At 33.1% G+C, this 101,271-nt stretch overlaps 5 protein-coding genes across 12 annotated transcripts; 2 read left to right on the top strand and 3 right to left on the bottom strand.

Annotated features, from left to right (window-relative positions):
* Window positions 1-11,874: 11,874 nt before the first annotated feature.
* LOC127811635 (protein NLP9) lies at window positions 11,875-20,302 on the top strand. Of its 4 annotated transcripts, none has more exons than XM_052351662.1 (7): window positions 11,875-12,038; window positions 12,702-12,756; window positions 12,896-14,126; window positions 14,797-14,841; window positions 14,973-15,725; window positions 17,773-17,893; window positions 18,616-20,302. In XM_052351662.1, the coding sequence occupies exons 3-7, from the start codon at window positions 13,176-13,178 to the stop codon at window positions 19,749-19,751; spliced, it is 3,006 nt and encodes a 1,001-aa protein (XP_052207622.1). In that variant the 5' UTR covers window positions 11,875-12,038; window positions 12,702-12,756; window positions 12,896-13,175; the 3' UTR covers window positions 19,752-20,302. The 4 variants fall into 4 exon arrangements, with proteins under 4 accessions (XP_052207622.1, XP_052207623.1, XP_052207621.1 ...); XM_052351663.1 differs by having other exon boundaries at window positions 11,881-12,240; XM_052351661.1 differs by having other exon boundaries at window positions 11,881-12,488.
* A 1,612-nt stretch (window positions 20,303-21,914) lies between these two features.
* LOC127811537 (uncharacterized GPI-anchored protein At1g61900) lies at window positions 21,915-29,405 on the bottom strand. 4 transcript variants are annotated; one of them, XM_052351491.1, is made up of 8 exons: window positions 29,103-29,405; window positions 27,517-27,645; window positions 26,213-27,067; window positions 24,738-24,983; window positions 24,572-24,604; window positions 23,166-23,309; window positions 22,972-23,019; window positions 21,915-22,236 (listed from the first exon to the last, which is right to left on the bottom strand). In XM_052351491.1, the coding sequence occupies exons 2-8, from the start codon at window positions 27,548-27,550 to the stop codon at window positions 22,163-22,165; spliced, it is 1,434 nt and encodes a 477-aa protein (XP_052207451.1). In that variant the 5' UTR covers window positions 27,551-27,645; window positions 29,103-29,405; the 3' UTR covers window positions 21,915-22,162. The 4 variants fall into 4 exon arrangements, with proteins under 4 accessions (XP_052207451.1, XP_052207452.1, XP_052207453.1 ...); XM_052351492.1 differs by having other exon boundaries at window positions 23,166-23,306; XM_052351493.1 differs by having other exon boundaries at window positions 24,590-24,604.
* Window positions 29,406-33,173: 3,768 nt separating this feature from the next.
* On the bottom strand, window positions 33,174-83,206 carry LOC127811538 (pentatricopeptide repeat-containing protein At1g62350-like). 2 transcript variants are annotated; one of them, XR_008025709.1, is made up of 6 exons: window positions 83,038-83,206; window positions 82,369-82,429; window positions 39,354-39,741; window positions 38,238-38,423; window positions 38,037-38,145; window positions 33,419-33,457 (listed from the first exon to the last, which is right to left on the bottom strand). XR_008025709.1 is itself a non-coding variant. In XM_052351495.1 (3 exons), exons 1-3 carry the CDS (start codon window positions 39,690-39,692, stop codon window positions 33,431-33,433), a joined length of 753 nt encoding a protein of 250 aa, XP_052207455.1. In that variant the 5' UTR covers window positions 39,693-39,741; the 3' UTR covers window positions 33,174-33,430. The 2 variants fall into 2 exon arrangements, 1 of the variants encoding a protein (XP_052207455.1); XM_052351495.1 differs by lacking the exons at window positions 82,369-82,429; window positions 83,038-83,206 and having other exon boundaries at window positions 33,174-33,457; window positions 38,037-38,423.
* Window positions 44,059-49,898, top strand: LOC127811539 (DNA-directed RNA polymerases II and V subunit 8A-like). The gene is made up of 4 exons (XM_052351496.1): window positions 44,059-44,224; window positions 47,350-47,507; window positions 49,072-49,148; window positions 49,551-49,898. The coding sequence occupies exons 1-4, from the start codon at window positions 44,152-44,154 to the stop codon at window positions 49,660-49,662; spliced, it is 420 nt and encodes a 139-aa protein (XP_052207456.1). The 5' UTR covers window positions 44,059-44,151; the 3' UTR covers window positions 49,663-49,898.
* A 1,322-nt stretch (window positions 83,207-84,528) lies between the features above and the next one.
* On the bottom strand, window positions 84,529-91,149 carry LOC127812333 (DNA-directed RNA polymerase II subunit 4). Its single transcript, XM_052352760.1, has 7 exons — window positions 91,096-91,149; window positions 90,203-90,273; window positions 88,120-88,228; window positions 86,427-86,504; window positions 86,052-86,085; window positions 85,863-85,931; window positions 84,529-84,811 (listed from the first exon to the last, which is right to left on the bottom strand). Exons 2-7 carry the CDS (start codon window positions 90,249-90,251, stop codon window positions 84,734-84,736), a joined length of 417 nt encoding a protein of 138 aa, XP_052208720.1. The 5' UTR covers window positions 90,252-90,273; window positions 91,096-91,149; the 3' UTR covers window positions 84,529-84,733.
* Window positions 91,150-101,271: the final 10,122 nt, after the last annotated feature.

The raw sequence follows: 101,271 nt of genomic DNA, 5'->3' as shown, positions 1-101,271 counted from the left end.
TTTTTTTTTAAACTCTTACTATTTTCTTTTTCTTTTTTTTTTCCTTTTTTTCCCACAACTCCAAGACTTTTCCAGCTCAACCGATGATAAACTCAACCCAGCTTTGCTTACCACTTGCATGGGATATGATTAGAAGGAAATAGAAGTTTGATTTACTAGAATTAATTAAATTGAACTGATCGGAGTTGTCTGTTTAGTTTGATTCGATTAATTTTTCTTATAAATTTAATTTTTGATTATTTATTTATTTTTTTATTAAAATAATAACATTAACCGAACGCACTAAACTTTAAAATGATATTACTTTTATATTTATAAAACGTAGTATTTTTTTATTTTGTGTGTTTTTGATCAATTATTTTGATTTTGATTTTTTTGTATTTTTTGTATTTATACAATTTGAATTCAATTTTTTCAGTAATCGAATCGACCATTTGCACACCTCTAGGTATGATTAAGTTCAACGTTTCTATGCATCTGTACTTCAATATGTTAAAAAAAAATTAAAATAAAATAAGTCAATTTAATTTTTTTTACATGTCAAAATATATAAATTAAATTAATTTAAAAAAATAAATATATAAGTGTAATTTAAATAATGAAAAGTTTAAATTGATACATGAAAAAAATGAAAATACATTGATTAAATTAAATCACAAATACAAGTACAACGATTTAATTAAAATAACAAAAAAATTTAAATAATCAGATAAAAAAATATATATCCGTACAAATTCAAACGTACTTGGTGAACTTCCCCAGCATCCTCAATTTGTCTATTATTCATTCATAGTTTTGCGGGTGGTGGTTGATTACGTATCCATCCATTTTGAGTTGCAAAGTGGTCAACAATGGTGTCCATTCAACTACATGATGATGGAAACAGCCCAAGAATTAAGCTGATAATTATATCATCTTCAACCCTGTAATTAGCCTCTAACTCTGTCATCTTCTTCGATCATCCTTAACGACTTTAACTTGGCCCGAAAGTGACCGTCTAGCTGGGTTTAATTAGTGATGCAATTATGCACCAACAGCACGCTTTCAAGACTAATTCAAACGTTTGAAATAACCTTTTTTTCGACATCGACTTTTTTTTTAGGTTTCGTGAGTACCGAAGTAAACCTCGAGAACCAATTCGTGATCGTTCATTTTATGGTTTTTAGTATTTTGCCAACACTAGGAAATTTTCGTATTTTTGTAGTTAAAAGATGAAAAAGCGATAGTCTTTGAGAGTGACTTAAGGGGTGATCAAACGGCTCAATCTTTTTCGAATCACACATGAGATAGTTGTCTATCATACGGCTCACCAATGGAACTTGTCTTTATGGGGGCTCACTTCGGACAGGTTTGGATCACAATTTTTTTTTCTTTCATTTTCTTCTATTTAGGTAGCATATGTTAAAATGAGCAAAATAAGATTGAAAAGTATTTTAAGATTTTTATCAAATTATTTATTAAATTTTAAAATACACTAGAAGACACAAACATAATTTTTCTTATCTATAAGGATCAAGATATGTTTATTTTGAGAGAAGAAGAAGATAAGCGTATTTAGAAAAATTTAAATAAGAAGTCATGCAACTCCTTTTCTAATAAATTTATTTTCAAAAATAAAACTTTTTCCATCAGGTCAAACCATCTAATTGTCTAGTGCACACCAACAAATATCAAGAAAATGCAATCTTTCGCATTTTAACTCGAAATCACGGTTGCATTTCTTTTATTTTTAGGCAAGAATTACGTTTTTTCGCCCTAAAATGTTAAGAGGTAGAAACTATATTTGTGATTTATTCAGTTAGATTTTATTTTATAATTTATTTTGTAAATATGCTTAAATTAAAAAAAGAAAAGAAAAGAAACAAACCTAGATGACCATAAAATCAATTCAAACAAGTGGTAGCTATAAAATGTTAAATTTAGTTGTCTTAGTCACTTATCAAATTGGACAAAACCCATTTGGATTGTGGAATAATTTAGGGCAGAAGAGATGAAATTAATAAGGACCCACCACCTAATAAGATAATATCTTTGAAAGATATTTGATTCAAAAGAAAGAATCAAAGAATCTCAAAGGCTAAGAATCAAATCAAAGATTCCAATGGATGAATCCCTTGGTGGGCATGCACACACAAAGCAAGATTGGGGTGTTTAATTGCTCGCCTTCGTTACATAATCAATTAAGAATGTGATTGTGACATTAGTTAATTAATTAAGTATTTAATTATAGTGATCCTATGAATATGATCATCTTCTTGTTAGTATATAGCCATGTGGTTGAGGATATTTTTAGAATTCTGACGAAGATTTGACATCATGCTTAAGGGAGAATAAGTCATTGTGCATTATAAGTTTTATCAACCATGTTATGTCACTTATTTTGTTTGTCAAAATATGGAACGTGACCTACCTATTTTTTTGTTACTTTGAGAAGCGATTCATATATCAAATATTATGTTTCAAAGTTTGAAAATATCTTAAAGGTGATCTCATCGGGAATCTTGGTCAACTATTAAGACTTTGACTTATAAAATGGGTAAGGGCTCAACAAAAAAAATAAATTGGACATCTACCCTAGGAACTCACTAATATTCACTTTAATTAATTTTCAAAGTATAAATTTGATTGTTAGAGATTGTGCTGGGGGACAAAAACTCTGCCTTCTTGGGATATGTCATAGTTTAAAGGTGTAGACTTTTTTTTTATTGTTTTTAAATTTTAATACAATTCTTATTTACAGAAAAATAACATGTGGTGATCCTTCTAGCATCATCAAATTTCCAAGCGATTTAAGGAAATCTCAAAACATTTTGCTTCGAGTAATTTGGGTTAATTAAGGAGGATATGTATGACAAATTACGCTTAGTTAAAAGGATAATAATTTTTAATTTTATTTCATTGTCTGAATACGTAAAGTATCTATTTTAAAAAAAATATTTATTTTACCTATACTCAAATGATGAGTTGCACGAAATATCACAATTATAATTAAAAAAAAATTGTGCACTTGTAACTAAAAAATATAATAAAATGACATAAAAGGAAAGTACCAACCTCTTACCTAAAAATTTAAAGTTGATTAATATGGTTAACTTGTTGGCCTAACCTAATTAATCAACTTCCTTAATTGGTCAACGAAGCTATTGCTAGCATAGGCAACCCCATGTAACATATTATTAAGAAATATTGGGCTTGCTTCTCCAAATTAATCTTTGTACTTTGAATATATAATTAGCATGCATACATGATATATATATATATGTTGGCTAAATATATATTTTAGTTCCTATACTTGTTTATTTTTTATTTAAATATTTAATTTTTTATTATTTCAATTATACCGATGAACTATATAATTTTCAATCAATTACACTTTTAAACTTTTTATTATTTCAATTAGGAGTGTATAAACGATCGGTTCGATTACCGAATTGACTGAAATCTACTGACTACTTAAATCGAACAGATGAGCAAAATTGAACCAAACTAACTGATTAAACTAAAAAAATGTAAAAAAAAAAATTTTTTTGAAGAAAACTAAAGTAACCAATATAAAATACACAAAATTGGAAAAAAAATGATGTCGTTTTACAAAACATCAAAATAATATCATTTTAAAGTTTGATAAGTTCGGTTAGTTCAATTCTTTTAACCAAAAAAACGAATCAAAACTAAATTTTTGAGAAAAATTAATCAAATCGAACTGAACCGACAAATTCGGTCAATTTAGTTTGGTTAGTTAGGGTAAACTAAACTTTTGTTCTCTTTAGTTTCAATTACATCCCCGAACAATATAATTTTGAGTCAATTCCAAACATTGGCAAATTTATCGAAAACAATGAAGTCAGGGATGTAATTGAAATTGAGTTTATAATATCCGAACTAAGTTCGCATCCAAGTGATTTATGATATTTAAACCCAAGTCTAAAATTGAGTTTAAAACCAAATTTAATTAAATAGATCTAACACATGCATCTTGAGGAATATTTTGACACATAATTATTATATAGTTGTGAAGATGAAACTTAATATGAGAAGTGTTTTGGGTTCCCTAGCTTAGAGTCAAGACACTTGAGAGGCATCTTTTGACACTTACAATGCTGTCATTGTTATGCTTTTAAGGATAGGCAAATTTCAAAACGCAAACTCTTTTGTCTACACAAATTAATGAAGAAAATGATGGCTAGCTAACCAATGTGCCAATGGGCCACAAGTTGGTGATGGTAGCATGCCCAACTTGATTAAATGGAATGGCTCCTAGTAAAATCATATTTTCTACTAATATGATTTTTTGGTGTATATTAAGTAAATTTATTAATTATTTATAATAATTAATCAATATTATGACTTATTATGATGTACGGAAACATCTCAGAGCGCTGTTTTGATATTTCCGAAACGTTTATGTTTTTGAAATGTTAAGAAATACAAAAAAATATTTTTGAAGCGTTTTTATAATTTTATAAACATTTTATAGTTATTTTATGATATTAAAAAAATATTATAAACGCGTTTCCATTCATAAAGAGATTAAAGACGGAAACAATTCCATCCCTAACTCAAAATTTTTAGTTTTTTACTGAATTTTTTTAAATGCGTTGTGGAATTTATGTTTATTTTTTAAATTAAATAATTATTTTTTATAATTTTTTATATTCAAAATTATAGTTACAAAAGGGTCCTTATTTTTTTAATTTACACGTTTTCCTGCATTTTCCTTTACGACTTTTTTGAAAATGTAATTTTTATATTTCTATTTTGTATCATATTCGTTTTTCATTTATGTTTTCGTGCAACTTAGGTGACTTATGTATGTGTAAATAAAAAAAATATTTTAAATAAAGATTTATTAGGTAACAATTAGTAGTTGTCGAGTAGTTTTTATATTTTTGTAAGATAAATTTTATATGAAGATTAAAGTTAGCAAAATGGTAATATTAAACAAATAACATAAAGGGTATTTTGCTTATATAATAATATAGATCAATTAAACTTATTAAATAAGTATTAGTGTTTTGAGAATCAGACCAAATTAACCGATTGAACCAATTGAACTGAAAACTGGCTAGAAAACCAATCTTGTTCATGACCAAAAAAAAAAATGACCAATTTTATACAAGAACCATGGTTGGATTGGTGAACGGAATGAATCAAGTTGGCTAAGTTAGTCTAGATTTTTTATTTTATTTTTAAATATTATCAAATAAAATAATAATTTAAGATATTTTAAATGAGTTGTGTCTACTATTTGAATACCCACTATTATTTTGTTAATATGTGAATAACTTTTTGTCTATTATTTGAATATCGTCTATTATTTTGTTAATATATGAATAAATTTTTGTTTAATTTATAATTTGTAATTTAAATATTTGATCACGAGTTTTATTTTACTTTCATTGTACATTTGTATTAATATTATTGTATAATTTTTTCTACTAATACGATAGTTAGTGTTTGTTAATACACTTTTAAATCTATTAAATCTCGTACAATAAATTTTACTTTATAAAAATACATCCCAATTGACCCGACTACTAAATCATAAACCTCTCCACTCTTGGATTCAATACAGTCCAAAAAAAAAAAAAAACTATATTCTAAAGGTGATAATGGAAAAGAATCTTTCTTACACCCTTAAACAAGGGCCTCTCAAATGGTTGAAAAGTGCTTTAAAAAGCAACCCTTATGGTTAAAACATCTATTTTCAATTAATTAATTAACAAATTCTTTGTGTTGTCAAGCAACACAATTATGATCATGAATCCTACTGCCTAACATTTGAAGTTTTTTTAACCAAGTTGTCATGAAGTTGATTGAAAACGACATAAAAAGGGGGAAATTTTAAACATATTTAATTCTTTTTTAATGGCATTCTATGTATTTTAAAATTAATTCTTAAAGTTTACATGATTTCAATTCTTTGCAAACATATCCCTTTCCTCAATTTTAATGTTAACGTCATATGCTTTATGTTGAAAAAAAGATGAAGATAAAGCCCAGATGGGTTTAAAGCGTTTCATTGATTAAACTTATCTTGAAATAATTGTGAGATAACAAAATCGTCTTCAAAGTAAGGTAGATTTTATAATTCTCTTTTCATCTTCTACCATCACTCTCTCTTTCTCAATTCATTCCAAATTGTTCGAATATCAAATCTATAAACCCACTGAAAGAAAAAAAAAAAGAAAAGAAAAAAAGAAGGCATTTCCGTCTAGCGAATATCTTCCTTCTTCTTTTAATTTTAATATTTTTGATTAACTTTAATTTTATATAATTTAATTAAAAGTATTAAAATCAAAATGTAGGCTAATTTCTTAACAAAGAATAAAAGAAATAAATAAAAGTCATATATATTTTTATATATTTTTTAACCTAAAATATAGCAATACTTTTTGGTCTAAAATGGCCAAATAATGTCACAAATTCAAATATTTATCAATTAAAAATATTTTTATGTATTATTCCAATTTAATATTTTCCTTTCTTCTACTTAATATTTTTGATAATTAAATTGAATCTTACTTTTTCTTTTACTAGATTGGCATCTTACTTTGTATATGCATAGAAATGCATCATTTTTTCAATTAAATAAGTATATTGATTAGATTTGAAGGATCGATCATCATTCAATTCATAATTTTGCTCGTACATGCTTTTCAAATACGAGACTATCCTAGTAATTTTTGAGCTCGAGTATGTCTCCAGTACTCATACGAAAAAAAAAGTAAAGTAAAGGAAAGCAAGGTTTTGTTCCTCAATAAATTTTTTGATACTCAACTAAGTTACTATACACATAAATAACGCAATAGTAATGTAATAGAATCATAGTAAATACTGTACGCACCTCAGTTAGTTTGATATATTTAGATATTATGTCTTTATATAGATGATTTGTGCTAAAAAGATAGTCTAAATAGAATTACTTGGTCAATTGAGATAAAATCTATTAGATAAATCTAAAAAGCCAATTATCAGACTTGCTTGGACCTTGGATCTGCGAGTCAGAGGCCCATAACTTGGATATTCACAAACATGTATAATTTTATGACTTTTTTTAGATTATATGAAAATTTACTTTTTTTTTTAAGTTAAAAAGGTAATAACTAACTGTTTCAATAATTTTAAGTAAAAATTTTAAAATAAAATATATTAAAAAAACACTTTTTATTAAATTTTATGATATCAAAATATGATTTTTATTTAGACAAATAGTAAAAAAAAAATCAAACATTTTCGTGAATTTGTAAAATTTAAATGTTTTAATTTTGATAATTGTATCTTAATTAAATCTAATTTTATCCAACACTTAAAATTAACTTTGGAGGTGTGTGTTATTTCTAATACAACTCACCTATCATTAAAAAATATATGATAGTGAGATCTACATGTATAATTTTATTTTTTATTTTTTTATACATATACATGTGGACCTCATTTATATATTTTTTTATAACAAGTGATATGTTACATTAGCAAGTGAGATATAATTACTAAAATTAAAACTTTTGAATAATTTTATAAAAAAATGATTTTTTTTACTATTTGTCTTTTTTATTTATGTGAAAGTGTAGATAATAGATTTATTAATAAAATAAGAAAAGTAAAATAGAATCAATGATACATACATATATATATATATTATAATGAGAGAGAGACAGAGGAATCTAATGCTTGGTTTGAGATTCTAAATGATGCATTCATCACTTTCACAGTACTCGGTCAATAACATTGACACATCACCACCCACTCATTTCCACCTGTTCCTGCTCTTGTTCTAAATTACCATTTTATCCTCAATTAGCCCTTTCTTTTTTACATATACAATAATTTTTTTTTTTTTACGCACTATCACACATGTCCCTGCTATCTAGTCCACGATATTAGTAGGAGAGGTAAATCAGGAACCCAACAGCTAATTTTTGATCTCAGGCACACCCACTAACGTGAGAACGAAAAATTCATTTTTGAATCGTCCCTTAACTGTTGAGTTATGCCCTGGATAAATACTGTGGAAGTGTCAACTTGTTAGTCTTATCTTTCTCATTTTTTTTTATAAATTACCTTTCTTTTTACATTTGTATAAGTAAAAATTGTTGTTTATTTTATTTATATATATATTTTTTAAAAAACTAGTTGTGAATGCACCTCATTTTCACACCTCACTTTCCCACGCCTAAATTGTACGAAATCGAAAATAAAAAATGAATATGATATAAAATAAAAATAGAGAAATAATTTTCTTTAAAAAATAAAAAATAAAAATGTGGGTAAAATATCTAAATAAAAAAATATAGAGATATTTTTGTTAAATCATGCTAGATGTACATCATTTTTGTATATTTTGAGCTACACAAAGGGGTATTATGACTAAAATATCTCTCGTTTCCATGCGCTTCACGCGCCTTTATGTATCTCATGAAAGACATTTTTGTCATTGGTATACCTTTATGTAGCCCAAGGTGTACACAAAAGTGTACCAATAGCATTATTCATTTTTGTTACTCTTAATAAGTGTTTGAGATAATTTTTAGTTTTTTATTTTCTTGTATTTATTTTGTGTTTAAATAAAAAAATTAATATGTTCTTTGATAGTTTTATTAGTATTATATTATGCTTTTACCTCTAGTTTCCACGACCTATTTTTAATAAAACTCCTCAAATCGGTTATGACTCGTTGTTAAATAGAGGGTGAGCATTTGGTCAGTTCAGTTATCAAATTAATCGATTTGTTCTAATCAAATAAAATGATTGCGTAAAAAAATCGAATCAAACCGATTGAATAGATTCTCAAATTGAACAAATAAAAAAAATCAAATTGACCAAAAAAATCTAAGGGCCTGTTCTCTTTCCCGTTTTCGGGCCGTTTTCTATTTTCAGTTTTTGAAAACATTGAAAATGCGTTCTCTTTATCATTTTTCAAAACGCGTTTTTAAAAACAATTAAAAATTTTGTTAAGGAAACTCAAAACAACAAAATGTTGTTTTGGGCGTTTTCAGTGAAAATACACTGAAAACACAAAACATTTTGAAAACGCGGAAAACAGCCCCCAACCCCCCCCGGCGGGCACACGCAGACCCACTTCCCCCCCTCTCTCTCTCTCTCCTTCTCCCCCCATCTTCTCTCTGTTCTCGCTCTCCTCTTCTGGCCATCGACAGCCATAGCCACCGCTGCCGCCGACCTTCAACTCCACCGCCACCACAACCAGCGCCCCTCAACGCCACTGCGACCAGTACCGCAACCACCATCATCGACCTTCAACCCCATAGCCGCCACCGCGACCAGCACCCCCCTCCGCCACCTTCAACCCCACAGCCAACGCCATCGCGACCAGCCCCCCCACCGCCATCGCGACCAGCCCCCCATCGCCACTGCGACAGTATCGCGACCAGCGCCCCTCACTGCCATAGCCACCCGCCCCCCCCCCCCCCCCCCAGAAAACCCTAGAACGAAGAAGATGAGATGAGTTGCGGCTGATTTGATTTTTTGTTTTGTTATTTAATTTTTTTACTTTATTTATTTATTAAACTGAATATGTGATATATTTTATTTGTATTAATTTTTTTAAATGATATTTATAAGGTTGTTGATTTATTTTATTTTATTTAAATTTTATTTTATAGTTTAAAATTTTGAATCAAATTTATAATTTATTAAATAAAATATCATAATAACAAAAAAAAAATCGTTTTTAAAATTTCAAAGTAAACGCGTTTTCTAGTTTTCTGTTTTGAGAAATAATTTTTCAGAATGACAAAAAGAATGCATTTTTAAAAATTTCAAAACAGACACTCAAAACACAAAACTCAAAATGAATTCAAAACTCAAAACACAAAACTCAAACACAAAGAGAACACCACCTAAACAACCTAAAAGCCAAAATAACAGTGTAAAATAATGTCATTTTTTACATTTGAGTTGATTTGGTTATTTTGATTTTTTTGTTTAAATATTAAAAAATACTATTAAATGTAAGAATTTACTAAAAAATTTAAAAATCTTGAAAAATATTTGTACCTTTTTTTACTTTTTTTCAAAAAAAAAATCAAGATTTTTTGAAAACAAAAACAACGAACTAAAATCATTTTTTTTTTCAAAACAATTAAAAAGAAACTGACATCAGATAAATTATATTTAGACCCTTTGTGATTTAAGTCATTTGTAATAAAATTTTTTTTGTGGTTTAAAAATATCTTTATAGTCCCTTAGAGCTTACATGTTTTGCCTCAACATCTCATCCTGAGATATTTTTAAATTCTTATTATTTAAAAATATTTTTAAATGTGCTTGTGCATTAATTTTCTTGCTCGAACATCTCATTAAAATACATTTTCAAATAAATAGATAGGATGACTAAGCAAAAAGACTAAATCGTAAGAACTTCTACAGACATTCCAGATTTGATCGATGAGTTAATCATTTGATTATATGAGAGGCATTTACTCTCTTGTAATTGTCAAATCAAAATAGAAACTTTTATCGACATCCCTAGTAATCAAAAAAGTAATTGGGTCTCCTCTCCAATAGATATACCCAAAAAATAAAAAAAATGAGACCCATCTTTTTTGGACCACTTGAAAACCCCAACAATGATGGCCGTCTTTTCTTTCACAACAATGGTCTTAGATTTCTTTATCGCTCTTATTCTTTTAACCAACAAGTTTTATGATTGTAATACTCATTTTATTTAATGGTTACATCAGTTATAGAGGTGGAAAACATCTCTCTCTCAATTTGAGTGGTCTCATTCATGGTGATCACAATATGTTTTTCTTTTTTATTTTTTATAGCCAGGCTTTAGTGCATTTTATTCAATTATTAGGCATCATCTCCAAGATTGTTAGGTTCCAACAATGGTCGAAAACCTAGTTAGAGCCTTTCCCATTATTAGACCTCATCTTATGTTCTGACTATCACTGGAAGTAGTGAATCCTTGAAACTCATTTTTTTTTTAATTTTTAAAATAAAATAAAAATAAAAATAATTTAATCTAATCCTAATTAATACCATTTATAATAAAAAGAATACCTTAACAATAGTAAGAAAGTACAAAAATCTCCTTAACAAAAAATAAAAGGCTAAATACATATTTTTACCTTTATAGTTTTATATTTTTTTTGTGTGATTATTCAAAATTTTTATTATTTTAATTATACCATTTGATTATATATTTTCTAATCAATTATACACCTCAGTTAAAAAGTACAACATATGCATTAAAATGTCTAAATTACCTCTTATACAAGTGTAAACGACTACCATTTTTATCATAGTTTTTTTTCTTTAGTGGCCAACAATAAGGCATGTGAAGGTGGTGAAAGATGTAGAGATAATTGTCAGTGGTGGTGAAAGGCGAAGAGGTGAAAGTTGACGTCTTCTGCCACCATCAATGCGTTCGCTTACTCGCCTTTTGCCATAATTAATGATGTCCTCTGCACTTTACACTACCATCAATAACTCATTTTCTTCGCCTTTCGCCATTGTTGATGTTCTTATTTCTTTGTCTTATGTTTTTCTTGACTGACAATGACCTTTCACTTTTTGTTATAGCTGTTAACCTACATTTGTCTTATCGTCGGCCACTGAATAAAAAAATTGTGATAAGAAATAGTGGTTGCGTCTTGCGTGAGGGGTAATTTTAATATTTTAGTATGCATGTGTTTCATACTCTAATTAAAGTGTGTAATTGACTTAAAAATATATAATTTAGAAGTATAATTAAAAAAACAAAAAAATTTAAATATATATTGGTGCAAAATTATGTATTTTGGCAAAAAATAAAACACAGAAGAAGAATGTGGAATAAGAGGATCAGACCAGGGACGGGGGAGAAGGGAACCAGGGTATCATGGTAATTTCACAGGTTTGGTAACGACACCTTGCCTGGTTAATCTCCAGTTTGTACAGCGCCATCTCTCTCTCTCCCCCTCTGTAGATGATGAAGAAATCCTCTTCGTCTTTGCATATTGGATGGATGGTTAGGTTATTGATTTCTAAACAGCTTTCCATATTCAGCAAGTATAAGCCTCGCCTGATATGTAATAATCCTTTCTCAATTGTCTATTTTTAGCATCTTTCTCCTTCTCCCTCTCCCTCTCTCTCTCTCTCTCTCTCTCTCTCTGTCTAAACCACCGATTTTTGGATCTCCAAGCTCATCATCAAGTTTACATCTCTCTCTCTGCGTGTCTCTTTATCTATCTATCTATCTGGGCAATTAATAGTAATCAGAATTCAGCTTGGGTAAGCAAACCCTGTGTAGCAGAGTTTCTATATTTAGCAGCCAAAGGCCCCCCAATTCTGAGCCGTTACGCGACCATTTCCCCGCTGTACCTTCTATTCATAGTAAATTTCCCTCGTTCCACTCTCTGTCTGAAGTGACTGCGTGCGTTTCTCTGTCCTCAAATTTTGGACTTTTACGTCAGAGATCTCAGAGTTCCGAGGGCTCTGTCTTGTGTGGGAGTTCGCCGACTTTTCTGAAGATTTTTTAGGTCGGTTTCGGGAACTCATCGGATAAGGCCGGGGCTAGGGTTTTCGGATTCTTGATTCTCTCTTTATGTGTGGTCGCTCATCTGAATTTGGCTCCCTTCAAGTTTGGGGTGTTCCTCAATAGAATTTTTGTGATTTGGCCATTTTCTGGGCGTTTTCTTGGAAAGTTCGATGCGGGTCTTGTTTTAATCAAATGCTGTGCCTTTTTGTTGCAGTGACTCTCGGGTTGCTTTGGAGACATCAAAGTTCGTTGTTCTTATCACTTTCAAGGTCAGTGTAAAAGTCCTTTTTGTTCTTTGTGGAGAATACTTGTAGATTATTTGGTTCTTGCTGTGGGCTTTTGGGCTATGTGTAGTTATGTGGCTACATATCTTCTTCATGAAGTTTGATTTTCTTGTGGTTGGTACAGGATTTGTTCTGTCAGTTGAGGAAGACTGGAGTTAGTTGCCAGATTCGCTATCTATTTAATTGGTCAGACGAATCAGGACTTCCTTTTGTTGATAATTAGAACAGGGTGAGTTTTTTTTAGCATAACAGAGTAAATTAGAAGAGTTTGATGGTCAGATATTGGGTTCTTGGTGTGCAAATGGAGGATTTTAGGGACATAGGAATTGTGGTGAGCGGGGCTCTATGATGAAACTCTAGCGTTCATTGTTTCAGTTGGTTGAGATTTTACTTTGGTCCTGAAAATGGCATATCCCTTTTCACCTAAAGAAAAGGTTTCTGATTATTGGGCTCCTCCAAAAGCTCAGACAGAAGTTTTACCATCTGATGGTAGTGTAAGGCATTCAATTCCCGATGACCCTTTTAATAATGTGGCTGAGCTCATGAATGTTGATGCATATGCTGGATGGTGCACCAGCCCCTCAATGACAGACCAGATGCTTGCCTCTTTTGCATTGTCACCCCTTCAGTCATTGCCCTCAAGTTATGCGCCCTTTGATGCATTGAACTTTGCTGAACAAAATACTGCTTGCTTCCCTGTGCTTGATGGTGATGTTGCGTGGAATTCTGATGGCATTGGAGACAAAATGATGTTTCAGCAGATGAATAACCAAGGTGGTTGTCTAATGGATTCTTCTGGTGAGGAAGACTATGGTGCTAAAAAAGGTAATGGTTCTTTTCAGCAAAACATGTCAGATATGGCCAATTATGCCATACCTAGGCCAATGGCACAAACCCTTGCTGAGAAGATGCTCAGGGCATTATCCTGTTTTAGAGAGTCATCTGGGGGGGGCATTTTGGCACAAGTATGGGTTCCAATTAGGCATGGCAATCAGTATATCTTAAGCACTTGTGAGCAACCCTACTTGCTTGACAATATGCTGGCAGGTTATCGTGAAGTGTCAAGGGAATTTAGCTTCTCCGCAGAAGTAAAACCAGGATCTTTTCAGGGACTTCCTGGCCGTGTATTTGTCTCAAAAACTCCAGAATGGACCTCGAATGTGGCTTACTACAAGAAGGATGAGTACTTGCGGGTTGAGCATGCTGCAGAGCATAGAGTATGTGGATCCATTGCTTTACCTGTTTTAGAGGGTGACCCAACTGAAACACTGTGCTCTGCCGTGCTGGAACTTGTAACTACTAAAGAGAAACCCAATTTTGATTCAGAGATGGAGAAAGTATCTCGCGCACTCCAGGTTAGTCTTTATTGTCTATATAGTGGTAATGTTTCTGGTGCACTGCAGATTAGTCTTCATTGTCTATATGGCAATAATATTCCCTCTTGCTTACACTGTCCCCTTTTCCTCAATTATGTGTTCAAAGTGTTTGATCCTGCCAATGCTCGGAACCTGCTTTATTGATGGACATATTGCTTCTATCTATTATTGTAGAAAGACCAGATTAGGATAAAGAAAAAAATTCTTGTGATATGAATGCTCATGAAAAAGTCACCCTGACTTGCTGAGGTGGTTTTCATTTTACTTTTACATATATGAAGTGAAATGGGTCAGTAGGTGTCATTTTTTTCTGACTTATGATCACTGTTATCCTTCTTACATTTGCCTGAGATATGCCCATTCAGATTGTGAGATTGTTTTCTGGCATCTTTAAATTAGGATACTCTTGTTTTCAGGGGACAAAATGTTGCCATTTTTCATTGGCAGTTTGTTTCTTGTGCCTAATTGGCTGAAGGATGGATGTAGTGTTTCCGCATGGTTTTGGCATTTACATTCAGCTTCATTTCCTCTTTTTTCTTTTCCGCATTTGTTGTGCCTGCTATCAAAATTAAAGGATAAAAATTGGCATCTATACAAACTTTCATTTTCTATGTGCCCAGCATATGAATCTTTTAAATGCCGTTTACAGGCTGTGAATCTACGGAGCAGTCTACCTCCGAGGCTCTATTCCCAGGTAATAACAAAACATATGAATTTGATTTCCAATTTTCCATTGCAAGTTTTATATTCTCAGAGACCTTTAGGAGCTTTCAACATTAATTAGGATGTGCAGCTTCACTACTAAGCATATTTGCTATTGTGCAGTGCTTGTCGAAGAATCAAAGGGCTGCTTTAGCTGAGATAACTGATGTTCTACGAGCTGTTTGCCATGCACACAGGTTGCCTCTTGCTCTAACATGGATTCGTTGTAGTTATGATGAGGGAGTTGATGATGAAATTGTAAGAGTACGTGTTAGAGGCTGTAATGCAAACTCAAATGAAAAATATATATTATGCATTGAGGATACAGCTTGCTATGTGAATTGTAAAGAGATGCAAGGGTTTGTGCATGCATGTGCTGAACATTGTCTTGAGGAAAGGCAAGGAATAGCTGGAAAAGCTCTACAATCAAATCAGCCCTTCTTCTCCCCTGACGTAAAGATGTATAGTATCAGTGATTATCCACTTGTCCATCATGCTCGCAAGTTTGGCCTGAATGCTGCTGTTGCAATCAAGTTAAGGAGCACCTATACTGGGGATGATGACTATGTACTGGAGTTCTTTCTCCCTGTAAATATAAAAGGGAGCACAGAACAGCAACTCTTGTTGGACAACCTATCATGTACCATGCAAAGGATCTGTAAGAGTTTGAGGACAGTTTCTGATGCAGAATTAGTTGCAGAGGGTTCTAAAGTTGGATTTCAGAAGGGATCTGTTTCCAACTTCCTGCCTATTGCTTTTTTAAGAAGCACCTCTCAACAGGGAGCAGGTAGTGATTTAAATTCTGCTTACCAGATGGCACTGGATGTGTCTGACACAAGAGCTGCTGCATCAGAATCAGTTGGTCCTTGTGAGCAGGTACTCACCCTATCCATGATATCCTGACGTTATGGGAAAATATTTTCTTTCTATAATTAATACATATGTGATTTTGGTATCTAAAACTCATGCAAGAGTTATCGGCATTATTTTCTTTGGGAACCCCTGTTATCCAAGTCTCATATGCTGCCATGATAGCATGACATCATTGTATCTGTTGAGTCAAATCTTTTTGGCTTTTAATTGAAGCCATCCTTGCCAAATATACAGCAACTTGTCCATTCAGGCAACATTTTTTTGGAAAGTTTTATGTGCTTTGTTTTAGTTGGATATCTTTACTTGTAGATATTTTTCTCCACCATTCTTTACTCTTAATATGATACATCTTTTGAAATTAGTAGATGCCTCTCCATCTTTGATTTTACCTGCTTATGCATCAGCTTGGGCCTAAAAATCATGGAAGCAGAAATAGGACAAAAATAGCGCTTGACAAGGATAGTTGCTTAGCAAGTTGTGAACTACTAAGATACGAAATAAATATTGTGTGGTAACAATAAATCTAAATAAATATTGTGTGGTAACAATAAATCTATATGCATGTGAATGATAGTAGTTTCATCATTTTTTGTGTTAAATGCATTTTTGTTTTATCATACAATATATTGGCAAATCATTCTCCCTATTTGATGTATTACAAAAAAAATATCAAATTTAGGAAGTTGGAGATTTTAGGTTTTAGGATTCCTAAATTGAATAATCTAGTGAAGAAAAATGAATAAACATAAATCCACATTATTCTGATTTCAATTGCTAGCTCCAAGTTCTATTTTGTTTGAACTTGTGATATTTGTGCATTTATGGATTTGTATCTCATAATGTCTAAATTGTGCGTGTTCAAGAAGGATTAAAACAGTAAGCCTTAATGTGTTAAAGATGGACAAGGCAGCTTATTAGAATTTTCTATCCTTTTTAGTTGATGCTAGTGTTGAGTCAATGGTACTATAGACTGACTGAAATACACGCCTATACTGACTGAAGTATGCCTAAAATCTGCCTCTCTGTTATGCAAGAATCAGTTCAGTAGTTGCTTCATGGTAACTATAAAACCTACTAGTAAATTAAAAAAAAAAAAAAATTCCCTGTCCCTTTGGTACTTGTTAGAATTGTGTTTAATGAGTAAGCTGCAAACATGTAAAATTTGCAGTTCATAGTTGCTATCCAAATGGATAATGGAAATACAATGTAAACAGTCCAAAATAGGCAGCCATATGAAACCACTGAGTTATTCCATGTCATTTCCCCAAGTTCCATTAAGATAGGCAAGACTTCTATCAAACAGAAATCAACAATGAGCAAATCATTGCACTGATAGTATAGACTTCTCAATTTTGTTTATGTGCCTAGGAGAATTTGGACATTTATAATGAACTTATGTTACCTACTTGATCTTGTTTGTTGCTTGATGAGAAATTCTAGCGCGCAAAGACTGCTAGATGTCATTCAGGAACATCAGTATTATGTGCTTTGTCATTTGATTAGAACATGAAATCAGGACCGGCTCAAGGGGTTAGGGGGCCCTAAGCCATCAATAATTTAGGGGCCCCCAACCCCTTAATAAAAAATTAAAAATTTATTAATTTTATTTTAATAGTAAAATTAAAATAATTATTTATTAAGCTCAAGGGTTTGGGGCCCTAGGCAATTGCCTTACCAGCCTACCCCTTGAGCCGGCCCTGCATGAAATCTTCATTAACCTGTTCATGTATGGAAATTGTGGATGAGACAGTTTTTGACCATTGGAAAAAGAAATTTACGAAGGTATTTACAGTAATTGTTGGAAACTTAAGTTTATGTATGAAAAGATGTCTATTGTGCTTTCACGAATTCTGTAGTTAGTATTTGTTAAGCTTATATAGTTGTCACCCAAGTTATATAAACTTAACCATATATTCTTTACGAATAAAGCTAGACTTCCAAGCTTGGGCTTCAATCATAAAAGGAAATTGAATAGTAGGAGGGGGGGGGGGGGGGATAACATAATTCTGATTTGCAAATTAATTTCTCAAAATTTCTTGATTTCATGTAGATGAACGGATCAAGGAAAGTGACTGAGAAAAAGCGGAGTTCAGCAGAGAAGAATGTGAGCTTAAGTGTTCTTCAGCAATACTTTTCAGGGAGTCTTAAGGATGCTGCCAAAAGTATTGGTGGTAAGCCTACGTGCTAAGTAATCCCGATTTCTCCAACAATTTGACATGATGAGTAGCTACCATGAGAATATGCTAGTGCCTACCCTTGTGCTCAAATGGCAAATTCTTGCGTTTCATGAGGTCTTCCAATATAGAATAGCACATGATATAGCTCAATGCTTCCTGTTCCAGATTATTATTAATTGATATATCCAACATTTACTGAGGTTTGTTCAAGAATTATTTGCACAACCAACACTGGCGCGTCCACTTATCCATGAACTTCTATTAATCCTCCTTGTGTGTATATTGTATTTGCTATATTTTTCCTTCTTATTTCTCTTTTATGGTAAGAGTTGTGGAAGTGCCAGATTCACTTCCTGTGGTTGCAAAATGTATTTTATTGGTTGATAAGGACTTGTTAAATGTGTTATTTTTTACTGCTTAAAAGGAAACATGAAAGGAAGAAGAAAGTGGAAAAACAAACTGGGAAGTCTTACTGAGGGAAAGCCATGATTTCATTGTTGAACCCCAGCCATGAGTAGCATGTTGAAACATCAGGAAAAAGCTTAGAATGCTTTTGGAACTTTTTTTTGGGACACTTCTAAATCCTTTTTCTGAGGGCTCTGAAAATGTTAAAGACTTTCGAATTCCTTATACCAAGGAATCTGTACGAACTTATTTTGAAGGGTGGCCTATAATTTTAGTTTCTTGTGTTTTCTCTTTCTTTCTTCTCTTTGTAGTATGCCCTACCACACTCAAGAGGATATGCAGACAACATGGGATCTCAAGATGGCCATCCCGCAAAATCAACAAGGTGAACCGTTCTCTTAAAAAAATACAGACTGTCCTCGACTCTGTTCAGGGAGTTGAAGGTGGGCTGAAGTTTGACCCTGCAACTGGGGGTCTGGTAGCTGCAGGCTCCAGAATCCAAGATTTTGATGCTGGAAGAAGCATTCTATTTTCCAGGGAAAATATTTCTGCTAAAAGTCCTGAATCAACCACCCAAGATATATTGTCTGCCCGTCCAAACTCTTATTTTGACGTTGGGAATTCAGTAGTGAAATTGGAAAAGGAGTATTACACGGATGGGAACCAAGTAGGACTACCAGGGAGCCTGTTAACACCAAATAAGGGAGAAAATAGTTCTGACATTCTGTCAAGTGACTGTTGTGATGACTCCAAATCACCAACATTAGATGCTAGACCATTGCAGTCAGCAAGTCTGGAGACTCCAGCCTGGACCTCTTCTGAGAATGCCAGCTTGGGTTCTTTCTTTGTAAAAGGAGGAAACAGAAACTGGGGTTTAACCAAGAGTGTATTGAAACCAGAGAATTCAGATTCCCACGTTGTTTATCGCAGCTCGAGCTCCATAGCTGTCACTGACGAGATGAACCATGGTACTGGAATTGAAACTGAGAATGGGAATCTTGACCATAACCAAGCCACTTCCTCAGGCATGACAGATTCATCAAACGGGTCTGGCTCAATGATGCATGAAAGCTCATCAAGCTCTCCCAGGTTTGGTGGAGGGAAACATACTAAAATAACAAGTTCTGGAGACAGTGGGTCAATAATCACCGCAAAAGCTACTTATAAAGAAGATATGATCAGGTTCAAATTTGATCCTTCTGCAGGGTGTAGCAGTCTATATGAAGAGATTGCAAAGAGGTTCAAATTGCAAACAGGGGCATTCCAGCTCAAGTACCTGGATGATGAAGACGAGTGGGTGATGTTGGTAAGTGACTCCGATTTGCAGGAGTGCCTTGAGATATTGGATATTGTTGGCTCTCGGAGTGTGAAGTTCTTTGTCCGCGATGTTCCTTTTGCCATTGGCAGTTCTGGCAGCAGCAGTTGCTTATTGGCAAGAGGTTCTTAGGATCATAGATACCAAAATTCTCAACTTCTGGTATATCTCTCCTTCTTAGCAAGTTACCATGGCAGGCAATTACCACCATTTCCATTTCCTGCAGTTCTTGCTGTTACCACTCATTGCATGGGGCATCCATCCCCCCTTCTTTCTGCTTAATCACCCATCAACTGATTACAGCTTCAGTTTGCGACGATGCTTTATGCAGTGATTGGTTCATACAAATATACTGAAATGGTAGGGTTGGAAGAGAATTTATCAGAACAGAGCTTCAGATAAAAAATGGTGTATTTATGCCTCTGTTGGTCCTTGCAAGGATGGAAAATGGAACCAAAGCAGTTGTGCCAAATGTATAGGTCTGTAAATGCTAGAAGCAGCTATGAAAGTTGTGATAGTTCAATGCCTCCTATATATGGTTGCTCTTTCTGTAGCTTGTATAATATCTTAGTTAAACTAATATATTATATTTGGAAAGCAGGATGCTTTTGAATTTTACAATGAGTTACATGTAGTAGTATGCTGATTTAAATGAAATTTCTACAGGAGTATGTCCCTTGCAATCTGTGTCTCAAATATTTACATGTCCTTCTAACATCATTATTGGACAAAATACATATTTTAACTCTTGTGCTTTCACATTTTATTTATTTAGACATTTAAATTTTGTGTTATTTCAAATGCATATCTAAACTTACAATTTAAATTAATTATACCTCTAAATTTTTTATTGTTTCAATTACATCTTTGAATTTATTGTCCTTAATAAATTTATCGAAATGTGTAATTAATTTAAAATTTGTATATTTTAAGGATGTAATTAAAATAATAAAAAATTTATAAATATAATTAATTTAAAATTATATAATTCATAAGTGTAATTAAAATAATAAAAATTTAAGTATCTAAATAAAAAAAAACTTGCATTTGACCGGCTCCCAACTGTTCTTTCATTCATCACTGCCATGTAGTCTTTGTTTTGGATAAAAGCTCAATTTTGATCATTAATCCATTTGCAATTTGTTTGTGATGTAAGTTAGTCTTAGGGTCAAACTGAATTAATTTATCAAATATAAGGGTTGTATTATGAATTCATACTCAACTCAATTATAAATGTGGGCTCAATTTCTATTTTCAATAAAGAAAACCTAAATGTCATTTAATTTTGAAAATTAAAAACAGTATCAATTGATAAATCAATATTTATCCATTTCTTTTCTATAATTTTGTTTGTAACATAATTTTATTTCACATATATATTATTTTCCTTAGTATTTACAATTATTGATAAATATATATTCTCCAAGAAATTAAAGAAAAATCAGAGGATGCGAAGTGAATTGGACACTATGAACACCATTTTTCTAAAAAATAAACACAATTCAACTTTTTAAACTCTAATATGATCAAATTTACATTTTTATTGAACTTAATTTTTAAATTAATTTAATTCCTATACTTTAATTTTTTTTCATATAATATTCAAAACTTTTTGTTATTTCATTCATCATTAAACCTATAATTTTAAATTAATTTAATACTTATATTTTTATGTATAAAAAAGTAAAATAACAAAATAGATATTGTTCATGTTAAAATATAAAAATTAAATTAATTTAATAATATAAATTCATAAATATAATTAAAATAAAAAAAATTAAATTATCATATAAAAAAATATCTAAATACAAAAATTAAATTAACTCAATAATATAAGTTTAAATATATAATCAAAACAATACCAAATTTAAAATTTAAGAGGAAAAAAATAAATTTGACCCTCTAAACTTATGTCCCAAACAATATTTTTTATTTTTTCAAAATTTCAAAATAAACACAACACACAAAAAACTAGAAACAGGGAGGCCCTTAAAATTCAAAACGGCAATGCAAACCTCCGGGGAGGGGGGGTTTCCATTTGCAAAGCTTGTTAAAAGGACCAGTACTTGTTTATAAGGATGCAAAAGAGTCCCGGATGAGCCTCACCTAACCCTATTTAAGGTTAAAACAAATATAAAAATAAAAATACAAGTATACTTAGATATGTGGTTTAAGGGCAATTTACATCCCTGCTCATCATACATAAGCAAGAACATAGCATGTCTGGCAAAAGCCAACTGCTGCAGCTACATCTAGACTTCCTATAAGCCAATAAAACAGGTGAGAGTCCAAAACAAAGAAAAAGATGCCATCCACAAGGGTAAGGGGAGGCCTCTCTAGTTAGAAACATCAAGCCACCTTCATAATAGGTTCAGAACTACATGAATCAAGAATGGATAATCAAAAAGAAAAGAAAAGAAACAGGAGAGAAACAACTATACAAGAGAGAGAAGCTCAAAATATACATCAACATCAGGGCACAAGAAAGTCCCTTCCCCAAAGCATCTCATTCGGCCCAGATCAGCCCTTGACTACCTCCATTTTCAGTATAACAATGTACTGAAAACAAAAAATGAAAGAATGGGTACAAGGAATTCGGTTCCTCCACTTCGATAGCCTGCATTAGAGTAAATGGTGTGGTCACTAGCAGAAAACTACATGGGAACATGAAAAAACCAAGCCATGGCAGCTAGAAAACACGTCAGGAATTTCCCATTTTTCTTTCCCCCCGTCATTTTGAACTGTTAAAATCTTAACATGTTACAGCAGTACTACAGGAGATACAGGCACATGACAATGACTAACAAACTAGAACTCGTGTAGTCGACCTCGCATGGTAGGGTAAAGTTTGATATATTGTTGCAGTAAAAGAAGTTGTTTTCCATTAGCCAATCTCATTTTCTCAACCAGATCATACAAAATATCCTATGGACATGGAATTATTCCTCAATCACGTGGAAATTTAAGGGACAATTTGAATGCATGATGAACTAACATCTTTTAACAGGACCTAAATACTGTCATTAGCAAGAAAAAGAGGCCAATTTGAAATTCAAGAAAGAAGTAAGAGTCTAATGAAATTGGGACTTGAATTGACTGGTATTATTTCCATGGGAAGTACCGGAAGCCACCACTAAAGAAAGACATTAAGCTGCTTTGGAGACTGCTTCAGCAGATTGAAAAATACCAGCCGTTTGCAAAATAGAATGTGCATTCATTGCAGTACTTTTAACAAAGCACCTTTATACATTTAATGCATGCTTCTTGTGTTAGTTAATGTTTATTGGCATTGCTTAATGAATTAATCCTTAATTGACAGATATAAGCAATGAAAGTAGTCAATGCTAGATACCAGGACTTCCTAGAGTCTCGGATGTTGGCAGTGCAGGCAATGACATCTCTGCAAAATTAGAAGTACCAATTAGAACAAGGATGATAAGGAAGAACAAAAACAAAAACACAGGCAATTTACCAGTCAAAGATGATTACTAATTATTCTAATTATTTCAGTTCAGCTGAAGTCTATGGAGTAGGTACACAACTTACCAGGAGCACAAAGTGACAAGGATGTAATAGAAGATGAGGACGGCCATGGAGCTGCAATATTGTCACTCAAGTCACATGTGAAACTGAAGCCTGTAGTATTGTCATACACCATATCTGCAGGCCAGCTTCTTAGCAAACAACCTGCTATTATATGCAAATGAAAAATAGCAGTAATTATATTGTAAATTTTCTTAAAAATGACGAACAGGTAGCAATTTCATGATCCCATGAGGACTAAAAATGTCATTTCTAGGTATGAAGAGTCTTTAATATGAAAAATAAAATAGTCGCATATTTCTCATACAAACTGTTGTGATAGCAGTATGCAACCATGGTGCAATTATTAAGAATATAAGATCTCTAGAAAATGAGGCCACTTCTGACATTTTTTATATCTAGATGGGTAGTCATGGTCCATCAATGGCAATATAAGTATTACATCTAGTTTAGGACAACTCTAAATAATATTACTAGTGTATCTAAAGCTCCTGGTCCTGAAATAACAGGAGTCATATTATGTCAGAGATAATGCCACCAAACAAGAGTTGTTAGAAAATAGGATCATTTTTGAACAGGAGGATTGAAGCCCATCAAGAGGAAGACTCTCTCTTGTCTGCTTCTTTAGTGAGGCACTTCCAGACCATGGGAGAATTAAGATTTTCCTTGGCAGGCATTTTGGATATTAAGGTTATCCCCACCCACACCCCCTTCCCCCCTCCCTGCCCCACCTAGAGCACCCTTCTTCATTTGGATGGCCTTGCTAGGCACTACTCTTACTGTCATTGTTTTAAAGGAGTGCAAGCATATTATGGTGGATTGGTGCTCCACGTCCAAGTATAAATGTGAACTGGTGGAACCCCTCCTTCTTCTGGCTCTGTGGCCAATGAAGCGTAGTTCTGGGTACAATGGGATTCTTGCTGGTTTCTATTTTAAATCTGATTATATCTTCTCCTCCCTTCTGAACCCAAAACCTTTGACATTTCCAAAATATTTCCATATTACAAATAGAGTCGTGTGGATAATAGAGCTAAATTTTCTAGAAATTATTAAACGTGTCCTAGAACGCACCAAGAACTCACCTTAATTTGTCACAACAAAATTCAAAAATCTATCCTAGCATTCTCCCAGTTGATATTTTAAAAGGAATTTCACCAAATCATCCACACAGAACCATGATGCTTGCAAACCCAGGAACTTCTAGCACGCGCACACCCCCGCCCCCAGGAAAAAAATATTCCCAATATATAACTTAAAGACTGAGTGCCTTAAGTGTAAAACATCTCATAAGCACAAAAGATAGTATACTAAAATGTTAGAAGTGCAATTATTTACATTAGAATACAGCCTCAAACATAAAAAATCTAAAAACTAGATCATAAAAAGGAAAAGGAGATAAAGTGAAGCACCAGCAGATGATACAAAACCTTGCTGTCCATATGCTGCTCCAGCACCAAAAGAACATATCCACAAAGCAAGAAGAAAAAAAAAACAAAAAAGAAACACCATGTAAGATAAATTGAAAAAACAAGCAACCAGACAAGATGAATATCTATACACATACAAGGAAATTACCTTGAAGACTAAAATCCTTCAAGTCAACATCGCAAAGCTCATAAACATTTGTCATGACCCCACCTTTTTGGAGCATGGAGCCAAACACAGTTGCACATATTATGGCTTGTTTGTTTGTAATCAACATTTCCTTCTGTATGCCCGCAATGTAAGTATTTAATGAGCTACAACACGAAGGACTTGGAGCAGCTGCACTATGGCATGCTTCAATTACTTCTGTTGGCTGCCTGAAATTCAATGGACAAACTGCAAAACCAACATTTCACCACTGATTAGGAATCTCCAATGAACCATAAGGTGTGCAAAAAATTAAAATAGAAAAGAGAGGTGCAAAGCATATATCATATGCCAATATACCACCCTCATCTCTGCAAGTATTCACCCAATCACATAATTCACTAAGGCGGCCCATTTTCATAAAGTCCACTGATTGGAAGATGGAAGACAGAATCTTACTAAATCCTTCTTTAATAATACTATGCAAGCACCTGACCTAATATGCTCACTAAAGCGACCTAACAGGCAGCCAACAGAAGAAATTTTGCATGGATTTGTATTGTCAATGTGATTTTTAGAAGTCAATTGACATTATGAATGCTGTGCTACTGAACCTACCTTGGAATTTATAACATAAATTGTTTGTTGATCAAATGAAGTCATTATTATTGTTATGATATATAGTATGTTATTTAGGATTATTAATACTTATTAAATGTCTATCATGCACATACAATTTCAATTTTAAGTCATACAGGTATTCTTGGACTTTTCAAGTATTTTCTCAGGGAAGTGCCTAAAATATCAAACACAACAATGTTACTTTCTTATGATTTTAATTCATATCATCCCATGCATACCAAAATTGCAATCTTTTTTTTTTCTGTAAGTACCAAACATAGCAATCTTATCTTCCCAATAATAAGATTCCAATCAATGACATTCCCAGCAACATCACTGACTCACTACGAGGAAAGTATAAAGGAGGGAACGCAACAAACTCAACCTTAAAGTGTCCAAGTGTCTAGTGCTAGAAAGTTAAAACCAATAGAACATGTACAAATGAGTATACAAGACATTTTTAAGTGTTAACATCCAACACGGTGCCTAATTGTATTACATAGTCGCATGGGAAAGAACAATGAAAGTGGGGTTCCATTTACATTGAATCAAGTAATCAACCTTACTGTTAAACCAAAGCTCATTGAAAAGCGACTTTCAATACCACATTTCCTTATATTTCCATAATTTACCATTACAAAGCAATACACATTATGCAGCATGGATTAGTGGAAGACAGTGCACACAATTAGAAGCAAGCTAAGTTCAAGCCATCATGAAATTGAATACTACCTAACTTGTAAGAGAATTGGTAATGGCAATTTCAAATTATTTATTTATTTATTCAAAAAAGACCATATATGGGAATTGGATACCAGTAACAAGTGCTAAGAAGCATAAATATTTGAGTTTTATACCTTTGTTGACTTTACAGGAAGATAATATTCGAAATGCACTATTGGCAGCATCTAGAGAGAGTTTCCGGGCAAGCCACGAATAGACCACCTCTTTGCAATCATTAAGAGCATCCACATGATTAGGTCCTCCAATTATATTTTTATTACCACCCACCAGTGCTTGTCTAGCTGAAAGCTGAAGTGCAGACTCCATAATTGCAGGCTGGCAAATTGGTCTGCAGCACTCTTTAAGAGGATCAACACTGCTGCAAGACTCCAATAATTTGCTTGTATTAACTGTCTTCTCAAATGTGCTAACATCACGTACAGGACAAGACCCACCAGTAAGATTTGATGGCTTCACAGAGCAGATGGTAGGTATTGAACTGTTTGCCATTCTGCTTTCTAGTATACTAATGATATCTGAAAAACAATCATTAGCAGTTGTATTTTGTAAAACTAATTTATCAGAAATGGTGCTATAATGTCCCTTGAATATGCGGAGAAGACTACTGAACTGAGGGCAGCATATAACATTTCCTACGAAAGAAGCCAAAGGTTGACAGCAATCAGATGAAGTTTTGTCCATGATACTAGAAAGAGCAGAGAAATTTACAGGACATTTTCCAGTCAATACTGGATCAAATGTAGGTGGAAAGGTTGGGTACATGGGAGGCAGAGGTCCCATAGGAAAAGGATGATGTGGAAAAACAGCAGGTGATATTTCTATTGGTTGAAAGAGTTCGCTATTAGGTGGGCTGGCAAGCTCACGCGAGAAAGAAACGTGATTTGAATCAGGTTTAATTTCCAGTGCCACTACATCTTGAAAACTCGATAACCAGATCGTAAACAATAGAAAATGATGGCAAAGAGAACCTGCAATCAGGTAAGAGTAGCCTTTAGCATTCATACTAATTTGATATGAACATTAAAAGAGTGTAAAAAGAAAAACAAAAGAAAGAAAGACTGTAATCAAGAGAGGGTGACTGGCTGGGGCATTATTTTTCTCTTCTGAAAGGGGCCTCAATAATGTTGACTAGCAAATCTAAGCATAAAACTTGATAAGTTAGCAGTAGTCCTTAAATAGTAAAGAATTGCAGGAAGTAGTTTAGAAATGAATCAACCAATCACAACAGTAGTGCTCTGATGATCCAAAATCTGTGAGTACAATTATATGGTTTACAACTGTTAAATGAAAAGGGCAAGGAGTAAAATGGCTGCCATATAATTAATATCTCAGGCCAACCTTTTTTTTGTTAAGTTGTAATATGACCACACACAAAAGAAAAGCTCAGGTGACGAATTACAGAAGTTCTATTGCATACCTTTAAGACGAGTAACAGTCTTTATATAATCCATAACTTCCCTAACCCTCTGGCAACATAGAGATTAACAAAAGCAACCTGTGAGGTAGTTGATGGGCCCAAAAAGAGTTTAATGCAACACACAAGCACCTGCAACAAGTTTTACATAAGGACTAAACTCAAAAATGGAAAAAGAGTGCCATAGAAAAAGAAATGAATAACAAGCGAAACAACAAACTGAACACAAAAAGTGCAGACTGCTTTAGACTGGTTGTAGTCTATTGAGAGTAAAATAATAGTATAAAAGATAAAGTTAACTCTATATCTAACAGCTTCAACTTTTAGATCGATGGTTAACAATTCAATATGTTATTGGAACAAGCAAAGGTCCTAAATTCAAACCTCACCACCAATCACATATTTAAATTGTTGCATGTGGTTGGACCAGTTATTAGTGAAGCCTGGCCACATGAAGGAGTTTGTTAAGAGTAAAATAATAGGTTAATCCTCTATTCAACAGCTTAAGATTTTAGATCACATAGTGGTTAACAATTCAACATAGTCCAAAGACTGAAGCAGCAGAAGCAACTCACCATATTTGTATCAAAATAAAGTCACACTAGATCTAAAGTTTATGTCTTCATGCTTAACTCATTTTTAAGAAAACTTGATAGAAGTTTCAACCACTTAGCATGATAAGGGAGCTTCCACATGAGAGCAGAGATATTTCCTACTCTTCATCAATTTGATCACTCAAACAAGTAAAGCCAACAAGAATGCAAGTGAAGATCCATACTTCCAGTTGTGAGCTTGAAACATTACATCAATCCCTACCAAAATCTATGCACCCGAACATATTGTTTTCAACACCTCCCTTGTTCTGTAAATAGCATGCCCCTTCTAATAAGCTTCATTATCTAGTGTTCATCTTACAATTACGTCTTCACTGACTCTGCAGGCTTTGCAAACTCCGGCATAATGCCTTTGCAGATTTTCAAATTTCAATCATATTACATATTGTGTTTGCTACAAGTTAAACTTTAAAGATCTTACAACCAACCTTGGAATTAAGCAGCATAAAATCAGCTCATATATAAACCTATTAAATCACTGATATTTCCTCAAAAACACAGGCAAATAAGGGAAAAGAATATAACTTTACTGATCTGTTTTTACTATATAGAGGAAAAAACCCAAATGAATTTCGTATGGATCTTTTTCTTTCTTGCCCAATGGAAAAAAAAATGTATAACTTCCAAATTATGACACACTTTTCCATCCACTACTAAATCTTTTCATAAAAACGTATGATCAGTTCCGTGCTTTACCTAAAATTCAGCAGAAAACAAGACACGACAAAACAAATAGCAACAAACATCCAAAGATCTCGTAACCAAAATACAACCGTAGCACAACACAGATAGTAACTGAAACCGAATATTCTTAAAGCACTGTTAACTAAAAAAAGTAGCAGGATATTAACACAAAACACAGTCCCAAAAAGCCAATAACTTCAGGGATCAACCCGTTTGCAGGTGTCGTATAAAACGAAGAATTCGCTCAAACGCATGAGAAGAAGCTAGTGCGTGTAAGAACCAAAATTGTACCGACAGCTGGGAGATACGGGAGTCGCCGATTCTGAAGGTGCGGAAAAGCCCAGCTGGGAGCAAACTTTTCTCAGATCATCTGGCATTTACCGATTTCGAGGGCTCGAAATCAGAATCTTCCAAGATCACGCTGCGGTTGTGAGCCGATTCATGCTACTACTGAACTGATACATGTAGAGAAACCCTAGAATGAGCGAGCTGAGTAGAAAGAAGAGGACTTTGTCTGTGAGACAGTGAAAGAGTGAAACGATGGATAAAGTGAAGAGAGAGAGAGAGAGAGAGAGAGAGAGAGAGAGAGGGAGAGGGCACTCACTTTCCCCTTTGGCGGTGGCTTTTGTTCCGCTGCGCTCCAGTTTCTGGTGAGTGGGGCCCACCACACCACCTGATTCCACCACGTCATCGTAATGAGGACCGTCAGATCCTGGGATGGGGCATGCCCGAACCCGAATATATATATGGCTTGCGCCTCGTTCCGATTCTCATTTCCATATTCCACTCTCATGTAGTTGACTTTCTTTTTATGATTGTTTTACAGTTTTCAAAACGTTTTTATTTTTAAAAGATTAAAAAAAAGTCAAAAAAAACTTTTAACCTGTTTTTTATAATTTTAAAAACATTTCAAAATAATTTTATAATATTAAAAAAATATAATAAACGTATTTTTACCCAAAAAAATTAGAGACATAATTGAAAATAAGCTTTCGTCAAATAAATTAGAGAAGAAATTTTAAAGACATAATTTTTATTCTCTAATTCAAAATTTTTAATTTTTTAAAAAAATTATTTAAAGATATTATAAAATTTATATTTATTTTTAAATTAAATAACTATTTGCTAATTTTTTATATTAAAAATTATATTTATAAAAAATCTCAATATTTTTTATATTTATGCATTTTCTCACATTTCTATTTCTTATTTTTTTTTAAAATTAAATTTTTATTTTTATTTTGTATTATATCTGTTTATTATTTTCATATAACTTAATTACAAAATTTTTAATTTGAAATTCATAAAAAAAATTACTTTCAATTTGGTGCTTTTATTTATAATTATCATATGGGTTGGGCCAAAATGGCCCAGGCCCAATATCGAGTTCATAAAATTAGACAAATAACACAACGTAATTTATTAATTTAAGTTAAATAATTATTTATTAAATAGGTCAAGCTTGTTCAAATCATTTAATTTTTTTTATTTCAATTTTTTTAACACATTAAATATATTCAATTATAATTAATTTTTCATATAATGAGAAATTGTGAGTTTAAAATTACATTGGCATTCATATTCCAAAGCTATTATATTTAACTTTCAAAAATGTTAATTGAAAAGTTCTTAAGAGTCAGACAGATTAACAGATAGACTTATAGAATAAGAACTAAAAGATTAAAATATTTTTGTCTATATTATATTGTATTTTTTTCAATACAATGTGGGTGATGACATTTTAATCTTTTAGTTTCCATTCTGTAAATTTATCTGTTAATATGTCTGACCTTATAAAAGAACTCATGTTAATTTGATACTCAATTGTAATATTTTTTATGATATTCATGCATTAATATGTTATTACAAAACCAACCATCACTTTACGGATCTTTACCAAAATAGTGTGAACCAAAACTTTGAAACAAGCCACATTGCCAAGTTCATTGTGAATAATAGGTTAAAAGTATATTTATGTCTATAAATTTTTCTTTTTTGTAAAATACTAAATTTTTTATAATTTCAAATATATCCTTGAACATAAATTAAAAATATATTCACACTCCTAAATTTTTCGTGATTCCAAATATGTCTATAAATTATGCAAAATTACTTATTTAAATACATGACTAGAAAATAATACGTACACACACTGACATAATAGTTTTTCAACGTTTCCTCAACTTCCTCTCTTTCTTAGCTACGTCTCATTCAGTTGTGTTATTTCTCTTCGACATCTCATTTAGTTGGGCTACATAAGCCGATTAAGTTAAATGAGTCACTGATGTGCCCCGATCAATGATCACCTTGCCGTTTGAGCAATTGAAGATGGGTCATTCTAGGGGTAGCATTTCTACACAATCAGAGGAGACGCAAGAGGCACAAAAAAGAAAAGAGATGCATTTGGAGAGAGAAAATGAGTTGTGGTGATAGAAAGAGAGAAAAAGAGAACTAAGGAAATGTCGTCGGAGAGAAAGAATGAGCTAAAGAGACACTAAAGAAATAGGAAATGCGAGAGAGAGAGCGCACTGAAGAAATATTAGAAAACTGTCACGTCAACATATGTACGTATCATTTATTGGTCAGATGTTTAAGTGAGTGATTTTACACAATTCAGATATACATTTAGAACTATGAAAAATTTAAAATTTCACAAAATAAAATAAAAAATAAAAATTCATGAGCATAAATATGTTTTTAACTCAAGTTTAAGAACACATTTGAAATCACGAAAAGTTTAAAGTTTTATAAAAAAAAAAAATACAAACATTTAAAGACATAAATATACTTTTCACCTTGAATAATACAAGGCATCTATCCTTCCTCGTTCACATTATAGTTGATATAGTTGATAGGGCTTTAAAACGAAAACAAATATATGTTGGGAGTGATAAATTGATAATGGCTTTGTTTCTATAATTTAACTTAAAGGTCAATTTCACCATCTTTGAGGTTTGGTTAAAAGGCATCTGCCACTTTTATATTTTTAAAAATAAAAAATTCTTGAAAGTCAGAAGGAGTTACTGAAAGGCTTATCGAATGAGATCGAAAAGACTCAAATGCTCTCGCCCAGCCTTTGCCTTTCTCCTCTTTCTCTTTTCATGTCAGTGATGCGACTGCCGACCGCTGCTGCCTTTGCCTCGCCTTGTCGCCGACCACTGCTGCTGTCACCTCGCCTCGTCATCGATCGCTGCTGCCGTCGTCTCGCCTCGTCGACTGTCAGAGAATGCAACGACGGTCGACGAGACAATGACAACAGTAGTCGGCGATCGCGACCATGAGAAGGAAGAGAGGAGAAGGCAGTGGCATCCCCTACAAATTTGTATTGTGAGCAAGGACAATTTGGTCTTTTTGACCCCATTCGATAAGCCCCTCTGTCAACTTGTTTGACCCTATACTAACCATGCAAATTGACCACTTTGCCCCTTTGCAAAAGACTACCCCCAATAACCATGCAAATTGACCACTTTACCCCTTTTTAAAAGACTACCCCCAATAACCATCTTTTTATATTCCGACTAGCCATCTTTTCTGTTTTCAACGATGAAAAACGGGAAGTATTAGAGGCTTTCTCTTTCTATATATAAAGAAGCCCTTTATGGGTTTTGACTAGTGAATTCTTCAAAACCCACAATGGGTTTCAAACTTTTAGCGAACAAGGATAATCTTTTTATTTTTTTCATAATTTTAGAAGAGAAAGGAAATAAGGGAAAGACACCTTGGAAATTTCACAAAATTAACGATCGTTAGTTAAAAATATTAGGGTATGCGTTGCATTGGAGTCGACCTCAAGGGAATTCAGTGACATTTTTGAAAACACAAGCATGGTCAATGCCTTTTAACCAAATTTTAAAAGTGATGCGTGAAATATACCTTTTAAGTTAACAATTAACTAAATAACTTCTAATGAGGCTAAACCACCCGGGCTATCAGATAGTTGTTCCTGAGTCCTAAGAAGAAGAAGAAGAAGAACCACCAATGTAATCAAACCAAAATAACACAAGTAAATCTATACAATCAAGTTGAGGTTGAATAAGTTTCTTCTTTCAACCCTAAGCCTAACCACCATTAATTGGCTCAACAATTTCTCAAACCAAGAGCACACCTAAATGGCCTGATAAGCAAACAAGCCTAGGAGCTCCGGGAATAGACCAAGTTCCAAGTTGCAGCAAATCTTCATCTTTATGTAGGTATTTATCTATTTATTTGCCATGATGTTACAAACTTAAACCGAATTAGGGCAGATTATGCGTGTGCATATAACTAAAGCAAGACTAATTTGATACAAGTGAAAAAATTAGCTCACCAATAGCATCTGTAAGAACTTAAATGCTACTTAGGTTATGATAAGATCAAATAATCTAGCCAAAAAATCAGTTATCAGATCACCAATATCATATTCAACAAGAACAGATGCATGAAACTTCTAGCAATTATTTGCTTTCAATACGAGTACCGTCGAACAAACTGGATAGGACCGGTGCAGAATCACACATGTATATCCGAAATATGGCCAAATATAAAGTCTTACCTTCCTCTACTCTGAGAAAACTCAAGCAGTTTCCTTTCCTGTTTCCAGAGCTCTGCACCTTGCAGCTGAAGAGAAACCACCGACTTTTCTAAACAAGGTTGAGGCTCTGCTTTGTCTGGGAACCAAAAAAAAAAGAGAGAGGTAAAAAAGAATGCCATAATAAACAGAACAGAATGCTAAGAAGGAATGTCTAAATGGATGAATACCATCTGGAGTCGTTTGTCGCAATCATTACTAAACGAGGCCAAAACACATACATTTTAAATGTTCCCTTTTAATTTGTTAAAACAAGGGTATTTTTGTATGATGATGTTAAATTCATACAACCAATACAGCTTTAAGTTTTGCAAACAAAGGTTTTATTGCATGATGTAAATTGAAGATCACATTTTCCAGATTATACCATCAACCTGTCCAAAGAAATATACAAGCAATTCACTTATGGTGACAGTTTCAATTGTCCTTCAAAAATGACAACTTAACTGTCCCACAAAAAATGAGGATACTTCAAAAGTTTCACAAGAATAAGGTTCAACATAGAATCTGAAAGTTATGTCTTCGGCAAATCTGTGTTGCATAAATTTGTTTGAGATTTAGGAAGATAAACAAATTACTTACCTGTGCTGAAACTACACAAACTAACTCTGCCCATTGTTTGAGCAAGTCTCAAAGGTATTATTCCTTATAACAGTGGTCACAAGCCTGATTAAAAGAAGAGGGTTGCATTAAATAGCTGACGACTAATTTAAAAACCATTGGAGGTAGTTTTTCTTTTTCCACCTGTATGCATATGCTAACCTCTGGAAGAAGCTTAACAAGCCATTTTGATTGTCCAAGATAAGCACCTCCAAAGAGTGAGTGTCCAGTTTATAAACTTGCCATTCAATTCATTGTTAATTGCTAAGTTAAGCAAGTTGTATGGAAATAAAACACTGGTACAAAGCAAGCAGATTAATCTGAAGTCCATGCTTTACTGCATCTTTTCCTTTTCTTTCTGGTGCTTTATAGCATCTTTTCAGTCCTTTCATTTATGCAACAATTACCACTCATTGTGTCAATTTATGATACCAAACTCAACAATAAAACAACACACAAGCAGTAATCCCACTAGGTGGGTCTCTAACATCAATCCTACTTGGGCAACGGTTAGAGGAGAGTCTCCAATGAATTTAGCTATAAAACAGCCATTTTTAGGTGAAGATTTATAAGAGAAAACAAGAGAATTCAAGCCAAAGCTCAAGAAAGAATTTTGAACATTCAAGTTCTTTAGTTTTACTCTATTATTCATATTTTTGGGCTTTTCTAGGACATAGAATTTTGAACATTCAGGTTATTCACTTTTACTCTATTATTCATATTTTTGGGCTTTTCTAGGACATCCATATACTGAGTGAGCTTCATTGCTTTCAACAGATCTTTTGAGAGAGAATTTCATTTGTATCCTTTACTCCTAGTGTGTGTGAGAGTTCCTTGGGATGAATTCTTGCACGTGAGCTAGCACTATATCAACTAGCACAAATTTTTTAGAGTTCTTGGAATAAAAACTTGAGTTTGTTTTTGGAGAGTTTTTGGGATGCAAAAACTCTTGCAAGTGAGCTAACACCAATCAACTATTGATTATATCTTGTGGTTTCAATATAGTAGATTGAAATCTCCAGTTGGAGCTAGAGGATCTGACATATGCTGGGGATAAACTGAACTACTATAAATAGCGATGCTTGCTCTCTCAATCCCTACACACATCTATTTTATGTTTTTCATGTTCATTTATATTTTTTTGTTAAATCTTCACAGACCCAATTCACTCCACCTCTTATGTTAAACTCCATTAATTGTGCTAACATATTGCTTAAAAGTTGTAAACACTTATTGTTTTTTAGAGAGTAAGTGGTCACTTGCCCATAGTGGTGTGGCTACGTAGAGCCTAAACAAAGCGAGGAGATATTTGTACAACTTGTTGAGATGAGTTTGAGATAAAACCTCAGCCTGATTTCTAGCAGAACATAAGGTAGCTTTGCCTTAGAGAACTAGACGTGGGTGCTAGAGGCACTGAACCACTATAAAATTGTATTGCCTACTATGTGTATACTTTATTTGTCTTTTATGTATTTCTACACAACCTTTAAGCATTAAAAACCATCAACTTGTAAAAAGTAATCCCCTCTTGAGTCAACACCACAAACAAAGGGACCAACAATATTATCTTGTTTCTTATTTTGCTTTTTCTTATACATGCTCTTAAAAATCTAACACAACTTTGTTTCTTTCATTTCTTTCCATATCTCCCATCAAGGAAATAAAAAAGGAAAAGTAATGAGGCCACTTGTTTGCAAGTGAAAAATAAGTTGTTCGGTAGTTTATGCTGCTATCATAATCAGTCAATGACCTTCCTTAACATTGATATTGATTACAGAGAGAAGCTGAAAATTATGTTGATGAAAACAGAGAAAATGCTAAAGAGAACGAAAATTCAGGAGAAGGTTTCATCTATTAAACATTCCCAGCAAGAAGCTTATTTTTAAGGCCAGTAGGAATGTTCTTATGTAAAAAAAACAGAAAGGAATGTTCTTATGTACATGTAATGTAAAAATACATATATAAAGTTATGTATCCTTGTTCCAACATAGCCTAACTGAATGTTCCAGGGAGGGATTCTAAAGGTTATTCCTAGGACTGAAATTCATTGATATAAGTATGGGAACAGGCTTAGACTAGTTAATTGCAGAAGCCAACAAAATGTTCCATGAGCAGGTAAAATAATTATTGTTCCATCAGACATATATAGAAAAATCAGGAAAATTTCACTCTACCAATATAGTATTGTAATGATGGGAGGATAACAATCAAGGTTGTTAAAATCGAAATTTTAAGTGGGATTGTAAGGGGGTTCATAAAATCGAATCGTAAAATCATAAGATTTTACGAAAAATTAAAAAAACCCTTTAATTTATGTAAATATATGTTTATAATAACATATTTCTTATTATAAATAAAATAGATGCACTTATTTCAAAATTACTTCATCTATTAATTTCAAAAATACTGAATAATATGAAATTTTTAAATATTAAATTCATCATTCATTCATCCATAATCAAAATTTCAAACAACAAACATTACCATCATCATCAACAAATATTGTTAAAAATAAATAAAAATACTAAGTCATAAAAACAACAAATATTGTTAAACTTCTACATTATGTCATTACACTAATTAAGTTATCAATACCAAAGAGGTATATTTGTTTCTTGCTAATCATCAATCTTAATATAAAATTAGACCCACCCATGATCTAATTGTGACATATTTAAGATTAATTCTTTGAATCTGCACTTACTTGTACGTATAGATAACAACATCACAAATGAGAATGTACACACACAAGCACAACTGCACAGCACACTCACTCAGCACATCAATTGGACGCAACACAGAGCTCAGCACAGCGCACACACGACATTTGATTATCGGACTTAGCAAAACATAGTCACTATCACTCACAACTCACTCACATACTTGAGTTGGGTTTGATTCTTCGAACTTTCAAGGTGAACGAAAGAAGAAGAAAGGCCAAAACAAGATCGACAAGGATTAGGATTTGCAGAAGGACACAACAAGCAAATGCAGCAAGCACATAGACACAATGTCGTTTAGGGTTTGTAAAAGAACCAAAATAGGATGTTGACATTGTGGGTTTGTAAAAGAACCAAAATAGGATATTGACAACGATTGTATATTATATATATATGTTGGTTAGGAACTAAAATATTTTTGTTTCTAACCTCAAAATTGTGGGCAAAACTAAACTTGGCAAACTCGTAAAATCGTAAACTTGAACCCAGTAAACTCGTAAACTTGGATCGATAAACTCGTAGACTCGGGTCCGATTCCATAAAACTTGATCCTACAAGCGAGTTGACTCGTTTTATGTCTCATGACTCGTAAACTCGTAAAATCGTACGAGTTGACTCGCGATTTTAACAACAATTAACAATAATAAAATACTAAGATGGGACAAACAACCTAAAAAAGATCTAAAAGAGGAAACCTTATGCACATGGCTCTCACATTGTGGGATCTGAAGTTCCTGTGTAGTATTGTGGGTATTAAAAGCTGTTTCCATGATTTGAACCACTTGATCTTCTAAACTGTTTCCATGGAAGAAACAAGTCTTACTATGCCAATGCCACCCTTTTAGAAACATGTATTACAATAAAATATATTGTGAGGCAAAATTGAATGAGATAGAATGACCTATCTACAGAAGAGGATCAGTGCACAACTACACCCTAAATTGCTAGTTGAACTGGAAATTACCAGTGGTATTTGCCAAAATAGCATCCACGTTATTTGGGACAAAACCTAGGAAAGTGCTCAATAGATTTGACAAATCACTAAAAGCAGGTTGATATATTAAATATTTAGAACCACTAAGAGAGTTAAAGACTTCATTCCCATTTTGTACCTTGATAACAACATACACACGGGAAAGGAACATTTCTTTCACTGTCTCATCTTTCTACAAGTACACATCCCAATAGAAACTTTATGGTCAGAGCACACATTAGATTCAATCATACACTAAGATGGGATGGATAGGATATTTCTAGGAGCACATTTAGGAGACAGAGACATTAAATCACATAGAATTTAGAGATTGAACTTTTATGCAAGAGACGTGGGTTCCTTACATATTTTCTTTCAACTTCTTTGAGGAACCTTTCAGGGGAATCCATATAGTCAGCACATTCTTTCTTTACACTTGCTGCAAGCTCTTCTTCTCCAGATTTTTCAAGATTCCTGATGAGAATTGTCAACGTTAGCTTATCTGGTGCACATCCTGATATCTTCATCAATTCATACATCTCTATTGCCTTCTGTATCATATCCACCTTGAAGTATGCTCCAATCATCTCAGCAAAAGCCCTAGTATTAGGTTCTAATCCTTCTTTTTTTAATTCGGAGAAAAATTCTTCAGCCTCTTCAATCTGTTTGTTCTTTCCCAACATCAAAATCACGTCACAGAATAGAGATAAATCTGGTTGGTACCACACTTCCTTCCTCACAAATTCAAACACCTGAACCCTGATGTCCATTTCAGATAAAATGCTCACTTGAAGTGAAATCAATTAAATAAGTGAACAGTGCATATCACCGTAGAATGAAGAAAACAAAAAATTGTAGATGAATGCGAGAGGTAAGGTTGATAATTAAATTACACAGCAACTGAAATATTTTAAAAGTAAAAAGTAAGGGAATTTCCAACCTGCGTACTTTAATTGAAATGTTTCAAACAACTCTTTGCCCAGATTTAGACCATGAACAACTGCCAAGGCTTGAACACCTTATTTGTTGAACTCGCTATTTGAAATAGTAATACAAAAATAAACAAAATACAATGAAGATGAAGTCATAAATACCACAAGTTTTAGCCATTGAGGTCACAAGTTCTAGCCATTGAGGTCACAAGTTCTAATCTCACTTCATTATCCCAATTTGGTCTTAATCATTTTCTGAAAAGTCACTCCAATCCTCCTCTTTTAGCCACACGTATGGCATGCATGCCATATCGCATTTGCTATCTATAACAGTGGGTGGAAAAAATCCAATTTTCAGTTGCAAAGGGAAGAGGAAGAGGAATAGGAAAGTCTTAAGGAAAACCATCCTTGTGCTTTTCCATCCACTTTAGAAAAATTAACTAAAAACAAATGACATTTAGAACTAAAATATTTCTCCCGTTGCTTCATCATATTTTCTTTTCCTTGTTTTCAAGGCAACCAAACAAGGAATGCTTACATTATGTGCATTTCCCCCCATTTCTTCCTAAACCCATGAACCAACAATGGCTAGCGTACAACCCTCATGAGATATCAAAACAAAACCAGAACAAATAATAAAGGAGAAAAAACTTAAGGGTTAACTTTTGATAAACTAAGATTATTACCCCGTCAATTATCAAAGTTGAACTCAAATAACTATCACTTAGTAGTGGAATCCAAAACAAATACCTTGAGAGCCAAGTCCACTTCGTTCTGCCTCTGCAACTCGGCCAACGCGTCCAGCAAGTCGGCCTTCAAGAGCCTGCTAAGCCTGTTCCTGAAAACCTCATCCAACTTACCCGAGGGCTTGGCCTTGGCTAGCTTGAGCGACTGAACTGCTTGTATTGCTTCCGTCGACAGTACCCTCTTCTTCCACATGGGTTTTCTCGGCGCGTTCCTCAGCCCGCACCTGACCCTCGGCACGGCCACCGCCGGCGGACGCGCCGGAGAGCTTCCAATTTCGGGCTTTCCCCGGATACCCAATCGAAAAGTATGGAAATTGAGCGAGCCCATGATGCCCGAACGCATCGAAGAGATCGAATTCCAGATCGCTCTGGGCGCGTATCGACCGTGCTATCTTGATAAACCAAAGCAGACGAGTAAAACGTTAAATTACAGAGGTTCTGAATTATTATTAAGATTTAATTTAAAATAAATGCATAAACAATGTTTAAAATTATATATATTTTTATTATTCATTATTTATTTTAAATTTGATTTCAATAAGTATTACCGCTCGATTCAAGTATCAAGTCATTTCTATTATGTTTTTTCACCAAATGATATATACTGCCATATATATTATACGAATATAACAACTATGATTTCCTTTCAATTTTTTCACTTCTATATGTTTTTTATGAATAATAATGTCGTATAACCTTATCGTCCCATTATAAATAAGGGTTCGACAAAAATAAAATAAAAAACAACGCTACTTTTAGAGTGACAATGCTTCTCTTCGGATAAGTCTATCTCTGTTACTTTTTTTCCCCTTGATTGATTTTGTCATGGCATCGCAAAGGAGTTAATAAAATCAATATAAGTTTTTGTCATTTATATGTATTTGTTATAAAGTATCCTCTAAAGAGTTCTCCCAAAAACAGTTATCTCGGAGAAACACCTCAACCATCGTAATCTACTTAGTCGAGCTATCATCTTGGGACAAAATAAGGGATAACCTTATTCCAAACAACTTTACTTCACATTGTTTTGCACAACGTGGCTTGCCTAAAACAAACACTTATTATTCTTGGGGACCATTTATCCAGGTGAATTTTTTACGAATGTTTTATTCTGAGTTAATTCTGAAACAATACTGTGTGCGATGAGAATAACACTGCATCTTGCGATCAAATGAGTACCGTGTCTCTTTTGCATGTGTGTCACATGTCCCAGTCATGACCAAAAATTATAAATACCCCTTGACCTTTCATATTTAGGGGGATATTTTTCAACCAGTCCAACTTTTTTACGTTATGTATACTTTCATAGCTTTAGTTTTCTCAAATAAACCCTTTTCTCCCGGACCACACATGCATTCAACATCATACTTTTACATATGTTTTTTCCTACATTCAAACTCCACTATGTCATCTTTTGACTTAAACATTTGAGGGTCTACATGGAAAAAATTCTTGCAACTTCTATCTTGCAATCTATATTTTTTTGGACAATTAGTTTATTCTAGACAAGTCTTTTAAACAGATGATCGAGTCTCTCCTAGCACTATCCCAAACAACCTTGTTTTTCGCGAGGTCTTGCTAATCTTTTGCTGAGTTTTTTTAAAAATATAAATTTTAATTATTATATTATAACAACAACAATATTTTTTTAATCAAACTTTAAAAGTGTCATGTGTAATTTATCCAAAATTTAAAAACAATAATTCTATACCAATTAAAATATATTTATGGAAGAGAAAGTTATTTAACAATTCATACATTCACGTAATGCTTCTTAGGTCAATTGTCTAAGATTGAAAATCGATTATAATTAATATAATATTATTATTATTTATAATAATAAATATGCATATAATATATGTATATATGTTTTAAAATTTTATATTTAAAAATAAAAAATATAAATTAAACATGACGAAATAGTCAAGTCCCGATTGAATCGATTCGATCTTCAATCCAAAAATTTTAGAAACCTCAACCCCAATGCAATCTATATCTATATATATATTATAACAAAACAACCGTCAATTTTTTTCCCGCCCATTTTCAGTTACTATTTTGATATTTTATTATATATTTTTAATTTTTTTTACTTACCTGAAATGAAATTTTTATAGGTCATTAATTAAGTCTACATTTGTGAAAAACGTGTAGTTCTTAGAACATGTAAATGGTTTTTTTCATGGTTAATAGTGTTTTGGAAAATGTGTAAGCATACTAGTATATGAAGAGCTTAGATAAATATTATTAATTTATCCATATTATTAATTTTTAAATATTAACATAAAATTTTAATTGAAATAAATTAAAAAAAATGAGACTTTTTTAAATCGGGAGAAATCTTGATATATTAGGTAATACCGTCGAATACCGACTACCAAGTAATTTTTTTTATTTATATATAGTTTAATTAATTTAAATTTATTTTTTTATAATTTTAAATGTTATAATTTTATATATAACTTAAATGTTATAATTTTATTTTTTAACTTTATTTTTTTTGTTGTTTTTTTAAAAATGTGACCCGTCTTAAATGTGATAATTGATTGCTAGGAGGAATATGTAAAGACATGTATGGATAATCAATTTTAAAATTTTGATTATTATTATTTATATAATTAATTAATTATTTAAATTATCTTTATTTTATATATAGTTTAATTATTTTAAATTTATTTTTTATAATTTTAAATGTTATAATTTTATATATAACTTAAATGTTATAATTTTATTTTTTAACTTTATTTTTGTTTGTTATTTTTCTTAAAATGTGACATGTCTTAAATGTGGTAATTGATTGTCAAGAGAAATATGTAAAGTAATGTATGTATAATTAATTTTGAAAATTTGATTATTATAATTTATATAATTAATTAATTATTTAAATTATCTTTCTTTTATATAGTTTAATTAATTTAGATTTATTTTATTATAATTTTAAATGTTATAATTGTATATATAACTTAAATGTTATAATTTTATTTTTTAACTTTATTTTTTTGGGTACTTTCTTAAAAATTTGATCTGTCTTAAATATGATAATTGATTGTCAGGAGAAATATGTAAAGTCATGTATGAATAATTAATTTTGAAAATTTAATTATTATAATTTATATAATTAATTAATTATTTAAATTATTCTTATTTTATATATAGTTTAATTAATTTAAATTTATTTTTTATATTTTTAAATGTTATATATAATTTAAATATTATATATTTTTTTAATTTTTTTTGGTTACTTTCTTAAAAATTTGACCTACCTTAAATGTGGTAATTGATTGTGAGGAGAAATATGTAAAGTTATGGATAATTAATTTTGAAAATTTGATTATTATCATTTATATAATTAATTAATTATTTAAATTATCTCTATTTTATATATAGTTTAATTAATTTAAATTATTTTTTTTATAATTTTAAATATTATAATTTTATATATAACTTAAATGTTATAATTTTATTTTTTAACTTTTTTTTTTTTTTGCTTCCTTAAAAATTTGACCAGTCTTAAATGTGGTAATTAATTGTTAGGAGAAATATGTAAAGTTATGTATATATAATCAATTTTGAAAATTTGATTATTATTATTTATATAATTAATTGATTATTTAAATTATCTTTATTTTACATACAATTTAATTAATTTAAATTTATTTTTTTATAATTTTAAATGTCATAATTTTATTTTTCAACTTAATTGATTATTGTCATTTATTTAATTCTCCTTTTTCCCCTTAGTCTAGAAGATGTACTATATGTTGAACTTGGAGAAATTAAATGCAAATTAAATTTATGTTTTGAAAATTATATTAAATGAGTAAGATTCGAATTGTGTTGCAAAACGTGGGAAAAAAAAGAAACTTAATGGTGGTATGTAATTTGATAAATTAAGAGAAATATGAGAATTTGAAGAAAAATAAATTAATAAAAAAAAGCAAATATCTCTCTCTTCTTCATTTCCATTCCCGTTCAACCCTTCCATTTTCTTTATTCTCTTTTCTCGATTATTCTTCTCAAATTTTCTCTTCTTCTTTACTTTTATTTAGTAAAATTTAACCGTATTTTTTTACCCAGTTTGGTCTTCTGGTGTAACATAGCACTACTATTTTATCAAGTGAGTGATGTGAATGCAACTAAGAAAAATTACGTTTTGAGGGTTTGTGTGATAAGCACATATGAGACAAATACACGTGAAAAAAAAAAAATCTACCATTAAATGCATATTTCAAAATAAAGAGATTGATTATCGTTTATTTTTTTTTCTTGTTATTGTGTAATTTTTTTATTTTTTACGCATTGTTTATTGTATTACATGTTAATTTAAGTTTATTTTTTTACATAGTTTCGGAATAGAGTTATGTGTTTTTAATTATTCATCTATCCTTGAATGCATATAAAGAAATCTTTCAAAATATGTAATCATTTTATTGTATTTTCATGATTGTAACACGATTATTTTATTTATTTTTTACTTCTTTATTGTGATTTTTATTTATTGTAACTACTAAATTATATAATTTTCACTTTAATAATAATTTTTGTTTCAACGATGCATCGAATGGGTGATCCACTAGTTTGAATTAAGCCAATCCAATTTGCCATGAACGGAATAACGGTCTTAGACTTAGTCATCCACAGTGATTCGGGCAAACAAAATGGCCCGACCCGAACCGTGACCGTAACAAGCACCTGGGCTATTCAAGTTGGTCGCAGCAGAGGTAAAGAAGTTCCATAATCACCTCAGTTTCTGCTCTGAGAGAGAGAGAGAGAGAGAGAGAGAGAGAACCTTCGTTTGAAGGATGGTGGAGACACTTTTGGAGGATATATTTCGAGTGGAGCGTTTGGACCCAGATGGTAAAAAGTTCGATAAAGGTATTTTTCCTTAATTCACAAGTGATTGTTAGGATCGGCTTGTTTTTACAGTTACTCGTTGTTTCTTTTGCATATTAGATGTGGGAAATCTGGTTCTAAAGTGTTTCTTGCGCCTAATCAAGCTACTGGAAGCTAATAACCCTTTTGTTGATTTTGGTGAAATATTAGTTATGTGTGCTTCCATGGCATTTTTCTCCCATTTACTACGGTTTTCTTGTACAAACAATTTTAAGTAATCCCTCTCATTACTTCATTGGGAACCGTCTTATATGTTGAAATGATCATGCATTTAACAAAATGGACCCTTGTAGACAGAATACTAATTGGAACCTCTAAAATTTTTATACATCTTTCTGGGTTTTTTAGTATTATGATGGAATGGTTGTGAAGTATAAAATATGGTGTGATGTTCATGGGAACTAAATTATAGGGGGGGTGCCCCCAATGGACGAGGCTCCCCAGTTTGCAAGGGCTGGGAGAGGGTCATTTTTAGCCTTACATTTACTTTAAAAAGGGTTTTTTTGTGCAATTTGATCCTGTGACTATCCAGTCATAGAGGAGTAATACTACTGTTGCTACAAAGTCTCACCCTCATGAGATCTAAATTTGATGCAAAGTAAATGAATGGGGATACTAATTCATATGATGTACATTCAGTCAAGAAATTTGGTTAATCAAATTGTTAGAATTGACAGGAATGATATAAGAATTTCTGTCAATAGGCTTGGATATAAACTTTAAGACATTTTAAAGAGAATCTATAATGAAATAATTGAAAGAATGTGTGTGATAATGTGTATGATGATATAAATGTGACTGGGCAATATCAGGGAGAGTTAACGCATGATGAGTGACATAGATTCACGTCTAATGTCATGAGTTTGACTGATCCCCATCCTTTACCTAGGATTTTACTCCTCCTATATACCAAAAGGCTAGTCCTAGTGCACAAGGCTCCCTGTTTTATGAGGGTTGGGGAGGGTTGTTTTTGTATGCAGCTTTATCTTTGCGAATAAGCTATTTTTGAACCTTATAGTCACAAAGGGGACAACCATATTCTTGCCATCAAGACTTGCCCTCACTCCTCCAATACACCAAATAGACATGTTGGGAACTAAAACAAGTGCCTTAGGATTTTCCGATGCTTTTCAATCACAGACTCTTGATGAACAAAAACTGGAAGCAAAATAAACATACACACAAAACAGAAACGAAAACGAAAAGAGGCAAGGGATTTACCGTGGTTCACCTCAAAATGAGGGTACGTCCATGTTGAGCTCGAGAGAGAAGAGCTCATTGTACTATGAGATGAATCCGAGATTATACCCACATAAAACCCTCCCAAACCCTCTTTACAAACAATGGTTCGAGAATACAAAAATGCCCAATAATCACTCAATACAGATTAAAAGGCAGAACCCTATCGAACCATATAAATTAAGCAAAGCTATACAACATTTACAGAGAACGGAAAAACAGAGAAGCAAACCCTAGCCCCGAAGACGAAGGCTCTCGCCTCTACTGAATCTTTTCTTTCTCCTTTGCTTTTGTCACTTTCGTCTCAATCGATTTTCGTCTGATGGTTCACATCCCGAGGGCGAGATTAAAAGCGATGATGAATGGCTGGGATCGAGACTCATAAAGCACAGATGGATGGCTGGGATCAAATCGTGCAAGCACGATTGATTATTCCAACAGAAATGGCAGGCGAGCAGGGAATAAGATCGGGCAAGAGAGGGCAATCGGGCCCCAACTGAAGGCAGCTGATGGTTGCCACGTGCTGCCATCCAGCAGCTGCCAAATGGCAGCATGCGGTTGCTGCACATGGCCATCCAATTAGCTTAAAAGCAACAACGCCGTTTGGAGCTTCAAAACCAACAAGACATAAATTAACAGAGCTTCAAAACCAACAAGACATAAATTTCTTTTGGTTCTAGTGGATAAAGATACCTTTTCCCCATCCTGCAGCTGACATGCCATTGGGATATTTGTCGAGCATTATGTAATTGGGAGCTTGTGAAGATTTAAGGCTGTTACTGGACTTGTTGCATTAACATTTTCAGCGTGCCTCCAGAAGCAGACTGGAAAATAGCTGACCTAACCCTCCCTCCCACGCCCCAAAAAAAGAAAAAAAAAAAAAGAAAAGAAAAGAAAAGAAAGAAAGGAATGTCAGACTGTGAAAAATGGCAGAATTGAGGTAAGTTATATTGGAAGTCTGGAGTAGGGGATCTAAGGGTTACTGTGGGTTTTAGTTGGAGTATTTCGCGTGTGAAGGTGGTTGGCAGTCTGTCTTTGCTGACTGTGTGGATTTCTGGAAGGGTATTACTAATTGGTTTTGGAACTTTGCAGTGAGACTAAATTGGTGCTGTGAATGCAGGGCACGATTACGGTTGTTGGTGCATTATTATTTAGTGGCTTCAGATCAATGGTCTATTATGCTCTCTCTAATTAGGATTCAGGGGATATGCTGAGGTTAGAAATTGGAGTTTTAGTTCAGGCATGAAGTTTTACAAAAGGACTATTTCATTTTGTGTTTACCCTGGTTTATGGTGCACAGTGCAGCATAAATGAAAAGGCTTTTTTTTTTTTTTTTTTGAGGGGAGCCCTGCGTGGGCAGGGGGAGGGGAATGGCAGAGGGGAGGAGCTTCTCTCAAACTCTTTATATTAGTGGCTTTTATGGAAACATTTATTTTCTACCAGTTTCATTCTTTTCTTTTTTTCTTTTTTTGGGTCAAGTATCTACCTATTTTTATTCATTTTCCAACTGATATCTGCTCTAGGTAAGTTTCTGACATCTTATTCAAGAAAGGGAGAGAAAATAAACTTCCTAACTAACATTTTGGTGGTCTGTTTTATGTGATCTATCTATTTGTTCTGCATATTTGGCACTCCTTGATGATACTTCATTATTTTCCACAAGAACTTACCTTGGAAGAAATGTCTTTTGTAATGCAAGATTATGTGAAATATTTTTTGAGGAGAAAAAGATCATAACTAAACTCCCATTTTAGTTGACAGCTGAATGCTTTTGATGTGAAGAAAGAATCTTCTTGCCTTCTCTGAAATATGAAGCAGTATGTCTGTTACTGTTTGAAGCTAACAGTTCCATAATGTGTTTCATATAGTTTCTCGCATTGAAGCAATCAGCGAGCAGCTTGAAATGTACATGCAGCTAGATGTGAACATAGACATATATCCTCTTCATGTTGGGGAGAAATTCTTGATGGTATTAGCATCTACTCTGAATTTGGATGGAACACCTGATAGTGGTTATTTTACTCAGGTAAGCTTAATACAATATATCTTGCTACTTCACATATTTGTCTAGTTCATGGGTTGCTTCTGAAGCTTGACCTAAAGCCGTTAAAGCTTAGTTCCCGTGTGTGGTTTTATAATCATATTGTTGATTAAACTATAAACAACATAATACCACAATCTGTTTACTCAATCCCCAATGGTTTTTATGTCTTCCTCTTTTCTTTCTTGGGTTTTCTTCCCCACTTTTCATGAGAGTGCACAGTGGTTTCCATCAAGGTGGAATTTAAATATTAAGCTTCTAGCAGGTGATTACTTTTGGAGCTTCTCCAACTTCTTTGAACTCTATAATAGTGACAAATAGCAAAAAATGCAGAGGGTGTTCTTGATTCGAGCAACTGTACCACCCTTACACAAATATTGATATTGCTACCTGGCAAATCTTTTATGTAATTCTTTCATAACATTGTTCCACACTTTGCCTTTGATTTTTCTATTTGAACTTCTCTCCTGTTATGTAGAACGTGAATTATTTTCATTATATATGAAAATATACATTATTTTTCCGCCTCAAGGCACTCAACATGTCTCTGTTGTATTGTATCAGTGTTGTACATATGCCATCTGATTCATTGTCTCCATTTTTCCCTGAAGCCCGTCTTCTCCGTGACATAGATGAGAGGATTCAATTCATCTGATTGCAAGATTTGTTTTATGAAGCTTTGCCATCATGCCTGGAACTTGAGTTTGGTAGACTCTATCTCTAATTTTATTAGTGGAATTTCATAGAGAGACAAGAATCTCCTTGCTTTTGATTCTAGAATCAAACATCTCATTGTTAACCAGAATCATCTAAGATTCATCTACTCTGAATGCCCCCCCATACTCTTGACACTGCTTGAGACAATGTTGTTTCCATGCACCTTTTTACCCCCTTTTGACATTTCCTAATGAAGAACTACTGTGAATGTGTGTCAAGCTGTAGTCTTATTACCGCTTTGAAAAATTGAAACATGAATGGATTCCTTAAATCGATTTGGGATAAAGAGAAACTTAAGATAACTCTAGATCTTGAACTGAGCTGAAGTGTTCATAATATGGTTAACTTTTCCAAATTGTTGTATGATGCATAAGAAGTACTTCCAGATTAATGGTTTGCAGCTCAGGTATGAAGCAGAATAGTGTGTGATGGAAGCAGACAATGTGATCGGTAATAGATGTAATGGAAGGATAAGGAATCCAAATTATTCACAAGAAGATGCCAGAGGGATGCTGTACAAGGATGGTATTGGAAAATGGATTTTCCCTACCAAACATGGCGGTAAACACATAATGCATGAGTAAACATGCATTTAGTCAAACTTATTGGAAACCAACTTGGAGAAAACATAAAATAAGATTCACAAGTTCTCGTTTTCAGAGTGCCATAACCTGACAAGTAGAAACTATGACTGGGCCTTGGATGTCTCTTTTAATGCATTTGTAGGATGCCATCCTAATCGTTGTCAGTTGAGATGTGAACTTTTCTAGATGTTTCCAGATATTATTTCGGGTAAAAGGTTCTCTTATGTACTCTATTTTATCAATTTCAGGGCGGAAGGAAATCGCTTGCAGACAAGTTTGAATATGTCATGCATGGGAAGTCATATAGGATCTCAGATAATAAAGTGTATGCATGCCTTACCTTGTAGATATACCTCTGCTGTTTCCAAAGACCCCATGTATGCTTGCTATCAGACTTTGCATTAAGAAGCGAAAAGTTTAAGTAGCTTAAATGTTCAGAGATCTAAACTACCCTGACCGTGAAGTTGCAGTATGTGTCCTGCTTATGTTTTTGCCTGGTTTCGATTATCATTTGGGGGTGCATGGGTGGGCAATCCACGTCTTAGTCCTGTGCCACCAGTTGTTGCTCACTTGAGACAAAATTATATGAACAAATTCTCTTCCCTTCTTCTCAGTTTGTTTCTTCTTCTGGGCTTCTCTTTTGCCTGGGGCAAGATTGCCATGGAAAGGCTCTACTTATTGGAAATTTGACGGTTTTGTGTTTTTTCTTTTTCGATTTTTGTTCCAGGGAGATTTGCGCTTCATTCGGAGGGCTTCTGATGCTGCTGAAAGCAGATCCGAGCGATGCACAGAAGCTGGAGCTTGACCAGAGGTTGTTTATCCTCATCAGGAAGGTCTAAAACTCGGCCATGAATCATGAAATTCAGCTTCCCCTTAGTTTGGTCTCAATGAACATGGATTTTTAGATGCCTCTGGAGTTTCTCAAGATTGGCTATTACTGTTAAGACCTGTAGCTTAACATCTCCAGATCCTTTGTCTTGGTTGTTCTTGAACATATCATGATTTTATAGACGTGGTTCATGTTTGTGTCTACGCTCTTTCTGCATGTTCTATAAGAACATTTGGTCTTTGTTTTTGTTGTGGGCTTTGTCTTTGTTCAGTGATTAGTAAAAAGAATATGATCTTATATCAGAGATTTCAAATAGTACCTCATTGAATATATTATGAAAAAATAAAATCTAACAAAACAACCTATAATTATAAAAATAATATTATACATCTTTTACTTGAAACTCGTAAATTGCATGATTAATAACTATTCAAATAATTAAATTATACACAATCACAAATTGAAACTTAAATTTGGAGATATGAGCTAACTCTCAACTAAGTGATATTATCAAATTTTATACATAAATTATTTAATCCAAAATTCCAAAAACAACTATTTTGGTTAAGAAAATTCCATTTCCATTCACCTCTATTCTCCACAATCATCTTTTACAATTATATAATTATTTTTCAAAAATATTCTTGTACACAATCATTTTACTTGCATCACCGGCCATCATCGTACATGACCATTATTGCCGGCGGTCGCGAGGAACGTGGCCACCCATCATCGCATTCGCATTTCTCGTGACCACCCATCATTGCAAAGCTCCCACCAGAGGCCGCATTACCCATCATCGATGGCAAGAGAGAGAGAGAGAAAAAAGTGGGTGTGATGATCATTAGGAGATGGGTGCTGATGGCGGCCGCGCGGTGGGAGCTTTGCAATATAGTGCTCAAGGCAGGATCCTCTATCTCATATCTATTTGTTTCATACACACAGCGACACACACAAGTATTCTGCAATTTATATTGAACTGCAACCTTATTGCCTTTAATCCGCCAGTCCAGCAGTCGTTACCCATTTCAGAATTCATCTATCGGTGTGTTTGCGATACACTTATGTCTCGTTCTATGTTGCTCTCTAGCTGCTCGATAAATTGTCCCTGTGAGATACGGTCCCATGGTGGTGGGTATGCCTCTGATGTTGCTGTTGCTGCTATTATAATTTATAGTTTTATTTGGGTTGTTTAGATAAAAGAAACACGATCCATTCGCAATGTTGCGGAGGATGGTCTTTTCACTTGTTAGATTTGGGAAGCTTGGTGCATTCTTCAATGCTTCCGGCACCAGCCATTGCTGCTTTAGAAATGTGTATTATTTTGCAAGTATTGCAGTGCCTATTATTTACATACCGGTTAAGTGCTTTGGAAATTGCTAAATAATCATTTTTCCCTCAAAATTTACATATAAATTTCATATCATTCCTCAACTATTATTTTTTATTTTTAAGTATTTTCAAAGTCACGTTACACAAAATCCTCAAAATATTTCTCCTATAGCTTTAACTTCTTAAAATAAGACAATGTGTACCAACACTCAAAAAGAGGTGAAAAAACCAATATATGTTTATGGGTGAGGTAATAATCGAGGTATTTATCCTTGATTGATCAAGTAGAGTTGGCTACACAGTTCTAGACAGCCAATGATCTTTATTACGATAAGTCCATTATAACACATATGAATTGTTGTTTTTCTTGGTTTTCCTCCACCTCTTCTGTTAAAAACTTCTTACTTTCCACATTGTAATTGTTACAATCCTTGTGCTGTAATTGGGACAAACTTGACATTGAAATGATCAAAATAAACAACTGGAAATTCAACTGTTTCAAGAACTTGTAACATTTGTCCGGAATTACTTGAGAATTGATTGACTTGGATACATGGCAGTGTTACAAACTTGTAGCATAAGGGAAATTTTGCAAAGTGCAAGGTGAGAATTACTAGAGTTTGATAATGAGCAAAGAGTGAGATATGCAATCTGAGCTAAGCGGTGCCTTCCTTGAACTTCTTATCCAATTGGTGGAAAACTTCAGGTGATCATATCTTGAAGATAAGAGTAGAGTTGGAAAATGGGCGGGTCGGGCGTGTTGGCTCCCCTCCCGCTTGGCCCGCGAGGGAGGTGAGCCGGGTCAAACAATAGAAAATGGGGGCTCGACACGACCCTATGGCCCTTTATAAACGGGCTAAGGCGGGCTAGAGCAGGCCGGAACGGGCCATGGGCTTGCAAGCAGGGCCATGCCATCTTCGCGGGCCAAATCTCCTCTTTTGATTTTTCCTTTGATTTGATGCAACCATTCCTTCTTCCTGTTCAAATCTCCTCTTTATTTTTCTTGCTCCGATTTCTTGCTCAAATTTTTCAATAATTGCGAGGCGTATTCCCTTTAGGAGAAAATATCACTATGTTGTGGATGATCCTGCACTGTCATTATACTCTGATTCGCTAGATTCATTGTACAAATCTATCAATTGTTTGTCAAATTCAGCATCCAACTAATCCTTAAAGCATATACACATTTCTAGTGTCGTTTATTGCAACCTTGATCTTTTTAGGTTGAGCACTCTATTTCTTGTAGAAAAAGCTAATTTCGATGGCACTATGGACACCAGGAGGGGGGGTTAGTAGATCTCGGGCCATGGTGGCTAACACCGGATACATGTGTTGATTTTGACGTCACCATAACAAAATATCAAATGTATTAATGTGTTCATCAGAAAATGAAGATCTCTTATTTAAATAGATTTCAAGTTCGTTAAACCCAATAGATGTTTGTGGACTGCCATTTGGTTTTCTCGATTTGAGGTATGTGGACCACCCCCATTTTAAGAATATTTTAGACTTCTCTTGTGAAGAAGAATTTTCACTACTTGATTTATTACCAAAATAAGACTCATATAAATTATATATTTCAAAAATTAAATTTTGAACTTTTGTTTTTATTTCTTGTGTGTTAACCCCCATAATCGCTTCGTAAAACTCTAAAAAATATTCAACACATTTCCACTTTTGTGTGGGATCTAATATAGCTGCTATAAAATATAATAGTGGTATATTAGTCCAATAATTTTTTTATTCATTGAGGCTATAAATTGTCCATATATATTTGAATCCCTATGTTTTGCAAAACAACTAATAATAGGAAATGTTTCACGAATAAAAATATGTGTGGTAGGATATTTACAACCATAAAATATTTTTGTTGCACTATAAAATGTTTTTAATATATAGATAATAACATTTTGTTGTTCCCAAGCACTATCCCTTAGTTGTTATACTTCTACTATTTCTCTATTTAAAAATAATTCAAGTTTTGTATATATGGTTTAGTTTTTCGTAACAATAACTAAGTTGAATTTCACATAGTTTGAATATCTGCTGGAAATCTTCTATATGGTAAGTCAAATCCATTAATAAGTTGTTTCCACTCTCGGGGAACAGAATTCATTACTTCGAATTAAAGCCAAAACACCCATTATTTTAGCTAATGTCTTATTATATACTTGTAGACTATCCTGTATACATAACTTTAAAATATGGCATGCACATCTATTGTGAAACAGTTGCCCATCTAAAATTAATGGAAGTTCACATTTGAGTCGTTCAATGGCAGAGCCATTGTTACTCGCATTATCAAATGAGATTGCCATTATTTTATCACTAATATTGTAATTATAACAGGTCTCTCAAATTTTACTTATAATTAAATTACCCTTATGTTGTTTTACTAATTCTATGAATCCAATTATTCTTTTTTGAATTTTTCATTCTTCATCAATTCAATATATGGTGACACACATATAGTGGTTATTTGTCATAACATTATACCAAATATCCGACGTTAATGACACAATTCCATTAAATGCATTAAATGTATTTTTCAATTGTTCTAAATATTCTAGATATAACCTCATTGCCTCATTTGTTAGTCTTTTGTGAAAAACCCCTAGTTGCAGGTTGTAATGTATTTTTACAATATCATTTAAATATTGTATTCTCCCCAAACAAAAAAGAAGATTCAATTTTAATTATTAGTTTTGCTAAACTAGATTTATCAAGTTCGCTATTATATCGAAAAATCAAACCCTTATCTTGTTGCAATTGTGTCTGCGTTGCGTCCAAACCGCCATCATGTTTCAAGGCATGTCTTATCAAGTGTCTAGTCCTACCCCCTGGTTAGCATGAGTAGTATTTTTTACAAAATTTACATGGAGCTCTTTAACCTTTCCCGACTATATAAATGATCTCGAATACCTGCCATATATTACTAGTTCTTTGTTGCTTGGAGTTACATTGTGAGCTGGACAGCTCCTCATTTGGTTGTTTTGAGGAGGTCTAACCCTTGTTTGGTGAGGGTTTCTCAGTTGGTAGAGGTGGGGGGTTAACAAACATTTGCATATCAGGATCTTGTGATTTGGGAGGTTGTGTTTCTGATTCAGTAAATGATGGGTGCGACCATGCCCATTGACTGCCACTCTAATCGTTAAAAAAATCATGGGGGAGTGGTCCCATTGGGGATGGAATAGAAGGCCATTGAGGGTTTTCAGAAAATGTAATGGCTTAAGGGGGCTCCATAAAAGAAGCACTGTGAGGATCATTTCTATGAGTAGCGAGGGAGCGACGAAAGGAAAACATGGTTCTAAATGTAGAGTAATGAAAACAATAAAAAATATCGAGACACTAGAAAATATAGTAATTAACAAGATAGTAATAGAGCATGACAACTTATAAAATAGTGTATCGGCAAGAGAGTAAGATAGTGAACGCAATTTTTGTGATTGAATAACTTCAACAATCGCTTATAATAGTGAAACAATTTGAATTTGAAATTTCAATTTGATTTGATTGCTTCCCTGCAATGATTCTTTGTAATAGTGAAAGCACTTTGAAATTTAATTTGGTCTGATAACTTCCCTGCCATGAGTGAAAGTAATTTGAAATTCAATTTGGTTTAATAATCAAACCAAATTGCCATGATTCCCTGCAATTTGCCATTATTCCATGCAATTTGCCATGATTCTCTGCCATGATTCCTACAATTTGAAATTTATTTTGGTCAGATAATCAGACCAAATTGCCATGATTCCCTACAATTTGAAATTTAATTTGATAAGATAATTAGACAAAATTGGCATGATTCCATACAATTTGCCATGATTCCCTGGGTCGTGCCATTTTGGTGGGTCATGCTGGGCCACGGGCCACAAAGCACTAGCTTGGCACGACTTATATTCTTGGGACCGGACCAAGCTGGCCTATTTGCTACAGTACCAAATCGGGGTGGGTAGGGCTGGGAGGCTGGCCAGCTAGCCAGGCCCATAGGCCACCTGGCCCATTTTCCAACTCTAGATAAGGGTGGTGCTAATTGTCAAAGAAGCCCTCTGATGATGTTGGCCATTGCAGAAGAACTGATGATTCCTTTAATCCTAGTAATAACTCTCTTTGTAAGGAGCTTGGTTTTGCAGATTCAGTTTTGTGGATAGAGAATTGGACTGTTATCAAGCAGACTCCTTTCTTCATTATTGTCTTCTGATCATTTAGGCGAATCCTTTGGGGCAATATACATTATGGGTAGGGATCTTGATTGTTGTAAAGCATCATTGTCTCTAAACTCTGATCCTTATCATTTTCTGGTGAGTTTTTTTAGGCATTGATTGTCCTTTTGGCGAATTTTTTGTTGGTTTTATTGTTTCTGTAGAGATATGGACTATCCTCAAAGCAAATTCCCTTCTTCATTAATGTCCTTCTGATGAATCTTTTGGGCTGAGCAATGCATGCTTCCAAGACCCATTGTTGAATTGCTTGTTTGTTGATATGGTCCAGCTTCAGTCTACACCATCTAATTTTAATTTGCCTTCCAAATTTGTTAAAATATCTGAAAAGTTTGTTAATCTGATTTCCATATCACCTGTTTCTGTAATTCAAACATTGCATTCTTGTGATGTAGTAGATATTATAAATTGGGTCAAATCTTCGAAGGTATACTTATTGTAATCTATTCTTCGATTCGAGCTTTCAAGACTGATTCTTTCTCGTACTTTGTCTACAAATAAACGTGGTAATCCCCATATATATTTTTATTTCCAGTAAGGAGCACTGTTGTTGTCTTTTTGGTACAATAACCTTAGGAACTCATCCTTGTACCGTTTAAAATCATGTAATTTTTTACATCTAAGGTTGTGTAGAGATCCCAATTCGTTATTAGTACTGGGTGGTTGTGGGAAACCTCTTTGATTACAACTGAAAATAAAGCCTGGTTCTTTGAATATGGGGGTCCTTTGCTACTCCTTTCCCTTTCTTTGATTCTTAGCTTGGAGTGGAATTGTAATCGCGTTATTCGTAGAACTCAATTTTATCATATATGAGTTTGTAATTGATGCATAGTTGTCATTTCTTCATGGCATTTTTAATACAAATAAAAAGTAAATCAAGGGAAATACATCTGATTGACTGTACTTTCATCATTATATGATATCGAATACGCATGGCCATAACCTACTTTGGGAGATCTCTGCAAAAGCCACCAGACATCTAGGTCATCAAGGGTAAAATCCTAAGCTGGACTTTGAGTGCCTTGCGGAGGTTGTAGTTGAATTTGATCACAGTTTTGTATTGGTTCCTAGTGATGCATTTCATTGTCTTGAAGTATAAGGGGTTCTAGAAGGTGTTGGAGTAAACCCCTGATTGCATAGTTTTTGGAATAACGTGTGGTCATATGTAACCATTGGCGTGATATACGATGTACCCGCACTCGAGCTTGAATTTCTTATGCCTCTTAGACGTCTTGGCTATGGCGTGTTGGATTTTCACGCTCTGGGGCCGTCACCCTCTGAGTACAGTTGGCCGGAGATGAAGATGAACTTTGCATTTGCAAGTGTCCACCGTTTTAGTATGGCATTCTCGTCTTTGTCTAGGTACTCTTTATAACTATTCCTGGGCCCCTCGTTGCATAAAATAATGCATTGGATATCGCCATTGATTTGTTTGGGCTTGGTGTATTTGCAATTTGATTGTCAATTTTTTTGTGCCCCAATAAATTCCCTCAAGTGTTTTAGGTAGTGGGGGTCCACATTATCAATGATGTTGTACCATGCCTCGTCATTATGTCTGCCCATGTCAAGGTGACCCATGTAATAATTGTGGGGCCTAAGACTCCTTACCCAACAAGTTTTCCTTTTCCAGGTTTGGCCTTTTAATGCCAGGATTTTGGGCCTACTGGGCCTGATATCATCTGCAGTCCATTCTAATATATCAACAGGAATATTTGTAAAAATCAGAAATTCGAACTAGATTTTGTTGCCTGGATATTTGGGTGTAAGATGTTTAAGAAATCAGAGGAATTATTTCAGCTTGCGGGAAGTCAACGGAATGCTGAGGAGGTTTCGTTTTTTCATAATGATCAACCCTGGGGTGGTTTCGGGACGAAACAAAGGTCATGTGAAGGCGCAAAGATGAAATCGTCCTTATCAAGTAAGCTTGAAGTATTAATTTTACATTTTCAGTATCGCAATACAAATTTATTGGAATAATAGAGAGAGTATTTGCAATTAAAGAAGTTTCCAAATGAAATAAGGATGAAATATGGGGGTTAAATGTATAATTTCTCATAATTATATTAGTGTAATATATAAATATAAGCATGCGTGATGGCAAAGAATGATAGACAGTGGGTGATGGATATACACATGTGATGAGGGCAAATTTTATACCATTTTAGGGCATTGGGATGAGAGAATTGACAGAACGATTTGAGGCTAAAAATCTAGAGAGTTAATACTATATAATATATATAAGAAATGAAGAAGAAATGGGAAGAAGTAGAGAGAGCTTAGCCGAGATAATCAGAGGGTTGAGAGAATGAGAGTAGAGAGAAAGAGCCTGGCTGAGAGATTGAGAGAGAGAAAGAGATCATGCAAGATCGAGAAAGAGAGAGAGTTGGGCAATGGAGGGTCTCTGGAAGCAGCTTGCAACAGCCATGGTCGCAAGCACCCAATAAGCTTAAGCGGGCTAGTTGGCGAGCAGGGCAGCAGCAGTAAGCGTGGTGGCGCAAGGGGGCGCGATGAGGTGCTTGAAGTGATGGAGATGGTTGGAGGCAGAGACGGAGGTGCGACCATGGCAGTTCGGGTGCGACCATGGTAGCGTACAACAGTTGCCAGTGTGTGTGCGACGCGGTAGTGAGCGAGGGTTGTGTGGTGACTAGAAGCAGTCGGTGGTGGCTAGCGGCCATGCGCGCAGGCGCTGGTTTGCACACGTAGGAGAAACATAGGAAGAAGAAGAGAAGAAGGAGAAGGAAAAAGAAAAAAAAACTAGAAAAGGAGAAAAAAGAAAAGAAAAAAATAAGGAAAAAGAAAACATGAAAGATGGAGGAAAATTCTGAAAAATGTCAAAAAATTCTAGGAATTAATTTAGGACTTGAGGAGTATGCCTAAAGCTAGGAAATTGATCGGGCACACGTTCGAGGTTAGAGCACGTATACTAAGAAAGCCTGAGAGGTTAAGTCAATGTGAGTAAAATTTTTTAGAAAATTCCATAAATTCAGAAATGTTATTTTATGAATTGTTATCGTGAACTATTCGATAAAATATTGAGAAATATTTAGTTTGGATTTATTGAGGAAAAATAGGAAGCAATAGAGAGAAAAATAAAGAAAATACAAGAAATTATGAAAAAATAGATTTTAATACTTATTTAAATAAATATGATGATTAGGGTGCTTTGAGACTTAAGTTGAAGTGACTTGTTCAAATTTTGAGGTTGACACGCAAATCGAGATGATGCATGTATTTCGAGGCAAGACGCGAATATCGAGATAGCCCGATAAGCTTGAGAAGGTAAGTGGTTCTACCTAAAATATGATTTTATGTAAATGGTTTTATCATGTTGTCATGTCTTGATGTGAATATGTCATGTAGATTGTATTTATATTCTATGATGAAATGTGCATACATTCACGATGATATTATTAGTCACGCATTGCATAGGATTTGCGATTATGGACTGACACTGCTGCTCTACCAAGGGTGCACCCATACACCTTAACTTGGTAAGGAGGTTGTAAAAATGGAGAGTAGCAGTTAGGTGCGGTCGACTCAAACTAGAAAGGAATGATGATATTTTGCATATTGCATCCATACACGAAAATATGTTTTGTACCCTTACTTAAATGATTCATCATCTAATCTGGGCTTTACCCCTAGAATATTAAAACGTTCCAGATGGAGATTGTAGCAGAAACGAGGATGAATGAGGCATGAAATGACACTTAGCAAAGTGTATGATAAATTGAATATATGTTATGTAACCCATGTATTTAAGTTCTACTACTTTTAATTCTAAAAGTTTTGAAGAATGATGATGTATAACCTCATTTATGGTTAATGATGATGTATGTTAAGATGTTAGATTCGATTCTAACTTCTGCAATTGATATTTATGATAATTCTCTTTCGAGATAAATGTATAAAAATTTTGGGATGAATATGAGGAATGATATGGTTTAGCATTAGTTTTGAAAGAAAAAATTTATTATCCCAGAATTATCCTAAGTTATAACACGCTTGGAAAATGGGGTGTTATAGTTCGCATCAGAGCGAACTAGCAAAAACCTCAATTTGAGACTCAAGGGTACTAGTGAAAATTAAGAATGATCGAGTTAGGAATAATTTAGTATAGATCGAGGATCCTAGAAAATAATAAACCTAGGATGGTTCAATTAGTGCTTTTGGAGAATAGAATTTGAAAATTTCGATGTTTGATTTTGATGATGGATAATGAAAGTGAAATAGGAATTGAGCTAAAGTTACCTCGAGAGAAACAACTCACGTGAGAGAGTCATGTATGTTTAGTTTAGTATCGACTTATGAGACTCTGATATAGTTCGTGTCAGAGCGAAATTTTATTTGGAGACTTATAAAAGTTTGACTTGGAGATTAGGTGTTATTTCAGTTGAGGATTCTCATAACTTAACCCTATTTGGAGATTTAGGGAATAACAACTTGGAGACTTAGGGGAAAAATAACCCCAAGTGGAGATTAAGGGGAAAAAGAAACTGATGGTTCGTAGAATGAAATCCTTACTTGGAGAGTTGGGGTTGTTAATTGAAGCCTTAAAGGTTATTGATTTGAGGATTCTAACCTTGTTAAGCGACAGAACAGCTGGTCAGAATGACCTAAGCTATGAGAGGTAGGGTTCGATAATATGGTTCGAACATAAGGATGATTCGGTAATCATGAATATGGATTTAGAGACTGTTGATTTGAGGTCATTAGTCGGAATCATTATGACGAATGATAGGAAAATTGGTAGTTATCAAGATTGATCGATTTATGGATAGTTTGTTTGATGTGACATAGCCTAGCTGTTGAGTTATGATCAGATGATAAATATTTTTTAGGTTCATCCGAAAAAGTTGTATAGATTAAGGATTCAAAGGATTGGGTCGAGCGAGAGACCGAAGGTGGTCAAGTAATGGCATGTGAGTTACGCCAGTTAAAGAGGCGATAATGGTGCTACTAAAGTGACTAGCAGAGATGGGACAAAGAACCCTAGCAACGTGACAACATTACTAGTTTGGTTTTCGTAGTGAATAGGTCTGGATCTAGGGACCCACTACAAAGGGATGATGGATGGAACAACACATTCACTACGATAGTTTGATCGAGAGACTCGTCGATCAAAGCGTCATTGCAAATGGCATGGGAGACGATCAAATGCTGAAGATATGGAACAACACAATAGGATTTGTACCTTGTATAGGGTCCAAGTTCCAATGAACATGAGTGCGAGGTGTGCCACTAACTGGTGGTATGGCTATGGATTACTGTCCCGATAGTTGTGAGAAATCTTTGGGGCAATCATTTAAGGTGATGACATGAAGTTATGAATATAAAGAGCTTGTTAATATGTGGTACAAACATTTGCGGTCAGTGAAAAATCGTAAAAAAATTAAGGTAATGAGAGAAATATATACCAGGATGTATTCTCAAAAGATGTATTGGAATTATTTCTTGATAAATAAATTTGTTATTGATAGTTTGAGGTTATTTGATACTCAGTTATGTGTGGATTAACTGAGGATGTAAATTATCAGACTTTAAATGAGGTGATAATTAAGAATCAACATCTTTACATCGATTTGATGAATTATTGCAAGAGGCTGGGATATTTTTAAGACTGATATGCAATCGAGGATAAGATAAGGGAATGAGACATTAAAATAACTAAAACATAACATTCATTTCATATGATCAATACATTTACAAGAGATTAAACCATGAGATAATACAAAAAAGGAGGGGGGAAGGAGGGAAAGAAGTCAAATTACAGAAACTGATAACTTGAAATGTTATCGATGCTCAGTGTCGACGATAATTATTGAACACGACGGGTCCAAGTTCATCGACGTCGTCTTAGAGTGGGTACTGACTATTACTAGTATCGGTGGAAAAACTAGGAAGTTAGGCATTTTCTGGAAATAGACTTGGATTGGGTTGTGGATAAGACCCATTTGGATCAGGTTGAGGATATGCATAATAGTTTGTAAATTCTTACAATAAAGTTAGATAAATTTGCAGATCAATAACCTATTGTTGGAGGACAAGAATATGGGACACACAGCCGTAAATAAGATATTGAAGCCGAGCTAGAGCTTCAATAGTGAGTGTAATGGCTGTCTCAGATCGATCCCTTATTGGAACTTGGGCTAGGAGGATGAAGGCATTTCTAGCACTAAAAACTTTGTGGATGGTAGAAAAATCAATAACTCCTTCCTCATGGTTGAAGTAAGGGGCAAAGAAGCACCTTGGGATACATTGGGCATTCAAGACTATGCAAGCATCGCATTGAGACCGGGGTCTTGGCATGATGGATCTGGGTACTAGCTTAGATCTAGACGGATCAAGTATGGGTCGGATCTAATCGGGTCGAGATGGCCTAGATCTTATTTCAAATTTGGTAGCAACGGTTGCAAGGCGGTCGGGCAGATCTAAGGGTTAGCGGCGACCGATCTGGTGATGGCCACCTATGGCAAGGGAGATTCGGTGCCCGGCGACAAGAGGAGCGTGGGTCCAATTGGCAATCGGAGATGGTTGCAAGCAGAGGCGAGTGACGATAGCTAGTGGTCACGGTGGTTGCTCAATGGTGAGCAACGACCAGAGGTGGCTATGGTCGGTCGCAACGGTGGGGGCGTTGTACGCGCGACCTTGCGCACGGGAGGCCTTGGTGGAGACTGCAGAGGTATCGGTCAGTGGCGGCGATCGTGGGGTCGATGGTGTCCACCGAAGGTAGTCGTAGCGACGGCGACAAAGGCCAAGGGTGGTCGGGGCTGTGCACAGGTGGTGACTGGTTCGTGCAGGCGTTCGCAAAGAAGAACCTACCTGATCACACATCCCAAGGAAAACTATATCGTCTATAATCATCTCTTAATCACAAGAACTCTAGCACGTATATCTTATCCGAAACTTGAAACTGCCATCGCGTATCTCAAAATTAGAACTCTTGGGTTGACCATGCTTATCAATCCCTAGACAAGTACACTTGTTAACCATGCATGCCTTTCCAATTTCACTTTCAAAGCTCATAACCACATATCTCGGTCCTTGGGCTAGGAGTCTCAACCCGAGCTCCCATCCCAGCAGGTACACACATCATTATGATGAGTCCGCGGCTCTCATATTATCAATTTTTCAATTTGCTTTCACTAAATCATCCAATCGATATCCCTATACATATCACTTCTCTATTGTCGATTTTTTTTTTCAAGACGTTATTTATCTTATTTTGGTATTTTTTAAACCTTAACACATAAGTCCATGATCTAAATACATCTTGACCTCTATTGAATGGTCAATTTTCTCCTTTTTTTTTTTTTTTTCATTTTTCCCTCTTTATCCTTTCTTTTTCTCCTCTTCCTTATTTTTTTTTCTCTTTCTTCTTCTTCCTCCCCCTTTCTTCTCCCTTTCACTTGTGCACAGCCTCGGCCACCCTTGGCCTTCGTCGCCGCCGCTGTGACTGCCTTCTGTTGACACCATTGGCCCCACAATTTTCGCCATCGACAGACGTCTCTGCGATCTTCGCAAGGCCTCTCGTGCGCAAGACCACGCGTACAACTCCCCCACTGCTGCAACCGGCCGTAGCCACCTTCGGTCGTTGCTCACCATTGGGCAACCACCACGACCACTAGTCGTCACTACTCGCTTCTGCTCGCAACCATCTCTGATTGGACCCACGGTCCTTTTGCCACTGTTGCCGCGCACCGGATCTCCCTGATGAGGGGTTAATGTTTCCTAAATCTTAATGAATTATATCCCCATTTTAGTTTTATATTTATGCTTAAAATAAATAATTATTAGCATTACATTATATTTTTTGGATGAAGCAAGGAAGTTGACTTCTACAATAAATTAGGGGCATAAATCGAAGACGTTGGATGACCCATTATTACTGCTCGAATTTAAGGGTCAATTATGGAGTCTAGAGGATATTTCAGGTGCACTTGGGTCAACTGTTAAATAGAGTCCAACACAAGGAAGGTCCAAGCATTTTAATCACAAGGAAGGCCCAAGCATTTTAATCACAAGGAAAGTCCAAACATTTTTCACATAGAAGGCCCAAGACCAACTAAAGGCTCAACAAAGCCCAACTTGTAGAAGACTTTTCTTTATTTTATATTTTTATGAGTGTTTTACCACCTAAAGTCTTTTGTATTCTTATGAATGTTCCACCACCCAAAATCTTTTATATTTTTATGAGTGTTCCACCATCTAAAGTCTTTTGCATTTTGTGTCTTTCCACTAGTTAAAGTCTTTTGTATTTTTTTTTGGTAAATGCCTTATTAGCTTAGTTATGATTACGTTTTGTGATAATGGGATAATTTTATTTGTGTGGTCCTTATTACATCTTGTGGGCTATAAATAGCTCATTTGGGTGCATTTGTGAATGGGTGATTATTCTTGAATCAAATCTTAGTAGTGTTCTTAGAGTTTCTCTTTGAGAATTACTCTTGTTCTCTTTTTTTTTCTCTTTTGTGATATTTCTTTTTCTCTTGAATTCTCATGTCATGTATTGTTATTTTATTATCCACCACCTGAATGGCCGGTTAATTTATGTCATTAAATTTTTGTAATTTTAATTCACGTCTTTTTATTATCCACCGCCTAAATGACTGGTTAATTTATGTTGTTTTAATTCCTGTCATTTAAATTCCTATCAATTAATTTTCAAATGAAAATGAGTAGCTAAATCCAATCGTGAGTTAAGGTAAGGACAATGTCCAACGCTAATGATTCCCAAAGAAAGCTGCGTTTTAAATGAGCAACATTAATTTAAATTTCAGTATGAGTGTGTATTAATTATTAAGAAATCACTAGATTTGAATTGGAGCGTAAACCTAACTTAGAGCTTTCATGCTATGTATAGGAGTTACTAGACATGAAAACGTTATCATACCTAAACTCGGATGATGAATTTAGTTATTTTGTGTATTAATTGCAATTGTATTTATGGTAGTTGCTTAAACTAGAATCCCGCATATCATGCATGTGGATTGCTTAAATTAGAACTATCATCATCTCTAATTGCATTTAATAACAAATCCTCATATCATGCGCATGTGTGTGACATTCTTTTTCTTTTGGCATAAATAAATCTCTCAGTGGACGATCTAGACTCATCCAGAAAATATAAATTTAAATTTGGATTACAACTACACTCGTACACTAACGAGTATAAACCTCTCACCAAAATAAAGAAAAATATAAAAATTTTATTGTATTTTAATTGCAGGGTGAGAGCCAAAATTTGGTTGCGCTCTCACCCTATAATTAAAACACAATAAAACTTTTATATTTTTTTATTTATTTTGGTGAGAGGTTTATACTCGTCAGTGTACGAGTGTAATTGTAGTCCAAATTTAAATTTGTATTTTCTGAATGAGTATTGGCCGTCCACTGAGAGATTTATTTATGATAAAAGAAAAAGAATGTCATATACACACGCATATGGAGAATTGGCAGCATGATTTTTTTATGAATTTTCAGATAACGGATGTTAGAAAATAAAGTAAGGCAGAAATTAAAATAAACACTAAATGTGAGAATATAGAATTAGATAACACTTGAGTTAAGACAATTTTAGCACCAACCCGTTGATCCCCAATTTTTAGCAAAAAAGATTAGCAACATTAATTTAATTTCAAATATGAGGGTTTGTTATTAAATGTAATTAGAGATGATGATAGTTCTAGTTTAAGCAATTCCTATACATGATATGCGAGATTCTAGTTTAAGCAACTACCATAAATTCAATTTCAATTAATACATAAAATAACTAAATTCATCATTCGGGTTCTGGTATGATAGCGTTTCCAGATTTAGTAACTCCCATACGTGGCATGAAAGCTCTGAGTTAGGTTTACGCTTCAATCTAAACCTAGTGATTTCTTAATAATTAATACACACTCATACTGAAATTTAAATTAATATTGCTCATTTAAAATGTAGCTTTTTTTGGGAATCATTGGCGTTGAACACTATCATTGCCTTAACCTAAGATTGAATTTAGCTACTCATCTTCATTTGAAAATTAATTGACAGGAATTTAAATGACATGAATTAAAATAGCAGAAATTAATCAGTCATTTAGGCAATAAATAATAAAAAGACGTGAATTAAAATTACAAAAATTTAATGACAGAAATTAACCGGCCATTCAGGCAGTGGATAATAAAATAATAATAAATGACATGAGAATTTAAGAGAAGAAAAAGAAGTAGAAAGATCACAAGAGAGAAAAGAAGAGAGAACAAGAGCAATTTCTCAAAAAGAAACTCTAAGAACACTACTAAGCTTTGATTCAAGAATAATCACTCCTTCACAAGTGCACCCAAGTGAGCTATTTATAGCTCACAAGATGCAATAATGACCACACAAATAAAATTACCTCATTATCATAAAACATAATCATAACTAAGCTAATGGGACATTTACCAAAAAACGTACAAAAGACTTTAGGTGATGGAATACTCATAAGAATACAAAAGACTTTAGGTGGTACAACACTCATACAAATATAAAACAAAGAAAAGTCTTCTACAAGTTGGGCTTTATTGGGCCTTTGGTTGGTCTTGAATCTTCTATGTGAAAAATGCTTGGGCCTTCCTTGTGATTAAAATGTTTGGATCATTCTTGTGATTAAAATGCTTGGGCTTTTCTTGTATTGAACTCCATTTAATAGTTGACCCAAGTGCATTTGAAACATCCTCTAGACTCCATAATTGGCCCTTGAATTCGAGCAGCAATAATGGATCATCCAACGTCTTCGATTTATGCCCCTAATTAATTGTAGAAGTCAACTTTCTTGTTTCATGATTAGTGGTTAATTTTATAAAATTTTGTTATAATTATAACCCCTGTTTTGATTTTAAATTAGTTTAATTGAATAGTTATGTGTAATATACATATATATATTATAACATAATACATATACTCAATGGATGCATGCATGGAGCATCTATATAATATATAAGTATATAATATACCATATAAATATATACATAATATATAATTTAATAACACTCAATTGCTTACTTGTAGGCATAAAGAAGGTAAGTTTGGAGACTCAAATTGGATTGAAGAATGAAGAATTCAAACCCAACTCATAAAGAATTAAAACCCAACACATGCCCATTAAATTGAAGGCCCAACACATGTTTAAGGCCCAACTTGAGCAAGGTCATAGAAGACATCATTTGAAGAAGGCCCAAACATTTTTTTTAATCCTAATGAAGACTAAAAACCCAATTGTAGAAATTTATTTTTTTATTTTTAAATATTTATCTTATGAGTGCTTTATTAGGTGTGGTTTTTAGCTAAAATCCATTTAACTATTAGGTGTGTATTTTAGTTAAAATTCATTTAACTATTAGGTGTGTATTATAGCTAAAATCTATTTAACTTTAAGTGTGTAAGTGTCAATTAGATATAATTATGTCTAGTTGAATAATTGAAATTGTGTGGTTTGTGTTGCATCTTGTGGGCTATTATTCAACTAGACATAATGCAACACAAATCACACAATTTCAATTATTCAACTAGACATAATGCAACACAAATCACACAATTTCAATTATTCAACTAGACATAATTATATTTAATGGGTACTCGCACACTTAAAGTTAAATGAATTTTAACTATAATATACACTTAAAGTTAAATGAATTTTAGCTAAAATACACACCTAATAAAGCACTCATAAAGTTAAATGGATTTTAACTATAATACACACCTAATAAAGTACTCATAAAATAAATATTTAAAAATAAAAAAATAAATTTCTACAATTGGGTTTTTGGTTTTCATTAGGATTAAAAAAAATATTTGGGTCTTCTCCAAATAATATCTTCCATGAGCTTGCTCAAGTTGGGCTTTAAACATGTATTGGACATTCAATTTAATGGGCATATGTTGGGTTTTAATTCTTCATGGGTTGGGTTTTAATTCTTCATTATTCAATTCAATTTTAATCTCCAAACCCGCCTTCTTCATGCCTACAAGCAAGCAATTGAGTGTTATTAAATTAAATATTATGTATATATTTATATGATATATTATATGATATATTATATACTTATATATTAAATAGATGCTCCATGCGTGCACTCCATTGAGTATATGTATTATGTTATAATATATATATTATATTTACATGTTTATTATAATATATTATATTTTATATATTATATAATTATAACAACATTTTAGAAAATTAACCACTAATCACTTCATCCTAAAAATAATATGTAATGCGAATAATTATTTATTTTAAGCATAAATATAAAACCAAAATGGGGATATAATTCATTAAGATTTAGGAAACATTAACCCCTCATCACTCCCTCGCCACCGATTGCCATCGCCAAAACGGTCGCTACTGACTCTCAGATTCGCTCGACCACCTTGTAGCAGCTGCTACCAGATCTGAAATTAGATCTGGGTCGTTCTGACCCAATTAGATCTAACCCGACCTGACCCGATTAGATTTGACTCATACCTGATCCATCCAGATCTAAGCCAGTACCCAGATCCATCATGCCAATGCCCATTATGCCAAGACCCCAGTCTCGATGCAATGTCTACATAGTCTTGAATGCCCAATGTACCCCACGATACTTTTTTGCCCCTTACTTCAACTATAAGGAATGAGCTATTTATTTTTCTGCCATTCATAGAGTTTTTAGTGTAAAAAATGCCTTCATCCTCCTGGTTTAGGTTCCAGTAAGGGATCAGTCTGAGACAGCCATTACACTCACTATTGAAGCTCTAGCTAGGTTTCAATATCCTGTTTACGACTACGTGTCCCATATTCTTATCCTCCAACAATATGTTAGTGATCTGCAAGCTTATCTAACTTTGTTGTAGGAATTTACAAACTATTATGCACATCCTCAACTTGATCCAAATGGGTTTCATCCACAACCCAATTCAAGTTCATTTCCAGAAAATGCCTCACTTTCTAGTTTTTTCGCCGATACTAGTAGTAGCCAGTACCCACTCTAAGACGACGTCGATGAACTTGAACCCGTCGTGTTCAATAATTATCGTCAACACTGAGCATCGACAACATTTCAAGTTATCAGTTTCTATGGTTTGACTTCTTTCCCCCCTCCCATTTTGTTTTTTTTTTTTGTATTACCTAATGGTTTAATCTCTTGTAAATGTATTGATCATATGGAATGAATGTTATGTTTTAGATACTTTAATGTCTTATTCCCTTGTCTTATCCTCGATTGTATATCAGTCTTAAAAATATCCCAACCTCTTGCAATAATTCATCAAATCGAGGTAAAGATACTGATTCTTAATTATCACCTCATTTAAAGCCTGATAATTTACATCCTCAGTTAAGCCACACATAACTAAGTATCAAATAACCTCAAGTTATCAATAACAAATTTATTATCAAGAAATAATTCCAATACATCTTCCGAGAATACATCCTGATATATATTTCTCTCATTACCTCAATTTTCTTACGATTTTTACTGATCTCAAGTGTATGTACCGCATATTAATAGGCTCCTTATATTCATAACTTCTTGTCATCACCTTAAATGATTGTCCCAAAGATTTCTCACAATTATTGGGACAGTAATCCATAGCCATACCACCAGCTAGTGGCACACCTCGCACTCTAGTTCATTAGAACTTGGACCCCATACAAGGTACAAACCCTATTGTGTTGTTCCAGATCTTCAGTATCTGATCGTCTCCCATGCCATGGTCGCGCCTCCGGCCATCTCCGTTGCTTCCTCGCGCCCCTTTACACCACCACGCTTGCTGCTGCTGCCCTGCTCGCCGACCAGCCCGCTTGAGCTTGATGGGTGCTTGCGGCCATAGCTGCCGCAAGCTACTTCCAAGCACCTTCCATTGCCTAACTCTCTCTCTCTCTCTTGATCTTGCGTGATCTCTCTCTCTCTCTCAATCTCTTGGCCAGGCTTCCTCGTTCTTTACTCTAATTCTTTCGACCCTCTGATTCTCTCAGCCAAGCTCTCTCTGCTTCTTCCCATTTCTTCTTCATTTCTTCTACATATATATATAATACAATATTAACTCTCTAGATTTTTCGCCTCAAATCGCTCTGTCAATTCTCTCATCCCAAAACCCTGAAATGGTGTAAAATTTGCCCCCATCACGTGTGCATATCCATCACCCATTGTCTGTCATTCTTTGCCATCATGCGTGCTTATATATATATATATATATATTACACGAATATAATTATGATAAATTATACATTTAACCCCCATATTTCATCCTTATTTCATTTGAAAACTTCTTCAATTGCAAATACACTCTCTATTATTCTAATAAATTTGCATTGCAATATTGAAAATGTAAAATTAATAACTTCAACCTTACTCGATAGTGACGATTTCAGCATTGCGCCTTCACAGGTGATTAGTGGTTAATTTTGTAAAATTTTGTTATAATTATAACCTCTGTTTTGATTTTAAATTGGTTTAATTGAATAGTTATTTATAATATATATAAATATATATAATATATAATAACATTTGAATTACAGGCATGCGTGAACCATTAAATTGGAAGCTCAAATCATTAAAGTTCAAGGAAGGCCCATATTTAATTGCAAGTTGGAATGAAAAAATGGCTCAACACATGCCCATTAAATTGAAGAACCAAGGCCCAGCGCATGTTTAAGACCCAACTTTAGCATTCCATGGAAGACATCATTTGGAGAAGGCCCAATAATTTTTTAATCCTAATGAAGGCCCAAGCATTTTTAATCCTAATGAAGATCAAAAACCCAATTGTAGAAATCTATTTTTATTTTTAAATATTTGTTTTATGAGTGCTACTTTAGGTGTGTATTTTAGCTAAAATTCATTTAACTTTAAGTGTGTATTTTAGTTAAAATTCATTTAACTTTAAGTATGCCTTTTAGCTAAAATCCATTTAACTTTAGGTGTGTATTTTAGCTAAAATCCATTTAACTTTAGGTGTGTGAGAGCCCATTAGATATAATTATGTCTAGTTGAATAATTAAAATTGTGTGGTTTGTATTGTATCTTGTGGATTATAAATAACTCACTTGGTTGCACTTGTAAGGGTGATTATTATTCTTGAATAAAAGTATAGTAGTTTTCTTAAATTTTCTCTTCGAGAATTGCTTTTATTCTCTCTTCTTTTCTTTATTGTTTTCTCTTGTGATCTTACTTACTTTCTTTTTTTTTTCTCTTGAATTTTTATGTAATTTATTGTTATTTTATTATCCACCACCTAAATGACTGGTTAATTTCTGTTATTTTAATTTCTGTAATTTTAATTCATTTTTTTTATTATCCACTGCCTAAATAACCGATTAATTTCTGTTATTTTAATTCCTATCATTTAAATTCTGTTATTTAAATTATATCATTTAAATTCCTATCAATTAACTTTCAAATGGAGATGAATAGCTAAATCCAATCATGAGTTAAGACAAGGACAGTGTCCAACGCCAATGATTGCCAAAGAAAGCTGCATTTTAAATGAGTGACATTAATTTAAATTTCAGTATGGGTGTGTAGTAATTATTGAGAAATCACTAGGTTTGGATTGGAGCGTAAGCCTAACTTAGAGCTTTCATGCCATGTATGAGAGTTACTAGAACTGAAAACGCTATCATACCCAAACTCAGATAATTAATTTAGTTATTTTGTGTATTAATTACAATTAGATTTATGGTAATTGCTTAAATTAGAATCCCTCATATCATGTATAGGGATTGTTTAAACTAGAACTATCATCATCTCTAATTGCATTTAATAACAAACCCTGATATCTGAAATTAAATTAATGTTGCTAATATTGTCTGCTAAAATTTGAGAATCAACGGGTTGGTATTGAAATTGTCTTAACTCAAGTTTGAATTTAGCTACTCATATCCATTTGAAAGTTAATTAACAGGAATTTAAATGGTGTAATTTAAATAACAGAATTTAAATGACAGAAATTAAAATAACAGAAATTAACCGACCATTTAGACAGTAGATAATAAAAAAAAAGTGAATTAAAATTACAAAAATTAAAATAACAAAAATTAACCGGCCATTTAAACGGTGGATAATAAAATAACAATAAATGACATAAGAATTCAAAAGAAGAAAGAAAGAAAGTAAGTAAGATCACAAGAGAAAATAATAGAAAAAAAGAAAGAAATAATAAAAGCAATTCTCAAAGAGAAAATTTAAGAAAACAACTAAGTTTTTATTTAAGAATAATAATCACCCTTACAAGTGCAACCAAGTGAGCTATTTATAGCCCATAAGATGGAATACAAACCACACAATTTCAATTATTCAATTAAATATAATTATATCTAATGGGCACTCTCACACCTAAAGTTAAATGAATTTTAGCTAAAAGACACATTTAAAGTTAAATGGATTTTAGCTAAAATACACACTGAAAGTTAAATGAATTTTTGCTAAAATACACACCTAAAGTAGCATTCATAAAAAAAATATTTAAAAATAAAAATAGATTTCTACAATTAGGTTTTTAATCTTCATTGGGATTAAAAATGCTTGGGCTTTCTCCAAATGATGTATTCCATGGGCTGCTCAAGTTGGGTTCTTAAACATGCGCTGAGCCTTGGACTTTCAATTTAATGGGCATGTACTGGGCCATTTCTTTATTCCAACTTGCAATTAAATGTGAATCTTCCTTGAACTTTAATGATTTGAGCTTCTAATTTAATGGTTCACGCATGCCTGCAATTCAAATGTTATTATATATGCTTCACGCATGACATTCAATTTATATATTATATATTATAAATATATATTATATATATTGTAAATAACTATTCAATTAAACTAATTTAAAGTCAAAACAGGAGTTATAATTATAACAAAATTTTACAAAATTAACCACTAATCAACAAGATCTTTCTAGGGTTGATTGGTATGAAAAATCAAAGCCTTGGTTCTGTTGACTTCCCGAAAGGCCCCTACGATGATTCGATTTTTCAGCCTGAATCAAAGCTGTATTTTAGCTGTATCAAAAATCTTCTCAATTCCGATTTCTTTTAATACTATAGTTCCTATCTCAAAATGTTTGTCAAGTCCATATCTATTTTCTTAGGCAATTACACTCTGGGGCATTCCCTACAGTCGATTCGATACTTATAATTCTAAGAAATTACACTTAAGTTCTTAATCTTTTGATAATTTCACTTATAGTCCACATTAAAATTACTCTTAAGCTCTTTAGAAAATTTGAGATATTATAGTGTGGAACGTGAGAAAAATAATTTTTGAACTAATCCTAAAAGACTGAGAGGCTCGTGGCATTTTTGTAATTAAGAGGTGACACCAATTGCTCTACAGTAGGTGACACCCTTTCAAAACTCCATGTAATTGGGGGCTATGGTGTCGCTTATATACTTGCCTCCGATAGAGACCCTTTAATTAGAGTTGGCAAATGGGCCCACTTGATCGGTCTACCTCCTAACCCAGCCCACCCTGGCTCGGTACTATAGTAAACGGCCTAGGCGGGGCCGGCCTTAAGAATGCAAGCAATGTCGGGCCAGTACTTTGTGGCCCGCGACCCGACCCACCAAAATGGCCCGGCTCAGCCTAGCTCGACCCATGGCCCAACACGGCCCGCAGCCCAAGGAATCATGGAAATTTGGTCTGATTATCATACCAAATTGAATTTCAAATTACAGGGAATCATGACAATTTGGTTTGATTATCAGACCAAATTGCTTTCCCTATTACAGGGAATCATGGCAGGGAAGTAATCAGACCAAATTGAATTTCAAATCACTTTCACTATTACAAGGAATCATTGCAGGGAAGTGATCAAATAAAATTGAAATTTCAAATTCAAATTACTTTCACTATTATAAGCAACTGTTGAAGTTGTTCAGTCACAAAAATTGCTTTCACTATCTTACTATCTTACTGATACACTATTTTATAAGTTGTACTACTATGTTACTATCTTGTTAATTATTATACTTTCTAGTATCTCAGTATCTTTGATTGTTTTCATTACTCTACATTTACAATCATGTCTTCTATTCGTTGCTTTCTCATTACTCGCAGAAATGATCCTCATAGTGCTTCTTCCATAGAGCCTTCTCGAGTCAGTACATCTTCTGCAAACCCCTAACGGCCTTCTATTCCATCTCCAATAGGACTACTCCCTCGTGATTTTTTTAATGATTGGAGTGACAGTCAATAAGCATGGTCACACCTATCATTTACTAAATCAAAAACATAACTTCCCGAATCACAAATGTTTGTTAACCCACACCTCTACCAATTGAGCAACCCTCACCAAGTGAAGCTCAGACCTCATCAAAACAATCAAATGAGGAGTCGTCCAGCTCACAACGGAACTCCAAGCAACAAAGAACTAGTAATGTCTGGAAGGTGTTCGAGATCATTAATATAGCCGGGAAGGGTCAAAGAGCTCTATGTAAATTTTACAAAAAAGACTACTCATGCCATCCAGAGGGTGAGACTGCACACTTGATGAGACATGCCTTGAAACATGATGATGGTTGCCTGGACGCAACGCAGATACAATTGCAACAAGGTAAGAGTTTGATTTTTCGATATAATAGAAAACTTGATAAATCTAGCTTAGCAAATCTAATAATTAAAACTGAATCTTCTTTTGTGTTTGGGGATGGTGCAATATTTAAATGATATTATAAAAATGCATTATAACCTGTAGCTAGGGATTTTTCACGAAAGACTATAAAAAATGAAACGATGAGGTTATATCTAGAATATTTATAACAATTGAGAAATACATTTAATGCATTTAATGGAAGGGTGTCATTCACATTAGATATTTGGTATGATGTTATGACAAATAATCACTATATGTGAGTCACCATACATTGGATTGATGAAGAATAGAAAATTCAAAAAAGAATAATTAGATTCATAGAATTAGTAGAACAACATAAAGGTAATTTAATTACAAATAAAATTCGAGAGACCAGTTATTACAATATTAGTGATAAAATAATGACAATCTCATTTGATAATGCGAGTAACAATGGCTCAACCATTGAACGACTAAAACACAAATTTTCATTAATTTTAGATGGACAACTGTTTCACAATAGATGTGCATGCTATATTTTAAATTTATGTGTACAAGATGGTTTACAAATATATAATGAGGCATTAGCTAAAATAAGAGGTGTTTTGGCTTTAATTCGAAGTAGTGAATTCCGTTCCTGAGAGTGGAAACAACTTGTTAATGGATTTGGCTTACCATATAGAAGATTTCCAATAGATGTTCAAACTATGTGGAATTCAACTTATATGTTATTACAAAAAACTAAATCATATAGACAACAATTTGAATTATTTTGGAATAAGGAAATAGTTGAAACATGAAAACTAACGGATAGTGATAGAAAACAACTAGATGTTATTATGTATATAAACAACAACATATCCAGCCTTTATCCCACTATGTGGGGTCGGGTACATGAATTCTAGACTTCCATGTATTTCTGTCTTTTGTCATATCCTCATTTAGATCCATATATTTCATATCAAATTTTAATGTCTCTCCCAAAGTCTTCTTGGATCTACCTCTACCTCTTTTTGTGACTAATTGTTTCATTTCATCAACTCTCCTCACAGGAGCGTCTCTTAGTCTCCTTCTCACATGACCAAACCATCTTAGTCTAGTCTCTCTCATCTTCTCCTCGATTGGCACTACTCCTACCTTATTACGAATAACTTCATTTCTAATTTTATCCTTTCTTATATGTCTGCACATCCATCTTAACATCCTCATCTCCGCTACACTCGTCTTTTGCTCATGCTAGTATTTGACTGTCCAACATTCTAAGCCATACAGCAAGACTGGTCTTATAGCTGTCCTATAAAATTTTTCTTTCAATTTTAATGGGATTTTACCATCACATAACACCCCCGATGCATTTCTCTATTTTAGCCAACCTGCCTTAATTCTATGTGCGACATCCTCGTGGATTTCTCCATCTTTTTGAATCACTGATCCCAAATATCAAAAATGGTCTTTTCTTTGTAAGATTTGGTCTTCTAATTTTATTATAACATCATCCACTCTTGCATTTTTACTAAATTTGCATTCCATATATTCTGTTTTCTTTCTACTTAATTTAAATCCCTTAGATTCTAAATTGTTTCTCCACAACTCAAGCTTAGTGTTCACTCCTTCTTTTGTTTCATCCACCAACACTATGTCGTCTGCAAATAGCATACACCATGGCACATCTGTCTGAATATCTTTAGTGAGTTCATCCATTACTAGGGCAAATAAGTATGGACTTAGTGCAGAACCTTGATGCAGTCCTATTGTAGTTGTAAATGGTTCAGTATCCCCTCCGCATGTTCTGACCCTTGTCTCTACACCATGATACATGTCCTTAAGGGCTTGTATATAGGCTATTTTGACTCATTTCTTCTCTAAAACCCTCCATAATGCTTCTCTAGGGACCCTATCATAGGCCTTTTCTAGATCTATAAACACCATATGTAGGTCCTTCTGATGATCTCGATACCTTTCCATTAGACGCCTCAGTAAATATATAACTTCCATTGTTGACCTACCAGGCATGAAACCAAACTGATTTTCTAACACATTTGTTTCCTTTCTGAGCCTCTGCTCTATTACTCTTTCCCAGAATTTCATGGTATGACTCATTAATTTAATTCCTCTATAATTTTCACAGTTTTGAACATCTCATTTGTTCTTGTATATAGGAACCAAAGTACTCTTCCTCCACTCATCTGGCATCTTTTTTGATTTAAGGATGGCGTTAAATAGTTGCGTTAGCCAGGAGATGCCCGCTTCTCCCATGCATTTTCATGCTTCTATTGGTATATTATCTGATCTCACTGCCTTATGATTTTTCATCTTTTTTAATGCTTGCCTTATTTCATTTGAACTTATGCGTCAATAGAATGTGTAGCTCACATTCCCTTCGGAGTTACTAAGATGTCCCAATCTAACTCTTGTGTCACCACCATCATTGAATAATTTTGTAAAATATTTCCTATTGTTAGTTGTTTTACAAAACATAGGGATTCAAATATATATGGATAATTTATAACCCTCCTAGAAATTTTTTTAGAAAATATTAGACTAATATATTATTATTATATCTTATGGAAGTTGTATTAGATCCCACACAAAAGTAGGAAGGTGTCGAATATTTTTTAGAGTTTGACGAAGCAACTATAAGGGTTAACACACAAGAAATAAAAATAAAAGTTTGAAATTTAATTTTTGAAATGTATAATTTATATAAGTTTCATTTTGCTAATAAACCAAATAGTAAAAATTCTTCTTCACAAGGGAAGTCTAAGAGATTCTTAAAATGGGGGTAATCTACATACCTCAAATCAAAAAAAATCAAAAGGCAGTCCAGAAACATCTAGTGGATTTAATGAACTTGAATTCTATTTAAATAGGAGATCTTTATTTTCTGATGACCAAATTAATAAATTTGATATTTTGTCATGGTGGCGATAAAATCAACACACGTATCCGGTGTTGGCCACCATGTCCCAAGATCTACTAATCCCTTCGGTGTCCACAGTGCCATCGGAGTCAACTTTTTCTATAGAAAATAGGGTGCTCAACCCAAAGAGATTAAGGTTGTAACATACGACACTGTAAATGTGTATATGCTTTAAGGATTGATTGAATGTTAAATTTGATGAACAACGAATAGATTTGTACGATGAATCTAGTGAATCAAAACATAATAATAATGCAGGGCCATTCACAACATAGTGATTTTTCCTCTTAAAGGGAATATACCCAGCAATTATTGAAAAAATTGAGTAAGAAATCGGAGCAGGAAAAATAAGGAGGAGTTTTAAATAGGAAGAATGAATGATTACATGAAATCAAAGGAAAAATCAAAATAGGAGATTTGGCCCGCGAAGATGGCATGGCCTTGCTTGTAAGCCCATGGCCTAGCCTGGCTTGACCTGACCTAACCCATCTTGGCCCGTTTATTAAGGGCCATAGGGTCATGCTGGGACCCTATTTTCCATTGCCCGGCTTAGCCTGACCCACCTCCCTCGCGGGCCCAATTCGACTCGGCCCATGAAATGGATGGGCTAAGCAGGAGGCGGGTAAGCCCGGCCTGGCTCGCCCATTTTCCAACTCTACCTTTAATATTACAAGGGTTGCTACCCTCCATTTTTGTTCACCACGTAGCGAACGCTAATTAGAGTCACAATACGCTCATCCATCCTGATTGGTCCATGTGGTGGGCTTTGGTTAGGCAGCTAAAAGTTGCGTAGTAATAGTACTATGGTAGAGTTTGCGCAAGATCCACAATGATCAAGTTCAACTATAACCTCTGCAAGGCACTCAAAGTCCAGGTTGGGATTTTACACTTGATTATAATGATGTCTAGTGGCATTCGAAAAGATCCCCTGAAACAGGTTATGGCTGCGCGTATTTGAAACCATGTAATGATGAAAGAACATTTGGACAATTGTATTTCCCCTGATTTACTTTTTTATTTGTATTAAAAATGCCATGGATGAATGGAAGCTATGTATCAACCACGAAGTCATGTACGACAAAATTGAGCTCCATGAAAAATGCGATTACAATTTATAAATAAATTTTTATTTGATTTAAGGAAATAATTTATGGTTTTAAAGAGTTTAAATGTGGAGCTTCTTAATAACTGGTCGTGGTGATTTTTAGAGCTAGTGGATTTTTACTAAAAAATGATGATATGGTTTATTAATTTGTAACTTTGTGAAATAAAATGCCAAGTAGAGAATTGGGGTAATTAAGATGATTAATTATATTGGTTGTGGGTACGTATGGAATTACAAAATATGTGGTGCTAAGTTGTAGCAATGGGGGGGGGGGGGGGGGGGGGGGGTAATGGGTGGTTGAGGATGCAGGTATTTTGTGTTAAATAGGAGTGAAATAGTTAAATGATCAAAATGGATTTAATTAGGATATTAGAAATAAGGTAAAGGGCAAATGTGGGATTTAAATATTGTGGATGTGAGCCTTCACTTCAATATAGTTGTGTTTCAAATCTCATTTCAATATAGTTTTGAATTTCAAATCTCATTTTAATATTGTTTTTTTATTTTTTAGCGATGAGGGTTACCCATCATTAAATTTTAATTTTTTATTTTTTACCGATAGGGTGACCCGGTCGCTAAATTTTAATTTTTTATTTTTTAGCGACAAGGGTTATCCCATCGCTAAATTTTAATTATTTATTTATTTTTTATTTTTTATTTTTTAGCGACGAGAATTACCCTGTTGCTAAATTTTAATAATTTTATTTAATTTTTTTTATTTTTTTGCAAAGGTGTTGACCTCTTTGTTAAATTTTAATTTTTATTTAATTGTTTTTTATTTTTTGCGATGGGATGATCCTGTCGCTAAATTTTAATTTTTTTTTATTTTTTTAGCGACAGAATGACTCGTCGCCAATTTTAATTATTATTTTTTTAATTTTTTAGTAACGGAGTGACCTGTCACCCATTTAATGTTGTTGGGATGAACTATTTATGTAGCCCCATCATATTAAATGTTAATGATAATTTTATTTTGATTGAATAGAAATGTTGTTTGTTAATGTTAAATGTTAATTTTGTTTGGATGGAAATGATATATACAATGTTGCACATCCCAATCTTCGTTAAGGGTTAATTGTGTAGCGAGAGGCGCATCAGAATACGTTCGCTCAACATCAACGACTTCGTGATTCTAGAAGGCCAACCCAGTAGGATGGAGGCTATTGTGCTGGGCACTCCTAAGAGGCGATGCCGTAATGGATCAGGCCATTGAAGACCATGGCTTTTCACAAGAGGCCTACTTTAGAGAATGCGCAAATCCCTGCATAATTGTTGCCAAATGGGCCTACTGTCAAAATCTCCATTACCTCCGTATGGCTACTAGTAATGGAAAGTTGAATAGTAAGGTTAGAGTGAAAGTCAATATTTATAGTTTTGTTTGAGTATTTCAGATACAACTAATAATATATATTTTTTTTGTATTATATTACATTATTATATATGATTCGTCTATTTTAACTAAATATTTATTTTTTATTATAAAGCTTTTTATTCTCTACAATGATAATTGATCAAGACTTTTCCATGGATTGAGAGTAAATGTAGGGGTGTCAAAAAATATCTGAAAATCGGACCAAATTAAATTGAACCATGCCTTTTGAATTGGTTCTATGGTTCAACGATTAGGTTCTGGTTCTAAAAAATTAAGAACCGATATATTTGGTTTGATAATTGGTTTTTCTTTTCAAATCGTGGTTCAAATCGAACCAGAACCGATATTATATTTGTATATATATTATAATTTTGTTGGTATATATATACATACGCATAAATATATTATTACTTGCAATTTTAATCTACTAGTTTTTGTTTATTTCTTTTTTGTTGTTGGTTATTGTTATTCATGAACTCTTTTATTTCTAAACTTTTATGCGCTATTGCTATATTAAATGATCGATGTAATCTCATTTGATGATTTAGTTTATGAGTTATTTTGTTCTACTTTTACTTCAAGATTTGAAGCATTAATGAAGTTATGGGTTTATTTTAATTAATAAATTTGTTTGTAATTTCACATTTTACGAAAATGTTTAGAAGTTAAATGTTAATTGGATAGAATTGAAACCGAATCGAAACCGATCCAATGCGACAGATTGATCATGGTTTGATTTTATATATGTAATGATCCAGTTACAGTTCTTATTTTTTTTTTAACCGTTAAAAATGGTTCGATTACTGGATTCTTATAGAACCGAATCAATCCGAACCATTACACCCCTAAGTAAATGGGTTGTAAAACTCTTCGACTCCGAGGTGTAGGAAGTGGTTGTTTAAAAAAAAATCACAAAAAATAAATTACGACGAATGCATTAGGAATGTAAATGTATAACCTAATCTAATTTCGTTTCTTTTTTATATAATATTTGTCTAAATAATACAATTGTGTAGGCACAAAGATCAAGTATGGCGCTCGAGCCCACCAATGCAGAGCAAGACACGAATTTTTGGAGATTCTTTAACTCTCTGCACTCAATTGGAGTTGATGTCCACAAATATGGGGGGCAGATAGGGTGACGATAGAGGGAGTGACAATAAGAAGGAGGGTGAAGGTAGAGAGGGTGGGAATGCAGGTAGGATGATCGAGAATGGAAAAATGCAAGTAAGGGGTTTGAGGAGAAAGAGAGAATGAAGATGAGAAGGATGATTTGTGGGTTTTTTTTTATGGTGAAAATATTTTGGTACTTGACAATTTTTAGTTTATTTTTTAATTTTTAAATAAAATAGTAAATTTATAAAATTAGTTGGTACGGTCAAAACTAGTAATTTAAGTATAGCATGCAATTAATTTAATTTGTTTGAAGAGGTAAAAACATTTTTTTTTTCAAGAAATGGGTTAAAAACGAATTTTTTATTTGAGATAATAGTTAGTTTTTGCAACAACCAAAACCTTGTGAAAATGCCGATTAATTGTTTCACCAAAATATTAAACATTTCTTGTATCAATCTATTCCCAACCTCATGTGCACAAGTCATAAAAAATATTTCAAATTCTTCAAACAGAGACATCCTCTGTGTGGAAGTCAAATCATATTTTTTTTGTTAAATCATGACAAAAATAAAAAAAAATTGATTTCGTCATGCAAAATTTTTGATAACATCGAGTTTCATTACCATGTAACATTTCTTAAATAAGTCTATAACTTGTCCATTGAGATGCATGGTATGGTTTCTTAAAATGTACTTGACATAATATGTTAGAATAGTCCTATAGTTTGTTTGAATGAGAACCTAAATATGTAAATATTGATGATAAAATCTAAAATTGCAAGCAAGCTACATATTGGTTATAAAAAGTATAAAATCGATATTGTAGATAGATATACCTGATCAGTAAAGGAAGCGGTGACGATGATGATGACGTTAGGCTAGAGGCGACAACCGAGATAGAAGCTAGAGACAGTGATGAAGAGCAGATCGAGATGACAACGATGACGCTGGGCTGGAACGACGATGAGGATGAGATCGAGGCAATAACGACAACGCTAGGTTAGAGACGAGAACCAAGATAGAAGCTGTGATGATAAAGGAGAGTCAACAATGGAGAAGGAGATGGAGGGAGGCAGCAAACAAAAGGGGAGAACAGCATAAGCATGAGAGACTTCCAATGTTTAAGAGTAGAGGGTTGAAAATATTTAAGTTTGTTAGGGGTAAAATTGTAATTAACTTGGTTGTGAAATAAATTAGTAACAACATTTTTAAAAAAGTTAACAGAGAGTTTTCATAAAACGCTAAAATAACGTTTAAATTCAACAACATTTAATCTCTTTAATTTTTTAAGAACCTATAAGTAAATAAGCTATAGAACATTTAACTTGATCGTTTAACTTGAAGAGAGCTTACAAGCTGTCAAACGGCTAAACCAAACACCCCCTCACCGTAATCTGCTCTTCGATCTGGGCTTTCAAGGCGGATTCTTTCTCGCACTTTTTATGTAAATAAACGTGGTAATCCCCATATATATTTTTCTTTCCAGTGAGGAGCACTGCCGTCGTCTCTTTGGTACAGTAACCACCTTAGGAACTCATCTTTGTACCGTTTAAAATCCTGTAATTTTTTACCTCTTTGATTACAACTGACATTAAAGTCTGGTTCTTCGAATATGGGGTGGTCCTTTGCTACTTCTTTCCCTTTCTTTGATTCTTGGCTTGGAGGGGCTTCTTTCTTCTGACTTAATTAGGCTTCTATCCTACCCAATTGTTGCAATCGGGCTTCTATCCTATCCAATTGTTGCTCTAATATCTTGGCAACAGCTTCTTGTGTTGCAGGTGCCTCAGGGTTCAAGGGGATGGTCCCATTTTGACTAGGGTTGAGGTCAAGATATGGTTCTTGGAATATGGGTGGTTAAGTTTCATCCCTTCATTTGATCTGTGTTTTACAGTGGGTGGTTTCCATTGTTCTTTTGTAGGTGTGTAGGTGATTCAGAACCCAGATTGTGATTCTACAGACAGACAGAACTGAAGAAGAAGCAATCTTATGCACAATGAATGCACAATTTGTAACAAAATGAAACATATTTGGTATTGGTATTGAAACAACTGGAAATTCTAGAGTGTTCTGGAAACTTACAGAATTTGCTGGAGATTTGATGAGCTTGGAGGGAGATCTTTCATATCTTTCAAGATTCACCCTACAATATGGGGTAAAAAAGCCAAAATAAGTGATTTTAGCCCTTATAAAAAGAAAAAACCTCTTTCACGCTCATGTCAAGTCGAGGTACTGCAAAAGAAAAAATTGTAAAATCTGATCCAATTTATCGTAATCAATTAGTTAATATGTTGGTTAACCATATTCTGAAACACAGAAAAAAATTATTGGCTTATCAAATTATCTATCGAGCCATGAAAAAGATTCAACAAAAGACAGAAACAAATCTACTATTTGTTTTACGTCAAGCAATACGTGGAGTAACTCCCGATATAGTAGTAAAAGCAAGACGTGTAGATGGATCGACGCATCAAGTTCCCATTGAAATATGATCCACACAAGGAAAAGCACTTGCCATTTGTTGGTTATTATCTGTGTCTTACAGTGGGTGGTTTCCATTGTTCTTTTGTGGGTGTGTAGGTGATTCAGAACCCAGATTGTGATTCTACAGACAGACAGATAGACAGACAGAACTGAAGATGAAGAAGAAGCAATCTTATGCACAATGAATGCACAATTTGTAACAAAATGAAGCATATTTGGTATTGGTATTGAAACAACTGGAAATTCTAGAGTGTTCTGGAAACTTACAGAATTTGCTGGAGATTTGATGAACTTGGATGGGCTCGATGCAATGAAATGAAGGTAGCGTTACAGAGTGAGGAGGTGGGAATTGCAAGAGCTGCTGGGTGAATGATTGAAGAGTGGGGGAATGCTCATATCATATGGGCATTGATGCTTCCATTCAATTGGTCCGAGTCTGAGGCTTAACGTGGTGGGGTTGGCCAATGAAGAAAAGCTTAAGATTCCTGTAATAATAATGGTGGTGACTTGACTTCTTTATTTGTCGGTGCTTGTCCATCTGTAATATTTTTATAATATTTATTTATTAATGTATTATATTTATATAAAATTAATATAAATGTATAAGAATTACTGTATAAATATTATTAAAAATATTACAAATAAATAATTTTACTGTCAGGAGAGATTTGGATTATTACATACCATGATGCACATAAAAGTTTTGACAGTGTTATTTAAACGTTTTGAAATGCCCAAAACAGGCAGAATTTTTTTTTTAAATTATAATTTTATAAACATTTTAAGACTCTTTTATAATATTAAAAAAATATTAAAAATACTTTTCCATCTACGAGAAGATTAAAAAAAAAAATATATCATTTCTATCCAATTCGTCTCTATCTCAAAATTTTAAATTATTTTCTAAATTTCTTTTCAAAATTTATTTGAATGCATAATAAAATTTATGTTTATTTTTAGATAATAATTATTTTTTATATTTTTACATATAAAAAATTATATTTACAAAAAAATTCTTATAATTTTTATTTACACTTCCCTCATATTTCTATTTTCTACATTTTTAAAAAATATCATTTTCTGATCTTTATTTTATATCATATCCATTTTCGTACAACTGAGATTGTAAATATTTTTTAGTAGAGAAAGCAAAACTAAATGTACCCTTTTTTGGTCTTCATCTTATGTTAGTTATAATTTTAAAAAAAGTATTCTGAAAAATAAATACAAAAATATTATGTTTACGCATTTGACCCCTCACATAACATAAGTGATCCCTCGTATCGAAAGTGTTGGATATGCCAAGTTTACGTGTTCAAATCCTAAACGGTACAACTTTGTATCAACTGTTGCTACCAGAAGAGCCACAGGTACACGTCTTCAACCCGATCTTACCTAACCTGACCCGATTGCCCGATTTGGATCTAATTTGCGATTTATAAGAGAGAAAATGACAGTTTTTGCTGAAAGCTTATGCCTAAAGACTTCTTTGATTTCGGCATTAATTTTTTTTTACAATATTGAGAACACTAACACTCTATACAACACGAAAAATGTTTTACACGACAAAAAAGGTCTATTATATAATGCAATTTTTTTTTTTTATAAAATACACTCTTCAAATTGTATAATACACCGTTTCCGTTATACAAGATGCCCGTGTCCTTAGGCACCATAAAATTTTCCGATATGATCGGATAATTGCTTGTTTGAAGCAGTTTTCTCATCATAGTCATTTCAATGAATTAATGATCACAGTTAAAATTCACTGCCTATAACACTGCATTCATAAAACATGGCTATATGTTTGCAGATTGTATCTTGAACAAGATGCCATCACACGCGCACACACATTGCTTCATTAAATTTCATAACAATCTGGAGGACGTTATGAACTAGTTCCTGAAAAAGATTTAGGACCATGCAAATAACCTATAGCGCCAGCGGCAGAACATATTGGTCCTTATTCAAATTTCTTTATCAAAGACAGGTCATTCAACATTTTCTCAATCGCCTCATCATCCAGAGCTCGTCCTCTACTCTGCAAACAGAGACGCTACATTAACAAGAACTTAATGAATTCATATTGGTATTTCCTATGAGTCCTGCAGTGGCAGTCGACTATCTAACCAACCCTCTTCTATCTGGGGGGGATTAATTTTGTTGTATGATACAGAATGTTAGGCAACAAAGCTCCAAAATGTGCAAAATATTAACGTAACAGAGATAGATAGACATACTGCGGTGGATATGCAACCATATAAAGAAAGATAGAACTAGAAATGAGATTATTTATAATGAGGTCGGTGTGACTTCTATTGAAAATATGATGCATAATTAACGCAGCTCGGTCATGTGAAAAAAACACTAATAAAGCTATTGTGATGAGATAAGGTGGAATGAAACAAATTTTTAGCAGAAGTGTTTTGAGAAAACTAAAGAAAACCTAGTAAAAAAAACTCTTAGGAATGGTATGAGTAATGAGGGCCTTAGAGAAGACACGTACGTCATAGATAAAAATCATTACCGGCCTAAGATTTATGTAGCTGACTCCAGTTAGTGAAATAAGGCTTGATTTCTTATTGGTTGCAGTGATTTTGTAAGGTTGCAAGCAAAAGAGATTACTGAATTACATAAATTGCTTTAACTCTCATCTGAAACATACACAATAGACAAAGTGGAAATTATCAAGCTGCCTCTTACGCATGCAGGCTCCTTTTCAATATAAGATGTACACTTTTTCCATTTAAAAGGCTGATCTTGCAAGAAGAGTACAATGTTGGCCGTAAATACTTACTACATATATATGTCTCTTCCCATAAGACTTCATGTCAGTGTGAAATTATTAACTATCAACTCATCTAAAAAATCAAGTTTTTAGAGAGGCCAGATTTCAGTACCTAACTGAGCCAAACTCATCCAACTATTTTAACTATTAGGTTGGCAATGAAATTGGAACACAGACCTTTGTCTGGGTCTAATAACATGTTAAATTGTCGACTATCTAGGAATAATTTAATTTTTATATTATTATTCTTATTCTATACAGAAAAATAGTTCCGAAGTGAATAGTAAGTAGCAGAATAAATTACCTTGATGGATGGAACCATAGCAATAGCTTCCTCCACAGTTTCAGGGCAAAGATTTCCAAGCACACAAAGCTGCATCAAAGAAGTAGAGAACAACATCCATTACCTCATTCTGTGTGTACTATTACTATATTATTATTTTTTGGGGTTGGAGGTGGGGGGGGAGAGTTGTAATTCAGATGTGATAATTACCTCAAATTCAGCCAACTGGTATCTACTGAGGATTCTGTATATTAGTTAAGATTAACTGCTGGTCGAAGATGAATCAAGTTCAGTTAGAAACAGAAAATAAGACAAAAAAAGAATAGGTTTTACTTTTCCTTGAAAACAAAGATGCAGTTCAACATATACAAACATAATATTGCATTTTTCCAGAAGCTATTGCCACAACCTTTTTAGTACTCTCAACTTTAGTTATTCAACGGCATAACATAAAGCAGATGCCATTCTGTGACACATATTAATATTAATAAGAAGAAATGAGGGTACTCATACTCAACCATGTCTGTAGATGCAATATAAATAAATGCAGAATGTTCCTCTTATTTTTCATTTAACTAAGGATACTCTCGAGCTTGTCTGACAGAATCTGGATTCTTGTAGCGACTAAAGCGCTTCACGTACTGTAGTGATTTTTCAAATACCCTGAAAATGGAAGATAAGAAAAAGGTCAATGCCATTTGGTAGGGAGGACATTTAGTTTGATCCTGCATTCTGAATCCCTCATATATCTGATTATCTTCCCTGTTTTGACATGTTATCATGCTTGACTAATTCATAAATTTGGTACTGAAGATGAAAAGCTTAACCGAAAAAATAAAATAAAATAAAAGGTCTATTTCATGACTCAACCACTGTTTTACTTGGATATTTTAATAGACATTCTCTAAATCAAGGACGTGGGTAGGATTGTTTCTCAAGAATTTACAACACGTTTATCAGGACATACATTTTGCATGATGATGTAAATAAGAGAGTCACAGTTTGAAAATGTGAAGAAAAAAAATCCAAAGGCAGCAGATCTAAGGGCTTAGCAGATCATAATCTTCCAAGTCACAGAAAATTTTAAAGAAACAAGGTATAAATATTGTAGACACAAGGGCTGATCTTACAGAACCAAATTGTAGTAACACATTATTTGAAGATGGAAAATGAGGAAAGTAAAACATATAAGACTCGTTTGTAATTCAGAAAAGAATAATTTAATGAACTCAAAATATTATATAACATGATATTGGTTTAAGAAATAAGTTTTCTGAAAAAGAGATTGATATTATCCCAGTTGGAGAGTAGGGAAAGAAAACATCATATAGACAGAAACAATGGGAAAAGACTATATGACATGTCCCATCAGAACTTTCATTAAGAATGAAAAAATTCCAGTTAGTAAAGAAGGGGCTATTGAATATTCTGATGTTAGGTAAATAAAATAGCCAAGTTATAGACTTCAAACACATATGGATACTCATCTAGACATATCCACATGTCTCATAATTTGTAAAGAGGGAGAGTTTTCAGTTGTGAACACCCATGTCCATAAAAACAACATGGATTTGTATATATTAGCCCTTACCCCTATTTGAATTTTTTTGAAATCTAAAAACTTTCAATTTGTTTATAGAAAGACCTTTCCAAAGTAGATGTTAGAAATCATTGTTCACACTTCTTTCCAGGCATGTAGAGTGTGAAAATCAATTTTTTGAAATTTTGGTAAAAATAAAATTGCTGATACATTTGTGATTAAATGCAAAAGAAGTTACTAACATGATGTCCTCGGCTAGTAAAATAATAGGATTACAGCTTGTAATGTTGTTGTAGTTCCTAAAACGATGTATACATGTAAAATATTTATTCATGAATGTGTTCAAAGGCATGGCGGATCATATTTTTGAGAATTGCAGTATCAGAGCATCTGTCTGTCTTTTTCAGGGTCCAGTATTTTATCCTAATCCCATGCTGATCATGCTAAATCTGGGACTCCATTAATTCCCCTATCACCCGTTTTACCATTCAGATCTTTGAATCTGGGCATAGAATCCACAGAAACACGGGGCCTATACTGAGGAGTTTCAGCAACCTCAGTTAAAATCCTTAGGCAGTGAGAAGAAGGGTACTAGACCTGTTGGTATAATAAATAGGTTGAAAGAGATCTATACCAAGAGGCAAGATGTCAAATAAGGTTAGCAACAGCAGGGATCCATATTGTCATGAATTGCAAGCTGAAAGAATGAGAGATGAAAGGGTAAAAAGAAATACTCACTGAGAAACTTGGTTCATTGGATCATCAGCCATCTGTTGAAGCTGCTCGTACTTATGCTCAAGAATTAAGGAAACTTCACAATTCATTAAACACTTTGCCTTCAAAAACTCTGAAAAAGAAAATAAAAATATAAATATTACCTCATATTAAAAGCAGTCTGGTAAAAAAAAAATGAACCACTGGCCTTCCCACCTCTAAAGCCTAAACAATCTCTACTAATTAACAAGCATACAAGATAAACCCTAAATTTACACGGGTTGCAATCAAATTTGCACACAGATAAAAATAATTAGGACATTAACAATAAGGCAAGACAGAAAATTAGATAACGACAACGTGATTGTTGAAAAAGCAGGAAACACTTCAAGGACATGAGACTTAAAGATTAAGTCATCCCAAAAATATATTTAGTTAAAAAATATTGGTTCAATCATCCAAAAAGAAGGAGAAATTGTTGAGGATGTTACCCATAGAATTCAGGCAAGATGGTTAAATTGAACTGAAAAGTGCAAGCAGAATTTTATGTGATAGAAAAATTATGTTAAAGCTAAAAAGAAAATCTTATAAGATGATTATAAGATAAATATTATTGTATGACAGAATATTGCAATAAAGCACCAAAATATGCAAATAACAGATATGAGAACGTTACGGTGGATGTGCAGCCACACACAAAAGGATATAATTAAAAATGAGGCATTCATAACAAGGTCAAAGAGTGAACGAAACAAAAGAAGTCTTTCAGAAAAGCATGGTGAAAAACTACTGTGTATAATCTGAGTTATAAGAATTTTAAAGAAGATATGGTCACAGATAGAGATGATCAGCGACCTAGGACTCACAGCAGACTCTACCTAGTGGGATTAAAAAACTTTGTATTTTGTTGTTATACATGTATGGTCACAGTAACAATTTCTTCATACTCACATCGTGTGTGTTTGCCTCCTGGGGCTTTAATCATCCCTTTTTGAAATCACATGTTAGCTGAAACAGTTAGTTGTAAACTCTTTCCCTCTCTCTTCCAATACTTTGCTTTTGTTCTGAAATTCATTTATGCTATTTTCATCGGGCCATCATCTAGATGTTATTATAGTAATATCTCAAAATTTTATCCTCCCAGGTAGCTGGTCTCAACTGGATTATGGTTCTTGAACATGAACATGATCAGTCAAAAAACTACCACAACAGGACCTCTTTGAGGAAAGAAGAACTTCTAATGACATCTCTGGTCAGTTTATTGCCACGGTAAAGTTAGTACCATGAAGTAATTATCCAAGCGGTCGTAAGTATACAACTTGTTGGGGGCATCAAGTTGTTAAAAAGCCAGTGGGCATAGTTATTCTGCAGAGATAGTAGAGCACTTGCAGTGATATTAATTGTAGCTTTATTTGGCTTGATGAATTTTGTTATTCATTGTAATCAAAGCTTCCCCTAGCACAATTATAGTTTTTGATTGTTACTGTTGTTGTATTGTAATCAAAGCTTGTTCTAGCATTGACATCCTCTCAAGGAGCTGCCAAGTTTTGATAGAAATAGATGAACAGCCATTGAGATTCACCTTCTGTGCCAATGTGAAATAGTCCATTCATTAGATAAGAAGCTGTAAAGTCAAAAATTGTCAAATGGAGAAATCTGACAGGCTCCAAGTTTGCAGAATATGGATTCATACAAAACTTTAAACCTGTCAGAAGCGGTCATGTTTAGCATGTCTTTTTTGCCTGGTCCAACTCTAGAGTTAAACATAAGCTGGACATTTTGATTCATAACTAGGTCATACTAGATAAGTCAATAAACTGCTAATTTTTATAGAATTTTAGGGACATACAAAAATGAAATAGTCAGTCACATGGAAAGAATTGTGTGATATGATGGAAAGGTTGAGGTTGAGGATGACCCTGGCCTTCTTAACTTAAACCCGATAATAACTAGGGAAAATTAAGTTGAACTGAATGTGTGCTTCATTTTATGGCATAGTTATGCAACAGAAAACAAGGGGCATACACATCATAAAGCTGGTTAAATTAAAGCCAGAATCAAACAGACAAACACCATAAAATTAGTATACAAACGAGAAAACAATTACCATCTCCAATTTTCAGTTCAGCAGCATTTTCTTCCTCTTCTCCAGACATGCTGCAGGCTCTCACTAGAAATCTATGTCATCAAACAATGGTTAGAGAAAACCCAAAAGAAGCCAAAGGAAAAACAAGTAAGAATAAAACAAATATAACAAAATACAGAGAGAAACAACTACGTACATAAATACTTGTCTAACAACATGTCAATAAGCATACAAAGCCAATTCAGAAATTACAAGGTGATAATGAAAAAGAAGCTTCGCTTCCAATAATGCCTCGTGAAATAACTAGCAACGACGAGGTATAACTGTGAAACTCAAAACTAATTTCCAGTACTCTGACACGAATATCAATTCCATCATTTTAGCCCTCTGAGCGTTGTGAATGATGTTTAAAAGATAGGTAGCTGCAAGTCTCCAAGTGGCCTTGGTGATGTAACATTCAATCTGAATACTCTCTTAAAGCTCCAGTTCCAAACGTTCTCTCATAAATCTAACCAGTAACCGGGCCAATACAAACAAAAAGAAAACGACTTCCCCGGAAAATTCTGCAATAACTACCACGAAATCAGTACTACCCGCACAAAAGGATCCTTGGATGGATTGGACCTGAACCTCTTTTAGCAATTGAAATCGAAGAAGCCTAAAACGTCGTCGGAGCTTTGAACCTGACCGGATTTCTTCCTCTTCTTCTTGGAATCGCTTTTAAAAACCCTCGTCACTCTCCCCACAAAGGGAAAAAGTACAGGAAAAAAGAACCCTAGAAATCCCAAGCCAATGCCGACACAGATGCACAGATTCGTATGGCAAAATTGTACTCGAATCGCAAACTCTAGAGAGAGAACAGCATGAGAACGGAGATCGAGCTCGAGAGATAGAGAGAGAGAGAGGGAGAGTACCTGGTGAACGAAGCAGAGCACGGAAGGAATGGCACTACGATGGAGAAAGCCTGTACGATGAATCACAATAGAATTTAAATTTTATTTAAAATTAAAAGTTAACTATTTTTAATTTAAATTTTATTTATTTATTTTTTATAATCTAAACTATCATGCACAGAGGGCATCTTTCGGTGTTTTTGAATATTTTTATTTTTAAAATATTAAAAAAAGCCAAAAGACATTTCCGAACCATTTTTGTAATTTGAAGAATGTTTTGAAGTCATTTTGTAATATTAAAAAATATCTAAAACACGTTCTAAAAAGATTAGAGACGAAATTGCAACTGAAATAATAATTTTTTATATTAAAATTTATATATATAAAAAGATTCTTATATTTTTTTTATTTATACATTTTTCAGTATTTCTATTTTTTATTTTTTAAAAAAATATTATTTCTCCGTTTTTATTTTATATTATATTCATTTTTCATTTTTATTTTCAGGCAACTAGATCTAGATTATAAAATATTTTAAATATCCTTGATAATTCTTTATTTTTATATACTTTATTAAGAAATATTTAAAATATTTTATAGCAAAAATTGCAAAGGACAAACTGCAGTTTAGACCGAAAGTAGTTCTATTCTTAAAATTAATAATAATATATAATAGTGAGTAAATTTATTATTAATTTTAAATAAAAATATTATAAATTTTGATAAAATTATTAGAATTTGTGTGTCTAGTCAATTTATAAAAATTATTTGTCAAATTTGTTTGTATGTATAATATTTTTTGCAAATTTTAGAGGGAATTGCTTATTTGTAATCTCGTGTCACTAAATGTTTTATTTGTTAACATCATTTTAGTTGCGTTTTATTCATGTTAGAAGTCTAAGATTTACGAAAATGTCTCAAGAGTGTTGTTTCGGTATTTTTAAAATATTTCTTATATCGACACTTTAAAAAATACCAACAAAACATTTATGAGCCATTTTTACAATTTTTAATAGGTTTCGAATTGTTTCATAATATTAGGGAATCATCATAAAAATGTTTATGAGAAAACACGTTTCATTCACAAAAAAGTTAGACTAAAAACATTCTATCTCTAACAAGATTAGGGACAAAAACTATAACCTCGATCACCCATAGCATACAGAAGAGTATCTTTTGGAAAAGATGACTCCTTGTGCCCGCCCTTTAGCACTTTCATGAATTCCCATGAGGCACAGCATTTTTCTATTTCAAGCTTCCCTGTGGACATCAACCTAATCAGGGTAAACCCCCCCAAACTTGTATGGTTCAGACAAACTTGCCATGGAGGCCTTTGTCAAGAATGCCAAACCCTAAAACTATTTCTCTCTTTTGCTGCAGTCAATCCATTCAGGAAGGGCATCCTTTGAGAACTCTTCTCTCAAAAGACATGCTTGCAATTCGTTCCATTCATCTCACATATTGCTAGCACTATCATATCCCCTAACCTTATAAATTTGTAACCAAAAGATTATAATGGATTAATATAGTACATCTATTTTTTTAAAGTCAAAACATTTATTTCTTTAACGCTCACAACTTCAAAAAATCATTTTCTAACAAATCTATCACCATTAACATATGTGATGGTGATAGCCATTTGTTCCTTATATATGTGATTCATCAACGGTTTCATCAACAAGAATACAAAATTTAACATCTCTAATTTCTTCACGAATTTTATGTCGCACACAATCAGCAATAATTTTCAATATCTCTTTCTGAATACCTAATGATGTGTACTTGGTATCTTTAGCTGCATTTTCTAGAACAACATCATCCATTTCTTTATTTGTTCTTCCGTGCAATTTGATAAATTCAATATAATTCTCATAGTTAGTAGACTTAAAAGACTTATCATGACCTCTAAATACACAACCTTGCAATGCTAACTACTTCACACTCACTCTCTGTGAAGGTCTTTACAAGCAAATAATTAAATTTCTTTTGTTTTTTAGTTTGTTGATGTATCTTTCTCTCAATATATTGATTTGGATTTCTCAAGTTTTTCTATTTTTTCATAGCAATGTAATGTAGTGAATTATCATCTTCTCCTTGTTTTTTCAAGTTGTGATATATTACTTTCAAATAGATAACATGAAAATCAAAATGCACTTTATTTTTCACGAAAAACTCAAGTCATGAATGTTGTGTAAACCAAATGAATGTTTTATGGATGTTGCGGGGACCATTTGGGTTACTTGATGATTGATTATCAATTTTCTTAGTGAAGTATTGAAAGATATTTCGGTTGTGCATTTTAATAGACTTGTATATTATAATTAAAAAATCTTAGTCTGGATAATTCAAATATTCAATCACAATTAACAAATCATAATTAGGACAATTCCTAACTAAATGAAGTAGTCAAATATCAATTAGTAAAAGGCGAATGTAGTAGTTAAACCCTTAAATTCTAATTTCTAAACCTATCATAGGTGTTAAATTAGTCTAAATAAATAGAAAAACACATTAAATATAACATAATTAAATAAATTAACTTACCTTTGCCTCTAGTCTCTAGAGTACGAAGGATGCCCACTGCCAGCCTACCATGAACAAAAATAGCAAAAGCAAATTTCTTTATTTATATCTCAATGGAGATGATCTTTGGTCAGCTAAAATAAAAACAAAGATGATCTATACAATTGAGCCCCATTTTTATTCAATGCAAAATTCACATAACGTATAGGAAAAATAGTAAGCAACGATGCAGATCCAATATTTTTTTTTTTTTTTTGTGTAAATCAGATCCAGTATTAACTATTAAGTATAGCTGCCTATTGTGCCGGCCCAACAGTGAACCCATATATGCAGGGGCATAAGGCCTCCAAAATTGGAAAGCGCCTAATTTTAAAAATTTGTAATATATATATTTTATTTTTTAATAATAAATATTTTATTAAAAAAATTAAATACAAAACATAATAAACCTTTTTTGACTTCCCTTCTCCATTTTTCAATTTTTTTTCATTACTCCTCTTTCCAAATCTCAATTCCCATAATCCCATAAAACTCACTTTCTTTTTCCAATTTTCCCCTCTTTCTCTCTCTCTCTCTCTCTCTCTTGCATGCATGCGCGCACTTTGACGGTCGCTGCAGATAGTTCACTTACTGCTTGCTTCAGCCTTGAGGTTTTACTTCAACATCTATCATCTGTCATCTATGTTATTATATTATGACTGTTGGGTTGGATTTGCCCGCTCCTGGCAGCGAAGCAGCCTTTCCCGCTGGTGAGCCCGCAACCGCAAACACATCCCCAAGCCCCGACCGAGGCACCAGATAGCCGTGCTGCTGCTTTGAATGTCACATTTGTCGCCGGTATAGTCGTTGCGGCATCAAGTTTCTTATTCAACTTTAACTTCTTGGTTTGTTATTTTTGAGACTTTTTAGGTGTTTTTGTGTGGGCGTCTTTTTTTATTATTTTGATTTATTGTGAACTTGTGATTTCTTGTATTTTATTTTGATTATTTGATTTAGTGATTCTAGTATGTTAGTGTATGCCTATGCTCTGTTTATAAAAATTATTTTGAGAAATAAAAGAAATGATTGTGTAAAAAAATATATTATTTATTTTTTTATAAAAAAAATTAATATTATTGAAAAGGTCTCGACAATTTTTTTTTGCCCAAGGCACGTGAAGTCATTGGGCCGTCTTTGGTTGCATAGCGATTAGTGAATACAAAGAATCACCAACGATGCAGTCCATCGGCACCGAAAGTGGCAGTGATCCAAACACACGCTTTAAACAGATTTTGAAATAGATAAATGGAAGAGGTAGAGAGAAGAGATGGCTTAGTATGTATATTTGCTGAGGAAATCTGGAAGAGGTGAAAATTGAAGAGAGATACTGCTGAGACAAGAAGAAGAAGAAGAAGATCGCCGCAGCAGGCTAATTTCAAGGATTTGAGTTTAGGTTTAATTTTGAGATTTGAGAATTAAAGATTAGAGATTTATTTTAAGTTTAGGCTGACAATTTATTTGCGCTCGAGCTTGGACTGGTTAAGGGTTGGTCCATAGCAAAAAATACTAAACTCAGAGTGCCAAAATGATCCCAATATAATGCAATGGCCTGAGTCAGGAGTCCACTTAAAACGATCATCCTTGTAATCTATGTTGCACGGAAATATCTCTATTTTCTCATTTTTGAAATATTTCATATTCCCGTTTTGAACTTTATTTATGCCTATTTTTTTAAAAAAATATCCATTTTCACGTTTCTATTTTTTATCAGAAATGTTCCCGTTTCCATCAAGGTAGCTCGTAATGTCACCTCAAATCAGACAATGGAAACGCATTGACGGAAGATGGGCAAGAAAAGAAAGATCACGTGACCATTGCAACAATGGCACCAGTGGCTTCAGCACATTAAACACAAGCAGCAAACGATGAGTGGCCACCACAAAACAGAAATCATCAGAATCCGCCTTAGAGAACGCAACAAACTGATCTTTTTATATATATAAATACACAATACATTTATGTAACAGAAATCAATACATACAAATAATATATATACACACATAATATAGTACAAAACTAAAATAAATACATACAGAGATAGAAACTGAATGCTCGTCGTTGGTTGTTCGTTGCCCGTTGCTAAGCCAACTTAGCCAAAAGTTTGTGTTTATGAATCGACAGCGACATCGAGCAATCAAAGTTATGAATCAATTCGTGTTGCATGGAAACGATGACACCCAACATGGAAATGTCAATTTGTGTTTGTGAATAGATGGCGGTTCAGCCCAGTTTGTATTTAGAAATTGACGGCATCACCGAGCAATCAAAGTTGTGAATTGACGACTACACCAAACACCTAGCAACTAGGCAACAAAGGCAATGATGATTAGGGGACTATAAGAGAGATAGACACTAGGGTTTGAGATAAAATTAATATTATGTTAGTTAGAGACCGAATTTTACTAACCACTTCGTGGATAGATTTTTAATATTTTTTTAATATTATCAAATGGTTCTGAAACTTTTTTGGAATTGCAAAATGGTGTGAAAGTATTTTTTTGGCTTTTCGAAACACAAAACGTTTCGAAAATATCAAAACGATGCTCCCAAGACATTTCTGTGCATTATAGGATCTAAAGCAATAATCAGGATGAGATTATTTTTTCTCTCATTTCATTTCTTTTTCTTTCTCTAAAATTGAAGTGACACACGAAACAACTCATGTTGAAAGGCCCTCATGGTTGCATCAAATCCCTATTTTTCTCTTTTACTAAGCTATTGTTTGTTAAAATAAAGAAAATAAGATTCTATCAAAACAATTTATTTGTAAAATTCAAGATAAGTTATTCGAAAGAGGAGAAGGGATAAATTTATTTTGAAAATTCAACATAAGAAGTCATGTGATTTCTTTCTAAAAAATTTAAATACAATAGAAAACGCTTTTGTTTGAGATACTTTCCATATCTTATCTTTTTTTGTCTATATATTGGTTAATAAACACTATCTAAGAATATATATATATAAGTAAATAGTTATTTTATTTTAAAAATATATAAAATTGTCTATTATTTTAAAAATATGAGATATATTTTCTACAATTTTGAAAAATTACAAGGACGGGACTTCTCATTTTTTTGTTTTAATTTTTTCTTCAAATTTTGAACATATAAATTAATCGTTAAAACTTATGCTAATTAAAATGTTTTCCAAAAAAATATTTTCATCCGGCTCTATTAGTCTTTTTTTTAACATAAGTAAACTATTTTAATTGTGTTTCATATATCTTATTTTCAATAAAAGTTATTTCAATCTTATTATGAATAACCACATTTATATTGTTTTCTCATATGACCACACATCCATTTTATTATTCTCGTGTCGATTGCCATTTTTTTCAAGTTTGACAATTTTAGTTCTGCTTGATTTTTATATTGAAAAAGAAAAATTAAAATAATTGAATTAATCGAAATATCAAAAATGACATTGTTTTTTCGATTTTCGTATTTGTCCAATGTTTTAAAAATCGAACCTGATCGGCCGGTCGGACCGGTTCAACCGGGAACCGGTGGCCTATTCGGTCCGGTTTAACTTAAATGGTCAACTGTCTTTCAACTCGGTCAAAACTGGTCAAAATCCGGTTGGACCGGTGAATCGGAAACCGGATTGACCCCGGTTTTTTTCACCCCTCACTCATTTTTAAATTTTTAATTATTAATTAATTCTATAATAACATATATAGCAATTATATATGAAATATTAGTTGTATATTAGTTAATAATAATATTTTTCATAATAATATATAAAATATTAGTATTTTAAATATATATTTAATATATATTATTTAATTATAAAATATATATATATATGACATCATACGGTCGGACCGGTCGGACCAAGTGACCCGTGACCCAATTAATAGGCCGGTTTGTTTTCCAGTCCGATTTTTAAAACATTGGTATTTGTCAGGCTAATTCAGTTTGATTTTTTATACAACTTCGATTATTTCAATTTCAATCGGCTGAACATTCATCCCTAAACATACTACATATTAGTGGGCTAAATCTTTTTTTTGTTTTTCCTTCTCAAGTTAATTAGAAGTCATGGTGAGAAAACTTTCTTATCCCTTGCTAAGCTTATAAAAAGATGAAAAATTCATAATGTAACATCTTTGCGTGTCCGCAACAAAAAAAAAAAGAAGATTCAAAATCAAGTTTATCTATGGCCCACCGAATAACAAAAAATAAATAGTAAGTCCGAACCTAAGATTCAAACCCGAACTCTAAAAACTTTTATTGCAAGCCATCGTTAATCACCCTAGACGAATGGTCAACAACGGTAAAAAATTTTAAATATATATAAAATTAATTTAACAACTTATTATATAAATGATCAAAATAAAAGCTTGAAGAAGACTAATAATTTAATTTTCCTCACCAACCACCTCCACCCAATTTAGACTTTGTATTTTGTTAGTTTGTACAGTATGTCGCAAATGCCTGCTACATTGGTGTTGGCTTGACCATGTGAATATCATAAGTCAAAGTCATCCGGTGACCGACAATGCCTTGTTCTAATGCAACATAATTTGTTTATATTGATTGGAAATGTTGAAAATGATGTTGTTGTTTTTTATTAAAATTGAATAATTTAGTTTAATTATTTTATTTTAACTAAAATTATGTTCAATTTTAATTATTTTTATCTGTTTATACTTTGTTGTTTTTATTTTTTTTTCAATTTTTTCAACTTGAGCAACTATTCAATCAATTCGGTTTGATTTTTTGAAAAGTTTTAGTTTATTCGGTTTGAGCTACCAAAATGACCAAATACACACCCTATTTTTAACATCAATTAAGGGAGGTGTTTAGAGTACAAAATAGAAAAAATATATACTTGATTTTTTGATTATTTTAGTTTTTTAATTTATTTGATTTGAAAATTTATTCAATTAATTTAATTTAATTTTTAACACATATTCACTTTATTCAATTTGAATAATTTAATCTATTTAATAAATGAACTAATGAAATGCTCACCCCAAATGCTTTACCATTGCTAGGCCTCTTTGATAACATCATAAACTTCTGTCCTATATAGTACATGACTAAGAATGTTTGATTTTTATCACGTGAGTTTTATTTTATATTTAATTAGATTAAGATACATTGGGATGTCTTGGGCCTTTCCTGTTTGATCTCATTATTTTTTATAAAGAAGATAAATTTAAGTTTAATCTATAGTGAGTGCATAAAAAGTAAATTTAAATTTAAGAATTCAGGACGTCCATCACTCCCTACTGACTCCTGAGACAATCCTAAAAGACTAATTTAAAGTATATTGATCTTATCATAAATCATTCAAAAGCCCATAATAATTAATATAAATTAATGGACCAATACTAAAGTTAAATGATATGAGCTAAATTAGAATAAGCCATAAAAGGCCATCATATGCTAATAAGAAACTTGTGGCACATTTTGGGGTAAGTAAAATTTTAATTTAATTAAAATAATTGAATTAGATTGATCAAAATTATCGATTTAGTTTGGTTTAAATTAAGGGTCGATTCGATTCAATTTTAAAATTTGGCATTTTTTATTATTTTAATTCAATTCAATTTTTATATTAAAAAAATTAAAAATAATCGAATTGATCAAAATTTAAAAAACAACGTTACTTTCTAAATTTTCTAAATTTTTTTGATAAACTTAAGAAAGAATAAAAATTCATAATGTAACATCTTTTGCATGTCTAATACAAAAATATAACCGCCAAACAACAAAAAATAAAAAAAAAGCACCCTCAAGATTCAAACCCTAACTCTAAAAACTTTTATTACAAGCCACCATTAACCAACTAGACGAATGGTCAACAATGATAATAAATAAATAAATAAATAAAGTGTATATAAAATTAATTTAACAACTTATTGAATAAATGGTCAAAATAAAAGCTTGAAGAAAATTAATAATTTACTTTTCTTCACCAACCACCCCCACCCAAAGTAGTCTTTGGAGTTTGTTTGTGCAGTATGTCGCAAATGCCTCCTACATAGGTGTTTGCTTGACCATGTGAATATCTCAAGTCCAAGTCACCCGGTTACCGACAATGCCTTGCTCTAATTGAACATAATTTTTTTAATTGATTTGAAAGTCAAGAACGATATCCTTTTTGATCAAAATTGATCAATTTAATTTGGTTATTTCAATTTAATCAAAATTGTGCTCACCCTTAATTATTTTTATTTACTTGCACTTTGTTATTTTTAATTTAAATAACAATTCAATTCAATTTTTAAAAAAAATTCAATTTATTCGATTTAAACAATTTAATCGGGTTGATATTTGCCCTTCACTAATGAAAGGGAGGTGTTTAGAGTACAAAATAGAAAAAGATATTTATTTATTATTTCTAAATAAAATATATTTATTACATCACATTTAAATATTTAAATAATTATATTGATTGATTAAATAGTTTAAATTATGATATGTTTATTAATAATTAATAAAATTATTTAAATATTAAAAGTGAGATACGGTAATTATATATTATATAAAAATAGAATATATTTATTATTAATTAACTTTGTTCAAAAACGATAATTAAGATCACCTTTAATTAAATAACCTAAATGATTAATAGTCAAACACACGTCCATGCGTAAGCGCCTCAGTCAGCGGCGAATTTGGTATGGCCGTAGCGTTTACCAGATCTTCGGTTCGGTCAAATGGCTTCAGTAGGATGTCACGTGGTGCCCCACGAGTTACAAACGTGGCTTGTATTTGACTAAAATATTGAAAAAATTTATAATACTTTCCTTTTTTTTTGTTTAGTAACGACTCGAGTACTCCTTCAATTACAAACATCCTTTGATTTGAATCTATCTCATTGTCTTATTCTCACGATTTATTAATACGAATCCCAATTTATCGTAATCTAATCATTTAAAATATATCCTAAAAATATATATTAATACATTCTTTATCTTATATATAATACATTATTTATGTTGTATTTAGTGTCCTTAAATATCATAAAATACCAAAATTACCCTTTATCGAGAAAAGGTTATAAATAAATTCCACTTAGGTGGAATGTGATTTGAATATTTTGAAGAATAGTTAAGTTTCAATAAATGTACTTTGTTACATTATTTTTAATTTCAAAATAATTTTATTAATTAATAAAATATTAAAAATCACCATACATTTATCAAAAGACCATTTGCTTTTTAAAAAGATCTCGGTTTATGAGTTACTAACACTCTTAAAAGGGTAACGAATGATAAGTGGTTCATAGTTAGAACCATTTAATCAACCAATATAATTGTTTAGATTCTAAAAATAACATATAATATTTAAATAATTTAATTGATTGATTATAAATATATTTTAAAAAAGTATCAATCAATGAGATTATTTAGATACTAAAAATAAAATGCAAAAAATATACACCTTGTTTAAAAATAATATGCACCCATTAATACTTTAACCATTGCCCTTAACATTATCTTTTTAAAAAATAATAATTAGCGTTTTCTTCTTAAAAAAATTAAATTTTCATTATAGTTACAATTAAAAAATACTTAAAAACATTGAGCTAAAAAATTGAGATTTGATTAGCCAAGAAATCGAATCGAGATGCTTGATTTTTGTTCGATTATTTTCAAAAACCATAGTTTTGCACTCTCTT

This window comes from Diospyros lotus, chromosome 10 (genome assembly GCF_014633365.1).
Source record: "Diospyros lotus cultivar Yz01 chromosome 10, ASM1463336v1, whole genome shotgun sequence".
Taxonomy (NCBI): domain Eukaryota; kingdom Viridiplantae; phylum Streptophyta; class Magnoliopsida; order Ericales; family Ebenaceae; genus Diospyros; species Diospyros lotus.
Note: the sequence above shows the minus strand (reverse complement) of the source record. Positions and strands in the feature narration are given on the sequence as shown.

Coding starts and splice junctions, on each gene's coding strand:
- LOC127811538 (XM_052351495.1), bottom strand. CDS start 39,692: ATGCGTTCGGGCATCATGGGCTCGCTCAATTTCCATACTTTTCGATTG. Junction 38,424..39,353: donor AAGTGGACTTGGCTCTCAAG/GTATTTGTTTTG, acceptor ATCAGGGTTCAG/GTGTTTGAATTTGTGAGGAA. Junction 33,458..38,036: donor AAGAAGTTGAAAGAAAATAT/GTAAGGAACCCA, acceptor TTTGGTTCCCAG/ACAAAGCAGAGCCTCAACCT.
- LOC127811537 (XM_052351491.1), bottom strand. CDS start 27,550: ATGGATTATATAAAGACTGTTACTCGTCTTAAAG. Junction 24,605..24,737: donor GAAGGATTTTAGTCTTCAAG/GTAATTTCCTTG, acceptor GTGCTGGAGCAG/CATATGGACAGCAAGGTTTT. Junction 23,310..24,571: donor AGGTTTTGTATCATCTGCTG/GTGCTTCACTTT, acceptor TGCATATAATAG/CAGGTTGTTTGCTAAGAAGC.
- LOC127811539 (XM_052351496.1), top strand. CDS start 44,152: ATGGTGGAGACACTTTTGGAGGATATATTTCGAGTGGAGCGTTTGGAC. Junction 47,508..49,071: donor ATAGTGGTTATTTTACTCAG/GTAAGCTTAATA, acceptor TATCAATTTCAG/GGCGGAAGGAAATCGCTTGC. Junction 49,149..49,550: donor AGGATCTCAGATAATAAAGT/GTATGCATGCCT, acceptor TTTTTGTTCCAG/GGAGATTTGCGCTTCATTCG.
- LOC127811635 (XM_052351662.1), top strand. CDS start 13,176: ATGGCATATCCCTTTTCACCTAAAGAAAAGGTTTCTGATTATTGGGCT. Junction 14,127..14,796: donor AAGTATCTCGCGCACTCCAG/GTTAGTCTTTAT, acceptor TGCCGTTTACAG/GCTGTGAATCTACGGAGCAG. Junction 17,894..18,615: donor TGCTGCCAAAAGTATTGGTG/GTAAGCCTACGT, acceptor TTCTCTTTGTAG/TATGCCCTACCACACTCAAG.
- LOC127812333 (XM_052352760.1), bottom strand. CDS start 90,251: ATGTCTGGAGAAGAGGAAGAAAATGCTGCTGAACTGAAAATTGGAGAT. Junction 86,086..86,426: donor TCTGTCAGACAAGCTCGAGA/GTATCCTTAGTT, acceptor ACTAATATACAG/AATCCTCAGTAGATACCAGT. Junction 85,932..86,051: donor ACCAGTTGGCTGAATTTGAG/GTAATTATCACA, acceptor TCTTTGATGCAG/CTTTGTGTGCTTGGAAATCT.